Genomic DNA, 123,474 nt, shown 5'->3' on the forward strand with positions numbered 1-123,474 from the left:
TGGGAAATTAAAAAGAAATAAAAATGAGATTCTAATGAGGGGAGGGGAGGAAATTTAAACAAATGCAGGCAGGATGTAGGAATTATTATGAAACTGTCTTGCTTTTCTGGCCCGACTTGGTGGTTTCAGAACTAACTGAGAACTAATAAAATAAAAATACGACAACACAGTATTCAGGGACCTTTGGTCTGATAATGATTAAAACTTTGCTCCTATCAACCTTCAAACAAATTCATAGGCTCATTGATAATAATACAATTAATCAGTTTTGTTCCCCAGTTGCTTTATCATGAGAAATTATTAGTTATGTTAATATTAAAAACATTTCTCTACAGCACTTATATACAAACCAGAAACAGGGTTAGTGTTGTTAGTGTTCGTTGTAACTCTTACAAAAGAGATGATAAAAAGCATAAATACATTTTAAATCAAAGACGAGCTACGCAGAATAAATAATGAATAAAATAGGTTTCACTGTGTTTTGCTCTGCGAACTATTTCATGTGATTTCTACAATAATCACAGACTGAAGGATCCTCTTCCACCTGAAGTCTGAACACTAGATGGCGGTAGCATCACTTCAGAAGAAGAAGCGCTGTGAAATCATGTCTCAGCAACACTTTTCTTAGTTTTTGCTGTTTCAGTCCCGTTTCTACGTCAAAGTGTCATCACACAGCCTGACGATGTGTCCTGCTGGGTCACACGGTGATGTGGACTTTTCAGCTGCATCTCCACACTGTCTCCTTCTCTTTCCACACATCAACATTTGCCTCATCACGGGTGGGTTTTTAACATCTCTGTAAAGCACTTTTCTGAATTCAAAGTGCTTAAAATTATACTTTTTTTTTTTTTTTTAATCATAATGTGTTTCATGTCCGGTCCGTGGGCCTCAGCTGTGGCTGCTGGCGACACCAACAAAGCTGAACAAATGCGTGTTTTCTCCTGTCGCATGAATCCATCCCAAATGACAGTCTGGAGCCACGCTCGCAGCCACTATTACATCACCTCCACTGTTCTGCACCAGTGTACAGAGTGCTTTTCTATGAATTATACAGAGAGACTGGGGAGAGGGAGAGGGACTTGGACATGGGGGGCTGGTTAGTAAATGACAGAGAGAGTACATACTGTTAGAAAAAGAGCGAATAGGAAAAGACACACGGTAAATAATCACACCGGACACTGAACCATTGGATTCTGATTTAACTTTATTGAATTAAATTCATGAATCAGTCATAAAATAAACTCGCAGCAAACGTCAGCACTTCATGAAGAGCATAAAACACATTCCTAAACACATATCAAGCTGTGAGTTACAGACACAGGACACGGTGTCGGAGAGTCGTTACAGACGGGTTGCAATGAGAAATGGCAGCAGCGTGGCCGGGGCCCAGACTGTCTGAAGGAAGACAAGGTTATAGACTGTGTTTTTCCCGTGAGGCTGCTTGAGTATAGAAAGAAAATAACATATTGCACTCTGAGATCAGCAGACAGGTCCTCTGTCATAACACAACACACACACACACACACACACACACACACACACACACACAGGGAGGCAGACAGGAAACCAGACAGTCTCTCATGAAACTCAAACACAGATAATGAGACATGCTCAGTCAAAAAGGTGAAAACAATCTTCTCTCTGCATTAGCAAACGGCTCATATCCTGCAGCACCACCACGGAAGAATATTGAGATATGCATTAAAAAGCTAGATCATAATTTTGCTGGCGCTGTAATCTTTCCACCTTTTTTTTTTTTTTTTACCCCCCACTCTCGTCCTCTCTCCCTTCTCTTTGTCACTCGCTCACTCTCCTCCAGCACAGTTAGCACAGAGTTAACTGGGCTCGGTATATAATTAGACAAACAAAAAAGAGAGGGATGAAACATCTAAAGGAGAAGAGACTCCAAATGATTACACATTCACTCCGCTTCCTTCCCCCTTGCTGCACACATAACCGCCAATTAGAGGAGAAAAGAGGAGGATGAGGACAAGCAAGCAGCCAGAAGTCTATTTGTGTCTCTATCTCTCTCTCTCTCTCTCTCTCTCTCTCTCTCTCTTCCCCCTGAAGACTCACAGCGCCAGGGAGGGAGGAAGAGAGGAGAAAATAGAAGTGAAAAACAAGAAGTATATAAATAAAGAAATCAGAGTGTTTCACATCCGGTCGGCTGATTGGCTGAGACACGAGTCAGGCAGATCTGGGCCACAGTTGCACTCATTGTTCAGTGAGCTTTTCTACACAGTCCAACCCAGCGACAGCAATGAATGTTGATTGTGACCTTTGGTCTTTGGGCACAGTGGAAACAGAGCATCACTCTTGTACGTGCGTCTTCGTCGCCGAGATTTGCATGCGCCCACTTGCCCTTTTGTTCATTTCTTCTTCTTTCTTTTTTTTGGGCTCGTTCCTGACGTGGTCGGAGCATGCCGCGGGGCACAGTCAACGGTCGATGGTTTTTATGTGATCCATACCAAACTCACCGACAGCGTTGAATGTTCACCGAGGCAAGCGGGACAGCGGCTGTGAGCGTGAGCCGAGCTGACAGACATGTAAGGGGGGAGGGAGGGAGGGACGGAGGGAGGGAGGACAGTCAGACAAGAGAGGGGGGACAGAGGCGATGATGTGGCTCAAACCGCGGAGGTCAGGCCGCACGGCATAGCACAGCGGGGACGTAATGACACAGGACAGTGGCAGAATGAGTCCACTGTCGGCGAAGGTGCTTCTGGTGATGTTACACATGATCAAACGCAGGAACTTAAACTGAGAGGATGTGCTGTAATGCATTACCACCACCTTGTTAATCAGAGCAGCTCCGAGTCTTTCATCTTCACTTCAAAATTAGCCGTAACAGCATCTGAAACACAGACGAAGGGGAAAAAAAATTGTCAGCATTGATATTGCACAGTATTTTTGTCTTTAAAGGGTCAGTTCACCTAAATTTACAAGAATACATCTTCTCCATTTCCTCTTGTCAAATCTAATTTTGGTTTCCTTTTCACAGGTTTTTTTTGGAATATTTGTCTCCGCGAAACATTAGCAAAATCACAATGTCCAAATGGCTGAAGCTGCCAATTTTGAAGCTGAAAATGATCAGTCCCACTAATCGTGAATCGTATTGCAATCGCAATATTTGTCAAAATAAATGCAACAGGATTTTACTATATCCTGCAGCATTGATTGAGACATATTTAACTCTAATTAATCCACAACACAGTTTTCATCACAGACTTTTCCAGCGCTCCAGGGTGCAACTATTTTGGTCGCACAAAAACCTGTCAAGTGCGACTACTCATCTTCATTGGTTGCATTGGTGCGCCTGAAAGTCAAACAGTGTATGTAGACAGTTCCCTTTGAACAAATACAAGCCTCCAAAAAAAATGTTCTTCGCTTGCTAATGTTGATTGATAATGAATTGTTGTTATCGATGTTTAATTATTTAATTTTTTTTTTTTAAATGTAACTAAAATGTAAAAAAGTTAAGCAAACAAGTAAAACCAGTGTAAAAAGTGAGTCTGGAGCAGGGACACATAACACTAGAATAAGAGGGAGAATGACTAAACAACAAAAATGGCTAATCAGATGAGCTTTACAAGAAATTAAAGGTGCAGTGCACACATCTTCATTCCTTTACTTTGTTTGTATTTGCAGGAGCCTTCTAAGTGGCCACCTCCTGCCAGTTCTGGGGACCTTATTACACTCTGAGGACAGCTTGTTTATTCAGTGAAGAATGAATAAATATATTTTTTTTAATTCTAATTAATATTGTAAATATTATAATAGTTTGAATTTCTTTCCCAAAACTATAAAGTGCATTTCTAATGTAAATGCCAAATAAACAAAAATGTTGAACAATATGTGAGAACGGTTCTTATGCACATCTAGTCCAGAGAACAATGCTGCGATGTCCTGCTGTGCAGCCAAGCTTTTTGTTCCCCAGCCATCGGCCGGCCACAGGCTGAGAGCTCCCATTGTCAGCAGCGGGGAACAACTGCCAACAGTGTCGCTGCGCTGCCGCACGGACTGGGGGCTGACGTCAGGATGCTAAACGCTGATCTATGGTCATCCATCGGCCCCGTTTCATCGGCTTAGGGTGCTGATGTCATTGAGCAGGCTAGACCTGCATCCATTACTCTGCCGTGGGAGGCCGAGCGACGTCGGGCTAGCATGATAACACACTGGCTACAATGGATGAGTAATGCAGGGCGTTATTGCAGCTATAATTCAGAGGGTCATAAAAAGAGACAATTTGGTTTTTGTCTCGTGAGTATGCTGGGTATTTGAGTTATTGCCTTGCCTGCATGCTTTCACGACATGCTTTCCTTTATGAATATGCAAGAATGTACAAATTAAATTATGAAGGAAAATAAATAAATTAAGTCAAATCATGTCGTATAACCTTTATAGCCACTTAGTAAATAACAAAACACCACAAACTGCCTGTGTAATAAAAGAAAAGGAGTTTTTAGGGCTTTATTTATCCTGGTGTCTGCAGCCTGTGAACCAGAAGTCTCTTCTCTCTCAAAGCTGCTCAGATAAGAGACTAAATTCATAATCCATATTACATCTTCCCAACTCACACTTCCACCTCATCCCACAATGAGACCCGAAATGAAAAATAGGCAGAGGGGTCGAGGGAGAGGAGAAAAGGGGGCTTTGCCATGGCAACCCCTGTGTCAGCCAGCCATTTCTTCTTAATCCCCCCCAGTTCAATGTCGCGCCCTCTGAGGGACCCCCTCTCTACAGCTGAATATTTCTTTTGTGTTGAGAGTCTGTGTGTGTGTGTGTGTGTGTGTGTGTGTGTGTGTGTGTGTGAGGGAGGGAGGGATCACAGAGGGGGGAGGGATTGGGGTTAGGGGTGGTGGGGGGGGGATCATAGCTAACCCAGCTTAAATGGGGGGCCAAGCTGCAGGCCACAGAGTCTCAACATTACACCGGGGGTACAAACCAGAGATCAAATCACTCACAGACACACACACACACACACACATATACGTACACACATTTAAACGCTATATTGATGGAGGGAGATAATCTTTTGAAATAGCAGATAATTACATCATATGGCGAACAGCCGGGCCTCTCCTCCCCGAGCCTATCAGCAACAAACCCTGCACTTTACCTTTTTTTTTTTCTTTTCTTTTATGAAACTCTCGTGGCAGCTCGCTCGTCTCTGCCTGAGCAGGCCACTCTACATTACTGACAAAAGCGGTTTTTTGGAGGAGTGGGTGGGGGAAAAGGCGTCAGCTGCTAGACAAAATTAAAAGGCCTCTATTTGTTCCCGACAATAAACGTCCCCGTCTTCGGAGCTCCTCCACAGCTGCAGCCGGATAGGCTTTCGTTTTCTAGCTGCAGACTAATAGAGAGCAGCGTCTCCTTCCTCTACTGTAAGCCGATTTAGCGCGCGGGATCAAATTCAGGAGGTTTATAGTCATCTCTCTGCGATGCTGCACCACCGAGGAAGAGGACAAAAGAATGTGACACATGGGGAAGAAGCAGCAATGGAGAAAATAAGAGGGTGTTTTAATGATGACGTGGAGTATACCTGATGGAAATTATCCGCATGGAGGCACAGAAGTCCGCACCAGGACACCTACAGAGAGAAGACAAGAGCAGACAGAGACACGAAACAGTTAGAGGAAAAGAAAATCTAATATAAAAACAAATCTAATCTCAATCTGATTTTCACTCGAAAGTTTCCTAATCAACAGATGATTAACGTTCAGTGCATCCTCCGGAAATCCCAAAACGTGCTTCCCCCCTCCAAGGCTGGGCGACGGAGGCGGGTGGAGGGGAAGTGCCAGTGGTGTGTCTCCGGGGTGGTCTGATGTGGCCGTGGGCGAGGCTTTAATGTAGCTGCATGTCCACTCCAGTGTATACTGTACATCGTACTAATGACTAACAGACCTGCAGTCTGCCTGTAGGGGCCTCACACGCCACTCCATGCCTACACATGCATATGCTCCACTTTAATGGCAGCCTTCAGACTTCATTTGAAGTGTGCTGAAAAACACTGAACCCGGGTTTTTCATGAGGGAGGAAAAATATGACTTTGAGGGACCTACAGTGCCCTCGGTCTAATATTTGACCCCTGTGGCTTGATTATAAAAAGCGGCCTTTAAAATCAAAATATGCGTAATTACAGGTCTGTGGCGGTTCTTTGTCTAGCATGTATAGATCTGGGCTTGCCAAACATCTGGCTGGGATATTATATGCAACATAGGCTGCAGGCATAATTTTAAGGATGTATATTCTCAGGCAAGCCTGGCCAAAGAATCTAACTTAAAGGGTAGGTTCACCAAAAAGCGAAAATTCATTCAGTATCGACTCAACCCCATGCTGATAGAAAGGAAATACTGAGAACAAAAAAAAAAAAAACATAAAATGGCTCCAAACAGCAGAACAGCTTCTCCTAAACAACTGTAAAAGATGGGGACTTGTTTTAAAATGTAAGAAAACAAGTGAGAAAAATCATCAAAATGGTTGAATCTAAGTCAACTAGCTGAAATCTTCACTGTAGCTGCTAAGCGTTAGCGCACACAATAATGGAAGTGGGTGGACAAGCTTGATTTGCACATCGAGGGTGTAAATAATCAATTTTCTTTTTAAATCAATTTGAGATCTTTGGGCCTCTGGAGACTTTGATTACAGAGGTCGAGCTGCGTGGAGCCATTTTTTATGATTTCTTTCACTTGTTTTTTTTTACATTTTAAAGCAAGTCCCTGTCTACTTCAATTGTTTAGGAGAAGGCTGAAATGCTGTAGAAGCTCCTGAAATGTTTTGTGGACTACGAAACTTTACTCGACTTTCTATCAGCAAGGGGGTGAGTAGATAATTGAATTTTCATTTTTTGGGTGAACCTATCCTTTAATCTTAACCTTCGCAGCTTTGGAAAATGTATTTTCTTCCCTTGTGCCGTACAACTTTCTCTGAAAATACTAATAAAAAAATATAATCTCCTTCACTACTACCATCAACACCTGAGTGAAAACAAACGTTAAAAGCAGTGAAAGTGCTTCATGCCAATCTAGTCTATTAGAGAGCAAAGGGCACATTGTAACACAAGGTGCAGAGTCTGTTCAACAAGTGCGTCGACATAAACCAAAAACAAAGGCACAGAGTTAGTGCCTTGGGTCTGATTGGCAGGGTGGGGTCATTGGGCGACCCCTGACCTTTTTAACCCCGAGGAATGTTGTCGTGCTGGTGCGTGTATTGTTCCAGCCTCCCTGAGGAGCCCCAGCCGAGCATCAGATGAATGCTGAACGCTCAGTGTTCCTGAGGGCTTCTCCTTTCCCCCCAGAAAACCTCTTCTTTCTTCCCCTAATCCTTTTTTCTTTTCTGCTCTTCATCCTCAGACTTCATCAAACAAAAGGTATCAACAGGTCCAAAAGGGCGCCTGAAGTGCACACGCCACTAACGAGGGTACCAGGCTGACTCTCCTCGCCGACCTAAATGGCCAACAAAGATCCAGTAAAAGGGTGCCTAAGAAAACCACACTCGAGCAAAAACCTTCTTTGCACCGATCACTCATCAAATAAACCAGTGTTTTTATTGGTCCAGCGTCCAGATCTAAAGAGATGTGAGTGTCTTCAGGCAGTCTGAGAGTCTGGCTCTGGAGGAAGTCAGCAGCAGTAGAAGGAGACTGACAGATGAGAGGGCCAGACAGACAATTACTGGCCAGGTATGTCCTTTATACCCACCTAGGGCTGGTCAGAGGAAATGGAGGAATTTATGATGTCATAAAAAAGTGCCAGAAGAGAGGTGCCTGAGAACAGGTTGTCTCTGGAGCAGGAGCCATAAAAGACTCCTGCGGCTTCCGCTCCCTCCCCCTGACAACCACCCGAGATGATAACAGTAGACTGAGCGCCGTTGGGGCAGAGCAGACAGACACAAGAAACACAAGTGTATCAGGGCTGCAGCTAATGCTTATTTTCACTGTCACTTAATCTGATTATTCTCTCGATTTTGGTTTATAAAATGTCGATCTGTGACGTCAAAGATGACGTCCTCACGTCCCGTTTTGTCCACAACCCAAACATATGCAGATTGCTGGTATAAAAGAGTATAGAAACCAGAAAATATTCACATTTAAAAGGTGCATTACGTAGTTTAGGGGGAGGACATTTTAATCAGCAGAGGAAGATCTTCACTGAGTCTTTGTTTTCACGACTGAATAAACAGAATGAACAAAGTGACCTTAAAGGACAACACAGTTTCAACAGTGTTCTGGGACCTTATTTTCCTCTGAGAACAGCTTGTTTATTCAGTTATGGAAAAAATAAATACTTCTGAGTTTGTGTTATTACCTCATTAATATTGTAAATATTAAAATTCTAAGTTTACACTTCTCCGTCGTGCCCCTTTCAGAAGCTGGAACCAGGGATTTTTTACTCAAACCGATCAATCAATTACCAAAATATTTGCCGATTCATTTAACAGTTGATGACTAATTGGTTAATCGCCGCAGCTCTGAGTACCGAGCATGACTAGATTTTTTGAGGTTATAGAAGAGGTTTTCATTACGTCCTTGAGAACATAACAGTGGAAAACTTTTTCCTGATTTTTTTTAGTAAAATTTGAAGGTTTTACACATAAAACACACAATAAGCTCATAAAGTGTGGTGAAGGATTTAAAACATACTTGTTGTTACATGTAACACATCAGGACCTCAAGGCTTTTATGCATGTGTATTTAAGTGATGATGTTTATTTGCTTTTACTTTAGATTTTAAATGCTGAACTTTTAGAAATTGAAGCACTGCCAACATTACATAGGTAAAGGCTTTAAATACTACTATAATCAATCTTTTCATCACTAACACCATCTTTAAAAATGTCTCTTGAGCCCAGTCGATGAAACTGGACGGATCCAGAATCATTTACATCCCCACAAGCTTTTCTTTTATGCTCCTTTTCTAACCCTCTCTTTACAGTTTAAACCACACGTAACACAGGAAGCATCTTCAACAAGAGAAGCACCATCTGTCGGCTCAAACTAAGCAGGTGTAAGGAAGAGAAAGACGCTCTGCGTGGACAAATAGGGTACCTCTTTGCACGTACACACAAACGTATACACTCAGCGCCGCTCTCCCCACCACAAAAAGATAGAGACACGCTCTCGCAGTCTGAGCGCTTGTTAAAAAAAGGAAGAGAGAAGATGGTTATTTGCTCTACAACCTAACTAAGGAGGTTTCCCATTGTAAAAAGGAGTGGCTGCACAGCCCCGTTTCCTTTCATCCCTCTCCTTGAGGCACGCTGCCTTTGTCTCACGGAGGACAGAACAGCCAGCCTCCCGGCTACGCTACACTGGTCAAATACCTGGGAACTACCACTGGCCTGGTGGGAAAAACAACAAGAGGAGGAGGAGGAAGAGAGGGGGGGGTGTATAAGGTGTGAGTGTTAATCTGAGGTACGGCGAGACTGACCGGCTAAGACAGAAGAGTGTTAAATAAAACCTGTTATTACATCTCAAAAGGGAAGGAGGAGGCACTTGTACAAAGCTGCAGAGAACTGTGAACACCTGGTACCAAACTACAAGAGAAAAAATGTTCTGTGGGATTGTCGAGACTTAAATCGTGACCACCTGTTTTTCACTTTTCCTCCAGTTTTTCAGTCGTCTTTCCTCCTTATTAAAAGGTAGCGACTGTGTATGTGTGTGTGTGTGCAATTAAGATCTCTGAAGTTAAAGAAGGCCGCTTTTTTTCCCCTCTTCCCCCCTCCCTCCAATCCTGTACTTTCATGCCAGCTCAGCAGAAAGAAGGCAGTTCCTGTATACGAGGTACTGTATAGGGGTGAAGTGAGTCTAAGTCCTCCCCAAAACCCCGACCGCAGACGGCTGAATGTAAAGCTTTACGTGCCAGTCCGCGCGGCCTTCCTCGGCAACCAGACCTCGCTGTCACACCTCATAAAGCAGAGCTCGAGCAGCAGGGTCGTGTTTAAAAGCCAGAGGGGGGGGGGGGCAGATAAGGCAAAATAAGGACAAATACGGAGGAAAATAAGAATGCACCCATTCAGGAAACTGTAGAGAAAAGAGTGAAAAGCCCCTAGACAAAAGCTCTTTAGCTGAAACTCTCATGGCATGTCTCCAGCGCGCTGAATAAGAAAAATATACTTTTTCTGGGGGACAAATTGCAGCAGGAAACGTAAGAAAGCGAAAATGCCATTGAGGGAATCGTTAAGACCATAATCCTCTCTTCTCATTTCTAGTTTTTGCTTAGCTGTCGGAGAAGGGAAGCGAGAAACCCACAAGTTTATTTTCAAATAGTCCACAAAGAATGCTTGTCATTTCCTGGCGTTCCCCACTTCCATATGAAAGCCCCCTTTTCCTTTAGGAACAATGGGAAAGATTCCAAAAATTTCCATGGGGAGTTTCTTTTTGCGTGGCGATACAATGGAGAGCATGTTGTGACAGAAACGAGACGAGGCTGTTTCTCTCAGCTGTGACACGATCGGGGCTGATGCAGTGTTTTTTTTTTTTTTTGTCTCGCAGCTATCGTTGCTTGATGATTAAAGCGGCCACACAACAGCTGTGACGTCTCATGAACGAGGCCGAGAGTGAAGTCTTTGACAACTCAACAAACTTTTAGATATAAAAATAAAGGAGCTTCTGAAGGGACAAACTGGACAAGTATCTGACTTTATTAAGCATAGCGGATGACTAAAATCTAATTATATCACAGAGCGGACAGTCTCACCTCTCATTCTGCGTCTACACACACACACACACACACACACACCTACACATAGTCACACATAAGCCGTAAGAGTTTCTTAATTAAACAAAAGAACTCCTTTGGTCCCGGAGTGGAGAGAGTTCAAGTGTCATGTGCTCCCCGAACGGGCCGACAGGCTCTTGAAAGCCACCTGGCTTGACCCGAGCAGACCTGGGCCTTTGGCTAGACGAGAGGTCGGAGGTCATCCACTCATCTAGATGAGGCAGTATGTTCTCGGTTGCCTGAGGCAGGGTGCACTAGCTAACCTTTGCATTTACCCAACAGTGCACACACAGGGAAGCACAAACACACACGCATATGGCCGCAGGTTCGAGTTGCGGTGAACTCGCTCAACCCTTTAACTTGGTGAAGACAATGTGTCGGTGAGCAGCTGCTGGAAGACTTAATTTAGCTCATTATCCGCCCGGCTCCTCTGCTTTTTATGTCTTCCTAATGATGAAATCCTGCGTTAAAAAGTTTGCATTTTAAATTGTGAGAGAGAGTAAGTCTCCTCCTCATTTGTGTGTTCAGTGTTTGAGGAGTGTCTGCTGGGAGTCATGTGGTGTTTGGGAGAAGTGAGACACTAACCGAGCTGCATTTTCCCAAACTATAGGGAGGTTTATTTCAAGTTGTTCTGTGGAGAGAGAGATGGAGTGCAACAATGGAGGAAGCACAGCGATCTGTGGCCGAGAGCCTCTCGGGCCGTGATAGCAGGTTGCATCTCGACATAATTGCAGGCTGCAGCTGATGAAACTCATCGTGTGTGATAATGAGCTACACAGGAATGACGATCATATAAGATGAGGCAACATCCAACCAATGAGAGCAGCAGGAAGACATCCACTTCTTTACCCTGACAACTCTGCCAGAGCCAAACTGAATTAAAGCCCTACGAGAGATATGCACTCTGCTTTTTCTCTTCACTTGAGGGACAAAGTGAATTATATGTAACTCGGCCCTGAGAGGGACGGAAGTGGAGCTATCACAGCACCCATCAGCGCTGCTCACTCACTCTGTACCAACTCCTGACACAGATTTTTCTCTTTCTCGCTAACAAGAGATGTTAGAAAAGGTCTGCCAGCTTTGGGTTAAATGTTTGTTTTTCTTTTCTTCTCATCAAACCACAACCCACAGCCAGTAAAAATGTAGTGCTGCTTAAGCGTCTAGCCCTACCATATCCAAATGGCAGGAGAATTTATGGACACAGCCTCATTAACCTTAAGGCATATTAGTGCTTGGCAGACTGAGAGAAAAAGAAAGCCTGTCTCAGCTGCATTTAAACTACCTGGAGTGCAAAACCACTGACACGTAGAGCCTCGCGATGGAGTGTGTGTATTTGGTCAGCAGTGTGCATCCTCTCAGAGTGCCCACCCTGAAAAATGAAAATGGCAGGCTGGCTGTGTTTGCCATGTGCCGGAGGCCCAAATTCCGGGAGGAAGTCAGATGCGCAAAGACTGTTTCCGAGAATTCAGGATGCGCAGAGCCCATGCCTGTAGCGCACTTATTCAATTCCTGTCTGAAAAGCAACAAAACATCCATGCATGCGTTATGCTGCACAGGAAACATAAAATATTTAAATTGCAACCTCAGCCTGTTTATTTTCCGGCTGCGTTACGCACCCATCCACGCAGACGGACCTCATCATGAGTCACGGCGTGGCGAGAGACGGGTGTCGGCTCTGAATGATCGCTGTCTGCTGTTTTTTTTTTTTTTTTTTTTTTTTGCTCTTCAGGTGTCTCTACTCAGATTCTTTCGGCCGCTGGTAACGTCGATACAATGACAGATGGTGCGCGCAAAAAGCCGGTGCGCATTGTTCCGCCGGAAAATAATAACCACCATTTATCAGCGCGCAGAAACAGGAGACTGTCTGGTGAGTGAGATGGATCAAAGTTATATTGTTTGGGGAGGCTCCCACCAGGATTCCTCCGGGTTGTCTGTTCGCATCGTTCAAACTTTCCAGCGCTTATAGTCTGTACACTGTGTACCATCCGTGCGTCCTGAGAAGCTTTTACTTCTACACACTCAAAAAAAAAAAAAAAAAAAAAAAAAAAAGTTGAAGCGTGCTTTAATCGGAAATCACGTTTTTTTCTCTCCCCTCCTCGAGTCACACGGATGCCCAGTTATGAAATGACCGATGAGAGAAAAAGAAGCGCTTTTTTTTTCTACCGCTGAGCGCCAACACATCATGTCAGAGTTACACATGTGCACAATCAGCACGTTATCTACACTTTCCACCAGAATTTTTTTTAAAAAAACCATCACATCACACAGCTATCATTTCCATTCTGCACACATTTTACCCAAACATCCTCTCTGTTTCACACTTTTACGCATTTCAACATGATGCCATACTCACACATTTTTTTTTTCTCCCCCGTCAGCTCCCGCCTGTAAAAGCAGCAGGACTCACTGTCCCTCCCGAGGTGGACCGATGCGGGTTTCTTCAAGTGTGCCACACAGTGGGTCTCTTTTTTTTCCCCCCACTCTCATCACTTCCGTCCGAGAGCAACTCTCCACAGACTGAGCGCCTGCCTCTCTTGATCCACGGATTACGTCTGTTTGAGAGGCGGGAGGGGAGGGCATCCGGTTTACAGGGATCACCGGGAGGAGCGGGATTGGCTGAGAGGAGATAGCTTGATAAAATGCGCGCTCGCCATTGGACGGCGGGGAGGAGGGAGGGCGGGGAGGGAGGGAGCAGGGTGTCGTGTATTATTCAGGAGAAACCGGGTGGGGAGAGAGGAGGTAGAGGAGGAGGAGGAGGAGGAGGAGGATACTCGGGGCAAAGCGGCATATGCAGACAATGCCCTGTGTCTCAGAAATTCAGATTTCATTGGTGGACTTATCCAGCGCAGTTTATGGCTTCCATTAATCTCTTCATATGGACTAACAGTCAAATTGGAGCACTTATGTCAACCCAGGAGTGTCTGTGGCGGCTATTAGTGTTTGTAATGACCTCAGAGTGCTTAATATAGGCTGTGGCATCACTGCAATAACCCCACAATGGTGATTTCCTATAGGAAAAAATGATGTGACCTAAAGAAAACCCTTTAAAAGATTCAAATGTGACGGAAAATAAAATATGCTGGACTCACCAGATGGAAGGGAACAACTATAAATAAATCAAACAGACATTATTTTGCAACATCAAAACCCTCAAGAAAGTCTGTGAGTGTGTGAATGTGTGCTCGTGTATGTGTGTGTGTGTGTGTGTGTGTGTTAGCTCCCGTGTGTGTGTGTGTGTGTGTGTGTTTCTGCTGTATGTAGGCTACGAGAAAGCTGGAACTGCAGAATTTTCCACACAGGAGCAGGGGAGGAAATGGTGCATGGATAATTCTCTCTTCAGATCCTCTGGTACTCGCTCGGAGAGTACTCTGCTGAATCAATACTGCTCAAAGCTTTCTCATGTTCCCCTTCTCACATCAGAGGGGCCGTGGAGTCCGGGGCGGTCCATTATAGGCGTTTTCTCCAGATGATGCTTTGAATTAAAAAAAAAAAAAACTCCAGCACTCCTTCTGTGGAGGGGTAATTACAATACTAAATCACCCTTGACCCTACAGGCCCCATGAACACACACACACACACACACACACACACACACAAATTCACATCCATAATACAGGCTGCTGTTAACCTGCATACTGAGTCGATGTGTGAGCAGACAGAGAAATCCTAATAACCACAGCGGGGGCTCTTCTCTGACCGGTAGCCATGGTGATTGAACACATTTCTCCACACAGCAGAAAAGGCGGTCTGTCTGCGCTGCACCACACAGGCCTTTATTAGGCCCAGACCCTTGGACTGGAAGGAAGGAAGCACCAAGTGGAGGATCACACCCATTTCATTGTGACTCTACAATTTTACGACAGTCAAGAGGCCGTCGACCACAAATTAGCTCCCTTTTTGGGGAAAGGCGCTCGGCTCTTGTCTCCGTTAAACCGATAAAATAGCACGCTCAAGCCCCAACAAAGCGGCACATCATCTGATTATTGTGTGGATTTGAAGGCTCATTTGCATAACCGGTGGGAATGATGCTCTCAGAAGTATAGCACCTAGAGTTATTCAGTATTCAGTCTAATTTCAAACATCCAAATGAGAGCAACAGCCTTGGCTTGATTTCCGTTAAGCTTCTAATCTCTCTTTCCTCTTAATTTAGCTGCAGCTTCAATCACAGCTCTTTCACAAATCTAACCGTGTGGGAGTTTGTGTGTGTGACTGCTATCATGTGAAAAACTCATAATTCCACATTCGCGGGGTTTTAATTTGAATCGAGGGGTCATTCGGGTCTCCATGGGATGAGAGATTCTGGCAGAACTTTCTGATAAGTCAGCCTTTTATTAAAGATGTATGAATTGTAACTTTCGGATGGTTAAAACATAATTTATTAATCGTTAAAGATTCTCAAATGGATCACTTAAACTACTTAACACTGCAGATGATTCATTTATTAACCACTTGGACGTGGACGTTTAGGTTTTTTGGGAGAAAATTACATACCTGGAAAAAATTACATTCACTCCTGACCTGACAATAAAACACACCCTTTCATTATTCAGCACTCTCAGGCAGAAGTGTGTGTGCCTTCTTGAACTTGATGAACCAAAAAGTGCCATAAAATACGTCTGAAAAACTCAACAGCAGTGTCTCTTTCTAGAAATCATGACCCAGTTACTCGAGATAATCCACAGACCTTGGTTCTACCAAACCGCACCTGCCAGACGTATCGCCGCACAGACAGAAGTGTGCATCTACTCATGGACGAGAGGCTAGCTAACTAAGCTAGCTACTTTGACAGCTTACCTGAGGAGGAAGCAGTTAATGTTTACATCCCGTACCGAAACCTCTCGACCGTGCGTAGATGCACTCGTCTTTCTGCGTGAGAGAGAAAAAATAGTTCCGACGTGAAACTGCTCACAAAAGGTCTGTGGATCATCTTGAGGAACTGGGTCACGACTTCTGAAAAGAGACGTTTCTGTTGAGTTTCAAATGTATTTGTTTGACGCTTTGAGCGCCACGAGCCGAGTGCCATCCAGTTCCATTACATCCGAGAGAAGGCAGACATCTCCTAAACCAAACATCACAAAATATATGTACTATTGATTTTGTGGTGAGCTGCCCCTTTAAGCCAGGTTCACACTTAACCTTTCAGGCGCTGTTAGCGATTCTCACTGTAACTGAGCTGTGTTCAGGAACATTTCCATCTTGCACCTTCTCACACATGCCACGATAACGCGGTTACTCCACCAAATTACGCGGCCACATCAGATTCTTTGTACGGTCGGACCGCCCGCCACATAACCAAACCCTTAAAATCCTATTTAGATCACCAGAGTAGATGAAGCAAGGGATGGTAATGCAATACTTATGGATTCCAACTACTGTAAAACTCAATAGAAGAAGAAGAAGAAGAAGAAGAAGAAGAAGAAGAAGAAGATGAAGAAGAAGAAGAAGTTGGGGAGCGAGGAGCTGTTTTTGCCTGGTGCCAGTGTTCAGGTTCCTGGACTCCTCAGAGGATAGGCTGCAAGTGTGAAAGGGGCTTTAGTCTCTTACGTTGCGTAATGTTAACAAACTTCAGATCTTGTTGTGAAACTGATACAGAGTCAATTCCTTATTAGAAGGCGGAACAGAAAATTATTCAACTGCTTTAATGAACGCAGCCTTCTCAGAAATCAGTCTGAAAACACGTCTGTCGTCTCAGTTCACATAAAGTTGACATCTTTTGCATAAGGCCGATGTGTAGCCGTGCCCGTGTGATGTGCGTATTTACTCTTATGTCCATATGTGCGTGTGTGTGTGCGTGTGTGTGTGTGATCCAGACTCAAGCCAGCCCTGGACTCATCACAAATGGAAAGTGTCCGATGTGCTACTGTCGATTTCCATGACAACGTTTTAAGCTGAGGCTTAAAACCATGGCTGTGCCATACTGTGCCTAGGAAGAGTGACATCTCCAACTGCTTCAGTAATGAGCTGTCTAACACGCTGTCATCCTCTACAGATGGACTACATACAGTCGGCCACTCAACACTTCTAAGAATTATCCAGTCAGAAATACAGTTTTGAAGGATTACTTTGACATTTGAGGAATATTATTCACTTTCTTGCTGAGAGTTAGACAGCTCTTATGTCTGTTCAGAAAATATGAGGTTGCAACCAGAAGCTGGCTAGCTTAGCTTAGCACAAAGACTGAAAACAGGGGGAAACAGCTAGCACGGCTCCGTCTAAAGGTGACACAATCCACCCACCAGCACCTCTAAAAGCTCATTTATTAACACGGTATGACTTGCTTGTTTAATGTCTACAAAAACGAAAGGTGTGAAGACATTTTAACAGGCACAATCTGATGTCTCTGTGTTGGTGTTGCTCCAGGATAATCATTGAAATTGACCAATCACATTTTGTAATCTTGGGGACCAGGGGAGAAAACGTGTTTAAAGTTATGATAGGGTCCATTCAAACTCAAACCATCATTTCCTGAACCTAACCAAGTATTCATGTTGCCTAAACTTAACCAGACTGTAACAGAACATTTAAAAAAAGGGGAAATAATATGTGAAGTTACTGTTGTGCAGTATAACAATATGTTTCAGACAGGATGTGAAACACACGTGGACCTTGTCGCCATTGAAGCCTACAGTAAGTTGAAATGATAATCCTGGAGCAACATTAATTGTGATGTTCTCAGAACAACACTAACACCGCGATATCAGACACATCTTTTAACAGACCGAGCCATGTCCCCGAGCCTTTATGCTTAACCAAGATAAACATCTGCTAGCTGTATCTTCACCTATATAGTACAGACCACGTGTAAACCCACCGTGACGTCACCAATGGTTTGCATGCTACCGTTACAGAGCCTCGGGTATGGTATTTCAGCTGTTTCTACGCCCCTTTACTGACTGGATTTGACTGAGAACTCGAGGACATGCTGTGTAACCTGAAAGTTAACCCTGCTTTATAGTCTATTTTACCCTCAATGTGACCATAATTTATACGCTTATACTCATGCTTTATTGAAAAAGACTCGAAACTAGCGATTGAGACCATAAATGTTTACCGAGGTAATAAATCAAGTGAGAAGTAGGATCATTTTCTCATAAGCTCAAATACAATCGGACTTCTTTTTGGAACCAGTGAAGTCGCCTCTTGCTGGCCATTAGAAAAAACGCAGGTTTAAGGCACTTCAGACCAGAAGCTCTGTCCACCATCGACCTTCTCATCTAACTCTCAGATAGAAAAGCAAATAAATGTATTTTCCAAAAAGTCAAACTATTCTAAGCTTCAGCAGTTAAACCTGAAAGAGACACATTTCATCCACTAGCCAAAGTAATGTGCACATGCTAAACACACAGGGCTGTAGTGCTTTGGGTGATTTCCAAAGAGAACAGCAGATTTTTAGCAGTTACAATCACCACCAATTTTTTGCCTCCGAACGTAAGTAGCCATAAAATCTGGATTATCATTAGACACACACAGGTTTTGTTTATTTGATGGGTCAGAAAAATCTTCATATAGCTGTTTTCCGGTAACTGTTCTCATACTGATAATTGCGCGTCGCAGTGTGAGCGCCTTATCTCACATCATCAACAGTATGGCACAGTCCCCACCATCGCCGGACCACCTCCACCAACCCTGCCTACAACTCTGCCATCATGCATGCCTCCTGTCGGGTCTCATTCTTGCTCGATGCCAGGAGCAAATTCTCCGTCTCAATTAATCACTGAGTTTCTAATGGAATGCTTCCCTACAGGATGAGGCCCATCACAGAGGGGGCTGCAGTCAGTGCTGTCGGTGAAGCTGCTCTGATTGCCTGAATACACTCGCAGCTTTGGAGTCACTGCAGATGTCTGCTAATTGTGGTGATTATGGTGAACGGAGGGGGGTAGGAATATGTAATGAATTTCCCATTGCTTTCATGCCTCACATCCTTTGGTTATGTGCATCTGCTATACAAGCGGAGCATCCGCAGGGTTTGGAGACGGACAAAAGTGACATGGGGGATTGGGCAGGGGCTTTTGGATGGGCAGCTATTCTAGCACCAAGTGCAGCCAGATTGGGTCCATTTATTCTTTTTGGTTCGGTTCATTTCTGATACAATGCTGGTTTTAATTCCTCTCCTCTCCTCTTCTGCTCTATGCTCTTGTTCTGTCACTTATTTTCTCTCTCTTTTTTTTTTACACATCTACGAATGTGTGGACGACGTTCTCTCCGGCCAAATTAGATCCAATTCACACTTATCAGGTCAAATCAAGTCAATTTTTATCTATATAGGCCAAATTTATAATTTGAACATCTCTATTTTCAGACCTCTAATTAAACCCTTACACGAGAAACAAAACAAAAAAGGGTTTTAATGGGATAAAAAGGGAGAAATCTCAGGAAGAGGGGCATGCAATTCAGTTGATGTTATAAATATATAACAGGGAAAAGAAGTATTACAATATGGAGAGACATAATGACAATTTTATTTTGGAAATATGCCTACTCACTTTCTTGCCAGCTGTCAGATGAGAAGATCAATACGACTCCAACCACGTCTCCTAGTAATTCAGTTAGTATATTAGTAAATTGTTAATTTATTTAAGTTGTTCTGAACGACGCAATCACTGCTTTAATTATGCAAAGAGATGTTTTATTGAGTAATTAAAACGTACCGCCTAGTAAAGGGTTTGCGTCCAGACCAGTCTGTGTTAGGTTCAGGCAGCAAAATCAGTTTAGTTGAGTTTAGTGAAGAGATTGTGATTTTGGTTAAATGTTAAGAAAAAAAATCATATGTCAAGTCACTGGTAAAATACAGATCGTTAACTTTTCTTAACCTTAAAGCTGCAACAAGAACTTTCACTTTTGGTTGATTCTGGCGGCCCCTGTGGACAAAAGTGGTACGAGCGCCACTGCCTTTGTTGTAAAGATCACGATCTGGCTAGCGTGTGCATCTGTTTTGGAAGCGAGTGAAAGAAAGATGCAAATGTATTTTAATAAAATGTTTCTTTTTTAAACAAAAGCTGTGTGCAGGATGCAGAGCGATGTATTTTCTTGAGGTTATATAAGATTAATAATTGTAATATGATGAAGGTGAAATAAAGTGAACTTTGTTTTACTGCCGCACCACCAGACGAAAGAGCAGCTCCTTTCCTCTGGCTGAGAGACTCCTCAAATCACCCTCAGCATAACGCCATAAAAATAGTTTTAATTTTATAGCAGAAAAATATATTTTTTCTTGCAGTCGGTGGAGAGTGCTCCCCCTAGAGGCCTGGAGCACTTCCGTGGAAAACAAATGAAAAGGTTGTTTGTCAACATTTTACTGATACGTTCATTGTCATAATTTTTGCAGCTTGCTCGGCATGTTCGTGTTTTCCTCAAAACATATTTACTGTTCTTAAATTAGTTGAGTATAAAGGTAATTTATATGAGCCAAGGCTGACCACTCTTATGTGTGCACAGTAAATACGAAGCTACAGCCAGGAGCTCGTTAGCTTACTTTAGCATAAAGATCTGAAACAGGGGGAAACAGGTCGCCTTGCTCAGTCTGGACTAAACAAAAGATGTCTGTTATATCTTGTTTGTTTAATCTGTGCAAAAATTGAAGTGCTAAAATGACAAAATGTGTTTTTTTGGGAAGAGGTGAGGTTTCAGACAACAGAGCCAGGCTAAGCTATGCTAACGAGCTACCAGCTGTAGCCTTTATATTTAATGAGACAGTCAGTTTGAGTATTTATGAGAATGGTATCCATCTTCTCATCTTACTCTCGACAAGAAAGCAAATAAACATATTTTTCAAAGCAAACTCATTTTAAATATGCAATATTACGTAAATACTAAATGTAAAACCTTGCACAGTTAATTGTATTTGTGATAAAGTGCTGTAACTTCAGACTCCAAAGGCAGAAATAAACAAAATCTTAATCCGTTCCACAGTCCTCGACATGTCAGAAACACTGTTTAATTTTTTATATTTTTACAGGAGAAATAAAACGGGTGGTTGTGCTAATTTAAAAGCCGTATGTAAATCTCTTGTGCAGCTTAACAACCTATTAAATTGAGAGGATTATACATGCAACCTGAATTTCTGCACATTTTTCTCTTTATGTTTTAATGCCACTCGTGGACATGCTACTCTGGACGCTGAACTGGAACAAATCATATTCATGCATTTAGCATATTAATGATGCTAAATATCAGACATTCTCTCCCCTCTGTTGCAAATGCAAACATGCCCGATTTATTGTGGATGTGCTTTTGCGAGGCAAGAGTTAGCTAATTCCTTTGGGGCGAGTGTCCTTGCTGTCACACTGATCAAAGACTTTCTCTTGATATGAGCATAAACTGCTCCATGCCCCATCACCGTCAATGTCTGTGCATGCGTGCGAGTGCGTTTTATGCAAGTGTATGTCTATGTGCGCGCGTGAGTGTATGTGACGTGAGGTGGGGGTGTTGTGTGTGTGCATATGCATCCCCCATCACCAGAGGCTGTATTATGCATTGTTGTTGGCATGGCCTACATGCTCACCCAAGCATGGTTCAGTGTGGTACAGTACACACGTCTTCCCATCTACACTGCACTCCCCTGTCGTGTCCGCAGGCCCGCTTCATTTACCTTTGCTCCTGAATTAATGCTAGTTAACTGTCACATTAACTCAGATCTGTTGGCCCGCTTTGTCAACAACATGAAGTAGCCTCGGTGTGTGATAGCCAGCGTTATTTTTGCTTTGATACACAGCACACGCATGGACTGAGTTGGCCTCGATGTATGTAGGCTCTCCTATAGCGGCAACCATCCATATATAACCTCCATCCTATCTGAACAAAATGCACTGTTGCGTAAGAGTTTAAATGCTGCTTTGTATTTTTTCCCAGCAAAACTGTGCAGGAGAATAAAAACTTGAGCGCAGTTAGTGGCTGTATGCGTGCAGGTGTTTCTTTCAGGGTCTCAATTGAGGCCAAACGGTGGGTGTGGACGCCCAATTGAATGAGTGCATGGCCTTGTATCTATGTATGTCTTCACATGTACATGTGTGTGGAGCGTATACTTGCCAGCCAGAAGCGAGTGTGTTAAATTCTCTTAGCATGTGTGACGAATCAAGTGGCTGGGAAAAGAGCGGCGCGTTGCACGGCCTCTCTTGGCCTCTCACAAACTGAATTCTAAAGAGGCTATCGATCTGTCAAGGTCTCAATTCTTATTTCGCTCTGCCCCGATCTGGCCTATCTTATCTATTTGGCTTTGAATCTCCATCTCTGTATCTTCCACTGTGTCTGCTTTTGTATCTTCTTCTTTATTTGAATAGCCATGATGCAGAATGTGGGAGAGGGATGCAGCAAGCGTGTGAGACAGATAAAAAAGAGAGAGCATCCCCCACTCGTACGTCTTTCATCCTAATCCGTAGTCTCTGTCCAAGAAAGGGCCTCCTTTTCACTTGTCTGCCCTAAAGCCTCTTATATGTGACCCCTCTGTCTCTCCCTCAGGGCTCTCTCCCACGGCCAGAAACCGCACTCACAAAAACACTGACACACACATCTGTGCATTTTTAGTTTAAGTAGAGAGCTGCACGTGTTTGTGTTGAAACAAGGTAATATCTAAACCCCCCTCCCCCCCTCAAAAAACAAGCAGAGGTCAGAATGCATTTGCTCCAAACACCGTTAACGAAGCTGTACAAAGCCACAAACTGACAGAGCATCTTGCTATATGTTTCGCCCGAAGGTGAAGGCGAATTTACCGCCAGGCTGACTAACACAGCTGCTGGGAGAGCGTGTCTCTCGTTAAAAGAACTGACCTCAATAAAGATGGACGTTTGGCAGTCCGTTATGTAACTGACTGAGGATGATCCTGAGGCTGTGTGTTGTTTTTTTTGTGCGAGAGCTTTCATGTGTGCATCTGCTTGCATGTGTGTGTGTGTTTGGGAGGTAGGGTATATATGGTGTGAGTGTGTTCATAAGAAAATCCATGTGCATATCATGGTTAGTTAGGGACCGTATGGAAATGAACAGGGTAGGGAGGGGTCGGACTCTTCTTCTTTTGAATCTTATACTTTTATTTTTATTTTTATAAAAGAAAGATCCTCCTCAGTGACATTAATATTTTATTTGCATCCTTTCCTTGACTTAAAAAAAAACTGCAACACTCAGGACTAGATGCTGAACAGCCCACATATCTAAACTGAAACACTGTTTGTTGTATGTGTTGTACGGAGCTCATTTAATGGACCACATCAATTACATTATTTTCTGTAATGCATGTTTTTGTGCTTTTATATGATACTAATGCTGTAATACTATACCAAAATGGAAATCTTTTTACTGTGCATGTACATCAGTGTTGCAACCATTTAATTGTACTTTTAAAGTGAAGTGCCAAAGAAATAAAATAATCTTAAAACATTTTCTCCCCATTTTCTAAAAGATAATACTGATCAGTGTTGAACTGGTCAGCAATATTCAAGTCACTAAATTAAAAAAGAGATATTAATACATAACTTGTTATACTGCCACTGATGTCGGCACAGGCAGCTGCTCTGAGGGTCACGTAGGACTGCATGCTACAACTTCTTTTTATTATATCTAGGTTGGTAAAATACCTGAATTCCTTATCGAACATTTCCTTCATGATCTCTTTAAATGGTCACTTTTGTATATGTGTGACACTCCAGGTATCTGCAAAAACTGGTGACTTGTACAAACATGATAACTCAACACAGCTGATAAGAAGCCTGAACTAAAACGCGTGACACACTTCACCAACGTCTACGAAACAGCTGCCAAATGCACTATTTTTGGCACTCGACAAATGGGACAACACCAAATCCCTTTGCTAAAATATTTATCAACCTTACACGAACAATAAAACACAATAAAACACAAAAAATACATGAATAGAATCAGTATGATAGATACAATGTGTATTTATTGTATCTATTTTCATGTCAAAGTAAGAACTTTTGAAGCAGAATGTAATTGTGTGACCCATCACACTCTGTGAGCTGTCGTGGTGCGACAACCGCTTTTCCCTCAGGTAATGTTAACAGCAGTGTGCATGCAGAAAAAAAATCTGCTTTATTTCTGGTTGATATTTGCTAAATGATCAAGTAGAATTAACATAATTTCTAACTAGGGATGCACAAAAATATTGGTATATATCACTGATATTCTGCCGATATGACAGGCTGATAATTATGCGCACATGTCTCAAGCGGTTAACTGAGCAGATTTCTTATTTTGCCTATGAATGTGTTCATTTTGAAAAGCATTGTGTATCTGCCGGTGGGTTATCATGATAAGAGGAGGCATAATAAAACGAGAGAGACTCGATGTCCTGTGGAATTAGGTGGACAAAAATATGCGCATATCAGCATGGCATCAGCAATCGTCCGAAATCAGCTCGAAAACATCGGATATTTGTGTAAATCCAATATCGTGCATCCCTGTTTAGAATGTGTGTTTTAACTTTAGCTGCGAGGCAAAAAACATTGTTTACCCTCGCAGCAAGAGGAGAAGTGAGTCAGGACAGGGTTAGTGAATGTCAGAGCAGTGACGAAATCTGTGCTGAAAGCCCAACACCCTTTCAGCAGAGCGGATTCTCTGTGGTTCAGGTGGATACAGAGTGGAAAAATACTCTTTTAAGTGAGGGATGTATTGATTCCCACCAAATAAGATACATAAAAAGATGTATTCAAAAGGAATCAGGTTCAATAAATTGCTATTAAAGGGGCACTATGCAGTTATGGAGAAGAAATTCAAACAAGAATTGTAATATTTACAATATTTATGAGGTGATAATACAAATTTAGAAATAAACAAGCTGTTCTCAGAGGAAAATAAGGTCCTGGAACACTGTTTGAAGCTAGAAAGGTGGCAGGGTCCGCCACATATAAACAAAGTAAAACAGTATGAAACTGTGCTGTCCTTTGAGGTCAGTTTGTTTATTCAGTTTATTCAGTCATGAAAACAAAGAGAGTTTAACAGAGTTTGTTTCACTGAAGATCTTTCTCTTCGAGTTAAAACGTCTTCCCCAAAACTACATACTGCACCTTTAAACCCGATCCCTTGTCATATAACTAATAAAACCAAGTCACGCGTATATTAACTATATAAGGGGAAGAGCAAAATAAAATGTAAATCTAGGGTGACAAAAAAATACAACAAACTGCCGTCCTTTTAGCCAAACGTATAATCCCCTCTCCCTCGACTAAAGATAATTTTCATACGGTCCCTTACTTGGCTCTAGTTGGGGTTATGCTTAAAGCAACAGAGCTGTGGTCTGGTGGCATGTGATATATAGCTCAACTCAGTGTGACTTTATTCTGTAAAGGTACATATATACATACCAATGCTACAATAGACACAGAAGCCACACATCCTATAGAGTTACTGTAATTCCTCAGAAGTGGCTGTACAGTAAACATATCACACTGCACTCAGCACTAAGAACAGAGAGGCTCTCTGTCTGCACCGCATTGAGAGATTTGATGTTGGCGTGCACTCTGCCTGCTGTGACCCCACCCCTGGTAAATACAGGGTTGGAGGTTTCCTCCGTGGATAAAAATACACTTGCCTCGCAGCAGAGAGGGAGAAAAAGCCAGAAGTCCTCTCTTCTCTTCTGCGCCTATTGTGCACGAGGAGCTGAAGACTCCCACACTCATCATAAGTTTGTTGTTTTGGGCACTTTTGTTGTGAGAAATTTAAATGTACAAAAGTTGACAAAGTTGTCGCAAAGTACCTGTTAAAAAGGTGAAAGTTTGCATTATGTACAAAATCTCACAACTTGTCTTTTAATGTGGAGAACTCTGTCTTGAGCAGTCACAGTTACTTTCTCAAACTTTTTGCCTTTTGTCCCTCATGGGCTCCCTTACTTCACAGCCTGTGACGTCATCATTGTGCTGTGCAAAAGTATTTTCAAGCTGGCAGAGGCCTACAGCAACACATGCACGGTTAGAGGTGAACTTTATACCAAAAGTTTGACAAGACTCACCGCAGCCTGTGGTGTCCTGGGGTCGATCACAAGCGTCCACTCAGAACTTCCTGTAAAGAGAAAAAAGTTTTCTGCCGGTTGAGCCGACATGGAAAAGAGGCACTGAGTGACTTCCTTGTTTGAGCTGGCAGCACACTGACCCATTTTAATGTTATGGCGCTTAAAATGCTACACTGGTGAGTGTCTGTGGGCAAGTTTTTGATTGTTTGAATGTCAGAAAATCAGTCAAAACGTTGATTTAAACAGCAGAAAGTTTGATCTATTAAATAGCATTTGGGCCGCTTATGCAAACAGGTGTCCTACTTTTTGAACATGCCGGCAAAGTACAGAAGGCCAATCATTGTTGTGACCTTGTTGTGTTGATTTTTATCTCTTCACAGAAACAAGAATGTCTGTGAAATTGTGCACCTCTCCCTTCAAGAGCAAGTTTTTGAAGGAATGAAGAAGAAATTTTTTTGAGTTTTACATGTGATCCTATCAGCTTTCGTCACAGGCTGGAGGTTTAGTTGCGAGTAAAAAACTGAAAATGAGTCACACAGGAGAAGAAAATCCGGGGACGGGACTGAGAGACGCCTTCGACCTGCTGGTTAAGGCACCTCAGCAGCGACTGATCAGCCTGACATTGCTGCTGGGTGAGTCTCCTGAAGATACTATCGTGCACGCCTTGTGCCTGATGGTTCTCCAGAGAGAGGCGGAGGCGATGAACAAACTCCAGGCGCTGGGTGACAACTACCTCGCTAAACATCTGGCTGAAAAGTGGCAAATGAGTGAAGGCAAACTAGAAGATTTTGCTGTTCACTGTGGTAATTTCCAAGAGTTTACACTGGAATCTTTGACTGTGTTGGCTCGCATTTTCAAAGTTTTGTCAGACAAAGAGCTGTGTGATCCACTTTGGAGAAATCTGGCATATAAGAGAGCCATTTCCCGTGATGACCAAAAATCAAGTGACAGTCTGGAGTATGATAAACTCAGAGAGGAAGTTAAACTTGTCTGTGGGCCTGAATTGTTTACAGAGTGGACGTGCTTCCCCACGGATCTCAAGTCAGGGTCTTGCCGTGACCTTCATAGCAGCCTGGGTGAAGGAACTCTGAAAGTTACTCTGTCCCAGGGTCAGTCAGAGACAGCACACAGCCTGCCCAGCTCACTGCAGGCGAGCTCATCACTGCCCTCGTACCCTACTCATCTAGAGATAAGTATACCTCCAACAGCCTCGTTTCGGAGTCCAGAAACATCAAAAATATCCCAACCAAATGTTCCTGTTCCCCCTGTGAATGAAAATGCAGCAGGGCCATCTGAGACATCCAAGGAGCCTCAGCTTAAATCCAGCGAGCTGTCTAAGAAACATTTAGCAGCAACACTTGCTGCAGGGAACATTAAGTTGGACAATCTTATCGCTCCGACTCAACCCACCAAACCGACCGCTGAGCCAAATGTTGCACTACATGCTGCAGCAAACATTATTCTACCCGAGATGCCTGCTGCAAATGTAAGTAAGGATGCAGAAGAAGAAGAGGAGGAGGAGGATGAGGAGATGTTTTACGCATTTGTCATCCTGCATGCGCCCGAGGATGCGGATATAGCCGATAGCATGAAGGAGAGACTGGAGAGGGTCATCGGTAGTGAATTTGAAGGTGCAACATTCTCAGACAACTTCGCCACCCCGGGAAGGAGCACCCTGACGTGCGTGGAGGATGCCATTAACAACACAGCCTTCACCATCCTGCTGCTCACCAACAACTACAACACTCGCATGCAGGAGGTACAGACGAACTCCGCTCTCATCAACTCCATACAATGCAATCACAAGTACAACACTGTCATCCCGCTGCTGCCACAAGAGAATGGCATGCCCAAGGAGAGAATCCCTTTGGTTTTGCGGACACTAGTATTACTGGATGAGAGAAGGAATTTTGAGAGAAAGACACGAAATTCAATGTCTCGGGTTAGGATTAAAAAACAGTGGAAAATATGGTCTGAGGAGCAGAGAGTGAAGAAGCAGAAAGACAGACAGGAGAGACTAAAGCAGCTAATCCAACATGAAAAGCAGATGATCAAAGAGTGTGGAGCAGCACATGTGCTGGAGGAGGAGAGCTTCAGGCTTTTAATGAAACATAAACTTGTTCTCGGTCCTGGGGTGCCACCAGGACAGGTTGGTGGTGACGGCAGGGCCGGGTGGCAACAGCAACCGAATATTTGTATTAAAAATGCTAGGTACATCATGATTGGCGATCAATCTCGAATGAGCGTGGACTTGGGTGGAGGCGCGGACAAAGAGGATTCAGATCACAGCGAGGAGGAGCAGTAATGATGAAAATATCATCATTATGATAACAGGAGAACAGGATGAATTTTTCTTTTCTAAACACTACAAGGTCACAGCCGCCGTGGGGCATTCACTGCAGATTGTTTTTCTGTATCTCAACCTTATACTTAAAGACAATCCAATAAAACTGTCACAAAAGCAGTTAAGTGCCATCTTAATGATTTTGGAGGAACAGAGCATTTCAGATGAATATTTAACAAAAGACTGCCATCTAGTGACCGATCTCTGGTACATGCTTCCTGGTTTCCTGAGCTGTATGAACACACTTTCGGCACTAGGGAGCAATGCTGTCACACGCTTCTTGTTGCCTTTGACTACACTGCTGCTCTGGTGTCTAAGAGCTAAAAGACATTTGATTTAGTATTTTCCATATTGTGTCATATAAGTGTTTACATGAGTGCCTGTAGGTTTAGATAATTATGTGAAGGTACAGTTTGGTGTAACTGTAAATGTAAAACTTTAGTTTGTTATGGTGTCGTTGTCCGACCTGATCTTTGATTTCCTGTGCCTGTGACGACTGTCTGTCATGTCTGTAGCTACAGAGGACAACATATCGTCAGATGTTTAAAATCAAGTTTGGTATGAGCTTACAGAGACTTGGATTATGCCAGGTGAGCTGTATGGAGCTGTTTTCTGTCCAATTTTCTGTTCCTGTCCTCATTTTTTTGAATGCCGCAACGCTGTTCTGCTGTGAAGCTCCAGAAATGTTTTGCGGGCTACGAAAACTTCACCTGACTTTCCATCAGCATGGGTGTGAGCAGATAATGACTGATTTTTTTCAGTTTTGGGGGGACTTATCCTTTAATATTTATCTCATCTGCTCAGGTCCAACCCACATATCTCAGACATCTATGAGCCAAACTTAGACAGGTTGCTTTTAATAGTTCAAACTGAAAATGGGGACAGACTGACTACCTAAAAAACACTTGACTTTCTCTCTCTATAAATATTTTTTACACATTTATTCTTGTATATTCTTGTTGGGATCTTCTTAAATACGGTTGTTTTTATATAGATATATTATTTCCGCCTCATGTAATGTTTTCCGTTGCACTTTGAAGGTATTTTATAAATAAAGTGTTCTTCCAAACTTCCTGCAGTCTCATCCATACAGCGCTGAAGGGCCACCTTCACCTGCGTGTGTCATGTTGTCGCTGTCAGGTGAGAATCCTGTACAGCACCTCCAGCATATGTTTCTGACCTAACAGGACACTCAAGCTTCATTTGTGCCCAGATCTCACATCAGAGGGGCATGTGAGCAGTCTCAGTGTCGCTCTAGTGTGGGGTAACCTCACTTTTTTTCACCTGAGGGGACACACACATACTTCATTTATCCCTGACTATCACAAAAACATTCTGGGATGAAAGTACTTTCTTCTTTTTTTTAAAGGTGCAGTATGTAAGAATTAGTCGAATTTAAACAAATAGGGACAGTGTATCACCATAGTAACTGCTAACTGTAGCTGCTGTTAGCCAGTATGCTCAGTTACCTGTGCAGTTAGCGGTCATTTTAGCTGACTCTGCTCAGACTGGGAGCTCGACGCACAAACTTAAATCTTGAGGTATAAACCAAGGATGTTATATTATATCTGGACACAGCCTTGGAAGCTGAGCTCCTTTCATTCCTCTGACCGCTGCTCAGTGGCGTTTTGAAGCCAAAATGAAAATACCCAGATCTTCCGTGTTGTGCCAACCATACAGCGAGCACACTGCCGACAGGCCGGCTAACTTCCGGTTAAACACCCGGCTAACTTGAATCGGGATAAAATGATTTAATCGTGCGGCTCCTCTAGAATTTTTTAAGTGTTATTGGACCGAATGGCTCCAATCATGATAGTGAAACGTGTCATGTCGCAGGGGTTGTGACGCTAAAAAAATAACTAAATGTATCCACCGTTTTACAGACACCTCTTTCACAATGTAAGCTTAATGGAAAAAGTCTTTTTGGGCCGCAGTGCATCACGTGACAATGTAATTACACAGTTTCATTATGGAAAAATGTTTTCAAAGCCTGGTGCTCTTCCTCAGGGCTTCAGCTAGCTATTTAGCATGCAAACTTCAACAGATACCCCGTAACACAATACATAGACATCTTATAATAATGTCAATACTGTCATTTCTTCACACTTTCTTGGACTCGAGCCCCGGGCCGCTGCGGCGAGGACAGGGCCTCTGTACGTGGGACGCACGCTCTACCAACTGAGCTACCGGCCCACACGCTGTTGATAATTTTTATTTCTTTAAGTATTTTTTGGGGCTTTTTGGCTTTGTTCATAGGACGGGACAGCAGAGACGACAGGAAGGGGCTGCGGGTCGGACTCGAGCCCTGGGCCGCTGCGATGAGGACAGGGCCTCTGTACGTGGGACACTCCACACTCTTAGTTAAATTTGTAATGTTTTAAACTAAAATCCTTACATATTGCACCTTTAAATCTTCCCAAATGTCTAGTTAAAATAGAAATACACAGCCTAGAACAAGTGTATCCATGACTCTAATGTCAGTGTATGAAAAAAGTGTGTTTCTTCCTGCAGTTCTCCATGGAAACAACATCTGGGAGTTAGTCAGACAGCCTCCTGCCAGTTATAACTCCACCTTGGTTTGTATTACACTGTGGTGACTCCTGTCAGGGAATGGGTGGGTGGACCGCGCGTGCGCACTGCGCTCCGTCTCTCCTCCGACCAGTGCGGCAGGAAAAGCGCAGGGAGGACGCCGCCGCGCAGAGACAGAGAGGAGAGAGGGGGGAAAACAGTCCGGAAAAGAGAGAAGGAGGAACAAACATGGACACGGACGGCGTCTCCAGCTGATGTGTGAGGCTGTCTCACGGTGTCGGGCTGAGGCTCCCCCTCCTCTGGCGCACAGCTGCTCCGTTATGTCGGACAGGCTGAGGATAATAATGTCAGGGAATGGAGGAAATCTTCAGAAATCCTGCTCCTAAACTGCGCTGCGCTGTCACGGTTTGAGGGATATATATCCGAAACGCGTAAAACTAGAGGATGGTGCTCATGTAACAGAGGAGCCTCCTGTCCGTCGTGCTCTCCAACAACCCGAGGGCCACGCGCAAAGTTTTTTTATTTTTTTTTTCTGGAGAAGGGGGGAATTTTTTTGCTGCATTGAATTCCTCTGGACGGGATGTCATCCGCAGTCAGGAGGAATTCCTCAGGCTGACTGCTCGTCCAGCTGCAGCGAGTGTGTGTGTGTGTGTGTGTAAGTGTGTGTGATCCCGACACAGAGAGGTAAAGATGGGAGATGCGGCAGATCCTGACAGAGAGATGAGACGGACCTTCATCGTCCCTGCCATCAAGAGCTTCGATCACTACGACTTCACCAGGGCCAAGATATCATGCAGCCTGACGTGGCTGGTGGCCAAGGCTTTCGGCTCGGGTAGGTGGCGCCTCTATAAAATCGTCTTCATCTCTGGATTGGATTAGATCGGATTAGTGGGAAACATCGTTAAATTAATCGTCTAACGTGTGTATTAATGTGGACTGATGTGGAGGGAGTGTTTTGTAAACAGCAGCCTGAAATCAGACCCTTACAGTCACAGTCAGAGCCAGTTAACATACTTACTTACTGAAGTGTTCCTCCTTTCTTATTATAAAAATAAACTTACATTGCTATTCTATTAAATAGCAGCAATTAAACACAAATCTTTATCCATGTAGTGTGTAATATCAAGGCTAAATGACAACATTTCTGTATATATGCAGTGTTTTTCTCATGAGTTCATGGGTCAAGTCCCCCTGAATCCCTGCTCATGTTGCAGTGTCATAGATTTAACTTGTTGCATGTCTGATGCTTGTTATTCCCAAACCTGTTATGTAACCGTCTGACTGCAGATCAGTGCAGATCAACAGATGCAAGGACTTTAACTTCTGCTGGAGTTTAGGGCCACAGCTGATGTCAGCGTGTTGATTATTCTCTTGTTAGAGATGACAGAAAATTCAATGCATCACCAGGCAAACAGAAGACACAGAAACACTCATTCACACCCATGAAAAGATGTTGATGTTGATGGCAGCACAACACGGCAAAGACTCATTTTGTCAACAAGTGCAGAAAGTGCAGATGTATTTGTCGCTCTAAACTCAGTAAACTGTCTAATCTTATGACTTCCTGCTGTTTGTTTTACTTGCAGGAATCTAAATGATCAAAAATCATCATCGCAGCTTTCTAACGTCGTAGCTGACATCTAAAAATCGCTTGTTTTGTCAGACTAACAGTCAAAAATCAAAACAATATATAGTTTACTGTCAGATTAGACGTGGCAGGGCAGCAAATCCTCGAAACTGAGAAGCTTGATTTGTCATTTTTGCGCGAAAAAAATACGTTTGGACTATAAAACTGTCCGAATATGGTCACAGACTTTGCGAGAGGCCATGGTGACGCATTAAAATGTCTTGTTTTGTCCAATAAAACGATCTGAAACTTAAAGATATTTAGTTTATTATCACATACGACAAAGATGAAGCAAATCCTGATCAAATTAAGAAGCTGGAAACTGAGAATCTTTGACATTTTCTTGAGAAACGATTAAAACAATCGATCTTTTGGTCTATAAAAATGTCATAACATGGCGGATAATACCCATCACACTCTGCTAGATGCCGAGGTGACATCTTAAAATGTCTTGTTTACAAACAACAACCTTAACTAAAAGACATTTACTCAACTATCACATTAAACACAAAAAGAAGCAAGTCCTGAGAAAATTCAGAAGCTGGAAACAGAGAAGATTTGGCCTTTTTGCTTGAAAATTGGTCTATAAAAATGTTGATTATAGTGAATAATGCACGTCACATGTCCTCAAACCCATGGTGACATCTTTAAATGTCTTCCAAACTCAATAAATATTCAGTTTACTATTATATAAGACTAGAAAAACAGGAAATCTTCACAGATAGGAGCTAGAAACAGGCTTTGTTTGGGATATTTGCTTGAAAAACGAATTAAACAGTTTATCTTTTGCTCTAGAAAATGTCAGAATGAAGTAAATCACTTCGCAAGCTGACATCTTAAAAGATATTCAGTTCACTGCCACAGGTTAACAGCAAATCCTCACAACTGAGTTGCTGGAATTTGGGAATTTCCAGTATTTTTGCTTGAAAATTGACTTTAATTGTCCAAATAGTGTCCTTAATATAAGTTATTCCCTCCTGAGCTCCATTCAGTGTAAGAGCTGACACAAGTTGACTGTTATGTTGTGGTTTTGTTGTCAGTCGCAGTGATGATGTTTCCATGTGGATATGTGTGTCAGTCATTATTCTGTATATGTGACTCCATGTATGCGAGCGCTGGCCTGCCTCCTGTCCTCAGTGCGGTCTGGAAGCTGCAGCTCTGGCGGCCTGCCGTCATAAAGAGTAATTCCAGTCCAGAGGTTTACCCCGGCTCCTAATGAATGCTTTTAACGGCTGCTCCTCCATATACAATACTGGGAGTCTCTCCGCCACACGGACAGACGGATCAAAAGACTGACCTCTGAATCATACTCATTGATCCAACCAGTGAGTGCCAAACAGGGCTGCACATGGAAATTAAAATGGTGGAGAGACACAAAAGATAGAGGAGAGCAATATGTGAGACAGACACTTTTAGTTCAACAAGACCTATGGCTGTTACCGTGCCGCCGCCGCCGCCGTGTTTCTCTCCCGTCCCTCCGGTGACACAGTTTCAGCTCCCAGCACAGCCCGAGAACTGTGGCCCAATTCATAACCAGTCCTCAGAGCCCCGCTTGGCCTAGTTTGGACCGATGACGGATGGTTTGAATCTGCTCAGATGTAACAACTTTCTGATCTGCTGCAAGTTTGAAACTTCAGAGAGGTGGATTTGCATTAGCACATGGAAAAACGTACACTTACATACACATTAAGTGCAGCAACAGGCAAGGAAGTAAAAATGTCCATGTAGTTAAAAAGTGATTTATAGTAAGAATGAGGGAAGAGGGCGATAAAAGAGTTGGATAAGGCGGTTCATAACGTGCTTTGTAAAGATCTGGACTGACATTTATGCATGCATGTGGAGTTTAGTGTGTGGGTGTGTAATAAATGTCAGAGCTCCACCGTCTCCACACTTTTGTCCTCATGATGGCATCGTATGAACTCGTCAGGACCAAACAGAGGTTGGATCAGATTTTAACGACAGTGCTTAAGTGCTGCCCTAATGTATTAAAGTGTAGTTAAAGATCCCCACCAGACGGACAGCTACTCTGATTTGAGTAATTAATGTGTCTGATGTAAGTTTGTAACATATAGTTCAATTAACTTGTTAAACATTGTGTGTGTGTGTGTGTGTGTGTGTGTGTGTGTGTGTGTGTGTGTGTGTGTGTGTGTGTGTGTGTGTGGTGGAGGTTTAACGTCATACGTCCATGTGTTAAATGCACGATATTTAACTTCCTCCACTTGGGGTCTCTCGATCAAAACAAAGACTTATTTTGATGATGTTGGGATGTCCCGTTGGATCATGGGAGTTGCTGTCTTTGTTTTTAAACAACCAGTATTACCAATGAAAATCCATCTCAGGGCTCCAGACTAACTTTTTCCATTAGTAGAGCCTGTTCCCTGTACTGTAGATTTCAGGAGCACCGGCACAAAATTTAGGAGCACCACAAAACATCGTCAAGAAGCTGTGGCAGCCGAGGCAAAATGTTGTTATCAGAAATGGTGCTCCTGGTGTTTTTTTTTTCATGATGGTGATTTTAAAAACGAAATGTTAGTCGCACAGGTGCTCCCAGTCCAAAAATGGTAGCAAAATGCAACTAAATGGTCTTAAACTCTCACTTAAAGTCTGCATTTGACGTGACTCTGGCACGAATGTTCACAGATGAGCTCATGTTTTATTTTCATCACGTTGAGCCTCATTCGCCAGTTTCCTTACTAGCAACAGGTGACCAAAAGAAACACACTGTTTCCTGGAGTAAAACTTGTATTTCTCTTGGTTTGAACATTATTGGAAACATCGAGGTTAATGTCAGTACACAACTTAACTAAATATACAACAATGGTATATTTTAATGCAGAAAAGTTACATATTATATCTTTAAATGCAGCTTTAATGTCAGCATGTTAATCAGTCTGCACGGTGAAGCTGAAACATCCAAGAGAGGGAACCAGATATGTAAAACACATTTTTGAGTGGAGGATCAATACATGTCCAGCATTGATTAGATCTCCTGTGACTAATGTAGCCGGTGGTTTCTGGTCACTGTCTGGTATTTGTTCACCTCAGTTTTGGGTTCAGTGTGAACTGCAGTCAGCAGCAAAGTTTTGTTTTTTAAATGGAACATTTAATCAAATATGAAAGTTGAAAATGATCTTTGACAAACTGCAAGTGGCTGAATGTTAAATTTAAATGTAGAGGTCGTATTTTCGGCATCTAAGCTATAATTTGATGGTGAGTTTCCACCACAGGGTTATATCACAGAGTCTGCTGCAGCACAGACACCGCTGTGATTTCATTCAGCTCGTTCACAGGATGCCCTTGGACTGATGTAAATGCAAATCGTCAACTCCATCAGCATCACTTAAAACAAATATGTTGGCGGAATAAGTGCTGCTTTGCCTATAAAGCTGTGAGGGAACTGATCTGTGAAATCAGACGATGTGATCGGCTTGAATCAAAACATGCATCCTCCATCCCTGAAAAGAGAAAGGCCATGTGCTCTGTGTGTTTCACAGGTTACAGAGCTTTGAAATGGGATGTTAGCTCATGCTGTTAACTAACTTACTAAGCATGTAGTGTAGTAATGTTATGACCCTGTAGCTCCGATGGTAGAGAGGGTTGGCTCTTAATTGTAGGGTTTGTGGTTTGATCCCCAGCTTCTCCTGTCCGTGTGTGTCACTGAGCAAGGAAGGAAGAACATGCAAGTCGCTTTGGACAAAGGCATCTTCCAAATAAGTGTGCTGAGGAAGCGAATGTACTCTGTGTTTTTATATTTACATTGGACATGAGTGTACAAGTAGTCCACCCACAGAGGATTATCACAAGACTCTGCAGGTCCCTTCAGAGATTTAGCCTCTTTCAGCTCTCTGTTTTGGTTTTACAGCCTGAAACATTACTGTTTTGCTCTCGTAGAGTCGCTTTTAGCCGCAGCAGGCAACCAGTTTTAGCAAGAACAACTGTACTACCTGCTTAGCGCCGTACGACAGAAAGACACAGTCAGCGACTAGCAGGTGAACATAGCGGAGCATTTAGCAGCTTAAGGGGCGAGATATTTCCCTCGGGAGTCAGTCGAGACCAAAGTAGAGCTAAAAAGAGCATGAATATTGGACTATTGGCCAGAAAAGAGCCTCGAATGGATGATTGTGTTGCTTCATAAATTGGCAACAGTTTGCCATATTAGCATAAAAGGTGCTAATATGTCAGTGTTGTGTTCCCAAGTAGCCAGAAAACAGTCGCTGCAGGTTCGAAGGTCGTCAAATAGCAACCTGGGAATGACACTCAATAGTCAACCGTCTTTCTCTAGAACTGCTTACACACATTTGATGGTGCTTTTACAACAACAACAACAACTGACAAATCCTGCATATTGTAACTTTAAAAAGTGTTGTTTTTTATCATGTATCACATGATAATGATCTGTGTAAAGTAGGACATCAGCGCTGTTGCAAATGAAGAGTGAGGCAACACTACGTACCCAGAACATGATGTCTTTGTAAAACATTAGAAATCGTTACAGTTGGCAGCCTAGATCACTAACTCAGTGACTGTTTTCAACAAAGAGCAGTTAGACAGCGGAGATAAACTCTGCTGACCGTCATGTTGTGTATGCTGAGCTATGATCCCGGGGGTCTCCAGGGGAGCAGTCTTCTCCGTGCCTGGACTTCCTGTGGCAGCGACTTCCTGACTGTTTCCTCTTTGATGGCCAACACAAAGGAGAGGGATTTAACTTGACGAGGCAGATTTTCATGAACTCTAGAAAAACTTGCTCTCGTTGCTATTGTAGCCTGCTGATCATTTCTGATTGATTTTAGTAACCTCAAAGCTTAAAGGTCATCGGATGAAACGCCTCCTGTCACAAACCTTTTCTCACAAAAGCACGATTACTTCACACATATGTCGCTTCGGTTGCCAAATTTGTATTCTCAAAAGGCTGAATCCTTTAAGCACGGCTCTAACACTCAGCTTTATAGACATTCTGACAAAAGTCGGATCGATTTAATAGTTGTGACTCGACGCAGGAGGGCTCGTTGTGAAGACTTTTAACATCTGCCTGTTGCTTTAAATATCTCTTTTCATCACCCACCGCAGGGTTATGGGGGGGCTGCACCAACCACAGCCACTGGAAAAACTGCTGAGGTTTGATCACAAGTTTAATGGATTTTTTTTTTTTCTCAACTGAGCTTCAAATCTTTCATTTTATTATGTTTTGTTTCGTGGAGCTTCTACAGTGTTGTTGTTATTAGGGGTTAAAGAACAGAAAGCTGTACCTTTAAGATAGATCCCTTTAGTGTCCTTTGTTTCCTTCTGTGTGATTCAGAGGCAGCCAGAGAGGAAATGACCCCACACACCAGGAATACACACTCACACTGGAGCATGCAGCGCTATAAACACACACACACACACACACACACACACACACACACAAACAAACACACACATTCCTATAACAGGGTCTAAAGTGACACACAAGGGAAAGAGCTGCATAGACACAGTATGTATGTCACAGAATGACAGATTGATGACTCGTATATAATAACTTTGAGTCACAACATGTGGTTAACAACAACATAGTATTCTGGTGAGGAAAGGGCGAGAGAAGTGATTGTGTGTGTGTGTGTGTGTGTGTGTGTGTGTGTGTGCGTGTGTGCGTGTGTGTGTGTGTCCAGCTACTTTATTCAAATCAGATTAACTGAACGAGGTAACAAGATTAGAAGGTACTCCACGCTTTGTAAAATACACTTCTACCTACATATACAACAAATACACACAGACACACACACACACACACACACACACACACACTGTGGCTTTGTGCTCACAAGATGTCCCCTGTGTGGATCTTCAGTGAGATAAGCACCAACAGATATACACAGGACATCAGTGCATTTATTTTTGTAACTCAGCACAGTACTTTACTTAGATACAATTTTGAGGTATTTGTACTTTACTTGAGTATTTCCATTTTCTACTACTCTATACTTCGTGATCCATTTAATTTGTAAGACAACTTTAGTTACTAGTTACTTTGCAGGTTACAGGGTGCATTTGATATTAAATGTAATAAAGTATCAAAAGTACAAGTTAAAGTAAATGATACACATATTCACATGGATGTACCGCCAGATATTCAGCATTTTTAGCATACTTATATTCCATCACTGCTCATTATACAGTATATACATGCATATCAATGTATGTATAATACACTTTTACTTGCACTTTTGATACTTATGTACATTTAATATCAGATACTTTAAGACTTTTACTCAACTTCCTTTTTGTAGGTATGACTTTCACTATGTTTACTTTTCCTCAAGTATGACTTTTGACTTTCGCCCCTCACTGACCTTCTGGCTTATAAAACCTGTTTTTCACTGATGCTGATCAGGAGGTTTTGTGGTGTGTACCATCTTTTCTGGGTGTGTGCAACAAGCTTTGAGCTGCTTGTGGCTGCGAAGGCGAGGCTCTGAGCTACACTGTACTGTACTGATGCCATGGCAACAATAACAAAGGCTGTAAAATCTAGAAATAATAGCATAGCTTCTTTTATCGCCTGCATTGCTTCTCTGTGGATGATGCAGCTGCAGGACAGGAAGTGCTCAAAATTAGCTCTAACCCCGTGTCCTCTCTCCTTTTCTGTCTCTCAGACGCAGTACCAGAGGAGCTGGTGGAGCCTTTATACAGGGACCAGTACAACCAGGAGCACCTGAAGCCTCCGGTGGCCTGCCTGCTCCAGTCTGCAGAGCTCTACTGCCGGGCCGGGAGCCTGATCCTCCGCAGTGACGCCGTCAAACCTTTACTGGGACACAACGCTGTCATCCAGGCTCTGGCTCAGAAAGGCCTGTACGTGACCGACCAGGACCGACTGGTGACGGAGAGAGATCTGACCAGCACGCCCATACACATGGTGAGTGGACGTGAACCTGGCAGAGCATGTGATTGAACACATCCTGATTGTTCTGCTGGTTTTAAATTTTACAGTTCACCACCATTTCCCACAGCCCAAGATTATGTCTTCAGACAGTATAAAACTCAAACATATACAATTTAAAATGACATAAAACAAAAAGAAATCTGCACATTTGAGAAGCTGCAACCAGCAACCGCTCCATAAATGACTCAGATCAATTTGTTTTCCATCAATAGACTAATTAATTAATCCGCTCATTGTTTCAAGGCTGTATCACTAATAGATGTTAAGTGTGTGCTCTGCTGTGTCTTCCCCTCACGGAGAATCAGTGAGTTATATGATATTGTGTTTATGTGTAGCGCTCCATGTGTCCTAACGTCCGCCAAGATCTGTTGTGTGGAGAGAAAAAAACCCGCTAATGACGGGTTTCCTATAGCAACCCATTACTCACTGCTCAGACCTCTGTGTCGTTAGAGAGCAGCGGGCGAACATGCTTCAGCTCACACAACCCAGGAGATATTCTGGGAGTATGTTGACAAAAGTGTGTGCAGCACACAGCAGGATGGACGAACTATATAAGGCTGCAATGTACACCTTCATTATTGATTGATGTTCAGCTGAAATTCTTTATATATTTTGATTTAGAGATTATACATTTAGAAGGCAGGGCAACATATTAATATTATAGTGTGATGTGAGAATATGTATCATCTGAGATGTTGCATATTGTTACATGACTGATGATTATTCATCAAAGATCTCACTGTGTTAATATTTTGTGAAAGAACCATTGATGATGTCAAATGCATGTTTTTCTTCATTTAAAGGTGCAATATGTGAGAATTTCAGTAAAAAAAGAGTGTGAAGAAATAACGTTTTTTAAGTTATGACAAAGACGTCTGTGTATTATGTTTTAGAGGTATCTACTGAAGTTAGCATGCTAACCAGATAGCCTCAGGCCTAAAAACCTCTTTCTCCCAGCAGTAAAAAGCTCCTAGCGGTGTAAACACAAACACTCCCCACAGTAGTCCGGTTAGCTGCACGGCTAACTGAGGTAATCAAGCTAACAGTAGCTACAGTCGTGGGTGTATAAACAAAATACAGTTAGCAGCAGTTAGCAGTTACTCTGGTGATATGCTGCCCCTATTTGTTGGGAGTATGAATTCAACAGGTGGCCAATCACCATAACCTCGATTGTTTAAAAAATAAAGTAAACCATTGAATAAATTTTAGGCACACCGGTTCACCCAAGTCGCACTTAACAGAATTTGGGGCACATGTTTGACCAAAATAGTTGCACCCTGGAAGCTCTGGATGTATTTCGACAAAAATAATGTGCTATTTGATTTTCTTGCCCAGTCCAAGCATTCATGAATGCTTTTGAGGTGGTTTTAAAATATGGAGATCGTGTATCGTGATACAGTCCAAAAATATAGCAATATTATTTTACAGCCATCGGCTGATTGTAAGAGCCCAAACTAATGTCTTTATATTTCTTTTTTTTTGTCTCGGCCCAACAGTCTAAACTCCAAATATATTTAGTTAACAATGATATTGATGAGAGAATCCTCACATCTTGAACAAGCTAATTTAGTGTGTTTTTGCATGAGAAACGACTCAAAAACTGTCAATAACTTCCTGTTGATTCACTAATCAATTAATTAGCTTACTGCTTCACGTCTGGAGCATACTGTCACCTTTTACTGGATTTGAGTAGAACGGAGTCGAGCCCAAAAACTGCAAATTTCTGCTGTTTTTAGTTATGAAAGGAGAGCGAGTCTGTGGCAGCCTGATCCAGACACACTGCTGGCACACGCATGGCTGGAGAGCGGGCACTTCTGCTGACGCCAAAAGGTGTCTGCATTGCAGTGCACCCTCCCTCCCTCCCTCCCTCTCTTGTTCTCACTCTGTCTCTCTCCATCTGTCTTACTGTTTCTTTCCTCAACTCTCTCTCCGTCTCTGTTGCCACCCTCTTCCTTCAGTCTTCATCTCCCCCCTCCTGTCACAGTCTCTATTTTAGCCTTTGCTCCTCCGCCTCTGCCTCATCATGCAAACTCTTATCTGTGTGGATTAAGTAAGACGGGGACATCGTTATCTCCTGAATATTTAATTGAAGCCTAAGCATATTTTATCAAGCCCTCGTCAGAGCCCACGGATCATTCTCTCTAGCCCTCTCTCTCTCTCTCTTGGTTGTGTTTTATTTGCCCTCTGCTCCAGAGGAAAACTCAAAGTCACCACTGACAGGCGTTTTTATGTGCTCGCTACAAAACTCATTGATTGAGGATGTAATGACGGGCGGTGATTAGGTGCAACGCTTAATGATCCCTTGTCCTTTCACACCTATAAAAGTCATGTGAGTCTGGCTGTGGTTGTGCGTGTGCGGCGGGTGATTTAGTGGCAGACAAATGGATCCTATAGCCCCTCGAGTCCCTCCGACTATTGACCTTCATTTGTGTAACACACAGCCAGGCAATTTGTTAACCTGTCCGTCCTTATTGTTGCTCTGCCCTTCCGAATTCACCCGATTGGTTCTGCAAAGTAGAGGAACCGTTTCTGTCGGTGTGTATTTGTGGACTCAGCGGGATAAATTCAGTCACGCTAAAGTGAAGGCTTTTCATTTCGGGGTTATGGTATATCTGCAGGGAAAATGATGACCTCATGGTTTTCCAAATTCAGTGCAACAGAAGAATAACTCATGTCGGGGAGGAGGAGGAGGAGGAGGAGGAGGAGGAGGAGGAGCGTGGCAGTCTGTCACAGGGCGAATGGATATATACAGAGAGGCAGAGAAGGAGGGAAAGTGGGGGAAGGAAAGAGTTTAGGGGGGGGCTGCCATTTGGCTCCGATCTGGGAGGAAGCGGGAAAGTAGAGCAAGAGAGGAGAGGAAAGGGTGAGCGTGGAAGTCTAAGAGAGGACGAATGGAAAAAGGGAGAGATTGGGGATGAGCTTTTTGGAAAGGCAAGGGGAAGGGAAAGCTAGAGAAGCGAGGAGAGGAAGGTATTGCCTATTTGGCGGGCGGGACGACATGTGCGTGCCAGAGAACGGAGTGGAAAAGGCCCACTGTTAATATGGCCATCTGGAAAGAGGGGGAGACGAAAGAGAAGAGGGGAGTACGTGAAGAGCAGGGAGGGTCGAGGAGAGGAGCGGAGCGGAGGAAGGAGGAAGACGTGATGTGCACTACTGCAGCAGTGTGGAGGGTGGGGTCTCGCTGTGAGCCGGAGCACGTCTGGTGCACAAACGAGAGCCCCTCCTCTCGGAACACACACACATGAACACACACCCCCAAAGAGCCGTCAGACCTCCAGCAGTGTGTGCAAGAGTGTGTCCCTTTCTAGTTGTACTTTTTTTTTTTTTTTTGGGTCTCGCACATGCTCTAAATGTTAAAACACTAAGGCGAGGGAGTGACGGAGGAGAGCGAGAGAGAGAGAAGTAGCGGTAATTGAATTTTCCTGCAGAGAGGCGTGTCCCTCCGTCTAAAAGCTTTCTGCCAAATTTCGCGGAAAGATTTGCAGGAATTTATGGATGTGTGTGCGAGACAGATAACAAGATGTTGGACATTGTTTTCGCTGGCCCTGACTGTCAGCGCTCACTAACATCTGAATAGGGCCAGACGTGGAGGTGTAAAGTTGTGCAATAAAAACACTCTGATGTCGGCCTCCTCCGAGTGTGTGTCCGTGTCGGATGGACACTTGCTTTGTTTGTGCAGAAAGAGGTTACTTTGATTATCTGTTTGCTCAGCTGTAGTGCGCTTTCCTATAGACGCCTTTGATCAAGGGCACACACACGCACACACACACACACACACACACACACACTCATGCAGCCATACAATAGCAGTGATGCTGAATACTGATGCTCCTGTTAGATAGTGTGCATGAGTGCACTGCAGCTCTTTACAGCCCTTTATGACCAGTGTGTGTGCCACCATTTCCACAGCCTTATAAGGCGTGTCTGTCACCGTCAGTGGTTTGGACTTGCTTCTGCACACACGCACACACACACACACACACACGCACACACCCTACAGGTCTTTGTGAAGGGATAATAGACCGCACATGGCTTTTAAATCCATGCTGTAGTGTCAACAGTAGTAGATACCAGAACAGTCGGTAGATATGTAAGCAGCGGCTCCACAAACTGTCTGTCGGTCTGTCTGTCTTCTTCTCTGTCTCCTCTGTTCACACCCATGTGCACACACACGTACTGTACACACACACACATGCACATTAGATCTGAATACACTGTCCTGTGAGAGACGGTGCAGAGAAAACAGTGACAGATGAACCAAAAGGCACACATGTTAATGTCAATGTTTCAGTCCTATGACCTCTTTCAAGGCATTTGAGTAATAATAATATTATAATAATTAATAATACTCATAAAGATAACAGATTTATTGTCACCCAGGGACTGTGTGAAACTCACTGGGGTCTCGACAGTTTATGAAACATCATGTTTAAGAACTGCTTAGCTTAGCCTAGCAAACAAAATGGAAATTACCTTGTGCTATCCAAAGTTGAAAAATCTGCTCCTTAAAGCTGCTGTACATGATATTTTCTTATTAAAATAATTGTTAAATAGCTCTATATTCCAACAGCAGTCACTGTACGCTGCACGTTCATGTGGTGACGTAGAGAGGAGGGAGGGGAATGCTGACTGCAAATTGGACAGGAAGTTAGCTAAAACGACGACAAAGCATAGAGCAACTTAGGCGTTATCTGTTGTTTGTTTAATTAATTGTCATTGTGCAGGGTACAATTACAAAGCCAATCAAATGCAGTTAGCATCTAGCCAGTAGTGTTAAAGGACGGTGTTATTATCAAGATATAGGTTGTGGTATAAGCTCTCCAATAGCATAGGTGATGCTATTTTACAGTATGTACAGTGTTACTCACAGTGGACAGTATATACAGATTATTATGTATGTACACAGTATGTTTATTATATCAAATATGTTATACATGGAGATGAAGTGGGCAACGTTGTAAAGGGAGTGTATATATAAGAGTTGTATGTACAGTGTTGACAGGATATGGTTTTATGTGCAATACTAGAATGGCACTCAGTAGAGCGCATACCTCCACCAAGGCCCAACAGTCCCCTAGCTTACTCACTTATAGTCACCAGCCACCTAAATGCAATTTTTTCATCGTGCATTCTTCCCTACGAAATTAATGAAAATGTCGATGAATGCCTTATCTTGCAATGTTAAAGAAAGTGGGGAGGAAACTCCTGGATCTGTGCCAAAGGTTAATGGTGTGTATACTGTGAGACCCTTTCTCCATCTTACTTTCTCCATCTTACTTTCTCCATCTTACTTTCTCCATCTTACTTTCTCCATCTTACTTTCCGTTGAGATGTTTTTATCCTGCTGACAAACGGAGTGGGGTGAGAACATTACCTCCCCGGCGGAGGTAATTAATAAGTGAAAGAACACGCAGTGCAGTAATGATCTGTGCACAGATTGTAAAAACAATCATTCTGATTTCACGAGGAGTTACACACTGTAACGATTATACAATACTGCTTTTAAGGACCCTCCTCCACTTTCCTAAAAGCTACCCTGCCGTCAGAATGCTTCCTGTTTAAGCATAAAATGTACAAAACATGCAGTTTCATCAAGGGATGGACAAATCTTTATATTCCACTATGTAATATAGGTGTGCTAAACTGGGATCCGTATAATGTGTTTTTTTTAATGCTATGTTTTAACGCCAATATTGATTTACAAACGTCCTAATGAAACATAAACTAACCCAAGTGATTTGTCATTACCATTTAAATTCATGCATCATTCACACACACACACACACACACTCCGATGCATGCGCACAGACCTACGCAAGCTTCTTAACCACGTTAAAGATTTAGGGGTTTTATGTAAATGAGTTCAGAAAAGCTTCAATCACAGGAAAAGCTCAGTGGGTTTTCATGAAGATCATGTTTTCTGGATCTTCAGTTCTGCTCGGCGTGTCTCTCCCTCTCTGCCTGTCTGTCTCTCTGCCTGTCTGTCTCTCCGTCAGTTCAGTCTGACTGCTGTACCTCTGGAGGAGAAAGCACGCAATGTCAAACATTCTGCAATATCCTGAAGATGCAGGAATTCAAAACAGTGTCTGCAGACTGTTTTGCAGACAGTTCAATATCAGCTCATTTAGTTTGGCAGCTCTTTGTTCAGGCGCCAACCAAAACAATCCTGTTTACTCATGTAAGGCAGTACAGCTGTAGCATGTCCACCAACTACATCTTTATATAGGTCAACTATGCATCGCTGTCTACAAACAACTGTTCCGCTCTCAGCAAGATTTTTATCTCCGCCACGGAGGTTGTGTTTTCAACCGTGTCTGTTGTTGGTTTGTCAGCAGGATTACACAAAAACTACTAAACGGATTTCCATGAAACTTGGATGGAGGATGAGTCTCAGCCCAGAATAGACCCTGTTAACTTTCGGTGCTGATCCGGATAAAGGGAGTTCTTTTCTCACTTTCGTTAACATTCAGAGGTGTTTTTTTTTAATATTTTCATACATTTCTCAGGGAATACTGCAGGACGATAACAAATAGGGATATAAAACTGCGGCTACCACCAATGTGCAGCTGAGATAATGGGGGATATAGAAAGATACCAAGGGTGATTAGGCTCGATTGAACTGGGTGCCATCCTAGTTACGATTTGTTGTTTAATCGCTTATTCGTAAATTGACAAAAAAAATGAATCAACAACCATTTTGAGAATAAATAAATATAAATAAAATACAGAATATTCTCTGTTTCCATATTCTCAAATGTGAGAATTTAATATATTGGTCTTTGACTGTTCTTATCTGACAGAACTTGGGAGTTCTTCTTTGAAGACATTACCTTGCTCCAAACCACATTAAATTATAAAGGTCCAGTTAAAGGTGCACTGTGTAGTTTTGGGGAGAAAATATTCATAAGAAGAGAAAAATCTTCATTTATCGATTTCCACAACTGAGTAAACAAACTGACCTTAAAGGACAACGCAGTTTCATACTGTTTTACTTTGTTTTCATGTGGCGGACCCTGCCACCTTTCTAGCTTCGAACAGTGTTCTTGAGACCTAATTTACTCTGAGGACATCTTGTTCACTCAATTTTGGAAATGTATCAAATATTTATTTAGAGTTAGTATTATTTTCCTTGTTAATATTGTAAATATGATCTTTCTGAGTTTGAATTTCTTTTCAAAACTTCATATTGCTTCTTTAATGACATATTCTGACATCAGGTGACACTTGAGTACAGTTTTTTTTCCAAGTTTCTCCGCACCTATTTCCATGAGGCCTATTTCTTCTGTCTGTTTAGACTGGAGCATGAGCTGCTGACGTCGAGCACCAGTAGCAGACCGGCTGTAGCACTGGATCTGGATCAGTTGTTGGTTTCTTGGGGGAAACACTTGGTCACACTGGCTGTTACATGAGGCTCTGTGGTTATGAATAGATGCCTGTGCTTGTTTTGAGTCTGTTGGTTTGAATCATGGAGCACCTGACTTTAGGTGTTTGTTCAGTTAGGTTGGACTCACATAGATGCTTAGGTAAGCAACGAGCACACGCACATACACACAGAGCGTAGATGTTTTTGAGTGGACCTGTGGTGCGACAGGAAAGGGAAGGGGAGGTCTGTTGGTCTGACCGGCCCGGAATGGGATTAGAAAGGCCAGGAGAATGTCAAGCTTTGTGTAGGTGTTGAGGGCTGGTGAAACCACTTGAATAAAGTGAATGACTCAAAATTAGGCCATGACTGTGAAAGAAGTTCTTCATGTGCAGACTTTAAAGAGTGTAAAGTGGTTTCAGATGTCACGAGGCAAGAGAGGTCGGACAGATCGCGAACAGAAATGTTGATCCTCAGGTGTCCACAAAACTTTCTCCAGGTTTTAAGTGTGATGCTGTAACCAGCTACATACTACACTAACAAAAGTGTGTGTGTGCAAGATCCTTGCTTACATAACAAACAATTGCACAGTGATTTTATTGAGCTCAAGCTGAACACAAATCAACACACACAGAGGACGCAATGCCAGTCAGTGTGATGTGATGATAAAAAGCCAACATGGAGGAATACTGTTCGTTCTTTCATAAACAAAAGTTTCCGTCACTGCAAATAGAGAGATCTTAACATATGTAATCATAGCCAGAAACCAGAAATTCAAAAGAAAATGTATTGAGAAGTGCTTGAAACACACCGTCAGTAGTCCTATCCGTTAATCTGTGACTTCTTGACATGACACTATGTTACCGTGTCACACACTTGCATAATTTATGCCTACATTAACGGTGGAAGTGATGCTAACTGGAAGCTGAAAACACGTCAGAGCCGACTAGAGACACGGTGAGCGGTGCTCGGGCTCTGTTTTTCTTTTAGCATTAAAGCATGTTCTAGTAGTAAACCAAAATAAAATGACAAGCCTGAAAATGAGCATTACATGTCTCCTTTTAAAAAGGTTTTTCAATAGGCTGCTGAAAATGTCTGGCTCATCTACATTTCCTTTTTTTAAAATCTGGCCCAATTGAATTTGTAATTGAATACCTGGTCTACACATTTAAGATGCAGACAATGAACCGCCACATTCAAATTTTGCGGACGGCTGGATGTCTTTGCTGCATTTTGTTCCTCTCTCCCCTCATTTCCTGTCGTCTCTCTCAACAATGTGACTAAGAAAACGTATGAAATGCCCCCAACGTATCACGGTATGGCAAAAATTCCAAACTCTAATGCTTCAGGGTGAAAATGTTCACCCTTGCAGCTGGTGGTTGTTTTCAGAGTGAAGTGACTTCCTGAAGAACATGTGGTGCTGATGTTGAGCACCACTTGTTCAGTATTTACTTTTAGAGCCTCTGCTCGAAATTTGTAATGCTGCAGCATCACATTACATGCACAGGGGACACCACCTGCACTGTCCTGTGTCGGGTTTGACATTGCATGAAAGTGAGGCTGATTGTTTTCAAGCATTTTGTGAAGAGGAGGTGTGACATTTAATTAATTTGTCGTTGTCAAATCATAATTTCCGTCCTGCAGATGCTGTTTTTCAGATGCCGTCAGGAGCTGATTCCAAAATGTTTATAGTCGCACATCTTGTCTTGTTCAAGAGAAGAACACTTTCAGATCATTCCAGCTCAGTTTGCGTTGAAAGAAAACATGTGTTTCACAAGATTTCAGCAACTTTGCACTTCAAAAATACCCAAGAAATGTAGACCCGCAATCAGTGCGATGTGCAGAAACAAAAACAAGTATGAAAAAAAAAAGTTAGGCTTTTAATTGTCAGTTTGATGCTTCTGGAAAGAAGTAAAAGGCGATCGTAACAATGCCGCTGTATATTTCTCCGCAGAGTTCCCATCTGGCGCTCATAGACACCCTGATGATGGCGTATACTGTGGAGATGGTGAGCGTGGAGCGGGTGATGTCCTGCATCAACAGGTACTCCTCCGCTGAACCCTCCCACAGCGACGGACACATCCAGGAGCTGCCGTATGACACCGAGGATGCAATCATCACCTGGATCAACAAGGTACACACAGGAGCGAGGTCGTGTGCACACAAAAACCACAAACACACGCGCTCTCTCATCTCAGAGGATAACAACTGTACACATCCTTGAGCCTTTTACTACAAAGGACACGCCGTTCTTTGTTTGAGTCCCGATATAGGAGCCACGAGAGGGCAAACTGGAAAGTGTGTCATCGCCAATTCCTCCAGTATGTTGGCAGTGAAATTAGAGGAAGAGCTGGCAACAGACACATGTAATCATGTCAGAGAGATTACCAAAATACTCAACCTAACCTCCTCTGGTCAGCTAAAGCCTGATTTGGAGGGTAAAGTCAGACCTCATGTGGCCTGTAAGCTGTAAGAGGGCGGTAGTTAAGTCTCTGCGATTGCAACTTTAATTTATTTCATTATCCTACAGATTATTTAGTCACTTAAAGTTGCTGTTGCTGACTTTGCAGGACATATGAAGGCATTTTCTCCCTCAAAATATAATACTGACCTATTTTTTTCTTGGTTTGAAATAGTGAAACCGGCCCCAGCGTGGCATAAAACAATCAAGTTAACAGAGACGGCTGACATTACTAGCTGAAGAACCTCATGTGCTCTGCTGCTCTTATTTTCCAGCCCAAAGGCAGGAAGATACACATGTAGGACTCATTTACAGACACAAAAACACATGTGTCTGTGTGGATGTCTGATTCATAGCACGCCACGGCTGGGATTGTCCGAGGCGACCTCGTGCATCCTCGGGCCAAAATGTTGCGTCAGTGTTTGTACAGAACCTTTGAAGCCAGAACAGCAGTAATAATTAAAGAGGGGAGCTTTTTAAAGAAGAAATACTATTTTTATAGTCCTCTTTGATGGTCTTTTTACATTGTGCTTGAGTCGGAAGTCAGCTGAGTGCTGTATATCAGGTTACAATAATATTTAGCATCAGGGCTAATGGACAGGAGTGGTGATGAGAAGTCCTTCTTTGATGTGTGGAGGCTCTTGTTCCCGTGTTCAAGTCTCTCCTCTCTCCAACACAGACGCACCATTCAGTCTCTCAGTGAGCACAACATGCTTGTCTGAAATTTGACCTTGATCTCTGTCTGTCTGTCTGCCTGTCTCTCTCTCTTTCTGCCCGTCTCTCTCTCTTTCTCTTCAGGTGAATGAACACCTGAGGGACATCCTCGTCGAAGAGCAAAAGCTGAGAGAGGCTTCCTACCAGGAATCTAACGCAACAACACAAAAAGTAAGAAAACACAGCAACACAAACTCTCATTCCTTAGGTATGCAAATGACAGGGTGTTTAAAGGAATATTTCAACATTTTGGCAGTGTTTTAAGTACAGGGCGATGTTTTTAGTATAAGAGTGGAAAAAAGGGGAAGCTGCCAGCCTGGTTCTGTCATACCAGCAACTCCAAAACTCACCAGTTAACACTCAATATCTCCTTTCTTTAATGCGCACACCAACCGAAATGTATAAATGAGAATTTCAACAACATTTCCGCATGTGTGTGAATAAAACAAAAAGAGATACAGTGTGGTAATTAGTAAGCTTTAAGGTATTGTTTGGCTTATTTTTCAGCTTTTGGAGAGAGCCAGGTTGTTGTTTTTGTCCTCGGGCTACGCTAAGCTAACCTGGAGGGTCCAGCCATTTCTCCCAAAATGTTGAACTATTCCTTTAAGACAGGGCCTCTTTGCTTTAATGTCTTTATCTAATTTTGCAAATTGTTTTGAATTGCATTCTCTGCCTCTCATACTCTTTTCTTATCTGTTAATATTAGATTAGATTTAAATCTCTCCTACTCGTGGGCAATAGCACATGTCTGCATCCACACAGGGCACATGAAGACCCACATGATGTGTACACACACACACACACACACACACACACATGCACACACTTATGGCTCAGTGCACAGAGCTCTGTAAATCAGAGGAACAGATGAGCTCAGTCTCCGACCAGCTGCAGAGAAGTGTTGGCAAGAGTTGCGACACTGCTGTTCGAGGAGACAAAGACATGTGCGGGCCGGTGGAAGAGAAAAAGAGGAGAAAGGGTGACAGACAGAGAGGGAAGAATAGTGAGGAGGGATAATCAGAGCGAGGGGAACGGGCGACATGGACAGAGACACTCAGGAACTTTGTCAGCTGTAGCCAGAGAGAGTCTGTGACAGAGACAGTGTTGTCATCCTGCAGGACTCGTAGTTATGTAACGTCCGTGTGACACAACGAGTCAGTCCACTGGGACAAACACACAGCAGTCAGCTACTGTCCTCTTCAACTCACTTAACCGTGAAGCGCCAGCACAGTGACTCATCAGGTCACGACCCTTCGCCTCAGGTCGCTGCGCTGTGATGGCGACGAGAGATGGAAAAATAAATATTATCTCACTGTGGTAAATGGGAATCGGTGGGTAAACTTCCTGCGGTTCAATACAGACTCAAAGAGGAAAACAGTGATTGACCCCTCTGAATGAGTAAATGTGTAAACATCAGATAATCATTACTGCCGTGGAGTAAACCGGCGTGGTTTTAAAGATAACTTCAGCTGACTTAAAGGTGCTAACCTTTGCTGAGTCAACAAGATTAAGAGTCGTCCATGCTTCTTGCACTCACGTCCTCTTCGGATGGTCCAGTTACCCGTGTTGGGAAGTCATTATTTTGACTTTGGTGTGTTCAGGAGCTTTTAAGTCAGAGCTTAATGTGAGAACAACATAGACGCTACAAATAAGGTGAAAGCTAAATATTGCTTTACCTGACTTTTTATCTAGGTTAATGATAATAAATAACTTTTTAAACTAATATAGGACTCTTTGTGTGAACAGTGGTTATAAACTAATAGCATATTATAAATTACATGTGAGCAAAATATATTACATATTTATGTAATACATGATTTTATCAAATGTTTCAAACCCTCAACCAAACATTTACTTTTGTCCGCCATGTTGCTCCATATGTCATGTAAAAGACGTCAAGTTGTGTACCAAAACATTACCGACCACCATTCAATACTAATGCTAGCATGGCAACATGTTCACAGTGACAGTGTTAGCATGTCGATGTTTAGCATTAATGTTTACCATCTTAATTTAGTATGCTAACATGCTAACATTTTCTGCGTTAGCACTAAATACAAAGTGCAGTTGAGGTTGATGGGAAATTTCAGTTTTGCAGTTACTAAAAATGTTGTTTTCAGAAATGGACTCTGAGCAAAAACCTAGCACCCAACTAACAATATGTCACTCGTCAGCAGGAATGTTCATTGTTCTGATGCTGCGCAATGCATTGTGGTTGTTGTAGGATTTCTACCTTTGGTCATGTAGCACCAATTTAAAAAATAACTGCACCTTTCTGCAACATAGGAAAAGTGAGGGGCTTAGAAAAGTAAGACGGATTCATCGGAAATTTAATGTTAACCCATCCTATAGTTTATAAAATATTTCAATCAGGACCAAAGTGGTGGACAGACCATCATGTTACAAGCATTACTGAAAAACACACGTTATCACAGTTTACACACAACAGGTTGTAAAATGTATACAGGCTATGGAGCGTTTGGAAAAGAGCTGCAGGATGTCTTAAGAAGCAGCTGTGGGAGTTTCTTGGCAAATTTCCCCTCGCCCATTGTCTGTTTTTGTGTCAATATACAGTGAGAGTGATCACCGCCTTGCTGCTATTGCTCTGTAAGCTGATAATACACATGGGATATGCAACCTATCCTCAGACTGATTTACACAGAGACACTCAGGCTTTGTCAGAGGCAACAAGTTACAACGAGCGAAGGGTCTTTTAAAAAGCGTGTGAGGAATACTCTGTTCGCTCGGTGTCAGTCAGCTGCTTTCCTACTCCATGCTCCATCACACAGCTCCCTCTTCAACAGAAGTCTATTCACTGCGTAGGACACACTCAGAGGAGATAATTTCACACATCCTCGTCCACACAAGCCTGCGCGAACGCACACACTCATGGATGAGCACAAGACACATCTCAGTAGGTCTCGTCTATTCTGGGATGGTGTGTGAAAATCTTTAACCGTGGTCTCATGACTCAGTGCTGAGCGTGTGGATTCTGTGTTTATGCTCATCATACTGTAGGTGCTTACACACGAGACCGAGTGGAAAATCAGAACAATGTCGGATTATCCTGTAATGAATGGGGAGTATATACCGTCTTAAAAATGTGTTTACGTTTGCAGCCCAGCTCTGATAGCTTTCAGCGAGGAGGTAGAAGTTTTAGGTCCCGTTTTTGGTTCCTACGCTTACAACATTTCTCAAAACCTTTCAACAGATTTCAGTAGAGTGTGGTGGAAAGTTCGGACATAAGCCAAGAAATGATTAATGACCTTGTGGTGCAGATCCACATTTTTGAAGATTACAAGATAGATAGTTTTAAACTGTGTTACTCTTTCACAGCACATAATTCAATGAGAAGAAATCTGACTGTTGTACAGACTTGTCAACACGTCTGAACTGTGGCTCAAGCTGAAATACCTCAATGGATTGAGTGCTATATAATATTGAATGTTCGTGTTCCCCAGAGGATAAATCCTTTTTTTCTGTCGTAGCTCATCTGTTCTTGGCACATGTAGGTGTATTACACAGCTTAACTACAACTCTGGCAGATGTATCCCATGATTGTCTATCAGTGTGTACTTTGACACATCTAGATGTGTATTAAGAGAACGTAAAGAGGTCTCAGCTGTAGTACAGAACTTTTAACCTGCTGTCGACCTAACGCCTCTCCTACTCTCTCCTGTTGTCGTCCAATCATCATCCACCATCAAGTCTCCTAGCAAATGGTACTGGAGATTAGTACCTGTAAGTCCATCCATTCTGAAGAACTCCTCCTCATCAGCCACCACCACCTACCTCCTCTGTGTCTAATCCCAAACCTGCAGCCCGACACACCCGTTCACGCCCCCCCCTCAAAGTCTGTTGTCACTGCATGTGGCCCTGAGCCCCATCATACATTGGTCTTGTCCCCACATTACTGTGAATCTGATTGACTGATAGGTAACTATTTTAGACTTGCATCACTGTGATAGCTCTTGTTCTACCAAATTAGCTTTGGTTCCTTTCAGGATTTGCTATCTAGTGACCCAGCCCAGATTTCCACCAGTTTTGAGTCGAATTGTTGTCGTCATGACGCGTCATTGACAGAGATCGCTGCACAATATACAACAAAATTAAACAATACTAGCAAGATCTCATATCAGACTGATTACCTGGAAGCTCTTTTTATGTTGTTACAGATATTTGTTTTATCATAACAACAATCATGGACCAACTGTTAAAGGGTCTTGGGTAGTAAAATTGCTCCAGGGGAAGCTGCATGTAAAATGATAAATTGCCTACAGCGATGTCACTCAGTGGCTAAGTTGCATTCTGGGTAATGTAGGCGGCAGGTTTTGAAAAGGAAGAAGAATGTGTTGATTCAGAAAGATTATTTGAGTACAACAGTGTTAAACCAGTGGACTGCTTTTCTAACCCTGTTGCCTACATTACCCAGAATGCAGCTTAGCCACTGAGTGACATCACTGGAGGCAATTTATCAGATTACATGCAGCTTTCTCTGGAGCCATAAAAAGACTTGGTACAACTTTGTTTCAGTACTCCTGAGGACCTGTAAACACACTTCAATGTGTAAAATTGGTGGGAAAAAGACACAAGACTATTACGTCTAAGGCCTCTCTTGTAAGATATGACACACCCACCGATGTCATCGTGGTTTGGGCATTAGTTCAAGGAAAATGTGATGTTCTTTTTGGGTTCTGAACCAATTTATTTTTAGTCAAAATGCTCCGAGAGCTTAAAAATTAGACGGTGCGGTTAGAGGAAAAGGGGTATCAGGATCATAAACTCTTCCGGGAAGAGCAAGTACAGTCCTGTAGCATGATTGCATAAATACCAAGAATTACACAGTCTATAATTTGTAAGACATTATAAAATAATGACACTGCCCTGGTGTTGTCAGCTGCTCATTTTCTTGTTTCATCCGGCATATCTGTTGTCTGTGTTGTGCGCTGAAAGCAACTGGCGAGTTGCTTCTTTTTTTTCTTTTGTATGGGTTTAAATTAGCTGTCAGAGGGCAGCATTGCATGTTCATACAAACCAAAGGGAAGCTAGAAGACGTTGTGTTCCCTAGACATCTTAATGGACAGACTGAGAGGCTGTCTGAGTTACTGTGATCAAAGCTGCCATCTTATTGCTTGTAAAATGCGTACGTGACACCACTCCTGTGTGTTTATGGGCAAACTGGGAGTACTGGTGCCCTGAGGACATATATAGTAGTGTTGTCTCTGTGGCTTTTACAGGCTCAGAGTGACATGCAGGAAACCTGCAGGCAGGATGGATGTGCTAGTGTAGATTATTATTAAACTTTAAATCACATGCATTGTCTGTTCCACCCCCTCTCCCCCATACCAGATGTCTAACACTGATAACAATTCATTTGCTATGTGCATTTTGTTCCCCTCCTCCCTCTAAAAAAACTAACAACTCACAAGCAATCAAAGGAGCATTACAGTGCTGAAGGGATTTTTTTTATCCATCTCAATTTAAGATGACTGTGTTGTGTCTGATTATCTGCATGATGAGTTTAATCTGCATTATGTGAGCTGAGCCTGAAGCCCACCCTGCGCTTGAATCTCCTCAAATTAACACCTGTGTTTTCTGCGAGTGGGTGTGATTGAGTCGTGGGTGCATGCGAATAAAAAGTGTGTCTGCAGCAACAGTCAGAGAGAGCAGATCGTACGTATCCAGCCCGATGACACATATAGGTGATGTCTTTGTGCCGTTGCCATGGTTTCAGGCTCGCTACAGGAAGGAGCACGCTCAGCAGAGGAGCTCTCCGTCGCTCCCCCTGGTGGAGAACCTGCTGAAGGACAACACGGACGGCTGTGCCCTGACCACACTGGTGCACTTCTACTGCTCGCAGGCCGTCAGACTGGAAGGTGGGACCAAAACCCTCGGGCTGCTGTGACCACACCCACATGACCTCACTAGCCACACCCCTTTTATTGTGACGTTTCCATAAAAGTAAATGGGCAAGAATAAAGTCAGTTCAGTTCAGATGAGCTAAGCACAAAGATTTTCAGTCACAGCTGGAGAGCACAAAGGACACTCTTCTCTGCTCCAACTACAACCACACATTTGAGAATGGGGCTTCAGACAAAGAGCATATTTATTATCAATTTGCCCTTTTACTCTGAGGGCATATTGTCTTATGAATATATAAAAAAAGTAAGTAAAGTCAATGAAAACAAGTCATGCTTATGTAGTTGCCTTTTACAGTCTTATAGTTTTCAATGGGCTAAACTCTAATCCTAATCTCAAAGAACGACATAATCAAGAGATCAAGGACCCTGTGTTGACTTTCTGCGGTCACACTTAATGATATAAATAAAGGATATTGACCCACAAAAGACACTGTAAAGCAGACAGGATTCAGTGCGAGACAAAGAAGAAACAAAGACTTTGTTTCCTCTCAGCTCGCCTGCGCCGTCATTTCTAAAAATGCTCCGGGCCAGGTTGTGATTGGTCACGAGGGGTGTGTGACGGAGAACCGTTAGAGGAGTCGCCGCCTGCTATTTCAAAGATAAACAACCCTGATGTCGGCGCTCTGAGACTCCTGGGATTGAATGTAGTTCACAGGGAGCTCATACACATGTGGACCAGATGTGGAGTTGAAACTGTATTCAGGTCTGCTTTCTGGCAGCCTGACTTACTCTAACAAACAGTAAAGAAGTGCAGGAGAAGTACAGAACGTCATCGTGTTTGGTTGTCAGACGTTACATGCCAGGGCCGTCGTTATGATACAGTCATGGGAAAAACATCCAGATGATTCATCCAGAAGGAGTTGAAAACTTGTGTCAAGAAGGATTTTGTGTGATTAAAATCAGCTACTGTGTATGCCACAAATTCCAGTGGGGAAAGTCTGGTAGTTTTCCTCTCATCTGCTCTTTTTTTAAACATAAACTACTCCTTATCTTTCCCTCGCCTTCCTGCTTGGCCTTTGCCGTCACCCCCTCCCTTGTGTGTGTGTGTGTGTGTGTGTGTGTGTGTGCGATTGTGTGCCTGACCCCTCCCCTGGCTGTGCAGATATCTGCCTCAAGGAGACCATGTCTTTGGCGGACAGTCTGTACAACCTCCAGCTGGTGCAGGAGTTCTGCAGGAATAACCTCAACCACTGCTGCCACTTCACCCTGGAGGACATGCTCTATGCTCATGCATCCATAAAGGTAGGCAGACGTTTAAAATAAAATGTATGTGAAGGACGTGAAGTGTTTGTTTTTTTTAATAATGTGGATTGAGTTAAAGAAAGGGAGAGAAAAGAAAAGTGTTTTGCGGGAATAAGGAGAGTCAGGACTGGAAATGACAAAAAGGCAAAAATGAGTCATGCAAAGGAAAAGTTTAATAATGGATGTGTGTGTGTGTGTGTGTGTGTGTGTGTGTGGGAGCAGGCTTGGTTTGCTTCTCACAGGGGTTGTTATTGTGCGTGTGTGGATGTATTAAGAGGGGCATAAAGATCATTTTGCTACATTGAGTATTGCTTTGCTGCCAGATTTAATGAATATGATATGGGTGTGTATGTGTGTGTGTTGGTGCTTTTCTAGCACAGACACTGCAGGCCAAATACCCCCCTCTCCCTCTTAAACAGAGGACAGATTGAGCTCGGAGGAGATTCACAATCCTGACCCGTCTCTGCCTGCCTCTCTTGTTTTCTCCCCCTCCTTTTTTTTTTTTTTAGAAATCAAACAACAAAATCTGTGAACCTTTAAGACGAGACAACTGCTGATACTCTCTGCTTTTAATCTCCACTTTTCGCACACGTTTATTTCTGATTAATAAAAGCCTCACTGTGAAGATTTCAGAGCATCTCTGTGCCATCGAGACATGAGAAGCACGGGCTCTCCGTGTGGGTAAATAGTATGCAGGGAGCGTGGGTAGGAACATTCGGATTCAAGTCACGGTCCGACCGAGCTGACCGGGACTTTCCATTCTTCAAAACAACGCAGCATACAGGGTTTCACACTTGTGCACTCTTTGCTCCATGTTTCTGTCTTCCCTCCTCAGGCACTATATTGTTTACATTGAGTGTTTATTGGCTGTACAGTGCTTAGGTTGTAGAAAGAAGGCAAAGGAGGGGAGTGGAGGGATAAAAATGGTCATGAAGAGAAGTTAAAAAGACTGGCACACTGCCACAGATTGAATGCCCACTGAATCTTAACTAGTGTGTGTGTGTCTGTGTGTGTGTGCATTCATTTAATATGTTAAACAAAAAGAAATGTTTATGTCATTAAGTGGCTAAAATGAAGATCCAGTTTCTCGGAAAGAAGAAAACCCCAGCTTTTATTTTTTTTGTCTTTCTATCCCGGCTAGAAATTAATTAAAGTGGTCTGTGTGTGTCGACCGAAAGGTTTCCCTCAGATGAAATCATCTGTTTAAACCTCCAGAGACGTTCTGTTTATAACATGCATTTATCATTGATGTGGCTTACTCACTCGCTGCTCTGTGCGTTCACCCGCGCACAATATGCGACACATTTAAACTGAACTCCAGATGGTGTTTTGGACAGCTTTCATGAGGCGTATGTGTTTTGACATCACACCACTTAGACAATGAAACATGTGCTGATATTCACAAACACACTCACATGCACACACCTGAGCCTGTTACCTAGCAACAGCTGGCATGCCGTGACCTCATTGATCTGTCGAAAAGCTGTGGCTCATCTCAAATGCGGTGCTAAAAATCATTAATAAATAACTGCTTATATGTTTGCATCATTAACCACAAGTGTGTGTGTGTGTGGTCTTGCAGAGTAACTACCTGGTGTTTATGGCCGAGCTTTTCTGGTGGTTTGAGGTGGTTAAACCTTCATTTGTACAGCACAGAGTCTTCGACCCAAACGGTACAGTACACCTTCACAATAATATCAGCATGCTGTTGTTAACCCTTATCAGATAACTCTGATAATTAACTCAAAGGTTTAAGTTGAATGTTGATTATGTGTTGTATTTTTCCCTCCGCAGCATGCGAGCCTGTTTCAACTTGTAGGAAAATGGCTCCTGTGTCCAGTCCAGTCAAACAGAGCTATGCAGACAGAGCTGACAGCCCAGAGAGCATTCCTATAGAGGGTAAATATCTGTTATCAACTGAGGATGTGCACAGATTGTTTTTTTAAAGCTGACCGTTGAGTGATAATCCAAATAAATATTCATCCCAGACTATTAGCAGTTACAGTGTCTGGCATGTGAGTCATGAGCAGTGGAAGAATGTGTGGATGTGTTGTGTTTTGAAACTAGAGGCCCTCTAGTGGCCGATTTACAGCCATGCAGTACTCTTATTCTCTCCTATTGTGTTTGAGCCCTATTCCTAGCTATTACATGTACTGTATATGTACTATACAGTGTAGTTTAGATCTCCAGACTAGCTTAAATTAAACTGTGTACACATGTAAGCCCCTGTCTTCCTAAAAACTAAGGCACCTTACTGAAGTAAAGCAGTAAGAAACTCACAAACTTCTGTCCTTTCTGCTACAGGTGTAATGAAGAGATCTACCTCCATGTCCTACGTGGATGGCTGCGTTGGGACATGGCCCAAAGAAAAACGGTCGGTACCTAAACTCCACATCTTTTCCACAGCAGACGATATTCACTGACCCACAAATGTGAAGTGTTCTGTTGTTTCCACATTAAACTAACATACATTTCCTTCCTCCCTCAGCTCCTCCTGTCGGGGAATCTCCTTTGAGATTCCTCTGGACGGAGACCCGACCGTGCCGCCCGGTGAAGCCCCCGCCCTCCGCGGTATGACCCGCTCCGCCAGCAGTGACGGTCTTGGGTTCAAAGTTCACTTTGCATCTCGAGGGGGCATCAAGCGCCACCTCTCCCTCATGCCTGTCAATGTAAACGGCCAGAGCAGACACATACCAGAAGAGGACGAGGACTTCATCTCCCACAAACCCCTGGGGAGGAACAACACATTCTCAGTCAAGAACCAAAGCAGGTAAAGTAGAGGGATGTGTTAGGTTATGATCGTTAAATAAGTAAAATAATACTCTTTCCTCTAAATTACCTTAATTTAAATGAGATAAATTAATAAATGACTAAGTACAAGTACTAAGACTAACTACCGTTACAGAGAGTTTTGTATGTTTAGTGATACAAGAATAACCCTTTTGGAAAAGAGGTAGGTGGAGGCTAAGTGTGTTAGCCTATAGCCTTAGCCTATATTTATAGTTACATCCATGCTAGCACTTTTAGCACTGGCAGGATACGGTAAACATTAGCTGCCTGTTCGGTATATGTTGCTAGTTTTCAACAGTGAATCAAGTTAAGTGAAGCTAATCTTCAGTATTAGCATCAGTTGAAAATATGTTCACACTGCATGACAAAGACATTAAAGTAAGATGGGCATTCAATGGTACTCACTTAAGGTGAGTAGGAGAGATAGTAAAGATGCATCACAGCTGACTGTTTCTTTAAACCAGCATCAGTTAATTGGCCCTACCCTGTCCCCAGGTACTCCAATGGAGTCCTCCCAGAGAGCAGCAACAGCCCCAACAATCGCCTTGGCAACCACAGTGGGCACATCAGCCCATCGACTCCTCCGAGCATCGAGGAGGCACTGAAGATTATCCACGACACAGAGAGGCCTCACGCTAGCCTGGCCGTGGGAGACGGAGATAACGGCTTCTATCTCCACGGTGAGGATCCTTCAGACCCTCCAGGTGCCAACGGTCAAGGAGACGACCAGGGCTCGGCCAAGGCTCGGCTGAACGACCACGACCCGAACTCTGTGTCCACTGATGAAGTCGACACCGGCATCCACGTGAGGACGGAGGACATCCAGAGCTTGGATGAGGACTCCTCCTCACTGAGAGACTATTCAGATATGGACCCAGACTGTGAGGCCATGACCCGGTCGTGCCCTCTGTCAGACCGGCCCGAGAGGGAGAGAAGCAAGGAGGGAGGACAGAAAGGGGTGGGTGATGCTGACTCTAATGGGGAGAGGGGAGACGGAGGTGACAGGAGCAGCCCATGTCCCAGTTCAGCACCCACACTCCCCAGATCCCACACAGCCAGCCCCGCCTCGTCCTCCGGAGGCTCTGGAGGCGGCATGATCCGGATGACGAGCTTTGCAGAGCAGAAGTTCAGGAAGCTGGAGGGAAGGAGTAGCGGAGGAACCACACCAGAGAGCTCAGACCTCAATGTGCCGTATACACACCCGGCAAGAAGTATTCCTTCTCAGGTTTGTGTCCTGTTGTGTTTGTTCCCTTTTATTTATTTGTTGCAGAGACGGGAATGCAATCTGCAGTCGTGTGCGTTGAGTTAATGTGAATAATCTTTGCACTTTTTTTCTAGATCTCCACACCTCCTTTGCCGATCACATCTCCCTCCCCAGTCACACCTTCTCCCAGAGACCCCTCCCACCTGATTGCCTCAGAGATGATTCAGCTGAGGATGAAGCTGGAAGAGAAACGGAGAGCCATTGAAGCCCAGAAGAAGAAGGTAAACAAATATAGACAATCAAAGCCGAGAGTGTAGCTTCAGTAAGTAGTTCATGGCCGTTTTTTGCCCCTCTTACATTATTTCTCACTGAAATATTTAAGTCCTGAATTTCTATGTAATTTCTATTTTTATAGTTTCTGGCTATGATAAATGGTGTAATTTTGGCTTCACGTTTTCCAGGTGGAAGCAGCGTTCACCCGCCATCGTCAGAAGATGGGCAGAACGGCCTTTCTGAATGTGGTGAGAAGAAAAGGAGTCACTGCCCCTCTCAGCCCCAGCTCAGGCGGCGCAGAAACACCTTCTCCGGAGCCGCTCACGTCCTCAAAGGAAACCGGCCAGAGCAGCATGGAGCGGGCGGAGAGGTGCAAGCCAGACGGTGCAGCTCCTAAATCGCCCTGTGAGGATAGCGGAGGTGAGTAAACCAAAATCTGAAAACTAGAATCGCAGGGCAGACAATCCCAGAATGATGATGTTTCTTTGGGAGCTATCTGACTGACCTGTGTTTTCACTGTGCTGATACAGGTGTGACTCCGGGGGAAATCGACCTTGCAGATTACACTCGCTCCATCGAGAGGCTGAACACGTCGTTGGGCTTCCTGCAGACGGAGATGCAGCGTTTGTCCCAGCAGCAGGAGAAGATCATGGCCATGAGAGAGCAGCAGCAGCAAGCCTGGGTCATCCCTCCTCCTGCTCCTTCTCCACACAGGTATCACTTCATGACAGATGTTTATATTTTTACTGGAAAGATCATTTTCTGCCAACACTTACATGGCCTTGTTGTTGTTTTGTTCCCCCCACAGGCAGCTCCGGGAGTTGCGTAGCAGCAGCGTAACAGGCCGAGGATCAGGCCGAGGCTCGGTTGGGTCTTTGTCTCCCATCCTTTCTTCCTCCGGCTCTCCCCACGCTCCCAATCGTTCCCCTGCCGGCATCAAGCGGCGACCGGCCTCCTTCCATGCCAGGACCCCTCGGACTCCACGACCAAACGATCTGAAGGTCACTCCCTTCAGTCGAATGCTCAACACCCCCTGCTCAGTGGACAGCCTGCCCAGACTGAGGCGGTTCAACTCCAGCCAAACCCAGCTCAGCTCGTTTGCCTACCTGAGCCACGATGATGGGCCAGGGGGACGCATGAACCAAGAGGACAAGGACGACAAAGAAAACACTAAGGACGAAGAAGAGACGGTGGCAAGGAAGAGTGCTGGCACTCCTCAGCCTTCTGCTAAAGAAGGAGCCAAAGAGAAGGAAGGTGAGAGACAGGAGGAAAGAAAACAGGCGGAGCAGGCTCAGTCCAAGGGGGAAGTCAAAAACTCGAGGTCATCAGAGGTGTTGCGTCAACCGGTGTCTGAGATCCAAGGGCCCACAGGCAGCGGTGTCAAAGGAGACCCCCAGGACAGAAGAGACCTGGTGGAGGTGCCTCTGTCTGGGCTGAAGCCTCCAGGAGGACCATCCAGTGGAGAGGGAGAGACGGAGGGGGAGGCAGGAGGGGACGCTTACGGAGACGACCAAAAGATGTGCTGTGGATTCTTCTTCAAGGTGAGCTGGAGCGACAGAATAATTTATTGGATGATATGTATCGTAAAATAAAAAGATCTTTTTAATCTTCTGAATGTCAGTGATAATCCATGTAATAGTTTGTCTAAATATTATCCGTAACACACCGATGGGTATGGACTGAACCTTGCTGGCCTTGCTGGCATGAGAGCAGTAGTATTTCTATATTGTTTCCAAATGACATCGACTTTTTAACAACAGACATTTTGAGGTTTCATAGCAGGAAAGAACAGGTGATATTAATAACATTAACAAAGGCTCTGTACCTTCAACTATTGCGGTGTAGTGCTGCAATTACAGTGTTAGTGGTTGCACCTGTGTTTGACAGCTTAAAATGTGAAACAGGGCTCTTCAACTTCAGTTTAACTCAACGTTTCTCCCTCTGGTCACTCCCTCCCCTAGTATGGGAAACGCTGCAGTGTTTCAGTGCAACAGATACAGACAATGAATTTACTTCTCATTAATAATACAGTCTTCACAGCCTTATGGTGCTGTGTGCAGGTAGCAGAGACAGGAAGGATCTCATACTGTGTGAGCCTGGTACAACATGTGCAGTGATGTGCCTGTTGAGCCATGAGCTGATCAGAAACAATGCATGAGTGAATCTAGGCCGAAAAAAAAACAACAAATGGCCAGAACTCAGACGCATGATAGACCATTAGAGCGCTGATTATAGAGCGATGTCAGTTTGTTGACAGAAGGCCACATTGAATACCACCACAGTTATAAATATTATATGAGAATCAGTGTTTTATCTTTTATAGATTTTTGGAGGGTGTAAACGACACACTAGGGCCTTTTTTTCATTATAACATCATACGTGGTGTAGTAATACTTCAACTGACTCACCATAATTAAAAAATATGTCTGTTAGCTCTTCATGAACGCGATTAAGAGGCAGTCTACATATTGTAATAATTCTACATGTAATCTGAATTGTGTTTTTGTGTGCGTCTCCCCACCAGGATGACGTGAAGGGTGAGGAGGACATGGCAGCCAAGAAAGCAGCTCTGCTGGAGAAGAGGCTGAGGAGGGAGAAGGAGGCTCTGGAGAGGAAGCAGCAGCAGGAGCTGGACCAGGAGCAGAAGAAGGAAGCTGCACGGTCAGTCCGACTCTCTTCATTTCTGTTTGCCGATTCTAACGCTGGTCCCATATTCACATCATCAATAAATCTTTGTCTCGGTCATCTCCTCCAGGTTGAAAGCTGAGGAGGAGCAGCAGAAGAAGGATGAGGAGAAGGCGAGGAGGGATTATATCAGGAATGAGTATTTGAGGAAGAAGCAGCTCAAGCTGATGGTGGACATGGACGAGGTCATCAAGCCCCGGTCTGGGAGTCTCAAGAAGAAGCCGCGGCCCAAGTCCATCCACAGGGACGTCATGGAGTCGTCTACTCCACCTGTGAGAGCGACAGGTGAGAGACATACAAATCACACAAACACACACACTATCAGTGTATGACAGGCATATGCTAAACCTCTCCTTGTTTTTGTGTTGCAGGGGTGCGTCCTCGAGGCTTCTCAGTATCAAGTGTTTCTTTGGCGTCTCTCAATCTGGCTGACAATGACAGAGAGCAACCAAATAACAAGAAGAACAACAGGTAAGACTGAATTTTAGATAAATCAGAGGTGTAAGAAGACAAAACAATATTAGACTCTGCCAGCCTAAAAAAAACAAAGAATTACACCTTTAAATTAGGTGGAAATATAATAATAAAGTATTAACAGACTGGATGTTCTTATCTTTTTAAGACCTCAAGTCTAATAACTTTAATCATCATGTTCTCTCGTTGGTTCTGTATAAAAGAATGAAAGAGATAAACGAAACGACACCTCAGTTCTGTTATCTTCTGTCTTCTAACCACCTTTCCATTCTCACCCCAAATCAAACCACTGAGCAAAAACACATCCAAAAGATGTCTTTTGGGTATGTTTTTTTTCAAAACATCAAATTCAAGGACTTTACAAAGACTTTCCAGGCCTAGTTCCCTCAAATTTATGGACCCAACATGGCATAGCTTGAGACACGGATCAAGGTTAATTACTGTAATGATCATTTTTATGAGAGCCGGCAGGTTTTAGAGACGCATACAGACATCAGTTAAAAAGAAACATCAAAAGAACTTTTTGCACAAAAAAATTAAATTAAAGCACTTTCAGGGACCCATGTATGCTTATGTCTATTTTCAAAAACCTTTCAAGGCCTTGATTTTTTCCCTTTAAAACGTTCAAGGATTTCAAGCACCCATGCGAATCCTAATTAAAGTCGGCTGAGAAGTTATAGTGCTACGAACTGACTTCACTCTTCATCTCATTTTCCTGCTCCTTTTTCTTCAAGCTCCTCACAATCGCATCTTATTCTTCAAGTATAAATCTCACAGTGTCACTTCTTTATTTCACTGTCACCTTTTCAAATGCTGCAACCGGTTTTGTACATTTGACCATTCATCCGTGTATCAACACCCACTGTGCACGCCCGCAATTAAACTTTTCAAGCTTCTCACGTCCCACCCCATATTTCATAACGTGTCACACCCAGACATCATAAACTCTCCTGTGATATTGATTTAATGGGGTGTTCTGACAATGAGGTTATTTTTTTCTTTCACTCTGCATCTTGATTCTCTTGTATCCCTCTCTTCTTTCTCCCTGTTTCGCCTGCGTCACCTCAGAGGCAATAAAGTAGCTTCTGCCCATATCCCGTTCTATCTAAGCTCACCCAAAGAAAGAAAGGGAAGGTTAGTAATGCTCCGAAAAAGTGGTGCTTCAACAGGTGAAACAGCTCCAACACAGACAGTGGACAGATGTGTCAACAGTGAAATAATTGAATCCATTACCGCAGTTTTTGCTTCTGCATTAAGGTTCGTAGGACCTGCGTGGCTGAGATGTTTCCGCCTCAGTGCTCCTGCTGTTCTCCCTCCTCTGTCTTCTGCAGTACTGCTCTCAGGCTGTTGTTCGCTCTCCTCTCTATGCTGGCTGCTCGGCTTCACCGCTGTGTTTGCTGTTTCCTCCACAAGCACTCGACTTCATCTCTCGCAGTAGCCATAAAGACAGCGCTGAGACTTTGCTTTGCTTGGCTGAACATGCCTCTCTGTCGGAGTGTGCACAGTTTGATGTTATACGAGACAACAGGCAGGGTTTGGAGATTTGTGTCACAGTGTCTGACCTTGTTCTACCACATCTGTGTGTGTGTTCGTGTGTGTGTGCATGTCTTGTCTGTGAAATCTGTCTGTGTTCGCTGTCATACCTCGTACATGCTTGCGTGTATTTGTTGTGGGTTTTTGTTTTGTCTGTTTGTGTCATTTGTTGGTTTGTATGTGATCGTCTCCAGGCCGGACTCCGCAGAAGGTTTCTCCTCTTGTCCTTCGACTGGTAGTCGGAACGGAGAGAAGGACTGGGAAAACGAATCCACCACTTCGTCCACTCCCTCCAACGCTGAGTACACAGGTATGATACGTGCCTGTGATGTTTACACATTTACACAGCCACTGTATGTAACGTGATATCTCTTTTTTGTGATCTCACGCTCTCTTTCTTCCCACAGGACCAAAACTATACAAGGAGCCGAGTGCCAAGTCCAACAAGCACATCATCCAGAACGCTCTGGCTCACTGCTGCCTGGCTGGCAAAGTCAACGAAGGGCAGAAGAACAAGATACTGGATGTATGTTTTGAAGCGCTTCAACAATTATGTGATGTCTCCTATAAATAATACTTTGCACAAAACAATGACTTTTCTCTGTGTTTTTTTCTGCAGGAAATGGAGAAATCCGAAGCAAACAACTTCCTGGTGTTGTTCCGCGACGCCGGATGCCAGTTCAGGTCGGTGTACGCCTACTGCCCCGAGACGGAGGAGATCACCAAACTGGCCGGCATCGGGCCGAGGAGCATCACCACCAAGATGATCGAGGGCCTGTACAAGTACAACTCGGACAGGAAGCAGTTCAGCCAGATCCCAGCCAAAACCATGTCTGCTAGCGTGGACGCCATCACCATCGCCAGTCATCTGTGGCAAACCAAGAAGCAGGGGACGCCCAAAAAACTGCACCCCAAGTAGTAGCCCCCGACCAAGATTTGGACTCACTTCTCTGGAATGAACGCAGAAGAATGAGTGGATTTTACTGTATCATTAAACGGACACACTGTCCCACTGTAAAGAAATCACAACTGGAATGTAGAACACAAACGGGCCTCACCACACAGAGTCGCACTCTGGACGACTTCAATGGGGCACAAGTGTGTACTTGTCAGCATGTGTGTCAATGTTCTCGTGTGCCAAAAGAAAAAGAAAATAAGAGGCGGAGCGATGCCTTACCTAGTTGAACCACTGAAGCAGTGAATGTCACGCCTCCGAGAGAGGCAGTTTGGTTTCTATAAGTTGATCATGTGTGGCCTTATTGCTTGTTTTGTGTCATGTGGATGCGCCGTGAGTGTTGGTGTCATTTCGTCAGCGCCTGTTGAACACGTCTGTTGTGATGCAGGAGAGACTCACAGGTCTGGGATCAGATTACGCCCCTTAAAGCCCAGGACAGGTTTGTTAGAAAGGGTGGCCTGTCTGATCTGTGATCAGGTAGAGGCAGCATTTTTGATGAGAGTTTTTGCTGCTATACAGGCATGTTTTTTTCTGTTTTTGTTCATTTTTTTAACACGTGACTGAAACACCTATAAACAGTTCAGATTTGTGTATGTGTGTGTATAGTGAAGTGCCAAGCAGAGTGAGGAAAATACCTCAGTTGGTGATTGCAATTTCTTTCCAAAAGTGTGACATGATGAGAGATTATTGAGCAAACGGAGAACCATCGGACAATTCTGGAAAGCGACCTGCAATAGACTCTTTAATTTATTTCGTTTTGATAACGCTTTGAAGATATTTTAAAAAAAGGCGTCTTAGATTTTATTCAGAGAAACATAATATACAATGCGTATATAAGTTAAGTTAATTTGTATATGATGGCAGATCCATTCAAAATGAACAAAGTCCGCTCGTAGTAGCTTTTGAGTAGCTTTTATAATTTATCATGTACGTGTATCAGTATGTTGTCGTTTGGGGCCTTTTATTGTGCTACAAATGCAAAAAGTGTGATCACTCCACAGTGTCACTGATAAGACTATTATCAGTAGTAGAATAGATGAAAAAACCCACTCTGTGTCATCCGTCTGTGCAATTTAAATAGTCACCATTCACCATGTTGCAGTTTGAACTAACAAATACTCAAAACGCCACTTTAATGTGGCGTATTGTCTTAACTATCACATCTCGATTGCCCTTAAAGTAGTCCACAATTGTAAATAAATGAATTCACCTATGATAGCACTTCAAGACCCTGTCCACTGTCACCCACTCGTCATGCTTGTTGCTTTACTTTTGACATAACTGTTACATTTTTCTCAGTATGTGTTGACACTGTACAGATATATTTTGGCATATAGAAGTATTTTTTGTAATGACATTTACCTGTTGGAGGTGTGTACTAATGAAGCAGTACAGTTGTTGAAGGAAGTGTGTCGAAAGCACCCGATGAGAAGCCCTAATGAGGCTTTTTTTTTGTGGTGTTGTATGAAATCCATTAAGTATACCGAGAAAATCATAGTATTTTTTGCCAACTCTGAATTCATTTTTCTTTTTCAGTTTACTAAATATGCTCAACTGTTCATGGATTTTTGTTCTTTCTTTCTTTTTTTTTTTATTCCTTTGAGCTTTATTAAAATGCCAGCTATCAACAGTATTCATGGTGTCTCATTTCACATCCTTGTAATGATGATAATAGCCTCATTTAAACTGATATTAATGCAGTTTGACGTGCTGTCTGACATAATTACACTCTACCACATGTCCTGATCTTTAGCTAATGGTAAGTAACATAGGTAAGTACCATACAGCTATGCAATACCTGCTTCTGTTATCTTCAAAAGACAAAGAGGGGAGTTACTCTGCAACACAGACATACTTTTGTCCTCATTGTTATCATCCTAGCCATCATGTGCTGTCGTGTAGCTGTGTATTTGTACCCAGACTAATGAGGCTCCACTACGGCAGGCACCGATTATTAAATAAAACATGGAGTTATTCAGAAAATCTGCACTTTCTCCACCACATCTTTTTATTATTCTTAGAGCTACATGGATAAATTGGCTGGGCTGAGCCAATATTAGCTTATAGCACGTATATCAGTTTAGGTGTCTATGTCGGCTGATAATTAACAGGAAGTTGTTGACAGAAATCCCAAAAATGTCCGAGGTCATTAAGAGTGTGAGTTCAGTACAATGCTGAAAATGTTCAGTCACATACTGTTATCCTGAGGATCCTTATTTAAAAAAGTTTGTTTATGTTGGATATGGATATTGAAAATAGGCATGAGCTGATATAATGTTATCAAATTTCAAAAAAAGAAATATCAGTCCAGAGTTCTGCAGCTTGCTAGCTTTAAAACATAAGATATTCTTAGAAATAAATTCCCATATAACATTTATAGACATACATATTTTATAAGCATGACATTTAGTTTTGCCCAACTGTTGAAATAATGCATTTCATTACTAGTGTTTGTCACAAACACTGACAGGAGCAGGAGTTAAAAAGTGGGAGGAAGATTTCTGTTTTCTCCTGAACACATTTTCTATCGTCCCTCATACACTGATGAAGACAGGCATAAAGAGCACTGTCAGCTTACACAGTGCTCATTACTTCCATCTGTGTCACCAGATTTGCATCTTGTGGCCAGATGATACATAAGCCCCTTTTCAGACAGAGATTCTGCATTATCGCCACAACGAAGGCTCGTTCATGAAGGCTCATAAAGCATGCTGGTGCTGCAGAACCAAAAGAGGCTTGACGGTACACATCATAACGTTGAGATCTGAGTGTTTTTTTTATCATGCTTCCCCCGGTTTCCAAATGTTAATCTAAACATGTATCCACCGACTGTTTATAATCATATGGATGCTGTTATAATGTGTTGTGATTGAGATCCTGACCCTGTCTGGCTCTCACTCGCGAGGAGGGATGCTGTTTTTTTGGAGAAAGCTCCCTGTTCACGGTGATTTCTTTCAATACAAGTTGCTAGAGACAGTAACTACAACAACATAATAATGGAAGGCGACAAAGACATGGTGAGTTAAAGTTTTCTGCTCTGAATCACATAATCACCACCATTCAACTGCGGGAGCTGCCTGGTTCGCGCTACCGGGGACAGATGCTGTTTTTCGGGCAGAAATGTGATGAGGAGTCGGTAGGACAGACAGGATGACAGGCACTTTTCCTCATATAAGATGCTGTAGACACGACCTGTTACCACAGTACTGTTGTTTGGTCTTGTAACATTGCTTTGTGGGATGATCCGTTTAGTTGTCAGACTGTGAACTCATCAGACCGACACACTGCTGCCGGCATTTCCATTCACACCGACGCCGTCTCACCTCTGCTGCTCGGCTCTGTTACTACCTCAGAGGTGGAATAAAACTGTTAAACATAACATAAAATATCAACAAGATTTCCCGCTGTCGAAAGCGCAGTGTGAAGGGGGCTAATGATGGAAGCCCCCCCCCCCCCCCCCCCCCCCCCCCCCCCCCCCCGCCCACCTCTGTGCACGCCCCTGTTTTTTGACACTCTTTATATGAGGTTTTAATAATCTTAACACTTTCAATTTTGAATTTCCTTCGTTTACATGTGGTAATCACTGCTGCTGGTAATGTGAAGTTTGTGGAGGATGGATGGAGGCGGTGCTCCTGCAGGCAGCAGCAGCAGCAGCAGCAGGCAGGCAGCAGCAGCAGGGCTGGGCAGGGCGGCAGCAGCAGCAGCAGACCGCTGCGGAGCGCCACAGAAAGATCCAGCAAGGAGGGGACACACCGCCCAGACGAGGAGGAGGGACAGAGAGGGCGAAGACGAGCAGCAAACACCGTCGTGACAGCGTCCGTCCACAGCACGGAAACACCGAGGGGGGGGACACTGCGTTTTCATGTGTTTGTAGACACAGGTGAGCTTTTTAATCGCGGCAGATTTGTGTTGTTGTTGTTGGGGGGAAAGCTGTCAGTGCGCCACCCCGCCCGCTCAGCTAACTAGCGGATGATGCCTCTCTCCCTGTCGGCCTGGCTAGCTAACAGACCCCCCTCCCCTCCCTCTCTCCCTCTCTCTTCCTCTGCTATCCTCCAACAAACCGGTTAGGACTTTTATTAGTCCGCTTTGTATGAGCCCTGACGGTAACTAGCTGTTTGTTTGGTTTTGCTGTAATCCGCTCGCTAAACTGAGTAGCCATGTAAAGCTAGCAAGTAGCCTAAGCTCCTTACAGTGTTTGACTTGTGGCTTACTGCCAGTGTTATTAGCTAACCATCTCCCATGCTAGTTTAGCAGGACTGCAGTGCTGCCTGGAGCCAGGACAGACAGCTTGTCGAGCTAGTTTTGTAGCTGCTAATGTCTAATTACTGTCGTTTAATAAGGTAGATACATGACTATAAATGTGTTAGAAGCTACTCACTGTCATGACAGTGATATGTGAGGTTAAACACAACATGTGGAGGGGGTGAGCATCCTCTCAAGCTAAGTTGCTGCCTTCATTTAACATCCTGTGTTTTCATCTAAAGTCATGTATGTCCATGATGAGGGACTGACACTGGCTTCTTCTATGTCCTGATAATAGCATTGTTAAATAATCAGTTGTATGATGCTGGGAGTGGTTAAATCAGATGCTGAAGGCTCAGGTCACCAGTGTATTTGAATAGGTAAAGCCTGCAGACAAGATGAACATGCAAACAAAGAGTTTGTTTCAAACCACAACACACTTCAGGTTGCACACCTTTGATCCTCAGAAGTTAAACTTTACAGAGGACTCATGTGAGATTCATGACCGTGCATTTTTTTTTTGGCTTTACACAAAGTATGTGTTTCCTGCATGCGAGATGAAATCTGATCAGACTGCAGACGTAGGATGGAAATCTGTACATTTAAACAGCAAACTGAGGCACTGTTCAGTTACACACATGCATATTCAGGAGCTTTACACTCATTGATCCGCATCTGCATTTTTAGATGCTTTCGGCAAGAGATGCTTGCCACTAGGGGTTTGGTATTATGGTTGAAATCATTAACATATTCTCTGATGTTGATATATATCTAGATGTGGCAAATGTTTGCAAAATCACACATAACGATTCAAACTTGTATTCAAAGTAGGGTTGCACAATTATTCAAAATATGAGTACTGTAGGCCTGCAGAGATGTCCTAGACTACTAATGACAGTCTCCAGATGTACGACCCCAGCAAATGTCACATCATCGTGACATTGTATCACAATATCTGTCTTTTTTTAACGATATCTTGCAGCCTTAGTGCAACTTGCAACCTTTCTATGTATAAAACATAAAAGAAAGAACTTTGTGTAAGAATTTTGTCCACTTTCTTGGAGTTAGAACTTGTTACTTTGGACACCTATTATATCATGAATATGGTTCTGTGGATCATTTTCCCACCCGTTCTGGTCACAAGCCTGCTTCAGCTACCTCAGGGTTTATTCATGCCTGCACAGGAAAGAACAAAGAAACTGTTCAGTTGTTTTGTTCGTCCACTTTTGCATGTGTGTGTGAAGTCCTATAAGTATTTTTGCTTTATTGCCCGTGTCATTGGTAGCCCGTCGTCACCATGACAGCGGAAGAAACCATAAACGTGAAGGAGGTGGAGATCATCAAGGCGATCCTGGACTTTCTCCACTCCAGGAAGCTGCACATCAGCATGCTGGCACTGGAGAAGGAGAGCGGCGTCATCAATGGGCTCTACTCAGACGACATGCTCTTCCTCAGGTATGTGGACGCTGGATGCAGTCGTCTCAGGTTGCAGCTCCCAAAATCTGCGTACTAGGAGGCAGAAACAAGAGGCAACTGTTCCACCCTTAGTTTAGTGTTTCTAATCGTGTCCTCTACATTAGAGATTGTGTAACACTGCACCGCTGCTGGAGATGTGAGTGTTCTCTTGAAAGTCATCCAACAATGTGGTCAGCCTGAGTATTAAATACATTAAGGTATGTCAGTTAATAGGCTGTCTCACCTTGTCATGGTACACCTTTTATTAAGAAAGTATTTTGCTCTTTTGTTAGCCATGTTTCAATAAAAAACTGTGATTTTTCACATGTGTCGCACATTCTTGTTAAAGGACATGACTCTTTGTGTAACCTCTGTGTTAAAAATAAACTGTTTTTGTTTCAGGCAACTGGTGCTCGATGGCCAGTGGGACGAGGTCTTGCAGTTCATTCAGCCTTTGGAGTGCATGGATAAGTTTGACAGAAAAAGGTGTGTGAATCGCTGTCAGTGTGTTGTATCCTGGAGGCATCGCCAGCAGCAACACTTGCATCACTTCTTTTCATGTCACCACTTCTAATGTCACCTGTCATGTCCTCAGGTTTCGTTACATCATCCTCAAGCAGAAGTTTCTGGAGGCTCTGTGTGTGAATAACGCCATGTCTGCAGAAGATGAGCCACAGCACGTAAGCCACTGAACTTTTTTTATTATAAGTATTTTTTTTTAAGTCTCTAAGCCTCTCCCAAGCGACACAGCCTTGAATTCTCATCCTTAATGAATAGACGTTGTAACAGTGCTGCTTTGTCTTCCCTTTCGACTGTCACCGGTTGTCATGGCAGTAAACAAGAAGGCTGCATCTCAAAGAGAAGAAGAGACGCAAACAGTGTTTATAATACGTGCAACTCTGCAAGTTATGGGAACAAACCCCACAAACTTTCTGTTTCTAAAGCGAGGAGAAGGCAGGCTGTGAGTGTCTATGTATGTCTGCTCAACAGTGACTGCATTTGCATGCAAGGAGTGAGGTGGTTATTGGCCACACTGCGGCCAAGGACTTATCCGGATTAAGCTCTTTATATGCGCCTCTGGTACTACGTGATCGACTGACCTGAGAATAAGCCATTTTACGAATTTATCTGTTCACCTGTGATGTCCCACCCACAGATGAAATGGTGCCGCCATCTGCTGCTTCTTTCCTCTCAGTCTGAGCCGTAGATTGTATTCAAAAATGGGCTAGAGCAACAATAATATTAAGCTTTGGATTCTAATATGCTGAAATGTTGCAAGCGAGCATGAACAAGACTGCAGACTAAATGTTCATACTGGTTGCACTGGTGCGCCTAACTTTTTCATTTCGGTGCATGAGCACATAAATTAGGTGCACCCGATAATACATTTTAATTTCATTTCTTAGCTTGTAGCTTGATTATGACTTGTGTCATAATGTCATTTGAAAATCTTGCGACTGAATAACTCAAAAACACATAAATGTTGCATTTAAAAAGATTCAGATTCGGCATCAGATGGCTTTAAAACAGTAACTGAAGAATGAAATGCACCTGAAGAGCTTTACGCTTATAAATTCTTCATGAAGTGCAGAAATCTCATCGCAACAACTGCATAATAAAATATTGACACTGATGCTTGTGGCCACCTTGTTATAAACAACCCTGAATCTAATCTAATTCTTTGTAAATCCTAATTGTTAATACGATCAAATGAATCAATAAATCTGGCGAACGCTGTTTGAATCACACATGCAGACACACTTAGTCATTCTTTCCTCTCTATTCATGCTCTTAAATTAGTCTAGCTGTCGGCCTATTGTCACATGGCAGAGCAGATAAATGCAGCTGGTGACACAGAGCGATCGGGTCCTATTAACTGGATTAGGTCAGACTTTGTTGGGCATCTGTGGACACAGTGTATTTGTGGGCATGCTCCCTGGCATTAGTGGTGTTATTGGTTTGTGTGATATTGTGTTTTCATGGTGGTGCAGGACAATGTTGTAGCAATAAGAACAAGGCGTTGTCTGATTTCTTGTGCATGTGTTCGCCTGAGAGCTGGTCTTGTGTTATTTTCGGTCACACCGACATTTAAAGGTCTGTGCCTCCGGTGTGCTGCCAGAGATAAAGCTCTCGTGTAATGCAACATGTTTGTCTCTCTCTGCTGTCCAGGGAGAAACCATGACTCAGTCATCTGCGACAATCTGAAACGCATTTCATGTTTTTCAGTTGGAGTTCACCATGCAGGAAGCAGTCAAGTGTCTCCATGCCCTGGAGGAGTTCTGTACTTCTAAAGACGACTACAGCAAACTGTGTCTGCTGCTCACGCTGCCTCGCCTCACAAACCACGCAGAGTTCAAGGCAAGAAAATGACAATTTCACAAGTTTAATCCACAACACAAACAAACATGAACAAACAACGTTTTGTTGAAAGTTTGACTTCTGTGTTCTGCATGTATGTGGATTTCTTATTTCTTTGCTGGTGTCTCTCAGGATTGGAACCCGAGCACGGCCAGGGTGCAGTGTTTTGAGGAGGCCTGCACGATGGTAGCGGAGTTCATCCCTGCAGACAGGAAGCTGAGTGAGGCTGGTTTCAAGGCCAGTAGGGATCGACTTTTCCAGCTTCTCCTCAAGGGAGTCCTCTATGAGTGCTGTGTCGAGTTCTGCCAGGTTTGAAACCCTAAACCAAACATATACACTCTGGTCTAAGCTAGTTTGTGCCTCTGATGGGTTTGTGTAATGATTATAATTGAATTGGTTGGATTATTTTGTGTGCAGAGCAAGGCGACAGGTGAGGAGATCACAGAGAGCGAGGTGCTCCTGGGTGTCGACATGCTGTGCGGTAACGGCTGTGACGACCTGGATCTGTCCCTGCTCTCCTGGATGCAGAACCTCGCCCAGAGCGTCTTCTCCTGCGCCTTCGAACAGAAGCAGCTCAACATCCACGTGGACCGCTTGGTCAAGCCCGCAAAGACCGGCTACGCCGACCTCCTCACCCCTCTCATCAGCAAGCTGTCTCCGTACCCCTCCTCTCCACTGCGTCGCCCCCAGTCCGCTGACACATACATGTCACGCTCGTTGAACCCGGCGCTGGACGGCTTGTCTTACGGGCTGTCAGGCCAGGATAAGAGAGCGAGCGGCGGGGAGGTGGCGCCGGGTAAAGGGGTCTCTCCCATGTCCCACTCGTTTGCCAACTTCCACTACCCCGGAGCAGGAGGGCAGAGCCTGAGCAGGAGTCTCATGATGGAGAGCTCCGACTGCCACAGCATCTTTGAGGAATCCCCTGAAACGTAAGCGCTTAGTTTTAGACCGGAGGTACAAGCTCTGTTGATGTTTTATGTCAGGTGTCTGAGATAATCTGTGTTTTCTCTGGAAGCTCGAGGACAGACACACCCGTGGATAAGATGATGAGTTCAGGCGGTGCTCAGAACCTGCGTCCTGCCTCAGCTCCGGGCGAGGACGCACCATCAACAGGCACCCCTGAAAGGAATGAGGTAAACAACAATCACCTTTACTTTTCAACTCGTTAGACCTGTTGTATGTCACGCATTACTGTACCAACTAAGTGCTTTATTTTTTTTATGTCCCTGCATTGTTTTCTTTCCTTCATGGGTGTTGCCTGCAGTGTAGGTCTATATATAGGCCCGTTGTGATTAAGTGTCTTTTCCAAGTAATTTTTTTTCTGAGCGTCTGAGTCATCCTCCTCCTGCTGCAAGTGTGAATTACAGCCTAGACACTGTGAAGGCTCATTCCACTCTAGCTCTGTAGTCCTCTGCCTGGATGAGTTTTTTAGGAGGAGGTTGCCCTTGTTTTGATTTGTTTGTGGTGTAGTGTTAGTATGTTTTCATCGTGTCCCCGCCACTTCAATGGCACCGTATTTAAACATTTATGCTTGTAGGAAAGGGGCTTTTGAATGTGTGTGTGCAGACACATTGTTGTTGACACAGTTAACTTTGGAAAATGAACAGTAGAAGCCTCATACCAGACTTCATGCGTAAGTAGTTTATCCTGAGAAGTTGATTAGAGGCTTTCAGGCTGTGAGTCATGCTTCCCCAGGGGTACACGGGAGAGTTGAAAGGGAAACTCTGAGGGAGAGACGTGAAGCAAAGATACCGCTTGAGGTGGAAGTGACAGATGTGTGCTGGTGTTCTAAAAACACCTGGAAATTAGTAATTAGTTGCAGTTTGGCCTACTAATTAATCAAAATGTATACTATGTACTACAACTCAAATCTCAATCTCAATACAAAGACGATACACACATTTTTTTTTGATTTAGTGGGACTTGCACATTTGGAGGATATCATTATCTCCAGTCTGCCGCTGCAGAAGTCCATATATCTGCTTGGAATCAATAAAAAGAGAAGCTTCTTATAACTCCAGAACCTGCCTAAGAATTATCACGTTTTTACGTTTTACTCACTATAAAAGTAATCCAGTAATAGTTATTTGTATATCCATGAGCACAGTGCTAAGAGGAACTGCTAATAGCTAATTCGGCACACTTTTAATGGATTATTTGTCAAAACTTAAACAAACACAGGCCATAGTTTTTAGCCTATTGTGTAACTCAGTCTATAGGAGCAGGGACAGGATGATGGGGATGTTTAGTAAAACGAAGTTTTCTTGATGTTTGTCTATGATATGATCAAATATCTTAATATTTACACGGAACAATAACGTGATATAAAATTTTGGATATTGCTGAAGCCTGATTTAGAGCAACTTCCTGCATAAATTCCTATATTGATTATGAAAAGGTGTTTCTTCTGGTCCTGAATGATTTAAGACTATTGATTTCTTTACATGACATTGTGATTATTATGAACCAGTAACGAAGGAGATTGGCCGGGCAGGAACAGGGGAAAAGATGCCTAGTTGGATTTGGTCAGCAGGGACGCATGACTCAAGAACCCAGGAGCTTAACCACAAGAAATGAGTCATTACTGCCCTCATGTTGCCTGTAAACACAGTGTTAACACACTATCTGTTTCTGTCTGCCTCATGCTTTCTATTCTGGGCCCCCTTGCTCAGCTCGGTGTGAAGTTAGTGCTTCACTCTGCCTTCCCCGTCGCCCTGGAGACACATAAAGAGGCATGAAACAGAAGCAGACTTTGGGGCCTCTGTGAGCTCACTGTCACACTCCCACCCTTTCTTTCTTGTTTTCCTCTCTACCCTCCATCCCTTTTCCAGAGCTGGCACAGTGCCAGCGTCTCTCCCCCCTGCTTCCCCTCCTGTAAAACATGCCGTAGCTCTGTTCCCATCAGATTGTCAGGACAGGAAGCGGAGGACAGAGAGGGGAAGTGACCTGTCTTCAGCTCTCCTTCCTCCTCTCATACCTGAGCTGGGGTGGAGCACGCTTCATCTGACCACAATGCCGGCTTTGAGTAGCGTTGATAGGAGTTGGCATTGGCCAGCTTCGTGGTTGGACGGTTGACATGGGTGTGAATATTATGCTTTGTAGTTGTCTCCATGCGTCCTTGTTCATTTAGCTGTTTTTCTCATACAGAGAGACTCATTCTGCTTCCTACAATACAGAACAATACAGAAAAAGTTGTGAGATGGTCCATGTATGTATTATTAACGACATTATGTTCGATCCTCAGCTCCGCGACTCCACAGAGAAGTACGAGGAGTTCTACCGGCAGCGTCTCCGTGTGCAGCAGCACCTGGAGCAGAAGCAGCAGCAGAGGCAGATGTACCAGCAGATGTTGCTGGAGGGCGGGGTCCAGCAGGAGCCCCCGCCCAGCGACATGCAGCACAGCCTCACAGAGAAGTTCCTCAACAGGTACGGACACGGCGAGAGACACCCAAAATGTTCCCCTGTCAGACCTGTCACTGGTTCTGCTGCAGCTTCCCTGAATTAAGCCAGCTAATTACTGTGTGGCTGTTAATATGTTCATACAATGGGGGAGCAGCTGTCAGACAGAAGCAGACATGTCAAGGCCCCTGATAATTAAGAGTCCCAGGTGGCTTTTCCTAACATGACACACACCCCCCTCACAAAACCCTCCAGTCCACACTGCACCATCTGTGGCGATCAGCGACATCACATCACATCACATTGGACCATCGCCTCTTGTGTTTTAGTTACATAATATTAAATCCAGACGGCGCTCAAAAATAGCACCCATTTTAAACTTAAGCATACTCTTAAACTACTACAAGAGTATGTTTACCTATGACAAAAATGACATGAAATGTGTTAATTTTTGCTCCGTCAGCAGGACAAAGGAGCTTTGATTTGTCCCTGGAGAGTTCCTCCAGTCCTCCTGTTCCCCTGTCTCTCCCTGTCTCTGTATCCTCTGCATTATTCACAAGGGTAGCTGTGCATAATGACATCATTACCTCAGTTTTCTTTTGTCCTCGGCCCTTTGTAGTTTTCACTAGATTTAACTAGCCTGCCGACTCAGTCAGCAGACAGCCTGTAGGCAAAAGTAAAAATTGAAGTAGAGGAAAAAAGGGAAATGCTAAGAGAAGTAAAATACATGGAGAAAACTAAGATTTAAGTGTTTGTGGTTTCCTCAGGTCCATCCAGAAGCTGGAGGAGCTTAATGTGGGGATGGAGAATTTAGGGGAGGAGGTGAAGTCTCTGACCCAGCAGTGTAATGGCAACGGGAACGAGCCTGCCACTGAAGACAATAACAACCCTCCATCTGTGATCCCAGAGCAGAGCCGGAACCAAGGGGGAGGGGTGCTGAGCAGCACCCCTCAACGCACCGTCGGGGGCCGCATAGTCCCTCCTCCAGATGAGTCCCCTGTCGTCACCCCGAGGTACTTCGTTATTTCTTTAAGTTTTTATACCGGAGTGTTGCGGGGTTTAAAATTACTGATGGGTTACTGTGTTTTTGTGTATTTAGCAGTGGGCAGAAACAGAAAGGAAGTGAACAAGGTGACTCTCCAGGCTCCTTATCCCGAAGTAAAGAGGTAGGTATACACACAGACATAAAGTCAGTTATTAAAAGTAACATGCTGTTGTCTCACTGTGGTGAAAAATGAGCCTGAAACGGCTCCTTGTCCCTCACATTAGCTGTTATCACTGTCACACTTCTTCTTCTTCTGGTGCTCTGTAGGAACAATTGTTGTCTCGACCTCTCTGTACTTCTCTGATCTGATTTTAAAGTTGAGCTCACTCCCTCCTGTTTTCGTCATAGTATAAGGTGATGCAGCGTGACGCTAATTTGACTAATGAGATTATAACAGTTTCAGTATTGATGTCACGCTGGCATCATGACAGAATTAATGTCATCGCGTGGACAGGATCAAAGTAGATTAGACTGCTAAGTACATATAATCTGTGTGGTCATGTGTTTTTAAAATGTGGATCTTTTATTGTATTTTATTTTATTTTTCTCAGGGGGACAAGCAGAAAAGCCTTTTTGTGCCGGTGCACACTCTGGAAGATACTCAGGCTGTTCGAGCTGTTGCCTTTCACCCGTCTGGAGCGCTCTACGCCGTGGGCTCTAACTCTAAAACTCTACGAGTCTGCGCTTATCCAGAAACATTAGACCCAAGGTAATAATTTGACCTTAGACATTAGAAGCTCCCTTGCTTACTGAAAGCTTAGAGCATAAGCAGTTGATATTGAAGGTATTCTTGACCTTGGAAACAGCAGTTGACAAAAACTATCCCACCACAAGGTCCACTGCAGCTTTTGATTATATCACACAGGTTTTCCTCGGCATAAGGAGTTGACAAAAGTAAAAGTTTATTTTTGGGGGGCACTCCACTCTTCATCCATGTTGGCATAAAAGTTGAGACTAAAAGTTCATCTTAAGTTCGACTTTGCTGTTCTACCAGTTAACTCATCTCTTCTCCAATCGTTTGTCTTCCCTCTTCTTTCTTTTTTTCTCTTCTCCACTCTCCTCAGTGGCTCAAGTCCTGTCAAGCAGCCGGTAGTCCGCTTCAAGAGGAACAAACACCACAAAGGCTCCATCTACTGTGTGGCCTGGAGCCACTGTGGGCAGCTGCTGGCTACAGGCTCCAATGACAAATACGTCAAAGTGCTGCCTTTCAGCGCAGAGACATGCAACGCCACAGGTGAGCGCACTCTGCTTATGAATGTATGGAGTGGGTTCCCTTCTGGGTTTTGAAACTAAGGTACTTAACTGTTAGTATTAACATCTCACAAGCATTCACATTTTTGTGCTTCAGGCCCAGACCTGGAGTTCAGCATGCATGACGGCACCATCAGAGACCTGGCCTTCATGGAGGGTCCAGAAAGTGGAGGAGCCATCTTGATCAGCGCCGGAGCCGGAGACTGTAACATCTACACCACCGACTGTCAGAGAGGACAGGGTCTGCACGCCCTCAGTGGACACACAGGTACACTCCACTCCGTCCACCTGTCCTTCTGAACTCAACACATGAGGTGGAGAGTGTGTAACGTGTCATTTCTGTGTTGTGTTTCAGGTCACATTCTGTCTCTGTACACGTGGGGAGGCTGGATGATTGCCTCTGGCTCTCAAGACAAGACGGTGCGTTTCTGGGACCTCAGGGTGCCCAGCTGTGTCCGAGTAGTGGGAACAGCGTTCCACGGCTCAGGTATGGCTCAAGTCAGGGCATAATGGTCAGTAGTTCAGTTTTTAAGTTTGAATGCCCATTTCCAATCAGGTACATTAAATAAGTATACACCTCTATCCATGTAAATATAGAGACATAGTAGTAGTGATAATAAAAATTAAGTTAAAATGACATAAATGAACGAATAAATAGATATCATAAAGAGACTGTAACAGTGAGTACATTTTTTATTAGAAATAAAAACACAATTTAGTCAAAACATTCATACTAAAGAATAAGAGAGAAAATCATACCATATCATACCTTTGCTAACAACTTTTCCCTCCACAGGCAGTCCTGTTGCCTCGGTAGCAGTCGATCCTAGTGGCCGTCTCCTAGCAACAGGACAGGAAGACAGCGGGTGCATGCTGTATGACATCAGAGGCGGACGAATCGTCCAGGTGTACCGGCCGCACAGCAGTGACGTGCGGTCCGTCAGGTTCTCCCCCGGAGCGCACTACCTGCTCACCGGTTCCTACGACACAAAGGTCATGGTCTCCAACCTCCAAGGTACAGTTACAGTCACATGTGTTTCATCTGCTGATGTGTTCATGTTACAACAAACTTTTATTTTGACCATGAATATAAAATAGTTTTTAATGGATTATAAAGTACTATGCATGTGTGATTATTTATTATTATTAATTAATTAAAGCAGGTAAACCAAAAAATGAGCATGATAATAATATAATATAATAATCTCCCTTAAGACTTAGGAACAACAAAAAATGTTCAATGTTCAAAATGACAATAGTATCATTTAATTCAGTTATTTCTGGGACGATGAAAAAAAAAGTAGCTTTGTGTCAGCTAAAAAAATTATCCTGGATATTCAGTTTTTACTTTTAATTCGAGACATGTTTTTGTCTTAAGGTGTGTCATGATTTTTAAAATCTGCCTGTCTGAGCTCCACTTCCTGTGTGTGTGTTTGTAGGTGACCTGACCAAGCAGTTGCCTCAGACCGTGGTGGGAGAGCACGGCGACAAGGTGATCCAGTGTCGATGGCACACACAAGACCTGTCCTTCCTCTCATCCTCTGCTGACCGCACTGTCACACTCTGGACACACAACCCATAACACACACACACACACACACACACACACACACACAGATACATAGAGCCAACCTGTCACTATAATCTAAAAGACACACATTCCCCTAAAACAACACTGCTCCTCCTGCACTATCCACACTGTCACATCCTTTCCACACGCTTGACCCTTACAACCCTGAAAACACACACACACACACACACACACACACACACACACACATGCACACACCCTTGCATTCACACACAAACAGGTGAATGAGCCTTTCACTCCTGTCTGTAGGAAACCAAATGGATACAAACCTGTGAACTTCAAAAGCACACATGTTGCATGTTCTCCTTTTCTTTACGCTGCATTCATCACACCGATCGTTGGCGTGTTCGGGGGCTAAAAAAAGCGGGATCATTCATTATTCTCACCCCTTCATCACTTCACCCCTTCATGCGGTCTCATCCTACATCTTCACTCCTTTACACAAACTAGTCAGTTGCTGCATGTCCTTTTCACTGAGGAGTTGTTCAGGTTTGACAGGACAGAGTGTTTTGTTCATGATGGTGCCTTCCTTGAGTTTCCATAACAAAAATGTTTAAAAAAAACAAAAAAAAAAAATTATAATGTGGTCATTTTTCAAGATCAAATTTTGTTAAGTCATTTCGAGAAACCTTACATTCCTTCCTTCCTTCTTTTGCATATCATTTTCTTACAGCTGATATTATGCTGCTATTGTTTAGGGGAAAACAGGAGTTGACTTTCTGGTGTAAAATGTGATTTCTCAGTGTGTCAGTAGTGAGCTTTTACCCACCCGGAGGCTGAATCTGTGAAAGTCATTCTATCTGTTCATCAGTCAGCTGTTGCTTCCCCCGTGGGATGTGTACTGTTAGTGTATCGGCTGCATTAATACGACTCAAAATGTGTAAAAAAAAAAAAAAAAAAAGACAGAAAAAAATTTCGCTTGTGCATTTGTTTTAAATTTGAAAAATCAGTGTTTTTGCGCTGAAGCTGTTACAGTGTCTTGCGATGGCTTGCTTGCGATGGAAAGATTATGTCGGCATCAAAGGGAAATACAAAGTGAAACTTGTGGCGTTCATTCCATTTAGGATCTTTCAGTGTTGAAAAGCTTTGGTTTGTCTACTGCTGTGATGATATAACAACAGTAGGTGGCAGTCTCTGCTCATGACGAGGGTCTAACCATATGCACAATGAAGTCCGAATGGACGGACGGGTGTTTTGATATTTATTTAGAACCAGTATTCGGGGCATATGCATTGTATTATTTTCTTGTATTTTACATGCGCACTTTGTCTTTTAACATTGTCTTATAATTTACTTACAAAGATGCATATTTAAGTTTTTTATGTTAATGTATAGTATATATTGTTTTAACAAATAAGGCCAAACTAATACGTACATAGATGTATTTATTTCAGTTGTGTTAATGTATGTACAGTTATTAGTATGTTTTTTGAAATGCTAGTGGCTCTTGTATCAAGCCTTTCTAATTCTTGTTTTTAAAAAGTGACCTAAATTAATTCAAGCTAACTCGAGTCTGACTGCTGGTACGTTCAATAAAGTGTCTTTTACACAAGCTGTGATCATCTGTGATTATTGTTGTTGTTGAAAAAACAGTTAAACATTATAAAAAGTCAAAACAAGATGGCTACATGAATGAGGCTTTATTGATCTGACCTCACTGAAACATTTAGTACAAAAGAGCATAAGGGCTGTACACGGGTTAAATTCATTTTTTTATCAGTTAGCTTCAAATACAATTTCTTTTGCCCGATGTTGGTCAATCAAACTAGAAAAAATCCCTTGAATATAAACCAAACACAAGGAAAGAGAGCTGTACCTCTGTCCACACTGTGAGTATAACCACATCACCTCAGAGTGCTGGGACGGCAGTTAACAATCAAAACAATCATAAAAAGCACAATAAATACAAACATAACTGTAGTCGTGTATTGAAAAATACACATACGGTGAAATGAAATTTGCTGGAGTACAGAATCATGACACACAAGGATAAAAAAAGAAACACTTGATCCCTGATACTACTGAGAGTTTGTTGGTGTTGTGCAAGTTGTGCGATACAAAGTCCTTGTTAATTAATTTGAGATTTTTTTTTCATACTGTACACTACATTTAATGCTGACAGTGCTTTGTTGTGTCCAAAAGGACAAATGCTCGGAGACACAAGGCTTTCGCCTTGACTGACCACCCCACTGGTCAGTCGTAATGCAGTCCACACCTTCATGAGATTAAAAAAAACAAAAACTGTCCCTTTAGTGTTTCGTTCAGTTGGAGCCGGGCCTGGCTGCAGCGTTTGCCGCAGAAGGCAGGGTGACGCGTTGCTCGTCCATTCGTTTGGCCTGAGAGCGCATGATGAGGCTGAAGAAGTCCTCGTCTGGGACGGTGGGCCCTCTGACCGGAGGAGGAGGAGGAGCACAGCGCTGGTCATCCAAACGGGACCCCTGGTGGAGTTAGAAGAAGAAAAAGATTGTCAGTTTGAGGTCTGGTTATGAACTTTTTAGTATGACAGGACACTACAGGTGAGTAAGTAAAAGAACAGTTTTAGCCTGCTGTGTCTGGCCCTAAATGTGCTGTGTCACTGAGCAAGAAACGGCGCTCATTCAGCTTTTCTCTGTAAACACTGTTTATTGATATTTAGGTACCTGGCACTTGACAAGCATATCGAAGAAGTCGTCGTCAGGCTCAGCACTGTCAGCGTTGGCCATCAGGTGGCTGAGCACGGCCTGGCTGCTGTTTTGATTGAGCCTGAGGCCGGGCAGGCTTCCTCCTGCTGCTGCCGATGACTCCTCTAACCGCCGACCGTGGGTGCCCGAGACATTGGCCGACTCTGATACAGCTACAGATAAACAGATGTGTTTTATTTCAGTGTGAAAAGGAAGTCATACTTTGAAATTGTGGCGGTTTTAGTTTGAATGCGTGGACTTACATTTCCTGATAGCTCTGGGCGGCGACTCTGGACCACTGTTCAATGATAACCTGCTGCCCTTATCCTGTATTGAACAGCGCTGGTCGTCCATACGGTTGCTCTGGAAGCGGCTCAGCAGGTCAAAGAAGCCCTCGTCTCCGAGCATGTCTGGACTGAGTCGCTAATAAAAGTACAAAAACAGGAAGATGAACATGCCTTGTCTGATGATAGCTGTCCTGGGCATGTGTGTTATCAGCCGAACGCATCCTGTACCTTCTGTGGTCCCTGAGCTGGCGTCTGGCTGGTGTCCAGCGTATTGCTGGTGTCCTGGAGGACCTTAGTGGAGCCAGTCTTGTACTTCTTCCCACGCAGACGGTTGACAAAGAACAGCTTGGAGGAGGTCTTAGCCAGCGACGGCTTGGACTGTTTGGTCAGGATGTCACTGTTCCACTTCTGACCCTTTAACACACAGGAACAGATGATAGAATAAACACAAAACACATTTCATTATCTGTGGTCCAAACTTGAAAAACATCTGGTTCTTAGTAGCTAAGTGTGACAGGAGAGAAGTTCTTACATTCATCTTGTCTGGAGTGAGCTTCATCAGCTCCAGGTTCTCCATGCTGTGTCGTCTGCTCATCCTGGGCCTCGCTCCTAAAACATAAAAACAACGTTAAGACCGACAAAACTCTTAAAACTTAATATATAACTTGTAAGTTAACCAACCTACCATGCTGGTTGTAGTCAATTTCCTTATTCTCTGACAGAGTGGAGTTATTCGTGCTGTAACTCAGACCCAGAACCGTCTGGAGATCAGAAACGTTCATACGAGCCGTCAGCTCCCCGCTCCTGTCTCCGGTCTAGAAAAACACACACACGCAAAAGGAGGTTAATTTGACTACTGAAGGATTTTCAAAGTAAAACTACTCTGCTTTGATGTATAGGAGAAGGCAAGGGACAGAAGACACTGCCTTCATTTACCTCTTTGCAGATCTCCAGGTGTTTCTCAGCAAAGTGCATTGCTTGGTCATGGTTCCCCAGTGCAGTGTGAGCATTTCCAAGACTCCAGCATGCACGACCCTCCCCGATCCTGCATCAAAAACACATTTCAATACTTGTGTGGGTGCACACTTAATTATAGGAAACACCAGCATGAATTCTTCTCTGTAGTGAATGAGTTTCTGTGTGTACCTGTCATTGAGGTCCTGGGCTATGATTAAGTGTTTGAGGTGGTAGTCTATGGCTCTCTCATAATCCTGGAGAAGCGTGTAGGTGTTGCCCAGACTGTAGCAGGCCTGGGCCTCCACGGCTCGATCCTTCAGCTGCCTCGCCAGCTGCAGCGTCCTCCTGACAAACACACAGACACGCCGCTTCAAAAACACTGCAGAGAGGCTTCAATAATCAGAAGAATACGGTAGCAACATTTAGAAACTGAGATTATTTTTAAAGTCGACAGAGAGCCGTTTTTAAGATGCACTTGCTTGAAAATCTTAAGCTTAATTTAGGCTTGGTGGTGCAACGCTCTGAAAAGTGGTCTTTCAACAGAGATGTCACACCACACCCAGTATTTATATCTTGCTGCAGAGAGAGGAATGATGAGGTCGACTGTTTGCTCAGTTAACCCCCCTCTAGCCTGCTCATTCTAGCAAGATTAATCAAGAATGAGCATAGAAATACATTTAAAAAAGAACTTGCACAACTTTATTTACTTTTTTACTTATTGCCACCGTTGTTTACAGAAAAAATGCTGATGCCTTTCAAGAATACTGTGTAATAGTTCTTTACTTCTGCCTGTGACAGAAGATGCTACATGTATGCATGCCCTGTCACACTTTTTTTGCACAAAAAATGATTAAAAACATTAATTTGTGTGCTTTGGCTCACTTGTAATGCTCAGCTGCCACTTCAAAATCCCCCAAAAAGATATAGGCGTTGCCCAGGTTGCAGTAAGCCCGTCTCTCTGCCGAGCGGTCGCCAAATTCCTTTGCTATGAGCAATCGCTGCACAAAATAAAAAGACACAGAAGCATATTTCAAGCAACTCATCATTTATAATCCTTGTCTTTGCAAATATGTTTTGATAAAAAAGTGTTTTTGGGGTTACACCACACCTGCTCGTGAGAAGCTACAGCCCTGCGAAAGTTTCCCAACAAGTAGTGCGTGTTGCCGAGGTTCCCGTAGGTTCGACCCTGAGCGGCGCGATCCCCGAGCTCCTTCACTATCGCCAAGTTCGCCCTGAAATTGCACATACAGTCACTGTGTCATTGATATGCTACCGACACATATACACATTCACCAGCAGCATACCGTGCAGTCACTCACTCATAGTACTCGGCTGCCTTCCTCAGTGCTGTCATCACCTCCTCTGGGAAATCTCCGGGCTCAGCTCCACTCCAGCAGATACTTTTGCCTTTGGCATGGTACACATTCCCGAAGTTATACAGAGCTCGCGCCTGACCCACCTGACACGAGCGCAGGAAAAACATGTCAGAGCAGTTGATGTCTTCTGAATGCTCCAACAATGTACAGGATATTTCACTGTAAACATGATCATGAATATTATTAAATATCCCACAGCCTCACCTTGTCACTGATGTCTCTTGCTATGTCCAAGTGCCTCTGACAGCAAACCACAGCCTCGTCGAACCGCCCCAGCACCTTTAATGTGTTGCCAAGGTTTCCGCTGGCTTTGGCCTCTCCGAGCAGGTCACCGATTGTCCTACACAACACACATTAACAATAAAAATTCCATTTTGATTTCCGATTATATGTTGGTTCAAATATAAATTATGCTTGGATATGATAGAGATTCAGAGAGAACTAATGCTGTAAATTGTACAAGGTACCCTCTAACCTGGTGTATGTTTCAAAAATATTATTATATTATTAAACAGTTTTGAGATTTGTGGGTAAAATCTGCCTAGATGGAGATGTGAATGGAATATTGTTATGATTTTATTATCTTATTATTAAAAATGCTGCAGTGAAATAACAAGAAAGTAATGACAGATGTAGGCCTATATAAACTATCCCTTTTTAAACAACCTTTGTGTCCATTCAACTCTAGATTTCTAAGTTTTGGAGGTAATTAATATTTAAACCAAGTCCTAATACATTTAGTAATGATGTGGGGTTCTTGTGCTGGTCCTACCTGGTCAAGGTGAGGTCATGCCGGTGGAACTCCAGGGCCTTGGCATAGTCATGCAGGTGGAAGTAGGCGTTGCCCAGCTGGCTGTAGATGGCACTGAGTACCTGCAGGTCCTCCGTGCCCACCTGGATGGCAGCTTCAAAGAAGGAGACGCCTGCTCTGTAGTCGCCCACCTTACAGAGCCGCTCGCCCTCCAACGCCAGCTCCAGGCAGGACACCTCCATCCTACAGCAGACAGGAGAAGAAGCAGTCTGTCAGGTGTCTAAAATATCTAGAATCCAAACTAAACAAATGAAGGACCAGTAATGAAGAAGTTGTGGAAAAACAGATCTTCTCTGGCTGAAATCTACAGCCAACTAACCGGACTCTACTCAGAACCAGGGAAAAAACCTCTTTCTAAGCAAAGGGAATGTTGTTGAGCTATTTCCTTCCGCCCACATAGAACAATGGCTCGAACTGGGGTTTGTTTGTTATGGTTTATCTCACATCCTTTAGACATGCTTCAGAAAGTTAAGTGGGTTCCTTTTACAGTCAAATGACGCAGAAAGCAAGTAGAGATGTTTCAGTACACCAATGTTCCACATTCCCTTTCCCCTGTTTATAAGCTTTGCTTTATAATGACAAATTGCTTAAATATTTTATTTTGATACTTAAAAAGATCTTTTGACTACAGGGTGTTACTTCCAGTCTTTTCAATTCAACTGAAGGTTTTCAGATTGTTTTCTTTTATGCAAGCATTGGTTTCCACTCTGTTACCCAATGGCATGAAAATTAAGTGGCAGAAATGTTTGCACTTGCAGCAGAGACAGTTTTGAAAACACTTCACTTTGATGATATGCTCACAGATGCATCCTAAAATAGAGTTCTTAACATTCAATTTGAAGTGCGTCCTCTAAAACAGCAGCATAACCGAGCATCGTAGAGTTACAAATGAGGGCGTTGCAAGGCCAGATGAAAGGAGAGTCGGACAATGGCTGGAGGCTTATCGGCAAATGGATTATCTGTAGATTATCCTGCATATCTGCACAAAGCAAAAATCGTTAGTCTGCCAACTTTTGTTTTTGCAGGAAACTGTATTGTTGGGAAGAGATTCGTTCCACACAAAGTGTGTTTATCTCAAGCTTTCCTCCTACACTCACCCAAGGTTTCATCTCAAGAACTGACCCAGTCATTCAGTCAGTCACAATCTAGTCTGGACTCCCCACGTGGCGTAAAAGCTTACATAGTTTACTGTGCTATTAAAATGACACACAAACACCAACCAAAGTAGCTTGTTTCATCATCCATCCAGGCTATAATTTGTGAACAAAAGCAAACACGGTGCTCTGAATAGTCGATAAAGCTCATGTAATCAGTAGTCTTGGGCCTTAAATTAGAAATGCCCACTTTCCGTTTACCACCAAGTTAAAAACACACTTTTCCAACACTGCGGCTGTGGCAAACACTAGCCTACCTGCTCGCTTTTTGTGCCTTACAACAACAACAGCACATGGAACATCTGAGAGGCATCTACCGAGGAAAACTTCCAGGCTGCAGCTCCTTTTCTTTGTCTCAAGCATGGAGAGAGCAACTCAACCTAACGTAGTAGTTTCTACTAAAAGAAGTTAAAAAAAATGTTAAAAATAGCATTCCTTTCCTGCAGTATCACAACCACTGGTCATCTGACGTCATAGAGATACTTTAGCATTAAAAACCTTTCAAGGAGACGCGTGTGATTCTGTCAAGCATATTAACTTCCAACGCATGGCAGCAAGGAAACTGCTCATTCAGCATCTTCTACGCTAATCTGCTTTTCTTCCTCTCAAGCTCTCTCTCCTGACCTGGTCACCTGAGATTACGGCTGTAGAGTGTGCACACGACAGATTACAGCGCTGGTGAGAGCTAAGTAGCTTTGTTAGACGTGTCAGACACAAGTCGACTCAGTAGTAGTGTCGTCTAATGGAATCAAGTCCTTAATGATAACCATCCAGACAGTAGCACCCATTGGAAAAACAGGCGTCCTGAAGCAGATGTACTCTATCCAATTAAGTTGGACACACGTGTGGCGAAAAACAAAGCACGCAGTGATGAATTTTTCAGGGCTTGTTAAATATTGAAGCTAACTGGAGCAGGTCTGTTTGGCAGGTCACACCTGCTGCCAGGGCTCTTTACCTGGGTATGTAAAGACAGCTGGCTGATGCCATTTTGGGAAACTCACCTGCCTTTAGTCAACAAACTCACTGGAAGGACTGTGAAAAGGGCCCCTGCTCATATTACATCACTTCCTCGACAAGGTAACATCAAATACATAAAAATCTGTTACCTGACACTGACGCGTCTTCTGTCACAGGCACTCAAATAATTAAAATTTTAAAACAGCCAATAAATCAATTTACAGTCCCGTCTAAAACTAATGAGGGGAAGAGGAACAGAGCCAGGCAATCTACTCTACCAAACCTTAGCCGAGAGAGGAGAGATTCCTACCTGTAGCGGACATGAAAGGGCTGCTCCTCAGCCCGCGTGCTAACCAGTGAGCCGCTGGTATCCATTGATGAGCATAATATGAGGGAAAATCCCAGTCTCGTTCCCGAAAAAATGGTTGCGTTTAAAAACAAGAACCAACAAGAAAGAAAAAAGATTCTTTGGTCAACAGGAGTTGGTAAACCAAGCAAAAAGGTCACCCGACGTGGTCAAGTCTGCTGAGTGTTGACAGGGAAAGGTAACCCCCATGAGTGTCAGACAGAGCTGCTGAGTCCTGAGTGTCCACTCGGCTGCTTTCGTACACTGCGCGTTTTGCGTCACCGTGCCTCAATCTCGTCAGCTGCCCTCTGTGAAGAGAACACAAGATGCTGTATGTGAAGCCTCATTCTGGCCACACGGTGCCATGGCAACACCAACCAAAACAGCAGCGTGCATAAGTGGGGCAGGCAGGAAGTGAGAGAGCGTGTTGGGAATAGGATGGATGGGGTCAACACCACAGAGGAGCTGTCAATCTTAGACGGTGACTCAGTTCATCCAGGCTGCTCACCAGCCTGCACATGAGCTCTAAATGAACTACAAGGTGAGCAAGCAATGAACGCCACAGAATGTGACCTATGCAAGCAGAGAAGGTAGGGAAAAAAACTTCTTCAGAGGAATCAGAGGAAGTCACTGAAAAGAAAGAGCAACCAGCAACCTGTTGCATGATTTGTCAAGGGGGAAAAAAGTCACTAAATTAAAAGGGAAGCTCTGGAAAAAGTAAGCAAAACAGATGAACCTGCTGTGTGATTGCAGCTTCCACCAGAGGAAAGGACAGCGATAAGCAACACTCATGGACAAGATAGACTGCTGCACCAAGTAAAGACCAGAGCCAACCGTTACCTCATTTCTCCATGAGGTCATGCTGGCCACACCCATTTGTCCCCCAAGTTTAACCCATGAGCCCCTCCTCCAACACACACAAAATGGGAAATGGGGCAGACCAGTTATTTGCAAACTGGGTTAGTTCTTTATGAAAGACAAAGACATGACAAAAGAAAAAGCAATGTGTGTAAGTGAAAACCTTTCAGAGACAGTTACAACACATGAGACTAGGACAGAAATTATATAGCATTTTATAGATGTAGCATGAACAACAATCACTTTGTTCTTTTTCCCAGCAATCTAAGTATGTTCAGCCCTAGTTTACAAATAGGCCACTCAAATGATGTGCTAAAAAGCCTTTTTATTTTGCTTAAAACATAACTTAATTAAACTAAATCTAAATGTGGAAATAGAAGAAACACTTTACTTTGTTAAAGTTGTGTATGTGACCGTCTACCCCCTTAATTATTACTTAAAAGTCAAAACAATGTCAGACGTGTACTGTAATTATTAATCTGTGCCCACTTCCTCATGCTGCACAAAAAATGTGGCCGGTGTCCGTGAAGCACCTTGGATTAGACCTTTGATCTACAATAGGCTTGCTGAGCGCTTCCTTTAAAGTATTAGATCAGCACTGAGCTCATAGTGCAAGAAGAGCACAAACCTTAAAAACAGATGACAAGCAAAACACCCACAAAAATGAGAACTGCTTTGACAACATGCAACTACTCAATCATGCCTTGTTGTCAGAATCTGTTGTTCAACTCAGATTAACGCTGGTCAGTTTCTCTCAATGAAAAGACTAAGGGCCTTTTAAAAATACACACACAAAGGACTTGTCTGTGTTTATGAACATGAATAAGTGTGAGTATAAGGGACACTTTGCTGCTGACATAGGATATTTCTTAAGAAGTATCTTAGCATAGAGAAACAGGTAATACAGGTAACTCTGGTAATTAAGTCCATAAATGTTGAGTACTTGCATGTAAAAAAAAAAAAAAAAGGTAATAGAGTGAAATCATCTTTGTCCAGCCTGTTTCCTCCCGCTGCTACATGAATGTCAATGGTTACAAGACAAACTAAAGCCCAGGGCTTTGGGAGCTTTGTGCAGTGCATGTTTCTGCACATTATTATAATAACCGATTGATGCGTGCCAGTGTTTGTGCAGCCTTTTCCACCATTGTATGCCAACTGGGTGTGTTTGAGAGAAACCTTCTCTGCTGCCCACAAAGCTGCAGTGAGCATGAACAAGTGTGTAAGAGGAAGATTCCTGACTAAAAGGCAAATCAAAGGAAACCAGAGGTTGTTTTCTGATGACCGCTTCACGGGAGGTAATCGCTGACGCTCTGAGTCACAAACAGGACATGATTTCATCTCAAACACACGGCAGATGACATGTGTTTTTTCTTTGTGCTTACAGCCCCATTGATGCACTCAAATGACCACTGAGACCTAAATCTAATTATGGAAACACCACTCAGCATTACACCATGAGCCAGCAAAAAAACCTGCAGCAAAACAAAAGAAAGTACGACATAAGTACTGGGATACTGACCGGTAATTCTGCCTCACTGGGACAGGATATCTGGAAAGCCTGCAAAGAAAAGAAAAACTTTACATCTAAACAAACTGGTGTTGCAGTATTTTGTTTCTGTGTATGAACATTTGTAAATTTTGACACACAGGACATACTTTGTCAAATTCATACTCCATTTCATACACACACTTTGTTGTCAGTTTATTGGATAGACCCACATACAAAAGGTGTACAATAATAAACCAGATATACCTAATAAATAACAATGAGGCATTGCCATTGTAATGCAATACATTTCAACAGCGCCTCAAACTACAGCCTCCAAAAGGACTGTACATTTGAATCAACAGCTTTTTAGTAGCCCGACCGATACTCGATTTTTGAGGCCAATGCCAATACAGACATTGGGAAGTAAGAAATTCTGATGTCCATAGGTTGGCCCTCATATGATCCCTCAAATGTGGTTATAAATCACTTGGGTTTGACAAAGACATGTAACAGAGGCAGCATAGTGTACAGTTTGACAATTAACTATACTGTCTAAAATGACATCAGTGCACAGTTTTAACATCGGCTAAACCTTTTAGTATTTCTTGCAGGGCTGTCATTTAGTTTTTAAATGTACCTACTAAACTGGTAACTATGTGTATATGTGCCACTAAAGCACTCTGAGTGATTTGATTGTTATGTCTGTTCCTATTCCCATGTTGCATGTGCAGATATAAGACATACAGGAGTATGTGTTTGTGTGTGTATGCCTGTATAGGTATGTATTACTACACTGACACACACAACATCTCAGTGCAAGTATATGAAATATATGAAAGTGGCCATATAAGACAAATACAGTTACTCTAATTATGTATAATACTTCAACTACCTCCACTTAGCAAGCTTTGACATATGTTTGTGCTTCATAAGGATCAGGTATATATCATATGGGCGTGAACAAGTAGTAACACCATCGATTACTCGTATTTAACAGATGAGTTTCTGGACACATCCCTGTCAGTACGAGCTCCATTCAGACTCATTTCAGCTTCCACGAGAAAAAAAAGACAGGATCGTACACACCACACTTCCATGATGAGTAAGCTACTGCTGTCATAAGTTTAAAAACCATCTCGAAGACAGTGAATTCACCTCCCTCCATCACATCCAGCTAAAGATTAGCTCGTTAGCATGCTAGCTTCTAAACTTACGTTAGACGATCCAGCTCGAACAATGGTGACTTCTCCTCTTCTTTTCTTTACGTTCTCACGACAACATTAAAACATAGGTCCGTTTTAAAAAAAAAAAACACGAACCTGACGCCTGTTATTTAGAGACAAACTGTATTAAACTCAGCCGTACACGACATTTTCCGTTAACTTTTCGGTAAACTTACATTTAACTTCGAGGAGAAGAGAAGAAAAAAAACCTTTCGACTGCACTCAGGCACTATGTGTTTTCGCCGAGTAGCCAATCAGAGGGCGAAATTCAAAGGTGACCACGCCCACATAACAGTCATCGGACCAATGGGTTTAAAGATAAAATAAGTGACGTGTTGTCATCGTTAGGCTGTCTGTCAGTAGCTGGCAGTTTTTAGGGAAGTATGATGGATTTATGACACCTTTTTTCTTGCCAAGTAAGCACAAAACACTACATTTCCCATGTGTATCGTTTAGGAAAATGAGGGTGCAAACTTCACCCTCACACAGAACTCTTAAAATATAATAAAAAATGTGCGTATTTCACTTAAAAAGTCCTAAAAACTATCTTCACTTTACTCCTTTCTGCTGGAGGCTTCCCCACTGTTACCAAGCAACCAGACCCTGTGTGCCAGGGTCCGGTCCGGTCCGGTCCGGTCCGCCTCCAGACGCTCCAGCGCTGCTACATTATTAATGATGCCACCGAAACTAAACCTGCCCGAGAAACCATCTGTCAGGACAGAAAGAGACAGAAATACTGGAGCTAGTTACAAACATGGTGATGTCAGGAGCAAGAGCGTGGCTGTGGATCGGAACAACTTAAAACTAATTCTGCTGAAGGACCAGTTCAAGACCCGAGTAAGTTACCACAACAATAACAATAACACAATATGAGAGTGAAGTGATGTTTGAAAGTGCTTTGTGACTCTGCAGTGTGTAGTTGTAGACTAGGCTGCTTTCTTGTGATCCCTCAGAGCTTTAACAACACACACACACCTCCTCACACACCTGTGGTGGAAAGTAACTAAGTACATTTACTCAAGTACTGCACTGTATAATTATGAGATAATTCTGCTTGAGTATTTTCATTTTCTGCCACTACAAGTCAAAATAGTGTATTTTTTACTTCATTGCATTTATGTTTGACAGATATAGTTACTGCACTTACAGAGTATTACTATATACTATACTATATCAGTTTATAAAATATGATGCATTGTTCTGGGTTAAACAATACAACAGAATATGAATATCTACAACATTCAAATGCTTTTACAGTTACATAAGTTTATAGTAATCCAAACCTGTCACACTGATATTTGCTGGCAACACTTTTTTTGAGTAATTTTTTAAGGAAAACAAAAGTCCAAATTCTCTGATTCCAGCTAGACTTCGATATGATCGAATATGACAATATTTGCTGTTATATGCAATATTTATCACAATGTCGAATATGGACCAGCTGTGTTTTTCTTGTCCTTAGAGGAACTGCTCTGACTGTATTTTAATTGTAATTTTCTAAGTAATACCAGTGTTATTTCTCACCTGGCTGGCCCTCTAGAATTTAGAGGGAAGGGAACCAGTGACAGACAAGCTGCATCTAATATTGAAGGCCTTTCTGTCATGTGTGCAATTCATTCTTTGCACTAAGGTTTTCATTCTCATATAAAAGCTCTTGTTTAATATTGTTTTGTTGTTTAAAAGTGTTAAATAGGTATGTGTTGCTGCAAAGGGAGAAGTAAAGAGGTGAACAGCGTATCAACGATACTGTCGTCTGTCGCGATATTTGTTCCGGATTATTTTGTGATATAAAATGTTGGATATCACCCCAAGCCTATTTCAAGTGTCTTAAATGTGAATATTTTCCTGTTTCTTCACTTAATATTGTTTGGTTGTGGACAAAACAAGACATTTGATGACGTTTTCACAGTTTTCTGACAACAAATCGATAAATTGAGAAAATTGTCAACAGATTAATCAACACTGAATATAATAGTTAGTTGCAGCCTTACTTTTTTATCTTACTAAGATTTAAAAAGCAGGACTTTTATCGTAACCTCCACACAAACACCTTGCGAACTTATGTCACGCAAACCACTTCCCACACAATGCATTGATTGTTAAATAATTGACAGCTTAGCACATTTTGATCCAATGTTGTCAGCTCACAAGTTGCGTTGCTAAGTGATGAACAGGTGCTCCATGCTCCTTCCTTACCCCCTGTCTTCACACAGGTGAAGTGACACTTTCTGCTACAGACAAAGGGTCCATGGAGGCAGAATCGGAGGACTCAGACGAGGATGTTCAGGGAGAGGACAAGCCCACTGTGCTCTGGGAGAAGTGCATTCAGCAGAGCATCTTTGTGGACCTGAGTGAGGATGAAAGTCTCCACTTGAGTGATTTTGAGAATTCTCTAGCTTTACATCTGTCCCAGGCGGAGTCTGCTGCCTCCGAGGCCAGCATCCATCTCAGTGGTAAGTCCTGGAGTCACCGCTGTTTATTTTTGATGTTTTCGTGGATGTTGAAGCAGCTTGTTATGGATGGTCAAATCATTCTGTGCAGTGTTAAAACACATATCAGGATCAGAATCAGCTTTATTGACCAAGTATGTGCACAAACAAGGCTTAAATCTATAAAAACCCTCTAATTTGGTTTTAATGTTGTTCTGTAATTAACAGAGTGCTCAGAGCTGTCAGGTTTGGACGTCACCTCCTCGGAGTCCAGTAATGTCAGCAGTCAGAGTGAAAGAGTGGTAGAGAGCAAGAACAGCTTATTGCACGTGTCTGCCAGAAGACCGAACACCATGCAGGATGAGCCGCCTTTGAACCAGAGGTTTGAGGACCTGGGGCAGGACACGAGCGACGAGGATCAGGACGACCTACCTTATGACCGTGACCTTGGGAGCCTCTACTTCAACCAGAGAGCTGAATCTGAGAGCAACATGAGCTCTGATGGGAGAGAAACTGTTCATGCAAGTCCAGATCTTCCTGGTTTGGTTGAATGTAATATAATAAATAGAGATGATGTTATTGAAGCCCTGGTTTCTGTTGAGAAACCAGCAGCTTTGTCGCAAGAGGATGCCAACACCAAAAAGGGCGACTTTATTGAGGTTGCCCCATCATGCCCCTGTCCTCCTGCAGACATTAACCAGTTGTTGCTGCGACACTTTTCCCAGGAGGAGTTGCTGCGGTCAGGCAGGCTGATCGAGGCAGAGACCCTGCCAGAGGTCTCCCTGCTGGAGAGCGTGGATGACACTGTTTTGAGCTTGGCTCCAACACACAACAGCTCAAAAATTAATGGTCACCACCCAGAGAGCCCTGCATGTAAATCTGAGGTTAATTCTGAGAGCTTCGGCTCTGGCAGGACTGATGGAAAGAGTAATACTGAATCTAAAAATTCAAGTTTAGAGGAAGAAGTAGAGAGGAAAATTGATAAAGTCACCTCTGCTGACAGCGTTACATCCAGCTCTGCAAGTGTGGAATCCAAACAAAGCAGTGGGGGAGGTAGTGATGTAGATGTGGCAGAGCAGGAACAGACCGAAGAGGACGATCAGGCTCAGAGAGTCCCGCTTGTGCGCACCAGGTCCTTCAGCGAGATGAAGTATGGCCAAGGCCAAGTCCATTACCCGCGCCCCGATTTCTCCAAGGTCGCCCCCAAGGTAAAAATACCGAAAACTCCAAGTGGACCTGCCAAACCTGTTCCCCAGAGTCCCAGCAGCATGCACAGAGCACAGTCCTCTCCAGGGATGCTAGATTTGATCAGCAGAGTCCTGGAGGATTCAATCCAACCATCAGAGAAGCCATATGTGTTCAAAGACGAGGTCAAGACTCCTCCAGCTCTGGTGGATCACCTGCAGGTAGAAAACATTCAGATTTTACTCTCAGTGCACTCGTAGCTACGCATTTTGGTTTCATTTCCTCAAACATTAACAAATATGAGTGTTGTATAAGACATGTGACTACAACGTTTGTCTCGTTCCATTTTTCTTCAGGCTGAATATGATAAATTATTAACCAAATATGCTGAGGCAGAGAACCTTATAGATCAAATGAGACTTGGAACCAACGTAAGTAAAAACATGTTTCCTTAATCAGCTATAATGTCAGAGTCATATTTTCAATTCAAGCTTCACATGTATGGATCTTTTTTCACAGGCTCAGCCCTCAGATCTGATGCTTTGTTTTGAGAGCGATGACGACGACGATGATGATGATGATGATGATGATGATGATGATGATGATGATGATCAGGGTAACTTACCTGCAGTCGAGGGAAGCCATCTTGAATCCTTTGCTCCTCACGTTCCCCCGTCAGGTACGTCTGACACCTGATATTATGACAGGTCAGCGCTTTGCTTCGCTACCTGCAATTTACACAGTGAAGGTTGCCATAGAGACGTGTGGAGTCAGATGACAATCTTGTGGAAACACAAACATCTTTTCTTTTTCCTTTTGGAGCACTTTAATTATGTGAAAACAACATCTAAATCTAGTGGAGGGGAAATATAAAGTAGCAGAAAATAGAAATACTCAAGTGAAGTCCCTCAAAATTGTCCTTAAGTGCAGTACTCGAGAAAATGTACTTAGTTTCATTCCATCCATGAGGATCAGTGTACTTCTTCCACCACTGTGGACTGGAGAATTGACATATACTTAAAGCAACATTATGTAACTTTTTTACCTTAAAATAACAGCCTCAAAATCATTTTGATGGTACAGTGTCTTGTAATAGGGTGAATGGTGTCTGTCTCACAGCCACTCCGTAACGTCAGTGAGAGGGTGGGATCACAGCGTTACACACATGTTTACTTCAACATACAAGTTTTAAAATGAAATAATCCTTTCATCCCCTTATCTGTACATGTTTGGTAGATGAGACGTAGATGCAGAAGTTTATCAGAGACTTCTATCCAGCCTTTTCTTGCGTGTATCACTCATACTTGCTTTGTTTTTTCAGAAAACTGCAATGAAAAAGTAGAACCAGGCCCTCAGAGCAACATTAAAGAGGTGAACACAGCTTCCTCCAGCCAGCCTGAGGAGGGTCCCAGTGATGGTGAAAGAATGACTGCTGAGCTGAGAGACATCATCAGCCAGTTCATGCGGACGGTAAGTGTGAAGATTAGCCATTACTAAGCAACAGAATCTTAAAATAATTTATTAACCTTCTTCTTCTGCTCAGGTGGAAGAATTCAAATTGAGTGTCGGCAGCATGTCAGTGAGCACAGCAGAACAGCAGATGGTGAGGAGTGTTTACTTCTTCTTTCTGTCATTTTTAAGAGCAGTGTAGTTTCCCCTTTTTCTTCTGCATGTGCATAATGTAAAATGTGTCCATTGTCAGATGCTGAGGAGCATGATGGAGGCTCAGGACCAGCTGGAGAGAAAATACATCAGTAAGAAGGAAGAGCACCGAGCTCTGGAGATGCAAAACTACATGGGCCTGTCCAGGAACACCGGCACCTTCGACCCAAACAGGTGAAAGTGACCTCGCTTTTGTACCTGTGTGAATGTGTCAGCGTCACGTTAATGCATCCATTCATGCATCTTTATGTGTGTGCGTGTGTTGAAACGTGTGCAGGCTGGTGGAGGGAGACATATTCAGGATAGGGATGCACCTTGAGGACATAAAGGAGATGATAGACAGAAACGTGTGTGCGCAGATTTCTCCGCCCCAGTCATCCTCCACTCCCACACACACGAAGGAGGCGCTGCACGTGAAGCCCAGTCCTCTCTGCATGCCCACACCCTCACCTCCACCATCCCTGCACCAGGTAATCACCTCTCTGACACACTCACTGCCTCACTGACACGAGACTCGACTTGGACTTTGAAGTCAGAGACTCGGGACTCGACTTGACTGAGACATGACGACTCTACTTACTTGTCTGTGTTTATTTTAAGTTTTTAGTTTAGTTTTTGAGTTTTTTTGTCCAGTCAGAACGTTGACATTAACATTATGATACAGTCACAATGACTCATTTTACATACTCCAGCCCGGATGCACGTGTGTGTGTGTGTGTGTGTGTGTGTAATATTACACTAACTGCAAATTATCTGACTGGGTCTCATGTTTCAGGGACCATGTGCAGGATTTTCCACTGTGGGTTATAAGACAGAGTCACGGAAAGAAGAGGTTGATGAGGCCAGTGAGGTCCATGGAGATGATGGATTACAGCAAAGTGGTCAACTCATAACAACTGACTCTTCACTGAAGCGTACTGGCCACAGCAGCTGCCTTTCAAAGTACTTAAAATATTCTGAAAGCTCCAGTAATATTTCCTTTATACACTTAAATGTAAGTGTATATGCAGAAAAAATGAAACTAGTTATCCTAAATATGATACGTGAATATAAATATGCGTGTTTCACTGTCACTGTTCTGTCCATCTACTGATGTTCAGAGTGGTGCTTGCGTGTGTGTTTGTGCTCAAACAATAGGCACGTTCTCAGCCTTCCTGTGGAGCAGATAGTGTGTCAGGTGTTGGTGTTCGATTCCACCGAGTGTTTGAGTCTCTGTTCTCTTCTCTGTCCTGGTTCAGGAGCTCACAGGGCTCTCTGGAGGGACAGGACATCCAGGCAGCTGAGGCTGAAGAGGAGACCAACTCCGTCTTGTCGGAGGCGATAGATCACAGTAACATCCTCGCATACTTGAGTGGAGCCAGGTCATCCTCGAGACAGACGCAGCAGACACCCGACAGGTCAGTGTGGTGATGTTAAAGTCCATATAAAAGATGTAACTGACTCGATTGGCTTGTGGGTTCTCTTAAATAATGCATGGTTCATACTAGTAATCCTGCTTGTAATCCTGTCGCAGTGTAAGTGAGCTACTTTTGCACACTGTTTTTTATTGTAAATCCAGCAAGCATGTACTGTGCATGTGCTGTTAAAAATACTCCCTTAATTCCCCTCATTTCAACTTACAGCCTCTAAATGTTGAAATATCTCACTTGTTGTTGTTGCTGCAGTCGTAGCACCCCGGATAGTGTCCTGAACCCAGTGGGTGAATGTGATCTGGGTGATTGTGTGAGTCTGGCTGTGGAGGTCTCCTCTTCCTCTGATGCACCCAGAGACCCAGACACCCTCAGCCTCTCAGAGCCTCCTCTCAACACCTCCTCTGTATCACAGGTCAGGCACAGATAATAGCTGGTTACTGATGTTTTGAGTTTTTCAAATGTATTTTTCTCACACCAAAACAATCTAACTGGATAAATAGCACTGCAGGTAAGAGGGAAAATGTTTGGTTTAGTGGTGAATTGTCCCTTTTTTTTCTGGGTTGCAGAGGATTGTGAGCCCAGAGACAGACAGTGGATTTGGGAGCTCTTACTTGAACCAATCAGGTTCTGGAGCATCTCAACCAAATCTGCTCACAGAAAGGTACAAATCTATATAAACAGCAACAATAAAATACTTTCTGAAGTCATTAATAAAATGAGCTTCAGTAGATAGTGACTAACTAAAGCTTGAACTTCCTATCTGCAGCGTGCAGTCCCAGAATGATGCTTTAAGTAGCAGTGAGGGCTCCTGCTCCAACCTGGAGACAGCCATCCATTCAGCCAGCATCACCAGCCAGCGGTGGGCCAGTCCCCACCCGTCTGTCCAAACACAGTCCTGTGGTGCAGCAGCGGCAGTGGAGCGATGGGTGGAGAGCACCACTAAGGAGCCTTCAGTCAGGCTGCAGGGTGAGCAAATCAGTCCTAAAGAAAGTCTCTTATTGTTTCATCTTTGGTTAATACTGAAGTGATGAACGCTTCTTCACCACTGATCGAACAGGATCTGAACGCACCACGCCTTCCCGGCTCCATCACCACGTATCTGAACCTGTACTCAGCACCACCATGGATGGAGAAGAGAGAGGCAGCCCGCTGTATTCTTGCTCCTGTAATAGGTCAGTATATGCTACGGAGCAATCAGTGTTGGGGGTTCACCAGTGTACATAAAGATTTAAGCGTCATCTTCTGCATATCTGCATTCGTTTGTGTTTAGTGAGGCGATCCTGGCCTTGCAGTCGGAGGTGTCCAGGCTGAAGAAGGACCTCGAGGATGGCTTGGTCCAGCTGCCTCACCTAGCACAGAAGATGGACTATCTCACCTCCAAATACAGACAGGAGCGCAGGTCTAAAACCAGAGGGCGGAGCCATCACAGGCCAGCCTGCAACAGGTGGGAAGCTGATCTTGCAAGGCTTGTAATAGTGGAGGAATAGAAGCATAATGGGCATTATTGGGGTGTACTGAAGTGACATTTGGTTCATAGGGTTTACCTAATCGTAATATCCTAACATTCGAGGTGAAAGACACTATTATTCATTGTTAGTCATTATTATTTGTATTATATTTTTTATTCTAACCTCCAGTGTGTGGAAGCCATCGGGGAGCAGTAAGAATGTGAGCGATCTCAGCTCCAGTCAGGTGAAGACAGAGGACTGGATCTCTACAGACATGGACCCCAGCAAGAGCAAAGGTAGTAGTCCACCACAACACACACGAGCAGATTGCAGAAAACCAATGTCTCTCCATCTGTAACTATATATATATGTGCGTGCTCATATTCCCTCCATCCTCTGTACTCCGGTTTGGGACATTTGCTCTTCAGGTACAGACAGCGGTGACACAGCCGGCTCTGAGAGCATGATGCAGTTGAGCGATTCGCCTGTAGGGAGCAGGAGAGTGCCTGAGTTTCAATATAAACTTCACGGGGCACTGCAGTCCAACAGAGGTCAGAGCCCAAGCCATTTTTCACATTATGTAAACAGCCTAATTGTGTCTGAAATGATTTTTATGTATATCATTTACCTGGGGATATTATATGTATGTGTCTTACACTCCATCAGGGTCAGACAGAGATGGATCAGTGAAAAACAACTCTGGTCTGACAAACTTGGTTTTAAAGGGGAAAAAGGAGGCTTCTGACAGCCATGCCAGGCAGAGACCACAGAGTAAGTGTTTTTAAGGGTCTCGTATTGTGCTTATTTTTAGGTTTATACTTTTCTGTGTCTACTGCTTCATGTTACGGCCTCGACACAAACAGGCAGGCTGTCCCCGCCATCGTTATAAAACGGTCTTTAAAACTAAAAACCAGGGTGTGTTTCAGTATTATGTTTTATTAGTGTTCATACTATTGTGCTTCCCATGTCTCTGCGGTCAGCAGCCTTCATGGAGAGTCTTCACTCCAGGGGGAGATGGTCTGTTTTCTCCTCTCCATCTCTTCAGAGGCCTCTCCTCCAGGTCGGCTACGGCTCCTCCAGCAGCCTGCCTGCCAGGTGAACACAGCTGATGGCACAAACACATCACTCACTGACAGCCGGCAGATATTTATCATGAGATAGTTCTGTCACAGTGGAGTCATTCTTCATCTGTCTCGCTGTCTGATCTCATATCCAGTTATAAAGTGAGGGAGCCACCGCTGCAGCCCTCCTCCCATCACAGGAAACGCTCCACCCAGTCGGACTCGGCGCTCCTGCCCAGTAATGTGTACTTCCAGCGGACACTTTCACCTGTATCAGTGCCCTTAAAGACCGGCAGCAGGACAGGCAGACGCAGAGGGAGCAAGGTGAGATCTGTCCACGTGCTTTTCTGCTGCTCAGAATCAATTTGATGTTAATGTGACATAATTGGAAGGTTAACTACTGTTTTTCTAGGAGGAAGAAATGAACAGGACTCTAGATCAGGCTATTGAGATGGCTCGAAACATGAAGAGGACCACAGACAGAATGGCAAAGAGACTGTCAGCTGATCTGGTCAAGGCTCAACTCCACAGGAAGCTACACAGCTCACAGCCACTAGGGGGCAGGAAACACCAGATGTTATAACAAGCAGGGTACAGATAAGTTAAATCATCAATCTGAAACCTGATGCATATGAAGAATATATCTTGATCGGATGAGTTATTTATGGACCTGTTTGTCTTAAGTTATTGCTTTTGTACATGGTTGTATATTTATAATACACTGAAAAGCCTGGAATCACAATGTAAAAATAAAAATTTGGATTTTATAACCTCACCTGTATATTGTTAGGTTTGGGGAATTCTTATAGCAAATTCATATTTTTTATTGGTAAACAGGATCTAGTTTAAATTGAACGTCTTTACATTTTGATATTATGTCTTTTGGCCCCTTTAATCTTCAAGTGTCCCAATTTGTTCCTGAAATGTGTGCAGACTAAGGCTGCAACTAATGATTATTTTCATTGTCGATAATTATGCTGATTATTTTCATAATTAATTGAGAAATTGTTTAGTCCATCGAATGTCAAAAAAAGTGAGAAAATTCTTACTAAAAGCTTATTCAGATATAATTGTTTCACCCCCCCATTGACCCCTTTTGGCTCCCCAATAAAAATTCTGGGGGTGCCCCTGCCAAAGTAATAATATATATATATATATATATATATATATATTTATATATAATCATACTTGACAAAGAAAAAGCAGCAAATCCTTCCATGTGAGAAGCTGGAACCAGTTTATGACAAATAACAGATGATTAATCGTTTGTAAAACTAGTCGGCGATTAGTTTTCTTGAGATTAACTAATCGATTAATTGACTAATCATTGCAGCTGTAGTGTGAAATGTGACCAAAATAATACCTTACATGAACTATAATGGGCAAACTCACTTTCTGACGCGATTTTTTCGATATAAGGCCAAAATCACATCAATACAGTTCAATGTTTCACTCAGACCCCCATTTATTTTTCATCTGTAATGTTTGTGGTACTGAAAGCTCAAAAGGAGGAACGAAATGATCCAGATGTGTCCTTCAGTGGGCGACATCAGTCACACAGTCGTGTCACTCAGCATTAAATCAATAAACATAAACTTTATCTTTACACAATGCTCCATGTCAGTGTCATCTAATCCTTTTGTTCTCCTTTGTATTCCACCTGCCTCCAACCTGTCAGCTATCACATACACTCAGGCAGCCACAGGGTGAGGAGATAAAGTGAAATCAAATTAAAACTAGGTCAGATTGTTAATATTACATTTCAGGTAAGTCCCTCTCTGCCTTTAGTTCGATGAGTATCAACTTTTGTCCTCTTCGCTAATTCCCTCATTTGACGCCTCTAATGCCCGTCCTGCTGGCCTGTGGGTGCTGCTGACACAGTGTCTCCTTACTGAGTTTCTGTTGCGTGGCTTTGTCGCCGCCGTCGCCTGCTGGGTGCCGGGCCCCGTTCACTTTTTGTTGTTGGGTATCGACTTTCACTGTTTCTTCTAAGACGGGTATCAGGAAAGGAGATGTGTCTAAACAACATACCTGAACTGTCCCCTCTGATTGTTCAAGGGACAGATAAAATTCACTAACCTGCAGGCGTCAACAGCACAGACTGCTCAGAGTGAAGCAGCCAGCGCATTAAATCTCTCACATTAAAACACACCAGCCAGTTTCAGCGACTCATGTTAATTCAGTACCGAACAGGTACTGAAAGCAAGACATGTGGAAAACTGTTGCTATTTCACCTCTTCCTCTTCCTCCTCTTTCTCAGTTATAGGAATATCTTTTTATGATTTTATGATTTCCGCCGTGTATTAGTCATGAAGGAGGGGTCTCGGTGTTGTGGTCCTTCCCAACATTCAGTTTCTCTCTTCAAAGGAGTTAAAGGAGCCTTTATTAAAACTCAATATCTTGGGGATTTTTTCAGGAGCTTCTCCTTTACAGAGGAGAGTTCGTCTTTATTAAACAGGACACAAGGACTCTCTGAAGACCTTTAGAGGGAAATTCTCCAGTATTGATGAAGTTTTATCGCAATTATATGTTAGTTTTGCCAGTTGCTTCACTTAAGAGCCCAGAGAGGCGACCCAGATGGAAGATGTGGAGGACTTCATGAGCTCATAGTGTTCATTAAACTCATCACACCACAGGAAACAACACTTGTACATTGAATAGGTTTTTGCCTTCTGGTCTGGTTCAAACTGGAGGTTAAAAGATCTTCTCCTAATGTGCTTTCAATGTATGTAATAGGACGGAAAATCCACAGTCCTCATTTTCTGCAAAAATTGTGTTCCAGTGTTTATCTGAAGGTAATGAGGCATCAAGTTGGCTTCTACCAAAATTACAGCCTATTTAGTCAGAAATTCCCTCTTTGCATTTTAACCATCTGGCACATCTGATCACAGAAGCTGTCTAGAGAAACACAAAAAGGGAATTTAGCCCTAAAGCGACTATCAGTAGTCTGATTTAATGAACTCAGACTGCTGAAGCCTCATATTAACTTCAGATGAGCCTTCAATATATTTCTGCACACAACAAGGACTGTGGATTTTGTCCAAACTGCTTCAAAGAACATGTGAAAATGTGACTGTAGTTGTAAGACACACCAAAAAAGTCTTCCTTTATCCTTTTAGGATACGCCTCATCCAACTTGTCCTAACCTGGCGATAAACATCATTGTCAGTATCATTTACCGCACACTGAAGTATCCTATAAACACTTAAACTGGTGATTTGGGGAATCTGACACTGTCACTCTTTGTTCCTTAAACAGTTTGAAAGCAGTGATTGTCTCATGCGTGTGAAGTTCAGTTGGATCAGCTCTCTCCTTTTGCCTTTTATGCACAATAGAGTTTGTCCAGCGCCGAACCTCAGGGATCCTCCCAGCTCGTCTTCATAATACACACCTGACGTAGACGCTCGGCCACCAGGGAAAAGAAATGATATTATAGTAGTCCTTCCCTCAGTTGACTCTGAAGCAGATGAATTTATCCACATGAGGAGAAAATTTATAATTATACTCCCTAAGGCAGGAGTATTCAATCACTTCTGTAGAAGAGCCAGTAGTCAAGTGTCCAGAAGCTAGAAAGGTTGCAGGGTCCGCCACATATAAACAAATTAAAACTGTATGAAACTGTGTTGTCCTTTAAGGTCAGTTTGTTTATTCAGCAATGAAAACAAAGAGGGTTTGTTTATTTAGTTTGTTTAGGCATAAAAAAAATCAGTCGATGAAGATCTTTCTCTTCTGATTAGAATTTCTTCCCCAAAACTACATACTGCACCTTTAACAACAGACATAACTAACGAATGGGCTGATTAGCCGACCAACAAAATGATCAAATCATCAAATCATCTTTTCTGTTTAACTTAACATAAATTTAAGTTTTATTTATTTCAAGTTGATTAAATGGAAAATGTATATTTTTTATTAGAACATTAGTAAACATCTTTCACAATCACAGTTATGCGATAGAAACTTGCTGTGTGTCTTTAATACGCAACATTTTGAGATAAGTCACGGTTGTTTACTTGTACAATAATGAAAATATTGCTCACCATGTTGAAGGTTGGTATAAAATTCAGTCTTTATCTCCTCGCACTTTTATCAGATTTACTGGGAGTGGTTTTGTCTCTGCACCAATGCTGAAAAGAAGCAGCTCTGATAACTGAGTCAGGTCAACTAGATATTTTAGGTAGGCTGAACTGTAGATGCAGTATTTTCAGCTTTGGATCTCCAGTTGAAAGAAAGTGAAAGATTGTGTTGACTTAACAAGAGAATTATATGTGAACTGAACTGCAGGGTTGAAGTATAACTGAATTGATATCATCTTAATCTGAATAGAAAAGTTTATTTGTTTTGAATCATTTCAAAATTACCTCAACTTGTCTTCTCAGATTCAGTCAACTTAAGATTTTTAAGTTAAAACAACTAGATGTTTTTTCTTACATTGAAAGCAAATGTCTTGCAGATGATATACATAACCATAGTATACTGTATATAAATATGAAATCATAAAGCTTTAAGTGTTGTTGATAGCTTTCTGCGAGCACTGACAAATCGAGGACAACATGATGAATCGCTTTACAAAGAAAGAGGTTTCAACTTTCACAAGTTATCACGGGTGTGGAATCCAGGAGAAATCAAATATTGTTAACCGAGTCATAAAACATCTTTCCACAAAAGCGACAGAAGTAGGCCATCACTTGTCACTCTGCCTCAAGATATAAGGCTGCATATTTCTCAAATGGGATGTTAACAATGTTTCTTTAAATGCAACAACATTCAGACTACAAGACAGGAAACAGTTTGCATCATCAGTGTATTTTATAAGACATGGATGTAAAAACAAAAAGTTAAAAAAGTCTGCAACACAATTGCTTTATCTACATCCTCATCTCACGAAGGTGAGCTTCCTTGCCTCGCCCTGATAGGACACCCAAACAGCCCCGAGGGGGAGGAGTTACAGCCTTTGGGCTCTTTGGTATTTGCTGAAACAATAACGAACCTGTCATTTCATCTGAAAAAAAGACAGAGAGGGAGGGAGTGAGTGAGAGTGAGAGAGAGAGGGGAGAGAGAAAAAGACAAATTTAAGCCTGAGCGTCTTCCCTGAAGTCATTTTGAGAAACAGCATCACACATATCGCCTCCAGGCAAGAAGAGGACATGGGAGGAACACAGTTAAAGATGCTGAAACTTTTGCTTTTATTGACCTTCACTGAGGTAAGAAGTGATCATTTTCTCAATGCACACTTTAATATTTCAACACAAACGCACAACAAATAGCATTTTCTGTAGTTTGCCATGTTGTCCTATCTTTGATGTGATGCATATTTCAAATATCCAGATAAACAACAGCAGTGTGTAGAGAGAGGAAATACATGAACACAGGCTCTTTTGAGTGTCACTGCTTTCAACAAGTGCGTGTGGCGTGCCCAACCTTAGCTCAATAGACAAATTCATTCCGACCTGAAAGAAATACCTGCACTGACCAGTCCTGAAATCTGTGTTGAGTGAAGGTAATGTGCAGCCTGCTGCCTCTCATGCTCCGAGAACATGATACAGGGCATAATTTGCCTCAGGATATAATGTGAAATACCGACAGCCTCCTACCCTTGGAATGATGTCCTTTGTCTTGAAAATATTGCATTTATGATCAAGTTATTTCTTTGTTTCATTCATTAACTTGTTATGTTTTGTGATTTTCAGATTTGTGCTGCTGAAAATGGTAAATTAGATTCTTTTACATGTGACTTAACATATTTTATAATCATCCCAAACTGAAATACTGTTCAACAACCTTTAATTTGAAATAAAAAAAATGCAGATTAAACTTCTGTTCTGTAATAATACAAATTTCCATATTTTAATGACATCAGGCAATTTTTTTGACAAGAATAGAAAATGCTGATTGTACCCATCACTGTTTTCTTCTCTATCTCCACCAGACATCACTCTGTCAGTGTTCGCAGTCACATCTAAGAGTATGACGGTGCGGTGGAGCGACCACACTGGTGCCAGCTCCTACAAGATCATAGCAACACCCAAGAACTCTCCGGAACGATCCGTCTTCGCTCAGTTCGGTGGCAACACCGTGATGGGCTCAGTCAACTCCCTGTCGCCCAACACAGTGTACACCATGCAGCTAGAGGCCATGGACAATGCGTTCAATGTCCTCAGCAGTGCAAAGACAGAGGAGACAACAGGTCAGTGACAGCAGCAAGGAGGGGTAAAGGAGAGTAAATGGACTCCTGGTGGTTAGTCAGATTCAGAAATTTGGCAGCACTTGACAGACAAAGACATTTTTCCAGTCCTTTACACGAGAGGGTACGTTTTACTTCACCATCAAGGGGGACGAGCAGGGGGACCCCCACAGAAAATTTTAGGCGTCCAACACTTCATTTCCTGCATTCTGGTGATTTTTTATGCACCATTTTGTGCCCTTTCAACATCAATTCATGGTGGAAATGTCTTTATTTTTCAAATGACTGTGTTATTTTGCGTAAAAACACTTCAGTATTATCAGCTAAAGGTTCTTCTCTTTTTCTTGTGTAGCATAAAGGGACTTAAAATTCATTTTGTTGTCATAATGACTAGTAAATAAACCTTTTAACCTTTAATGCATCAAAAGTAAAAGTACAATTCATCACTTCACATCAGTGTCACTCAATTTTAAGATATTATTTGACTAATATCAGTGATGCACCGACATGGAAGCATCATTTTATCATTTCAGCTGAGTGAGCTAATCTGTAAAGGAATGCCTCATATATTTACAGCTAAAACGATTGGCAGAAAATTAATCTGCGACTATTTCTGTAATCGATAAATCATAATTCTCTAATAAAATGGCAACAATCCTCTGGTTCCTTTTCTTTGTTTTATATCATCACAACCTGCACATCTTTGGGTTTTGGACTCCCGATCAGACAAAACAAACTAATTTTTAGTACTACTAAAGTTTAACTGGTAAATGGACTGTGCTTATATAGCACCGTCCTCGTCTTAGCGACCACTCAAAGCGCTTTCCAACACAAGTGAGCATTCACCCATTCACACACACATCCATACACTGGTGACAGAGGCTACCATGAAAGGTGCCACCTGCTCATCAGGACACTGATGGATGAACCGCCAAGAGCAATTTGGGGTTCAGTATCTTGCCCAAGGATAGTGCGACATGTGGACAGCAGGGGCCTGGAATCAAACCACCAACCTTCCAATTGGTGGGCGACAGCTCAACCTCCTGAGCCGAAGCCGCCTCAGAACAAAACAATTCATCAAAAAGGAAACTTATAATTTATCAGATCTTCTCATATTTTGGGACTAAAATAAAATATGTGATTATATTTAATAAATGATGGCCATATCCTGCAAATAAATGTAGAAAAGTGCAATATGTTTTTATTAAATGTAATAGAGTAGAAGCGAGTTTGAGTTATGTGGGAGCCGTTGGGAGCTGAGGTCCAATAAGGAGGGGTCTGAGCATGAAAGCAGTAATCTGTGCGAGTCGCAGGCTAAAAGAAACATGTTTTCCAAAAGATTTTACTTGAATCTTGAGTAGAAATAGTTTGAGGAGAAGCTACTGAAGAAAAATAGAAATACTTCAAAATTGTAGTTGAGTACAGTATTATAGTAAATGTTACATCCCACCACCTAAAAGCATTGTATTTTGTTATCTGACTGATGTGTCCATCAGCCCCTGAGGTCCCCAGCATTGAAAAGGCCTACTCCAAACTCAGCAACAGCGTCACCGTGGAGTTCACAGAGGTTTCCGGGGCAACCAGCTACATCCTGAGGGCACAGTCGGTGAGCGGTGGTTTCTTCTCTGAGACCATGGTGAGCGGCTCCCCGGGCACGGTGGTGCAGCTCCAGCCCTACACAGACTACAGGCTGAGCGCCATGTCCGTCAACTCTGGGGGGAGGAGCCAGCCCTCGTTGCCCATCCAGGCCAGGACAGGTACGGACAAACTGTCTTACACCTGAGTCCTGCACACACTTCACACTGTGGCTTCAGCATTTCAAACCGTGATAGAAGATTCATACTACATATTTTTGATCATATCATTACTGATTATCTAAAAAATGGAATAATAACCTTCCAGTCCACTTTCACTTGTTGAGACACATTTGAAGCAGTTTATTCAACATGTGTATGAAGAGTGAAATGTAGCCCGGCTGTTGTTCCTGTAGGACAATAGTTTGTTATCTCACTCCGCCGGTCATAGCGGCATGTCATTTCACCGCCCATTGTCACAGAGTCTCTACTCTTCACAGGAAGGTGGTAACTGTATCCATGCCTCCCCACTAGACTATTCTCATAATATGAAAAGCAAAACCATGAGAACTGGGTTGTCTCCCTTCCTGAAGCAGAACTGAATGTAACATAATCACAAAGAAATTGTTTCCATTTCACACCTCTTACAAAAAAATGGTGAGGGAGAAAGTAGAGATAAGAAATCTGTGTGTTTGTCCATTTTAAATTGTTCTCATTATCCCTTATTACCATCTCTCTGCACCTGTCTGAAGTGGTGATGCCACCCGAGTTGAACACCACCTCCCCGAACAACAACACCATCCTCGTGACCTGGCCCTCGGTGGAGCACGCCGTCCTCTACACGCTCTGCATCATCAGGGAGGGCTCCAGCTCCCGCCACAAGATGAACACCAGTGACACCATGGTGACCTTTGATGACCTCGAGGCAGGCACTACCTACTGTATCAAGGGCACGGCCTGGGACTCTGAGGGCCGAGCTGGAGACGACCTCACTGTCTGCCAGATCACACGTAAGCACGACGAGAACGTTTGATAGAAAAACCCACAACCATCCCAAACTGTAACGGATAATATAAAGGTCCTTGTAATAAACATTAGTAAAAAGGCCCTTAGAAGACTATATTAATGTCAACAATGGCGTCTTAAACATGTTTAGTGTCAGATTATAAGACATGTTATAGTGTGCTCAAGAATATTGGAAAAGTTAGCTATGATTTTTAAGCAAACGTTAAGACTACAGTGATGGCAGAATAGTCTCCTGCTATTGTAATATCCTGACATGTGACTCAAGCAAGTCCCAAACAATTTTTTCTTGGGCAAGTCAAGTCAATTTATCCAAAATGTTCAAAGAGTAGGACAAAGAGTTTAATTTGTTCATTGGGGATTCAGTTAAATTAATATAACCAAACAAAAGAGCTAAGTACCGACAGCCAGACAACAACAAACTCAACTGAAAACATCAAATAAACACCGACAAGTCGTTTGAGTCATCATGTCTCAGGTCAAGTCACAAGTCTTTCACTTCCAAATCTAAGTCGAGTCTCAAGTCATTTATTTTCTGTCGAGGGTTTTTCCAGTCTGGTCACTCATTCCCTTCTGGTTTCATTTCCAGGTCCTATAAGTCCCGATGTGACCCACGTCCAATTGACTCAGGGTCGGTCTCTTGCTCTGTCAGTATACTGGGGGCTAGTGCAAGGGGCCGAGAGCTACATTGCCTGGACTAGTAACGGCCAGAACTGTAGTTCAACAGGTCAAAGTTACTGTTTCATCTCACCTGTGGAGTGTGGCCAGAACCTCTCCATCACTGTCACAGCCTTTAACAGGGCTGGTCCCAGCAGCCCCTCCACATCAGAAGACTACATTACATGTGAGGATGTCACACACAAATCATACATGTTTAATACACTCATTTGCTTTCTTGCTAAGAGTAAAGTTGAAGTCTTTACGCTAAGCTAAGCTAAGCCAAGCTAACTGTCTGCTATCTCTAGCTTTAAATTTATCCTATGGACGTGAAAGTGGTATCAATCATCTCGGCTGACTCTCGGCAAGAAAGCAACTGAGCATATTTTCCCAAAATGTCTCACTTTTTCTTCAACAAGTGATGACCATTCTTATTTTTTCCTCACCCTTTCTCCAACAGATCCATGTCTCCCAGAGCAAATCTGGGTGACGGAGCCCAACCCAGGCAACTGCTCAGTGGTGTGGGATGAGGTGCCACTGGTGGAGTACTACATGGCTTTCATCAAGAGGGACGACGGGATGGAGGACTCCTGTAACACCACTGAAACCACGTGCCCTTTTTTCTGCATGTGTGGCTACACTTACCTCACCACCGTCTTCCCCTACAACCAGGCCGGCTCCAGCCCTTACTCCCACGTGCGCAACTACACCACCAGTTAGTTTCATACTCAACAATGCCATTGTTAGACATCAGCATGGCTTTCATGGCTTTGGAGCAGAGTTACACCTATTACTTTTCTGATATGACGAGTCAAAATGTTTGTTATAATTTTGTAGCGACTTACAATTTTCTTTCAACTTTCTATCTCCTCACCTCCTCTCCCCCCAGTTCCTTGTTGCCCACAGGATGTGACCATAAACCTGGTGTCTACAGAGACCCTGGAGATCATGTGGACGCCGGTCAAAGGGGCCGAGCTGTACGAGACAACGGCAGCTCAGACTGACGATGTCATCCACTGTAACGACACAGCGCCAGTGTGTGCGCTGTCAGATCTGATGTGCAACACGGCTTACTCTGTGACCGTCACACCTTGCAGCGACTTACGAGGATGCAACCGAACCTGCACGGCAACCACACATGGGACAGGTACTGATGGGGCTATTTTTAAAACACATGAGGGAAACATTTTGCATCATAAATACACACTTTTCCACACACACAAAAGCAGAGGGGCTTCTTAAAGGGGGTCTATACAAGCACCACAACACAAAAGTTCAGCAGAGCCCCTTTAATATATCAGTACTTCATCAACATATTTATTTTTGTCTGTCCTCCTGCAGCTCCGTGTGCTCCAGAGATCCTGAATATGACGCAGATCAGCAACTCCACATACAGAGTCCTCTTCACCACCCCCAACACCCCCAACACAAATTATACCATCAAGGCAACTGGGCGCCATGACACACACACTTGCCATTCGAGAAACGGCTCCTGTGAACTCACACAGCTTCCCTGCGGTTCAACCTATGAGGTCATTGCAGTGGCTACTACAACTGTGGGGAGAAGTCTGCCTGGGTACAGTAAACCTTTGGAAACAGGTATGACTGGTTGTTGGTTACATAGCCCACAACATGTAAAGCATGTTCTGTCCTTTTTAGTTATCCCACAAATTAAAATAAAATGCAGCATCAGTCAAATCATTCTCATTATACACACCTGTAGGTCCCTGCTGCCCCATGTCAGTGCACGTGACCCAGGTCACCCAGGCCATGACCAACGTGACCTGGTCACCTGGCGGCGGCGCCCGCTCCTACATCACCACCCTGATGTCCCCGCGCGGACATGCCAAGTGCCACACCCTGGACACCCACTGCCTGATGGGATGCATCACCTGTGGCACCAACTACAGCGTCAACCTGGAGGCCATCAGCAGCACGGGACACATGTCAGAGTGCAAATATCGTGGATTCTCATCCAGTGAGGACAAATGCATACACATGCAGAAACAGAAACAAAAACACCAGTACGATCCTGAACTAACTCTGCTTCTCAAAAACTCTTTTCTCATAGGTCCCTGTTGTCCAACAAACATCAAGCTCTACCGCAGGGCCAACAACACTCTCAGGGTGCACTGGCGCTCTTTGGGCCCTCAGATCCATAACCACACGGTAGATCTGTACGGGACAGGAGCCAACTACACCTGTAACGCAGCTGCCGGCAGCAGATACTGCGACATCGAGGAGGAAAAATGTGGGGACGTCTACCGAGTGGTGGTGGCACCAGTGGGACAGGATGGGATCAAAGTGAGCTTCTGTCAACCCAGGACGTACTTAGGTGAGTCACAATGGGCAAGATATGTGTATACTCTGAAATCATTCATATCGCTCACTTCATTAGTTCTTAATAATTCATTTGTGTGTGATTTGTGGTAACAGCTGCATTAATGTGTTAATTTTTGTCATATTCTCAGTTCACTGCCATGGTAGTAATACTGGCATGGGTGAGTATCGTCTAAACTTACATTTATTTGCATTTTGTTAAGAATCAGATGAGAAGATTGATACACATATCATATATATTTTTATACTACGTCACGATACATCATTTATATTTCGATATTCTGGAATCTACTCAAAATCACTTTGTTTCTGAAATCTCTAATCTCTCTTTCTCCAGTAATCCATCGTGGAAGACGAAGTTTGGATTAAGTGTGGTAAGTTTATTATTATTCAGTCCTCTGACTGACAAACTTACCTTACAGAATTTTGTGATTGTGAATTGATATAAGCTTTCACAGGTTGCATCCATTGTGCAAAACCACAGTTTGAAGGGTATCTTGTGACAGCATCACAAGAAGGAATAAATTGTCTGTGCCTGTCGTGCACCGGTAGAAAAATAGGTGTGAATATTTGAGTAGAAGAAAAGCAGAAACAGACCACGGACAAGCACATGTGAGGCTGATCTTTGTCTGTCTTTACCTCTGGGACATCTCGTGTCCGTCTATAAAACACGGGGGGGACAAATGAGGGAACGTGACTCAGGTAAATGCAGAGTGAGGGCTGCAGTAGGAACGTGACACAGACCTTTTATTGTGTCTGTGATGAGTGGATGTAAGGTGATAGATATTTAACAGAGCGTGACTCAGTATGACAAAGGTGTATTCTGCTTTTTGCATATAAAGTGTCAGGTAACACTTCACAATAAGGTACACACAAATGTGAGTGGTTACTGAGGAAGTAAGGAATGAAAAAGGGGCGACCTGATATTTAATGAATTGTTAATTAACTGTGATTCAAGGACTATAAACTAAACTGGGAGATACTGTATTAATGAACCATTAGATAATGATTGAAACTAGTGAGGACTTGTGTATTACTTATTACTTCATCATTAGTTACTCAGTAGTCCCTCATCACTTCATAATTATGAAAAGTAGCTACTGAGTTTGTCCTGGGAGTTTACAAGTAGTTCCTTAATAACAATCAGACACAATCAAGACAGCAGGATTCTCAACAAATCATTATATTCACATCAAATATATATAATTATTCTTTAAAAATAGAAAGCCTGCTGCCGCAGGCCTCACTTTCATCCTGCTTCTTTGATCCAGCTGCTCGATATATATCGGGGCATAACAAGAGTAACTAATGGTTAAGTAATTAGTATTTAATGAGTTATCAATAGTTTGTGCTCGAACAGCTCATGAAGAAAGTGGTCAGTATGTTGAAATACAGATATTTATGAATTAATCATGACCTAATGATTAATTAATGTAATATCTCCCAGTCTGTTCTCAAGTGACTCATCATTATCAACTATACAGTCCAGACGATTCGTTAAATATCAAGTTATCAATGATTCATACCTTGCTCTCACTTCATAAAGAAAGTGTTTTTCCCCACTTACTGAGTCAGATGAATCAGCACTGAAGCTATGATGAGATATTTTAATAACCTTTTCTTCCCACCAACTCCAGACTGATCATTTTCTCTGCCCTACAGGAAACATCCCTCGTCACCACCACCACCACCCAATATGGACAGAAAACTGTAAACACCAACGGCAACTGTGAAGAATATACCCAGATGAAATATCACTCTTGTTTAGGAATGTCACTGATTTATTGTTACTGCTGTTTGCAGGAAAAGCTGACAAACTGTTTCTGCTAATGAAATATAAAAAAAACCAAACTAAAACATTACATTTAAACAGTGTGATGGATAAAAGAGGGCTTTTAAATAAACAACTGTTGCATTTATCCAATGTATTTGAAAAATATGCTTCTATTCTCTATGAAATATTTCTTTTTACAGTAGGCTGCATGTTGTTTTACTCCCTGCTCTGCAATTTGTTGTGTTTGATTAATACAGTTGCCCTTTTGTAATGAGATTTGATGTAACCTCAACATGTAATAACATCTAGTAAAGAGGAAATCGTGGCAGAAATTGAGACTTTACAGTGACACCTCCAAACAAATGTGTATTATAGACAGTCAAAGACAAAATGGATTTAAAAAAAAATGTTTTTAGGACTTCCCCCAAGTAGAGGACCTCCATACGGCGGCTGTACTGTATGATGTGTCTGGGTTGTAAAACTGGTTGGTGACCCAGAAAAGGGTTAAAAAGTGGGGCAGCAGGTATCCATCACGTTAGCCTGGAGTCATGCATGGCAAGTCCAGTGGATGATACGTCTGATCGGATTGCTGGAGATAGATTCAATGTTAACTCTGCTTTCATTGGATTATGTTTTTCTCTCAGTTGACAGACGACAACAATAATAAAGCACATCGTTTTAACATTACGACACTGTGTGCTGTCAATCACATTGCTTTGGGTTTTCTTTATGAAGAGGAGATGTTTTGTTCAGGTGTGAGAGGTTGGATACATGAGCTATATCAGTCCTCCAAAAATAATCCAGAAAGAAATCCATCAGCGAAACTTCCTCAAATAGGGCTGTTATGGACTTTCACTCACCTTAAAAGAGGTACAACTGACCAAAGTGTCTCTGCTTGAGCTTTCTGCACGTATTACACATTTCAGGGGGTTGTCAATCAGGCTCGTTGGTTTACTTAGCTGACTGACAACCTCTTTAAAAAAGAGGAGAGAAACACTTTCAGGCTGCTTGTTACTGAATTCTGTAAATTACAAATTAATGATTTGCTTGCTTACATCTTTTAAATTCGTAATCTTTGGTGTGGATCAAAGGTTTTGAGTTTAGCACACTATAATACATACACATAGAAAATAACTGAGTGTCTCCAAGACTCCCATTTTCTTTAACAGATGTCCTTTTATGTGAGACTTCAGAAGAACGAGGTAGAGCAGAATTTTACTTACTGAGAAAATCAGTTTATTACAACTCACTGTTGCTGCCAACATCTAATGGGCTTTATTAGCATGACCATATTCAGATACAGTATTTACAAAGCAATGTATGGACATTGATATAAAAATTACAGTATGTTTGAACCAAAACTCATAAATTAAAATGAATAACATTTTTTTTTAAAGTAAATGTTTTCCCCCTGCATCACTCATTGGAAAACTTGTATCAGAATCTGGATAAAAAAAACATTCAACTATCATAAACTATTATGTAGAAGATGATACAGTGGATAAGAAAACAGCCATGCTAGCAGCTCTGTCAGGCTGTACTTAGACGACTGACAGTACAGAATAGACACTAAGCTAAAGGCTAACACGAGCATGACAACAAGCTCACAGTGACAATGTTAACAAACTAATGTTTAGCAAGTATGTTGAAAATGTTTTCATCATACTTGCTAATTAGCAGTAAATACGAAGTACAGCTGCAGCTGATGAGGACGTCAGTTAAACCAAAGTATAGGACAAACACCCTATGTGAAAAAATGTAAATAAATAATACAAAAAATCCTCCTGAGGGAGATATGAACTTATGGAGCATTTTGTGGTAATCAATCCAACAGTAGTTGCATTTTATCTAAAACCACAAACTTGATGGTGCTGCTGAAGAATCTTCGTTGTTTTCCTATTTTTCCCCCCAAATTTGGATTATTTATCTACTGTGTAATATTCCGTACAATACAGGTGTATTTCTTCCTGTCTGCATGTTGTTGTGTGGACTTTATGTGCACGTGTCAGCATATATTGCCAATAAAGTTGATTCCAATTCAGTATATATTCAACCAAAACAAGCACGTTGGCCCAAAATCCCAGAGGTGGACTTTCACAAACAAATACATGGCTGAATTTACACGTGCGTGCAAGAACATGTCGTCCTGCTTGTGGGCGAACTATAGCTACTCGACCCTCATTTCACAGTGATGATCTGCACGCTCACAATAGGAGGTATAGCGCTGAAAACAAACACAGGCAGTGGGTAGAGCTCGGAGAGGACATATAGGTGTGGACCTATTGTCTACAGCTCTCTTTGTCACACACTGCAACACGCAACAAGCTATCATTTTCATTTATGTAACATCCTCAGCAGAATACACCAAGCTCAGAGTTGGTGTAATGTACATACAGTATTACGAACAGGAACTCCCTGTAGCCAAACGTTTCAGCTGGTGATAAAGGCCCATTATAGTTTCTAGTCTCAATATCCTGGGTCTCAAAAGTGATCTTTGTAAAGTATCTTTGATTTATTCATTACAGTGAGCAATAAAACTGCGTTTATTAATCAATTAGACTTTCTCACAACACACTTTTACAGTGTATGTTTGCGAACATCACATATATCCAAAAAAAGCAAACCAAAGATGAAACAGAGCTGAACCGCACACACTTCAGTCTATGGTTGGCATTTCATCTTTTTTAAATGAATACTCTGACTCACTGAAACTGAAACACAGCTTTAAGGCAGAAGTACTACAAATCCTCTCTAACAACAATAGGATTGCTGGGAATTGTAAAAATACCTGGACAGACACCCAATAGGCCGGCTTACTATTATGTAACACTTGACATGGCAGTGAAGATTTCTCTCCACTAAACATAAGTTATAAAAATGTTTTGCATATATCTGAAACTACATTAAACATGGATCATGAACTATGTTCACCTGGAGTGAGACAAGCTTCTTTGAATCATTTCTTACATCACATGTAGATGAGATACAAAGTTTTCACAGGAATTTCAACACATAATTGGTGAAACTGGAGCAGTGGTGGACTCAGGATGTTTCAGGGGCAAGTGTGAAACAATAGAAAGGGCACCAGCTGTAGGCGGTGGGGCACCCTAGGGGACATTTCACCACGTTTTGTCCACTGGAAGGACATTCTAGGGGGAACTTAATCATGTTTTATAAACCATAGGGGAATCCAAGAGGGCACTTTAGCCTCTTAATCCATACACCCATAAACGGCACACACTCTGAAGTGTCTGCTGACATTAGATTCAAGTGTATAGTAGCACCTGGGTGTCCTATATAAGATAGATGATAAGATTCCCCCTTTTCCTCATCCTGTAAAACACTTTGTAACTTTTTAAAAGCGCTGAAAGTAAGAGTTAATACATGATTTGCTTGCTTACTATCATTTGACTGTTTTGATGGCTTTTCATATGACTCTACATCGGACTTTACATGAGATATTTCTGATCTTTGAATATGTATTTTGTGGTGCTAGTGAAAAAGACATTTTTAATCCCAGACATACCATTTATAAAAAGGATTAAGAATAAAAACAGGAGTACAAATCAATACAAAAACAAATTAAAACCAACACTGACAATCTGACAATCACATTTCAACATGACATAAGTCATATCAGAGCAGCTACTGTACAATAATACATGATGGCAGATCATTTCCAAGAAAAATGATATCAATCCAGGAAGGATGGGCTCAATACTTTTCCTGTTTCTCTGTAGGTCTTACAAAGGAGATCCTATTACCTTACAGCAGGTATGTCCTGTTTCTGGAAGGAAGTCAACAATATTAAAGAAATAAAGAGATTTAGAGATGAGCAATGTTTTCACCTTTAAACCTAAGGTGGTCACATACAGTACACAGACTGAGGAGGTATGACAGGACAGAAATATTCCTGGAACATGGAGGAAGTGCAGCTTGACCGTAATGAGGTGGGGGATTGAACGCACCCCCACCTCCACCTCCGCCTCCACCTACAGACCACATACTTTGTTTCCTTCTCATGATGACAGGACGCCACAGGCATCCACCTGTCCTCATTTAAGAGATCCTGATTGGTTCCCATGGAGTTGATCTACAGCGTTCAGCCTGCAAAGATTTCAGATGAACTGAATGCAGACGCACGTATGGATGTAACTTACTGAAACTCTGACATTAACAATGGAAAAGATGTGGATGTTTTATTCTTCAGTGATACTATTGTCTGTCATACAGGTAATTATACTTTTTGTATTCATTTTTTTATTTGATATTTTATAATGTAATTATTTTCTGACAGTTTTCTAATTTACTTCTTTTGTCTTCTTTAGATACAACATGTTTTGTCCACAGGTGAGTGTTCTTTTAGTGATTTTTAGATGTTTACATTGTTTTTTCCCCTCTTTTTCTCACCATCACTGATAGGGGAAGATAGATAGACAGTTATACTCATATGAAAGTTTGTATTTAATAGGTTTTTCATCCAAATATTAGCACAGTGAACTTATTACTTAATTACAGATTACAGATATAATCCAAACTCACAAATTGGCAAATAAAGAAAAGCAAACTCAGCTGCTTGTATTTAATTGTTCTGGCAATTTATGGGTTAAGTTAATGAACCTTTATGAGCCAGTATGTGGAAGTTAACTCTTGAGTTGTTCATCTCTAACATGAAGACAGACTGCTGGTAACTTCAAGGCTTTATGTCTGGTTTCAACCACCAGAGGGTCTTGATGTTTCTAAGTCTATTAAATTATATTTGAACCTTATTTCTGAGCATGCAGTGGGACATTTTGAATAATCTTTTTTTTTACCTTTTTAAGTATGAAAATATTTATTTAATTGGACAATACTCATCATGCTTGTCAGTGGCTTATGATACTGAAGGGCACTTTCGTATCTAATCTTCATGATCTCAGAGGGTTTTTTCACGTCTTTTGCTTTAAACCATCACATTTGGTTGCAAACACCTGTGGCTCCTTTCTTGTAACATATAAACAAACTAAATGCCTCGTCTAACTTCTTTTCAGGATGTGATATTGTGTCGGTGACATCTCCTTCAGCATCAACACTGAACGTGGTGTGGACCAGCTACAGTGGCGCTTCAACTTATTTACTGGACTTGAGAGTTGTGAACTCCACTACTGTCGCCCCAGTGGTGGTAATGCAGTCAGCACCCAGCACACAGAGGCTGATTCAGGGATTAAGACCCGGACGTGTCTATAACGTCACACTAAAGGTCTTTCGTTATTACGACATCCTGTGCACGGACGTTGAAATAACCATGACAGGTAAAGACGCGTATTTTTAAACGTAACCAGTTACATTAAACAGATGGATCCTCCTGCTGAGTATGTCTTTATCTTCCATCCCAACAGTGCCTGCCACATCTCAGATCACGTTTTCCAAAGCTATTTCGAGCACATCTATAAGGTTTGAGTGGTCCAGCGTGATAGGGGCAGACAGCTACATCTTGTTTGTGGAGAAGTTGTTTAGTTTGCCCGCATACAAATTCAACCAGACCTTCACAACCCTGGGTGGACAAGTGGACGGCCTGACTCCTTCTACAACATACAGCTGTTTCGTTTACTCCTCCAACGTCGCCGGGAGAGGCGCCAAAAGTAGCACAAAAACAATCACTACGTGTAAGTGCACATTGGATGCTGGTTTTGTTGATTCCCATTCATTAATTTAAACAGCAGCTCTATTGTTGTTAGCAGAGGTGGTTCAGGCGTGTGTCAGCTGACCAATCAGAGCAGACTGGGTATTCAGGAGGGGGGGTCTTAAAGAGACAGGAGCTAAAACAGAGCTTCAGTATGAGAAAACTGATGTGTTTTTTGAGCATTAAAGCATGTAAACCTATTCTGGTAGTAACCCAAAATAAAATTACGAACCTAAAAATTAGTATAATATGTCTCCTTTAACTGTAATTTATGTGCAGTTGTATACAGTCCTTTATAGCTCAGGACACATGAAAACAATGCATTAAATTAACACCTGTATTTTCTCTTTAAAGTGGTACAGCCACCAACAGGTGTGAATATTGTACAGACGGGAAAGAGCACAGCACGAGTGACGTGGGACTCCGTAAGTAAAGTCCTGCTTTATCAAGTGGCTGTGATCGACAACGATCCCAGCAACGCCCCGGTGATCAGAAACACTTCAACCACGTCCATGGATATCAGTAATCTGGAGCCGTGCTCCAGCTACACAGTGGGAGTATCATCGGTCAACGTCTTCTTGGTTCCTGGGGAGGCCGCTAATGTTTCATACAATACATCTAGTGAGTACTCCAGCAAAATAATTCATTTGTCAGATTTAATACACACTCACTTTAAACCTTGGGTTCTGTTATATTGGACTTCAGCATTATTTGTGGTCAAACAGACAACAATGCAAACTAACCAAAATCTAGAAAAGTACTGAAATAAGCAAGTATATGATCGTTTAATTGCTTAAAAGTCCTTCACAGACAGGGAAATGTACATTATCCTTCATAGCGACATCAAGTTTTGGGGGTCAATGAACTGAAGAAATATTCTGAATGATCTGTTTCCCTTCAGCCATTAACCCAGTGAC

General features: G+C 42.9%; 6 protein-coding genes across 8 annotated transcripts; 5 read left to right on the forward strand and 1 right to left on the reverse strand.

Moving 5' to 3' along the window:
* The first annotated feature begins 25,629 nt into the window (after window positions 1-25,629).
* Window positions 25,630-29,078, forward strand: ticam1 (TIR domain containing adaptor molecule 1). The gene is made up of 2 exons (XM_073490485.1): window positions 25,630-25,838; window positions 26,043-29,078. Exon 2 carries the CDS (start codon window positions 26,189-26,191, stop codon window positions 27,965-27,967), a length of 1,779 nt encoding a protein of 592 aa, XP_073346586.1. The 5' UTR covers window positions 25,630-25,838; window positions 26,043-26,188; the 3' UTR covers window positions 27,968-29,078.
* A 1,741-nt stretch (window positions 29,079-30,819) lies between these two features.
* On the forward strand, window positions 30,820-68,319 carry camsap2b (calmodulin regulated spectrin-associated protein family, member 2b). The gene is made up of 21 exons (XM_073491807.1): window positions 30,820-31,367; window positions 38,789-39,048; window positions 48,390-48,569; window positions 49,695-49,781; window positions 55,345-55,486; window positions 56,634-56,773; window positions 58,356-58,446; window positions 58,568-58,672; window positions 59,078-59,147; window positions 59,262-59,543; window positions 60,059-60,788; window positions 60,902-61,048; window positions 61,229-61,460; window positions 61,571-61,754; window positions 61,849-62,581; window positions 63,565-63,701; window positions 63,796-64,010; window positions 64,097-64,196; window positions 65,927-66,042; window positions 66,140-66,258; window positions 66,352-68,319. The coding sequence occupies exons 1-21, from the start codon at window positions 31,226-31,228 to the stop codon at window positions 66,649-66,651; spliced, it is 4,512 nt and encodes a 1,503-aa protein (XP_073347908.1). The 5' UTR covers window positions 30,820-31,225; the 3' UTR covers window positions 66,652-68,319.
* Window positions 68,320-70,413: 2,094 nt separating this feature from the next.
* On the forward strand, window positions 70,414-83,580 carry wdr47a (WD repeat domain 47a). 2 transcript variants are annotated; one of them, XM_073491176.1, is made up of 17 exons: window positions 70,414-70,567; window positions 72,215-72,384; window positions 72,787-72,870; window positions 72,980-73,064; window positions 74,611-74,742; window positions 74,875-75,051; window positions 75,160-75,671; window positions 75,758-75,875; window positions 77,987-78,168; window positions 78,909-79,154; window positions 79,241-79,307; window positions 79,738-79,895; window positions 80,251-80,420; window positions 80,535-80,705; window positions 80,793-80,924; window positions 81,234-81,452; window positions 81,877-83,580. In XM_073491176.1, the coding sequence occupies exons 2-17, from the start codon at window positions 72,227-72,229 to the stop codon at window positions 82,017-82,019; spliced, it is 2,754 nt and encodes a 917-aa protein (XP_073347277.1). In that variant the 5' UTR covers window positions 70,414-70,567; window positions 72,215-72,226; the 3' UTR covers window positions 82,020-83,580. The 2 variants fall into 2 exon arrangements, with proteins under 2 accessions (XP_073347277.1, XP_073347279.1); XM_073491178.1 differs by having other exon boundaries at window positions 70,489-70,567; window positions 79,244-79,307; window positions 81,877-82,055.
* A 73-nt stretch (window positions 83,581-83,653) lies between these two features.
* gpsm2 (G protein signaling modulator 2) lies at window positions 83,654-94,386 on the reverse strand. Of its 2 annotated transcripts, XM_073491179.1 has the most exons (16): window positions 94,138-94,386; window positions 92,954-92,992; window positions 90,541-90,884; window positions 88,081-88,302; window positions 87,513-87,648; window positions 87,252-87,391; window positions 87,041-87,164; window positions 86,815-86,930; window positions 86,122-86,277; window positions 85,912-86,020; window positions 85,661-85,790; window positions 85,508-85,584; window positions 85,204-85,389; window positions 84,952-85,111; window positions 84,668-84,861; window positions 83,654-84,466 (listed from the first exon to the last, which is right to left on the reverse strand). In XM_073491179.1, exons 3-16 carry the CDS (start codon window positions 90,603-90,605, stop codon window positions 84,290-84,292), a joined length of 1,992 nt encoding a protein of 663 aa, XP_073347280.1. In that variant the 5' UTR covers window positions 90,606-90,884; window positions 92,954-92,992; window positions 94,138-94,386; the 3' UTR covers window positions 83,654-84,289. The 2 variants fall into 2 exon arrangements, with proteins under 2 accessions (XP_073347280.1, XP_073347281.1); XM_073491180.1 differs by lacking the exon at window positions 90,541-90,884 and having other exon boundaries at window positions 84,198-84,466; window positions 94,138-94,226.
* A 2,008-nt stretch (window positions 94,387-96,394) lies between these two features.
* LOC141017068 (uncharacterized) lies at window positions 96,395-103,926 on the forward strand. Its single transcript, XM_073491687.1, has 21 exons — window positions 96,395-96,611; window positions 96,813-97,981; window positions 98,117-98,191; window positions 98,376-98,439; window positions 99,082-99,230; window positions 99,304-99,363; window positions 99,463-99,596; window positions 99,700-99,892; window positions 100,198-100,364; window positions 100,661-100,819; window positions 101,087-101,237; window positions 101,401-101,495; window positions 101,601-101,800; window positions 101,880-102,006; window positions 102,105-102,278; window positions 102,472-102,578; window positions 102,711-102,833; window positions 102,949-103,053; window positions 103,263-103,377; window positions 103,499-103,667; window positions 103,756-103,926. The coding sequence occupies exons 1-21, from the start codon at window positions 96,395-96,397 to the stop codon at window positions 103,924-103,926; spliced, it is 3,924 nt and encodes a 1,307-aa protein (XP_073347788.1).
* A 4,564-nt stretch (window positions 103,927-108,490) lies between these two features.
* On the forward strand, window positions 108,491-115,490 carry fndc7a (fibronectin type III domain containing 7a). The gene is made up of 13 exons (XM_073492029.1): window positions 108,491-108,547; window positions 109,034-109,052; window positions 109,273-109,530; window positions 111,024-111,284; window positions 111,854-112,111; window positions 112,714-112,968; window positions 113,242-113,496; window positions 113,671-113,928; window positions 114,123-114,380; window positions 114,505-114,759; window positions 114,853-115,116; window positions 115,253-115,282; window positions 115,459-115,490. Exons 1-13 carry the CDS (start codon window positions 108,491-108,493, stop codon window positions 115,488-115,490), a joined length of 2,460 nt encoding a protein of 819 aa, XP_073348130.1.
* Window positions 115,491-123,474: the final 7,984 nt, after the last annotated feature.

Source organism: Pagrus major, chromosome 21 (assembly GCF_040436345.1).
Source record: "Pagrus major chromosome 21, Pma_NU_1.0".
NCBI classification, from domain to species: Eukaryota; Metazoa; Chordata; class Actinopteri; order Spariformes; family Sparidae; genus Pagrus; species Pagrus major.

What these genes read in the sequence shown, in the direction of transcription:
- ticam1 (XM_073490485.1), top strand. Translation starts at nt 26,189, where the DNA reads ATGAGTCACACAGGAGAAGAAAATCCGGGGACGGGACTGAGAGACGCC.
- camsap2b (XM_073491807.1), top strand. Translation starts at nt 31,226, where the DNA reads ATGGGAGATGCGGCAGATCCTGACAGAGAGATGAGACGGACCTTCATC. An exon ending in GGCCAAGGCTTTCGGCTCGG is followed by an intron (nt 31,368 to 38,788) that starts GTAGGTGGCGCC and finishes TCTGTCTCTCAG; the next exon opens with ACGCAGTACCAGAGGAGCTG. An exon ending in CTCCAACGCTGAGTACACAG is followed by an intron (nt 66,043 to 66,139) that starts GTATGATACGTG and finishes TTCTTCCCACAG; the next exon opens with GACCAAAACTATACAAGGAG.
- wdr47a (XM_073491176.1), top strand. Translation starts at nt 72,227, where the DNA reads ATGACAGCGGAAGAAACCATAAACGTGAAGGAGGTGGAGATCATCAAG. An exon ending in CAGAAGATGAGCCACAGCAC is followed by an intron (nt 73,065 to 74,610) that starts GTAAGCCACTGA and finishes CATGTTTTTCAG; the next exon opens with TTGGAGTTCACCATGCAGGA. An exon ending in CCTTATCCCGAAGTAAAGAG is followed by an intron (nt 79,308 to 79,737) that starts GTAGGTATACAC and finishes TATTTTTCTCAG; the next exon opens with GGGGACAAGCAGAAAAGCCT.
- gpsm2 (XM_073491179.1), bottom strand. Translation starts at nt 90,605, where the DNA reads ATGGATACCAGCGGCTCACTGGTTAGCACGCGGGCTGAGGAGCAGCCC. An exon ending in CATGACCTCACCTTGACCAG is followed by an intron (nt 87,649 to 88,080) that starts GTAGGACCAGCA and finishes TGTGTTGTGTAG; the next exon opens with GACAATCGGTGACCTGCTCG. An exon ending in GCCCAGAGCTATCAGGAAAT is followed by an intron (nt 84,862 to 84,951) that starts GTAAGTCCACGC and finishes GTTTATCTGTAG; the next exon opens with CTGTATCAGAGTCGGCCAAT.
- LOC141017068 (XM_073491687.1), top strand. Translation starts at nt 96,395, where the DNA reads ATGGAGGCAGAATCGGAGGACTCAGACGAGGATGTTCAGGGAGAGGAC. An exon ending in TCTCAGTGGTAAGTCCTGGA is followed by an intron (nt 96,612 to 96,812) that starts GTCACCGCTGTT and finishes CAGAGTGCTCAG; the next exon opens with AGCTGTCAGGTTTGGACGTC. An exon ending in GCAGACGCAGAGGGAGCAAG is followed by an intron (nt 103,668 to 103,755) that starts GTGAGATCTGTC and finishes CTGTTTTTCTAG; the next exon opens with GAGGAAGAAATGAACAGGAC.
- fndc7a (XM_073492029.1), top strand. Translation starts at nt 108,491, where the DNA reads ATGGGAGGAACACAGTTAAAGATGCTGAAACTTTTGCTTTTATTGACC. An exon ending in ATCAGAAGACTACATTACAT is followed by an intron (nt 112,969 to 113,241) that starts GTGAGGATGTCA and finishes TTTCTCCAACAG; the next exon opens with ATCCATGTCTCCCAGAGCAA. An exon ending in CAGTAAACCTTTGGAAACAG is followed by an intron (nt 114,381 to 114,504) that starts GTATGACTGGTT and finishes ACACACCTGTAG; the next exon opens with GTCCCTGCTGCCCCATGTCA.